General features: G+C 38.8%; 1 protein-coding gene across 1 annotated transcript; it reads left to right on the top strand.

Annotated features, from left to right (window-relative positions):
* Nucleotides 1-49,074: 49,074 nt before the first annotated feature.
* On the top strand, nt 49,075-118,267 carry ENPP1 (ectonucleotide pyrophosphatase/phosphodiesterase 1). The gene is made up of 25 exons (XM_019420574.2): nt 49,075-49,338; nt 79,958-80,030; nt 82,966-83,082; nt 83,900-84,025; nt 84,910-84,970; nt 87,481-87,578; nt 90,066-90,145; nt 91,049-91,168; nt 92,227-92,336; nt 93,142-93,207; nt 93,515-93,587; nt 96,371-96,479; nt 97,428-97,559; nt 99,078-99,109; nt 100,293-100,420; nt 101,586-101,655; nt 102,565-102,652; nt 104,092-104,261; nt 105,709-105,760; nt 107,311-107,465; nt 109,005-109,134; nt 110,456-110,536; nt 111,393-111,525; nt 114,100-114,262; nt 117,577-118,267. The coding sequence occupies exons 1-25, from the start codon at nt 49,099-49,101 to the stop codon at nt 117,745-117,747; spliced, it is 2,778 nt and encodes a 925-aa protein (XP_019276119.2). The 5' UTR covers nt 49,075-49,098; the 3' UTR covers nt 117,748-118,267.
* The last annotated feature ends 25,912 nt before the right edge of the window (nt 118,268-144,179 follow it).

Here is a 144,179-nt window from a genome sequence, read left to right as displayed (position 1 = left end):
CTCTTTTTTTTAAATGTTTTAAACGTTTACTTATTTTTGAAAGAGAGAGTGGGGGAGGGAGGGACAGAGAGAGAGGGAGACACAGAATTTGAAGTAGGCTACAAGTCTGATCTGTCAGCACAGAGCCCAACACAGAGCTCGAATTCACGAACCGTGAGATCATGACCTGAGCCAAAGTCAGACGCTTAAGCAACTGAGCTACCCAGGTACCCCTAAACACATGAAATTCTTAATGGGGAAATAGGGCCCATTGTGCAAATGGGTAGTTTGGACTATGCAATTAACAGGGGAATTTCAGCTTTAAAAAGAGATGAATAAATAAACACTTGCGCTGAATTTAAAATATTATCTTAAAAACTAAACATCACCTATGAATCTTGTTACAAAGCTGTACATGCTTTCTGTAAACAGAGAAGTCAGATAGGAAAAAGAAATAACACCCAAAATATGACCAAGCAGAGCAAATCACTGCTAATATCTGGATGCATATCCTTCTAAGTGCTGCTTGTATAAGGTCATATTCTGGGTATTGGTTATTCTGTCTCCTACATATAATAGTACTGTGCTAAATGCTCTACACAAAGTATTTTACTAAACCTCTTTTTATACCAAAAGATAAATGCTATCTCATTTGTGTGGATATATATGACTGTCTAAAGAAGTAGAAATTAACTGCTTTGAGAGTTCTACAAGGGCACTCTTTTTATTATTTATGGCTTTGGTGCCTTGAAAAGGTAAGATCCATTGTTGCTTTAGTCCAGACACTGGCCTAAATTGAAAAAGTCCACAAGGAGATTTCAGGAATATAAAGAAATCCAGACCAAAACCAAACTATCTAATCTACAGAAGAAAGAATTCAGGAATATCCAATGTACAGAGTTCTCTTTTTGTTGATTGAAATTTAATAGGAAGTGCCCTCATAGTCAGCTTATTTTCAAATATAGAAGTGGTAGGATTGCCAAGATAGAGCTGAGTTGTCCAAAATAAAATATTCAAGGTTGTTGTGTTCGAACAGAAACCTGATTTTGGTCATGTATTCGCCAAAACAATTAGCATTACCATGATCAATACAATTATTGATTGTAGTTATGGTTACAAACACGAGTGTAGAAGTCGACATGATGAAGTGAAAATATCTTATGCTACAAAAAGTGTATAACACTTTCCAGATTTACCAAGCTATGAATTATTTTATCATGTTTAATTTTTTTAACAGACACACTGTATATTTGGGAAATGTGAAGACTTTTTTCCAAATGAAATTGTTTAAGACAAAATCTATGAAATATGAGTCACCTGCCAGACTTCCAAGAAACCAATACTCCTGAGTTTCCTTAACACATGGTGATTCACTCTTCCAGGATGTTCTAGAAGGTGGGTGGCAAAGGAGAAATTAAGGGCAAACATAAAAATTAAATGCTAGAATATATCTTATTTTACACATGGTATTTCTCGCCTGAATGCATATTCCTGGTATTTTAACCCATTTTGGGGAACAACTTGATATTTTGGTTTTTCATTTCTACTCTATTACCTATGGTAATTCATTTCAAAATTGGAGCTATTAGAAACCATTGGGACCACTGGAGGGCTGAGTAATGAATTTTTTCATGTGTCTGGATGTTCATCTTAAGAAGCTATATTTACAAATACTTAACCTTACTTGAAGGATCACGTTATAAAATGTATCACAGCCTTTCCTGCCCCTTTAAACAGGCCATTCTGAACATAACCAAGTATTATCCTACAGGCTCTGTTTATTATACAGCAGTACACTCTGCTTTTTGGTCAGCCGTGTGTGTGTGCGTGTGTGTGTGTGTGTGTGTGTGTGTATGCGCGCGCGTGCACTTGCTTTTCACTGTGTTCTCCTCTGCATCCCATGCCCACCATATTCCGTTCCTTGCTTTCAGATGACTGTTTATCATTTCTTTCTCTGCAGTTAGGTGGCTGCTTAGACCGGCCTTGTCTTCCACTTTTCTCATTTGCATAATGGAGATTACATTATGGGCTGAATTGTGTTCTCCCCCAAATTTATGTGTTGAAGTTCTAACCCCAATACTTTAGAATGTAATTCTACTTGGAAGTAGAGTCTTTGAAAGTATAATCAAGTTAATATGAGGTCATTAGGGTAAGCCTTAATCCCATATGAGTAGGGTCCTTATAAGAAGAGAAAATTTGAACACAGACACTTACAGAGGGAAGATGATGTGAAGACACAGGGAGGAGATGGCCATTTATAAGTCAAGGAGTAAGTCAGAAACAGATCCCTCCCTCACAGCCCTCAGAAGTAGCCAACCCAGCCAAACTCCTTATTGAGGATTTCTAATTTTCAAAACTATGAGAAAATAAATTTCTGTTGATTAAGCCACCCAGTCTGTGGTACTTTGTTATGGCAGTCCCAGCAAACTAACACAGATTGATTTGAAAATCATGTAACCAAATTAATGAATACCATGAAAACTAACTATAAATAGGCTTTGAAATAGTCCAGGAATATATCTTCTAGGAGTAGCTTTTACGAGCTACATAACATGAATATTGGCTGCTCAAATCCTTGTCATTTTATATTGACTTCTTAGATGTTAGTATTCATTCATCCAATTATCTATGCAGTTGATGAATATGGGTTGGACTGTATTAAACCTTGTGAATATAGTTCCAGACATCATGCCAGACATGGCACAGAGAGGTGTTGGTACAGCCCTCAAGGAACTTACAGTCTCAGAGGGGGAGACAGTTGTGTAAAAAACTCATTACAGTAAGTACAACAGGTACATATGATGTTGGTGAGGTTCAAAGGAAGAAGTGATTTATTTTACCTGGAATCTCTATATAGAGATTCTTGAGCACTCAGAAGGGAAAAGAGGGCAATACACTTGGAACATCCTATGGACTGAACTGTGTGTGCCTCAAACTCAGATATTGTAACCCTCACCCCCAGTGTGATGGTATTTGGACATGGGATCTTTGGGAGATCTTTAGATTTAGATGAGGTCATGAAGGTAAGGCCTTTATGATGGGATTGGTGTCTTTATAAAAAGAGATACCAGAGAGCTTGCTCACTCTGTCTCTCCCTACTATGTGAGAATTCAGTGAGAAGGCAACCATGGAAAAGCCAGATTCCTTATCAGAAGTTGACCATGCTAACACCTTGGCTTTGGACTTCTAGCCTCCAGAACTGTAAGAATATAAATGCCTATTGTTTAAACCACCATATTGTGCTATGGCAGCCCAAACTGACAAAGATAGGCTGAAAGCATAAAGTGTAAGCAAGGACTCAGAAGGAACTCATGGGCTTAAATATTCAATCATTTGTTCATTCATTCATTACTTCACCTGTTCATTTGTTCTATAAATACTTATTGGATACCACCTATGTGTTAGGAACTGTATTAAGCCTGAGGAGTACAGTGGTGAACAAGTTAAGTCTTTGATCTCATAGGATTTATGTTCTGATGAAAAGATAGATAATAAACTGATGAGCAAATAAGCAAAATTCTGTCAGATTATGAAAGTGTTATCAAGAAAAGAAACAAGAATGAGACGAAGAGTAACCAGGAACTACTATAGATAGTATGCCCAAAGAAGGTTTCTCCGAAGAAGTAACAGTTCACTAAGTTTGGAGAAATGAGAATCAGTCAGCCATATAAAGATCTGAGGGTCAGTGATCCGGGTAGGTGGGTCTGCAAGTTCTAAGACAGAAAACAGCTCCAGGCATTCCAGGACTAAAGCTAGTGTGGTGGGAACACAGTGAATGAGGGGATAGATATGTGAGGAAAATTGGAGAGGTATAGAGTGGCCAGGTCATGGAAGGTTTTGTGTCCCAGGTGAAGATTTGCCCAAAGACAGTCTTGTGGGCAACGGGGAAATTGGACGACATGAAGCTGGAAACACCATGGTAAAATTTTTTGCTCCCTTTGGTGGCAATATTAAAGGTGTGTTTGTAGGGTTGCCAGATAAATTATAGGTTCCCATCAATATTTGAGGTATATTTCCACTAAAATAATATTGTTTTCCTGAAATTCAAATTTAACTGACAATTCGGTATCTTTATTTCCTAAATTTGGCAACCGTAGTTGGAAAGCACAAGAGCAAAGTGACTCTTGTGATTGCTCAAAGAGAGATGACAAAGACCTCAAAAAGTTAAAAAAAAAAAAAACGCGGGGGGTGGGAGGACTGAATAGAGGAGAAGGCAGGTGGACCTGAGTGGATGTGGTAGTTAATGACTCTGTGGGATACAGAAAGCCAAGGTCTGAATGAAAGGGAGGGAGGAGTATAGACTGACTTCAAATTTTCTGACTTGGGTGGATGACATTAGAAATATAAGACAAAGAGAAAATTGTGGGGAAGGAATGGGTTAAGTTTTAGAAGTGCTGAATTTAAAGTGCCAGTGGCCCATTCGGGTGGAAATAAACAGGAGATAATTGGATATACAGAGCACAAAGTGAGGAAGATTCTGGTCAGAGAATTCTGGGCTCCTGATTGGTGAGTCATCAGCATGCTGTGGTCAGTTATGTCTACGAAAATGATCACCCAGGAAGTACTCATTAGAGCGAGAAGGGTTAAGACAAACCCTGTGATAATTTTGATATTTAAAAGACAAGAGATGGGAAGAGGAGCAAAAAGGGAGAGAAGCAACAGAATGTGGTGACACCAACAAAAAGGAAAGTTTAGAAAAGAAAGTAGTAACGTTCCCATTTCAGGTGGTAAGAAGGACCTGCTAACCAGAAAACATCCTTGCTAAGTAACACTATGTTGGATAAAATATGGCAAACATACTTCAAATGTGTAGCTGAATTTGCAAAAAGTAAGAGATATCCCCAGGGCCCATACACAAAGGAATAACTTCACCCCCAGGCGGTAAGCAGCCTCAGGGGAATGTCCCAATATTGGTGCTGAGAGCTCAGTTTCCATGAAGGAGCAGGAGATGGGATCTTGTAATTAAAAAAAAAAATAGAAATAACCTACATATTCATAAAGAGGTAACAGTATAAACAAATGGTAACATGTACTTACAGAAGCCCACTACTAAAACGCAGTTACAATTAACTGACGACATGTATTGTTGCAGATAAGTTTCAAAAGCAATATTGGAGGAATGAAGAGTTTCAGAATGATACTTCAGTGTTCCATTTAAAGGAAATTTTAAGAGTACGAAAGATTAGTGTTAACTAATACATATATAAATAATAAAAGATGTAACCCCATATGATAAGTCATGTTGGTGGTTACCTTCGGTGAGGAAGAGAAAGAAAAGAGGTCAAGGAGAGGCATATGGGAGCTCCTATGGTATTTATAATGTTGTATTCCTTTAATAAAAGGAAAAATTAGGTAAAATGTTAAAATGTTAAGACTTGTCAAACCTAGGTGATTAGTATGGTCCTTGGGGTATGCTTGAAATAATATAATGTTTAATGACTAAAAGAAGAATTTGAGATCATATCTGTAAGCTACTGAAACCAGAGAGATTTCAGGATTGCAGAATGTAGGTGCGTGCATGTATGCGTTTGTGTGTGTGTGTTTATGTTGAAAGACACTGAGGATGTTTTTATAAGTTTCGTAGAAGGTTCCAGGGCGGTTTCATGCATATGAGTAAACATACGAATAAATGAATTAAAGATGGGCCTTAACTTTCTCTGTCAACTGCAGAGAGAAAAGAAGCCAGAGGGCTTGGGGTGTGAAATTTAAGAACCAATTCTGTGGTCACCTCACACCTGTCAACACAACAAGCAACAAGTGCTGGTGAGGATGTGAGGAAAAAGGAACCCTTTTGCACTGTTGGTGGGAATGCAAACTGGTGCAGCCACTGTGGAAGACAGATTGGAGGTTCTTCAAAACTTAAACATGGAACCACCCTATGATCCAGCAATCGCACTACTGGGTATTTACCAAAAATATATAAAGACATTAATTCAAAAGGATACATGCATCCCAATGTTTTAGTGCATTTACAATAGCCAAACTATAGAAGTAGCCCAAATGTCCATTGTCCATTGATAGGTGAACGGATAAAGAAGGTGTGTGTGTGTGTGTGTGTGTGTGTGTGTGTGTGTGTAATGGGATATTATTCAGCCATAAAGAAGAATGAAATCTTGCCATTTGCAACAATGTATGCTAAGCAAAATAAGTCAATCAGAGAAAGACAAATACCATATGATCTCACTGTGGAATTTAAGAAACAAAGCAAACAAACAAAGAGGAAAAATGAAAGAGACAAACCAAGATAGAAACTCTTAACTATAGAGAGCAAACTGATGGTTACCAGAGGAAAAGGTGGGTGAGGGCATGGGTGAAATGGGTGATGGGGCTTAAAGAGTACACTTACCATAATTTTTACCATAATGAAAAAAAAAAAAAAACCCACAATCAGTTCTGTGGGATATGCAAGAGAAAGCTGACCAAAAGTGAGCAAATACATACATATTATATATATATACATCAATGCATGCATGCATACATAAAATGAATAGGTGATCTTGAGTTCTGGGAGATGAATTCATCAGATGGTTGAATTCAATATGCATGAAATAGCATATGTATGAATCTAGATATTTATTTGTCTATCTAATTACCTATGCCTGTTAATATATCAGCATATTTCAGTACATTTTTGCTTGATTTCATGCCTGTTGTAAGGTTTTGGTATCTAGATATTTATTTGTCTATCTAATTACCTATGTCTGTTAATATATCAGCATATTTCAGTACATTTTTGCTTGATTTCATGCCTGTTGTAAGGTTTTGGTATCTAGATATTTATTTGTCTATCTAATTACCTATGTCTGTTAATATATCAGCATATTTCAGTACATTTTTGCTTGATTTCATGCCTGTTGTAAGGTTTTGGTATCTAGATATTTATTTGTCTATCTAATTACCTATGTCTGTTAATATATCAGCATACTTCAGTACATTTTTGCTTGATTTCATGCCTGTTGTAAGGTTTTGGAGGCCAGGAGATATGATGGAGTGGGGAAGTCATTGGAAGACATCTTCATGTCCTGCCTCTGTTACCACAAATAAATCACTTAGCCTTTCTAAGCTTCAGCACTTTCCCAAATAGTTGTTTGGGGGGATTTAATAAGATGAAATATGTCATAGGCCTCAGGGAAATTATGGCCTTAGGTAGTCCAATTATGATTTATTAAAGAAAAAAATGGAACCTTCCCTGGAAAAGAAAAAAATTAAATTAATAAATGACCGTTGAAACCAGGGCTGAATCAGGTACAGAGAACATGTTACACTCTAAAACCATTTTAGTTATTTTAGGTATTATGTGGCTTTTTGTGTCCAAATTTCCATTTTCATTGTTTTTACTTTTCCAATAACAGTTAAATGGTGCTTTCTGCTTGACTGGAAAATTGAATATTTGCTACCCTATATATGTGGGAGCAGTTGCGGATGCCTCGGTCTGATTGAAGATGCTCCCTGATGGGCATCATTTCTGTGTGGTTAGACACACACACTACAAATTCTACTCCTGAAACCAATATTACACTATATTTTAACTAACTAGAACTTAAATAGAAGCTTGAAACGTGTAGTAAATTAATTAATTAAAAGCAAAATAACTAAATAAATAGACAATTCTGCATCTCTGAAGCATCAGTTTTGACCACCTGCTGCAGACAGGCCTCTACACCAAATGTTGGCTCTTGCTCTGTTTTCTGAACAACACGGCACCGTGTGGCAATGCCTTCTCAGAAGGTCCCGGAGGACTCTTCATTGTTCTGGGATGTTCTGGGATGATAGTGGAACTCTGCTGCTGTCTCATTTTACAAGTTTGGGATGGGGGCCACAGAATGACAATCGTTTACATTCTCTTAGTGAAGGGTGAGAGCCCCCACGGAGAGGCCTCCTGGCAAAACAGAAATGTGACTCTTCTTCCCTCTTCTGGCATCATTTAGGGGCTCGCTGGTTTGCTATGCTAAGGACTTTGGGGCACTTTCAAACATTGTTAGTGAAATTGTTGTCGGATACCATGTGTCTGGAGGACAGTGTCTCGGAACTGTGTCCTAACACAGTTAGGACCTAACAACTGCGGTGGTTTCAGCTTGGGCAGTTTATTGTCAGATAATTGGCAAGTGCTCAAAAAATGTGTGAGCGATGTTGTGTTGTTGCTTAAAGTAAGGGTGATAAGTAAGGAGCTACCTAAATATTGAACTGATTAGTAAATGATGGTGGGCTCATATATAGTGATCTATCCAGCAACACAATAAGAAAAAAAGCAAATTACTAAACCATGTGTAGGATTTGATCCCCTTTTTTTTAAAGAAGTAATTTATGTTCATACTTAAATAGAAAAAGTTTGGAAGAATCTGCACAAAGGTATTCATGGTAATTATCTCTGCATAGTGGTATTTTGGGTGGTTTTAATTTACCTATTTTTTGTTTATATTTTCTAAATTTTCATCAATGATTGTGAACAGAATGCCTAAGAATGAAAAAGGAGAAAAAATATTTCAAAGAGGCATTTCATCAGTTTGGCTAGTTTTTGTCATCAAGTTACTTGGAAAAGTCTTTTCTATGAGTTCCAAGAGGGCTCTCGGCTGGGGGGGAAGGGTGGGGGGCAGCTTCCCACCACCCTAGAAGGTTCTGTGGCTGAGCCTAAGAAGTAAACTGACAGAGGTAGGTTAACAGAGGAAAAGCATACAAATTTTATTTAATATTTTTATTGTGTACATGTGAGTCTTCAAAAGGAAAATGGTGACCAGAAGAAGCCATTAGGCCCCAAAGTCTACATATCTTTTAAAATAATGAATGACAGGGGCAATTTTTATTATTTAAAAAAATATATAATAATTAATGATAAATTTTGGAGATGTGATAAGACAAAAGGGTTTGGGCTCAAGACAGTTAATTGTGTGTTAATTGTGGCAGTTAATTTAGTTTGCTTGTATACTCATTTCTGGTCATAAGAATGTTCTCTTCCTGGTGCAGGGATGGCATATTTCTCATGGCATATTTTATGACATGTTTTTTTTACATACAAAGCAGGGGGGGGGGGCTTCCTGCATCTGCTGTTTCTCAAGGGCCTTCAACTTAAAATAATCAATATGCCAAAGCAACATATCTTGGGTTGGCTTCCTCTGAACCCTTCAGGGCTGTGGCTGGTCTTAGACATGTTATGTTTTTCTTCTGATTCTACTGGTGAGGGCCACATGCCTGTGGGGAAAGTGAAGGCTGATGGCATAAACTTGAGTGCTGAGAAGTCATACAATGAATGTTGACTTCTTCCCACCTCTTCCCCTTCCTCCCTACATAATTCCCAACAGGAAAGAGAATCTTTATTGCACAAGGTCAAAAGTACTTTACTATCTGAGGTCTCAGGAGGGAAAAAGGAGAAAACAGTCCTTATCTTGACCTAGTAATCAATGGTGAGCTCTCTCAACCACAATGGCTCCCTTTTGCTAAGCTAATTATCTTGGTTGAAAGATTATCTTTGGGCTACTCCCAACAGACATGTCTCAGTGATGAAGAGAAGAGTTTGCAACTTTTGGCCAACAACTCCTAGGGACACTGCCAACAGTTCTGCTCAGGCTGTTTTCAGGCTTTTCTGGCAGATTTCCAAACCCCACAAATCTTGAAAAGTTAAAATAAAAAAGAACAATAAAGAATTAGAGTCTCTCCTCTGTGCTTACACGGCCAGCCTTGACCTCTTCTTCCAGGCTGAGGCTGTGGCCACGGCTGTGGCTGAACCAGCCAAAATAACTGATCTCACACCCAATGTTCACTGTTGTTTTTGCCAGGGACATCTTTTTGGTTCTAGTGGCCAGAGATTCTATATCCCACCAACTTGTTTTCTACCTGGGATTTTTCTTTTCATTAGAATGCTTCAGATTAAATTTAGGCATTTATAGACCCATCCTACGTGGAAGGAACTTGGCTGAGAAAAGCATTTCAGTGCAGCAGTGAAGAACCAGGGCTCCGAGCCCGCATCCCCACCTACCCTACCAGCCAATTGTTTAAGCAAATTTTTAAGCTTCAGTCTCTGCCTTTGTAAAATGGGAATAAAAATGGTACCCACTTCAAGACGTTACTGTGAAAATTAAATTCAGTTGTGTTCTTTGTCAACCTAAAATTGCCAGAAGGCAATAATTAACTTGGGATTAATTATCCCATTAATTAATAATCCCAAACATTCACTTGGGATCAAAGAATCACAATTCAGGGTAAAAGTGTCCCATATTGGGCAGCAAAGTCAGGGTAGTTTTTAAAGACAAAAAGGGAATACTTGTATACATTGTTTACAAGGAATTTGGATTGGTGCTGGTGACAGAAAACTAAACTTGGTTATACATAATTGGTTGCTACGGCTGTCACTAAGCAGAAATCCATTACTGTAGCAAGTTGCATGTTCAGAGCAGAGTTCCAACCAGAATATTTGCCATTTGGCTCAGTTCAAAAGTTCAGGGTTCCCACTGGAGAAGACATGCATGAGGCCCAGTTTCTAAATGGTCTCCTGACTCCATTTTAACATCCATTAACATAAGTGACTCTCTTTTATTTCACCTCTTATACCTGCACTGCTTGGCATATAATAAGTATTTTTAAAAAGTTAACCCGGGGCGCCTGGGTGGCTCAGTCGGTTAAGTGGCCGACTTCGGCTCAGGTCATGATCTCGCCGTCTGAGAGTTCGAGCCCCGTGTCAGGCTCTGTGTTGACAGCTCAGAGCCTGGAGCCTGTTTCAGATTCTGTGTCTCCCTCTCTCTGACCCTCCCCCGTTCATGCTCTGTCTCTCTCTGTCTCAAAAATAAATAAATGTTAAAAAAAAAATTTTTTTTTAAATAAAATAAAATTAAAAAAAATAAAAAAGTTAACCTGAGCACAGAACAGTTCAGGGGAGCTAAGGATTGACCTGATCTGAGAGGCAGTGGAAAGACATACTGGACGGAGTTTATAACGAGAATCCGCCATGTTGGGGAGGTGACCCTCACCCACGCGGAGTCATCTAGGCTGCTATTTCTTTCTGCTCCTAAACCCCAAAACATAGTATTTAAAAGAGCACTACCATTTTATGAAGGTGATGTTTTGGATGTCTGTTTTCCTGAATAGTTCTTAAATTTATGCTTATAGATGTATGCCCATTAACCATAGTACATCTGCGGTGCAGAAATCTCCTGGGAACATTTACCAGAGAAAAAGAATGCTTCTTCTTATGCTGTCTGTCCATTTCCTTGTTAAGGGCACACAGGAAAGCTCAGAATATTTAGGTTATTTGAGAATAGTAGGAAAAAGTGAACTATTAGATACTAAAAATAAAGAAAAGCCATTGAATCTACTTGAACTGATCCCTGCAGCTGGCAGTAGCTCATTGAAAGTCAGTTTCAAATGTGATAGCTTTCAAAGACCCTTTTCATATATTTTCTGACGTCTCCCTGAAAGGATCCCTTTCTTTGTGAGCAACGCTGGTGAAGATGGCCTCTATAAACCAAAATGGATTTGAAGGTAAGCATGGTTCTTGAAGGAATAGAAGCCAGATTCAGAAATGTTTGTTGAACTGGAGAAATCCAACTGACTTTGCTATCCAGGCATACCAATTTTGCTCATTTTCAAAGTGGACATGACATTCTTTTTTTTTTAATACTTTTTTTAAGTTTATTTACTTTGAGAGAGAGTGTGTGAGTGGAGGAAGGGAAGAGAGAGAAGGAGAGAGAGAAAGAGAGTGAGAAAGAGAGAGAGAGAGCAGAATCCCAAGCAGGCTCCACACTGTCAGCACAGAGCCCGATGCTGGGCTCTAACAGACAAACTGCGACATGACCTGAGTGGAACTCAAGAGTTGGACGCTTAACCCACTCAGCCACCCACATGCCCCTGGACACCGCATTCTAAAGGTCCAACAGCCCATTTAGGAAATCAGTGAGCAGCTGTGTCTGCACAGGCTCGTGCCATGTGTCAGCACACTTTTCTATGGGATTGGGCTGCTGTGGCATTTCATGTTGTGTTCCTTGTGTCCTTTCAGCTTGTACAGTCATTTATGATCCCTGGAGTGGTTTCTCCACTGCCATCTGCCCCTAAAGTCAAATACTTTTTTTCTTTTCTGAATCTTCACTGATGTTAACTGCTTGGAAGTTTTGTTTTGTTTTGTTTTGTTTTGTTTTGTTTTGAGAGAAAGAGGGTGGGGGGTGGAGAGAATGAGAGAGAGAGAGAGAGAGAGAGAGTCCTATGCAGGCCCCACACCCAGTGTGGAGCCCAATGCAAGCCTCGATCCCACAACCTTGGGAGCATGACCTGAGTCAAAATCAAGAGCTGGACACTTAACTGATTGAGCCACCCAGGTGACCCCAGCTGCTTGGAACTTTTGCAAACAATGGGAATCAATTAATACAAAAGCAACAATTCAGAGCCTGGGAAGATGGGACTGGCCATCCATAAAGGATGTCTTTCAGTGTTCCTCTTGTTCTTGGGGACAGACATTAGGTGCTTGTGTCCCTCAGGGATCAAACACATAAAGCTAAACATGAGGGTTAAATGAGATAATGCCCCAGAGGCCCAACTCCAAGGTGGTCCATACTCCTCAACTCCACCCACCTTGCATCACCCTTTCTAGAAGGGAGGCAGCTGTTATGTATTCTTTGAATCTTGTCTCTCAGGGCAAACACCTGTGTGTTTTGTTTTGTTTTGTTTTGTTTTGTTTTGTTTCCTTTTCAGTGTTCCTCATGCAATCAGGCCTGTGCACCTCCTCAACATATTTGTATTGTCCTTGACTTAACACTATTTCTTTTCATTTCAATTGTGATACGTGGTACTGAACTCAGTGCTCCAGGGCAGGCCACCTCCACAGAAGGGAGTGGCCTTTATACCCTCTCTGAACAGGATTCCTCTCTCCTATCAGACCAATTTCACTTCTTGGTTCACTCATTGTGCCTCTGATCCGTAACAAGGTGAAGATCCAGCTGTGCTCTGACTACAGCATGGCCTTCATTGACTGGTTACCGAAAACAAACAAATGAACAAACAAAAAATCCATGGTGTTATTTTCCATGAGGGTGGGAATTTCTTTCATTCAGAAGACATTTATTGATGTCACTGGTAGGCATTGGTTTATTTTTGAATAAATAGATGAATGAATCCGTACTTCATGAATTAATTGGTTCCTGTTACTCCCTTGGACTGGTTTTAACACGTGTTTTAAAGCCAAACTATGGCTTGTGCAATTTACTTTAGGGAATTGTAATGACAGCAGCCCTACTGTCATCTTCTGTCCCTCAGCAAGTATATTTCAGTTCCCTTCTCAGAAGGAACTGTCAATGGCTAAGAAATCTTAAGAGCCCACCGCTTTAACTTGTGGGGATGAACTGGTTCCGAGTAGTGTCCCTTTCTCTCACAATCTCACATATTCAGATATTTATGCTTCTGTATCCTCTCATTAATGTTTATTCTATTGTTCTTGGTCTGAAGTCTCTTCTTCGTGAAAGAAAACCAAAAAGCAAAATCGAACACATTTCTATTCCTGCTTTCTTTTGGTCATTGGTCAATATTATACTATTTGCTGTAAGAAATGAACCTGTCCCTTCTGGTCTTCTAACTTTGTATAGTATTAATGGGGCCATTGTTTATGACTTAAGAAACCTAGGCTTGGACAATTGTGTCTTTCAGCTACTGATACCTCCCAGTAACTGACCTGCTGAAGTTCTCACAGAGGAACTCAGAAGAGCTTGTGCTATTGATGAGCTTTTGGGTAGTGTCTAGGGTGCCAAAGTGAGCAAATACTTCTGAGCGCTCAAACTCTATTTATGGCTTATAAAAGCTTGTTTGAAAAAATATAGCATTTATATGTTTTGTTCACTATTTCCTATACAAATATTATGATGATATCAGTGATAACTACATGTATGTCACACTGGGTGCTTCATGTGTGATGCTCACAATGCTACTCTTCATTTTCTTGCCTTGTTTTTTGTTTGTTTTTGTTTTTGTTTTTTGTTTTTTGGTAGGAATAGCGACAATCTCTGTTCTGCATCCTGGGATTATAAGAGAACTCGAGATCTGGAGTTCCATAAACCCTAGTTTGAATTCCAGTTCTTCCATTTATTAGCCATATGACCGTAAGAAGTTGTAACCGCCTCTCTCTACAACCTCAGTTTCCTCATCTATGAAGTGGGTGCAGTGACAGCATCCTGCAGAGTTGTCATGAGGATCAAGTGAGATGACGTGTGTACCGTGAGCCTGGTTAGAGGATCCTGTGATATCATGAGAGGAGGCCACGTTGTGACTCCGTGCAAATCAGGTTATTGTCATTAAGTGACTTGGCCAAGATCACATAGGAGGGGATGAACACCAGATAGTGTCCAGAGGTGTCCAAATGTCCCCAGACACGCAGCACTCAGAAGCGAGCCAGCAGCTTCTCTGATGGCTTGGATGGAGGGTGGGGAAGAGAAGGGTGGAAGGTAGAAGGTGGGGCTGGAAATGAGGCCGCGTGTCCATGTCTTGCATGCTGACAACAATGATGTTATGGTTTACATTTTCACAGTTGGAGTTGCTGAAGCTTCAGAGTGTGTAGTAACTCACGCAAGCTCACCCAGCTAGAACATGCGGAGTTGTGGTAGAATTCAGGTTTGCATACTTAAAGCCTGCACTTCTTCCACTACATTACCCTGCTAACTAACTTCTATTCTTCTATTTGAAAAATATATATTAAATGCCAGACACCGTTCTAAATGTTTGGGATATGTGAATGAAAAAAGGCAAAGCTTCCTGCCCTTATGAATTTTTTTTTTTTCGAGAAAGAGAGAGAATGTCGGGCAGGGGGCGGGGGTTGGGGGAGGAGCAGAAGGAGAGGGAGAGAGAGAAATTTAAGCAGGCTCCAAGCCCAGCACAGAGCCCAACACATGGGGTTTGCTCTCACAACCTGAGAGATCATGACCTGAGCTGAAATCAAGAGTCAGATGCTTAACCAACTGAGCCACCCAGGTGCCCCAAAATTTTAGACTCCAGCAGGAAAGACAAAGAAACAATATAATTTTACATAAAATTTATATACTTGCTTACAGGGGACAGAGAAAAGGAGAACAGAATTAAAGGAGTCTGGAAAGCAGTGGGGCCCAGGACAGGTTGCCTTATTAGATGGATGTCATTTGAAAAAAGACTTGAAGGAAGTGACAGAGTGAGTGAACCATGCAGATCTCTGAGGAGAGACATTCCAGGCAGGAGGAATTGGGGGAGGAAAGGCTCTAGATAGGGAATGGTCCCTGGCTAGTCCAGGGACCAACAAGAGATCAGGAAAGTCGAGTATAGGGAGTGAAAGGCAAAGGAACAGAAGAGGAGGTCAGAGTGGAAATAGGCCCCTGTAGGGCTATGAATTTATTGGGTAGGTAGTGTGGACTGGAACATTTTGAGAGGTGAAGTGACTTAACCCTCAGCGGGGTCACTACATCACCCACATTGAGAATTAACTGTCAGTAGGGAAAATGTAGAAGACAGGCTGTTTAAGAGGTATTTGTAAAAATCCAGGCAAGATTCGATATCACTTGTGTTCTGATAATCCAGACCTCAGTGGGAGCAGAGGTGGGAGTGGGAAGTGGTCAGATTCTACATGTAGTTTGAAGGTAGAGCCACAGATTTGCTGAAGGAGTGGGTAAAAGAATTGAAAGAGAAAGAAAAGTCAAGATGACACCAAGGTTTTGTCCTAAGCAGCTGACAGAATAAACGTGGTGTCAACTCAAACAGAAAGTCTGGGGTGAAGATAAGGAGCTTACTTTTGTTGTATTGTGGTTTAGGTGCTGGTTAGATACCGAAATGCAGTTGGGAGTAACCAGGCGGAAACTTCCCAAACAATTTATATGCATGCTCATGTAGTTTATTGATAAAATGATTTGTCCTATAAATGGTTTGAATAATTGGTAAGTCCTAAACATCTTGCCTTCATCTTCATTTGCTTATAACTATATTTGTTGGTGTGATTCGTTGAGCACCGTCATTAGACTCTAAACTGCATGAGGACAGGGATCACCTTTGTTAGTGCTCATTTCTTCTTTATGTTTCCGTCGTCTACCAAATGTGCCTGTGAGGTGGTAGGTGCTCGAGGCAGGTATCAGCCACTCAATTCGTATTTATTAAATAAATTGATATTTGTTAAAAGAGTGGAATAAAAAATAAATAAATAAGAGTGGATTTTTTTTTTCAAGTTTAGAAGAGGGATACTGATTTGAAAATATTTAGAGATAAGAAAAAATTTTTCAAATTTTTTCCAGTGTTACAACCATGCTGTTTTGCCACAGGTATCCACCAACTTTAATTCAGAATTTAAAAAATGATTTGATCAGAAATTATAGTCTTCTTAAATATGACATTTCAAAAAGTCTGAGGCATCATGACATGTGACTATTAATGTAGCTCGTGAAAAAATAGATATTTATTAAATATATATAAATATGTAAATTTAAACTGTGTATACAGATGTATAAGTTGTGCTCTTCAAGTGAGATGGAATGTCTGAAATGACTATGTGCCCAAAGGAAAAGCATTAATAAGGTTTATAAACATTGCAAAAAAGTAAGTCAGAACTTTTCTAGAATGCCTCAAACTTGTAAAGAGAGACTCGCTTAATATAAATGCTATGGATGGCAGTGGAAGGAGAGCAAGGAAATGGTGGGGTGACAGTGGGTGGAATATCTTGATGCAAAAACCATCAGAAGTTTGGATTTTGAGACACTTGGGACTCTGTGCTCCTGAGTGACCCAACCTCAAGGAAAGTAAACCATCATGTGTCCTTGGATTGATTCATCCGTGTCCTCAGTGAAGAGCTTTTCTTGAGTCTTAGAGCCACTACCTCCTCTGTCTGATGTGGTTAAAAAAAGGAATGGCCAAGACCCTTCATGTACATCCTACTTCATTCATTTCTTGGAGATCTTCTGGATTTCTCATCCCGAGATAAGGAAGGGACACACACAGAGCAACAGTGCTGCATGAGCTCTGGAAGAACTGATGGTATCTAGTTAGTTGATTTCTATGATTTTCCCAAAACACATAATTCTGACTTCTTCAGTTGAAACTGGACACAGATATGGAAAAAGTGAAATAATTTGTCTATATCTATTTTTACAATGTTTTCAGACCAGTTGGCAAGCCTGTACAATCTGAACAAGCCAAGATTTCCTGTGGCTTTCTCAACCTAAAGCAGATCATTCATCAGAGTGTATATCACTCATTCATCAGAGAAATCCATCAAGGAATAAACTAGATTAAATATCACAGCCAGAGCCAGTGATATCAGTCTGCTTATTTCTTCTTACGGTTTGAATATATTTTACCAGTTCCTCATACCTCCCTCTGCAGAGTAAATGAAAATATGTGCCTTTGGCAGCCACACAAAGCAACGCTGTGCAAATTTTTTAAACTCTAAGCATCAAATTTTTAAATATATAAAATGGTTTACTAAGTGAGTACATCAGAAACTTTTTATGGGCTAATACATGTAGAGTTAACACATGCTTATGATAGCATCTGGTACAGATATCATCTGGTACAGAAGTGTTGTAAATAATCGCTTCGAATACAGACAATTTGTATGAAACATCATTGTGGTTATAAATAAAGTAGGGTGGGGTTAGAATCCAGAGTCAATTCACCTTAATTTGCTGTTGAATGCTTCCTACCCTTGGATTCAATCTTGGGCTTTCCTTAAAAGTCTTCTCCTCATTAAAAAATTACAATGGCATCCGGGTACTATGAAACATAATACTAAATAGTTTAAAATAGTTCAAAAGATAGCAAGTCTTAACTCACAACTTATTACTAGCTTGTTGAAAAACAGGCATTTTGAGGCACGTGGGTGACTCAGTCAAACACCCAACTCTTGGTTTCAGCTCAGGTTATGATCCCAGGGTCATGGGATTGAACCCCATGTCAGGCTCTGAGCTGACAGTTCAGAGCCTGCTCAGTATTCTCTCTCCCTGCCTCTGCCCTGTTCACACTCTCAAAACGAATAAATAAACATAAAAAGAAGAAGAAGAAGAAAGGCAGGCATTCATTCAGCAGAAGGAAGGACAATGAACTCACCTGGGCAGTAGAGGTGGACACACCTTGCAACAGGTGTAGGCCAATGTGTCCCCTTCAGAATTCATAACCGCCTCTCCCATCTTCTGCAGGTCATTATCTTATCACCACATTCTTACTGTCACAGCTCAGGAATGCCTACATTCCTGATTGTGAATCCTCCCAGATACTTTTTCTGCTCTTGACTTAATTGGAAGAAGTCAACAGCAAAAAAAAAAAAAAAAAAAAAAAGAAATCTTTGCAGATTTAGATCTCTGTAGAAACTGAGAGCAAATACAATTCCAAATGAAAACCTGTCAACATAACTGCCATCGAGGGAACAAGGAAATACGTGAGGATCTTGCCTTAAATTGGCAGAGGCTCGAAACAAAGGGCAGAACATCAAGACAGTAAATTCTCTGGCTGCACTTGGATAAAGGTATGAAGTCCCAGAAGATACTCTCTAGGGGGGCCTCCCATGGTGGTAGTTAGTTCAGTGCTTGTGGGACTTGGGGATGGTCAGGGTTATTTCTTACCTCCAAGGCCCAGCCTCCTCCCCTTTTTCACTTCATCTGCTCTCATCTTCCCTCTCCAACTCTGCTGCAGCAACACTGGACCCCTGGGCATTCCTCAGAAAGGCCAGGCAGGCACCAGCCTCAGAGCTGTGCACCTGCCAGGTCCCTATTCCTGCAACACTCCTTCCCCAGATGCCCTTCCTCACCTCCTTCAGGCCTTAGATGACACCTTCTCAGTAAGGCCTTCCCTGGCCACTATGCTTAAAATTGTAACCATCCCTCCCTAACACTCCTCTCCTCCTCCCACTTTTTTTTTCCATAGAACTTACCATTTGCTGATACACTATGTGTTTTATTTACTTATTTTCCTTGTTATTTGCATCCCCCCAGTAAAACATAAGTGTCAGAAAGGCAGGGATTTGTGTCTCTTTCTTCATTGCTACCTTACCAGTGCCAGCCATGTGTGGGGGATAAGCTTGGGAATCCCCCAGTCTTATTCCAATGGGTTGACAAGGCATACAGAAATACACAATCATAAAATGCTCACACCCAAGTTTGGGTAAACCAGATTGGCACCCCAAGAATGGGGGGGTTCAATGGTGCCAGAAATAGGAAGGTGCAAAGGCACCCCAAAATAGAGAAGGGTTGCTGAGCCCCCAAAATAGAGATGGAGAGGCAAAGGCCTGAAATAGAAACGGCACAAAGGTACCCAATACATAGGTATATGAAATAAACAAGATTAGATGTTCAGGGTGGAAGCACCCCAATTCAGTACTAAAGCAGAAAAGCTGCTTTCACAGGAGGATATGGCCATGTTAGGTAAATTGGTGAATTGGACTATGGATTGCTGCCCTGCAGGCAAAGCAGCCCAGAGTGAGATGGTTAACAAAAGAAAAGGTGCCTTATTAACCCTGAGGTTATCTCCCCTGTCTCATCCCCGAGGCTAGCTAAGATAAACAGAGGTGCTGCTTCATGTCCCCTGTAAACAACCTTCCTCCCTACTGCTTGGTGCCCAGATTTGGTTTTGTATTAACCCAAACCCCTAACCACAAATATCCCAAGACCCCCTTTTCCTCACATCCACAAGTTAATATTCACAGATTCATTATGTCTTTATGCACGTCCATCGCCCTGTTTGTAAGCCTTCTGATCCTAATAAAAACGGGCAAGGACCCTTATTTGGGGCTCTTGTCTTTTCCTGGACATTAGCCATCTCTCACTTTCAATACTGCATCCCTCTCTTTTGCTAGACAAGAGAGAAATTTAGACCCAGAGTCTACAATAGCCATGCAATAGGCTCTCAGTATCTTTCTGTCACACACAGAGGTGAATGTCCATAAAAAATGGGTGGAAGGGCCTTGATGGTGGTAGCAATGGTGGTAGTGAAGGTTAAAGCAGCTCAAGATAGCAAGGTGGACAGATTGAGGGCTGGAGAGGATTTGATAGGCCTGCTGAGGTTAAACTTATTAACTTATTTTCTTTCTTTCTTTCTTTCTTTCTTTCTTTCTTTCTTTCTTTCTTTCGAGATAGAGTGAGCCACCCATGCATGCATGAGCAGGGGAGGGGCAGAGGGAGAGGGAGAAAGAGAATCCATGCTGGGCATGGAGCCCAGTGTGGGCCCCGACCTCACAATCATGAGATCATTACCTGAGTCGAAATCAAGTATCAGACACTTAACCAACTGAGCTACCCAGGCACCCCAAACCTATTTATGACCTGCTAGCTCTATATTGGAAGTAGATTAGACCACTGGTGAGGACTTCCAGGCAACTATGTCATTGATACTGATTAAGAGTACAGTTTTCTGGAAACAGGACTCTGAAGAAAATAACATAGGAACCCAATGGTCAGCAGGGTGGAGCACATCATAGGTTGTTACGGAGTGGATGGGACAGACCTAGGATGGTGAGGAGAAGAAAGGACACTAGGAAGCAGCAGAAACCAGGGCAACTGGAATATCTTGGGAATACAGAACATGAATTCATACCAAGGCTATACGTGTTCTTAGAGCTTTTCCACACCTGTTTTCTGGAAACCCTTCTCCAGATGTGTCTAGCCACTTATTGTGGATTTTTAAATTCCCTCTTAGCCAAGGGATGTTCCATCTTGTTCCACTTGCCTCATTAGGTATGAAATCCTGATTTATCTTATTCACTAATTTTTCCTTCTTTCTTTTATCCAGATAACCTACACTACCTCAAGTGGGGGAATGCTGTCAGGAGTAAGGTTCAATAAAACAAGGTTAGAAAATGAATAAGCTGATTTCAGAGTGCACAGTGCCCTTTGTGTGCATTTTTATTGTCATAGTCATTTCAGATGCTCCGTGCCCTCATCCTCTCTCTCTTCTTTCCCTATCAGAACCAGCTCCCGGTTGTCATTAACTTTTCTCCACTGAGATATAAATGCTAGATAAAACATTCTATCATCCGTCTCAACAATACTTGCATTTTGGTAAATAAAGGGTTAATATAGGTAAATAAAGCATTAAGCTAATGAAAGCATTCCCAACATAGTTATTGTGTAATTTCAGCATCTTGTGGTTAATGAGGGAATACTGGAACCTGGAGGTTTTGGTTTCTGAAATGAAAGTCTATGTCTGTGAACGCATGTTTGAGATACACCCAGCCATGCCCACCACCTTCAGATTGGTGCTTCCTCTGCCTGGTCATCTTTGGGATCCTAGAGAGACTGATCTATGCACAATAAGTGCTTCATTTTTTTTTAATTTATTAAAATTTTTTTAACGTTTATTTATTTTTGACAGAGAGAGAGCATGAGCAGAGGAGGAGCAGAGAGAGAAGAAGACACCAAACCCAAAGTAGGCTCCAGACTCCGAGCTGTCAGCAAAGAGCCCGACACAGGGCTCGAACTCACGAACCCTAAGATCACGACCTGAGCCAAAGTTGGACGCTTAACTGATGGAGCCATGCAGATGCCCCAGTGCTTCATTTCTGATTTTAGATTGTAGAGACCACAAAAACTTTAGACTTTATTCCTCTGGAGTCATCACTGATCAAGAAGGCTAGTCAATTATCACTGGTTACTCTGTGTGGTAAGACTTCGATCTTTATTTCTCTACAAGAAATCATCGACACAGCAACATGTAAGTGTTAATGTTTCCTGATAATTCCAGCATATGTTATTTTAACTTTGCTCGTGGGTTTGAGAACTAGTAGTGCGTTCTCATTAGCAGAGCTCTATTCCAGGAGTTGGAAATTAAGAAGCAATAAATCATGAAAAATACTTTCTGGTTGTAGTAATAAGTCTGGCTGTTTCAGTGTATTTTTCTATGTTTACTTAGCAAAAGTCTTAAGTAAGCCCACACTGAATAAATATGGGTCAGGGTTCCCTTCCCTCTCTTCCATTCTACTTCTCTCCAAGGAAATTGGTGTGGAAGAAAATCGCTCTGTCTGAAATGGTGACCCTCCTTGGAACCGGACTCATCCAGATCTCCATCAGCTCACTCTCAAGGCATTTAACTCAAGCTTCATACAGAACCCTTGGGCATTACGTTTATAGTTTCTACAGGAAGGCTTATTGAGAAGGAGAAGAGTGAGGGCAAATATGGAACATTGGTGCCCAGGGAGCTGATGGAGGTTGGAATTCTCTTTCTTGCACCCTGGGAGAGTGGTGGTCTCACTGACACTCACTCTCAGTACAAGATCTTGGTTCTGGCATGAGAAGTCGGGAAAATTCCCACAAGAAGAAGAAAGGAGGAAAAGGTATGGACAGGATCCAAAGTTTCAAACTCCCTCTTGGAAAACCAAATTAATAATAAATGATTTGAAATTTTAGAATAAAAATTTTTATTTAGTGTTTTAAATATAAAATGGTATCATAATAGTATTTCCCCCCAAATACACAAGCCTCACTGAAAGTCTAATATACTCCACAGAAGATCTTTGGTCTGAAGTATGGGTATTTCACCAGGGGTCCTGGTCACCCTGGGGTTTGGGGCTTGGGAGTCGGGGTTGGGGTGGGGGCTAGAGAAACACTGGAATTTCTTAGTTCTCCTCCCTGTAGGGAGTTTACCTTTCTAAACACTCCTGGTATTTTGGTCATATTAGGAGCATGTGGCATACCACCCAAAGAATGGATTTGGCAGTCATTCTGGTGATTTGATTAAAAAAACCCAGCCAACTGGAATAATTCAATTTGATGAGCATATTTTCTTTCTTCCCTTCTAGTTTGCCTGCTGTTTATAAAGTCATGATTCCCTAATTTTTTTAATGATTCCCAAATTTAAAACTTGTGCACAGACTGGTCCTGATACTGGTGGAAAATTTAGAACCTAGGATTCGATGCAAGCCAAGTAATTATTTTTTATGAGCTTAATTTTTTTTTTTTGGAGCAATTAATCTACGACAAAGCAGACAAGAATACACAATGGGGAAAAGACAGTCTCTTTAATAACTGATGTTGGGAAAACTGGACAGCTACATTCAAAAGAATGAAACTAGATCATTTCCTTACACCATATCCAAATATTGACACAAAAGGGATAAAATACTTGAATGTAAGACCTGAAAACACAAAACTCCTAGAAGAAAATATAGACTATAAGCTTCTTGATATTGCTCTTAGCGGTATTTTTTCTACCTGAATCCACAGGCAAGGGCAACAAAAGCAAAAATAAACAAATGGGACTACAGCAAACTAAAAAGCTTTACACAGCAAAGGAAACTATCAACAAGATGAAAAGGCAACCTACTGAATTGGAGAAACTATTTGCAAATCATCTATCGATAATATCCAAAAAATATGAAGAACTCTTATAATTCAAGAGGAAAAAACAACAAATCTAATTCAGAAGATCTGAACAGACGTTTTTCCAAAGAAGGCATGCAAATGACCAACAGGCACATGAAAAGATGCTTAACATTACTAATCATTGGAAAAATGCAAATCAAAACTGTAACAAGATATCACCTCATACTTGTCAGAATGGCTATTATCAAAAAAGCAACAAACAAACAAACAAAAAAGAAATGATAAGTCTTGGTGAAGATGTAAAGAAAAGGAATTCTCATGTACTATTGGTGGGAATGCAAATTGGGCAGCCACTATGGAAAACAGTATGGAGTTTCCTCAAAAAATTAAAAATAGAATTACCATATAACCCAGCAATTCCACTTTTGGGTATTTATCTGAATAAAAACACTAACTTGAAAAGAGGCATACAGCCCTACCTTCATGGCAGTGTTATTTATAATAGTCAAGATATAGAAGCTACATGTGTCCATTAATAGATAAGTGGATAAAAAAATGGTACATACACACACACACACACACACACACAATGGAATATTACTCAACCATAAAAAGAATGAAACATTACCACTTTTGACAACATGGATGGACCTGGAGGATATTATGCTAAGTGAAATATGTAAGATGTAGAAAAAGACAAATATACGATTTCACTTAAATGTGGAATCTACAAAACAAAACAAATGAACAAACAAAATGAAACAAAACCCGACTCAGAGTTACAGAGAACAGACTGATGGTTGCCAGAGGAAAGGGCATTTGGGGGTGGGCAAAATGCATAAAGGGGGGATCAAGAGCACAAATTTTCAGTTACAAAATAAAATCATAGGAATGTAATGTCCAGCACAGGGAATATAGGCAATAATATTGTATTAACTCTGTATTGTGGCAGATGGTAACTAGACTTGTTATGGTGATCATTTTTGTAGTGTATATATATAAATATTGAATCGCTACGTTGAACACCTAAAACTAATATAATATTGTATGCCAATTATACTTCAATAAAAAAGAAAACAAAACAAAGGGCTGTTTCTTTTAGCAGTATGGTATCTTTCAAATACTTCTTTTTACTATTAGCCAAAGAGTAATTTAAAATCAGCAGAACTATTGTATGATATACAAATTACATTATATGCATCATATGATAATAATACATCTTTGGGGAAAAAAACCACATGGGATATTGACGATTGGGCAATAGGATCAAGGAACATCCAGAATCTTCCTTATGAAAGGGTATTTGAATATTGCATTTTACCTGGAGCTGATGACGTCTTGGAATAAGAGGCTCAAAGGGAGTGAAAATAGGCCAGGATCGTGTCAAAAAGTGATATTAAGTGGCAAAGAAGTCTTAAGTGGTTTTTTTTAGGAATGAAAGTCATTATAGTCAGGAGAGGGGAAAGGGAGGGCAGGTCTGTTTATCTTATCACAGATCTTATAAAAAAGCACTCTTTTATTTTTAAACTCCCATTTTACCTTGAAACAAAGGGTTAGTTTCTTGCATAGAGTTCTGTGTGTTTAGAAATTTACTTTGGATCCTCAGACAGGTCTGTAAATTTACACAATGATCACAGGATAGAAGGTCCTTTGGAGCAATTAAGAAAAACCAGTTTGCCTCCTTTGTGGTTTTTAACCTGAAAAGTTTTTTTCAAGGTAAAAACACCTTTTTGTGTTCCAGTAGTCGTGGTCTGAAATTAAAAATGAGCATTAATTTAAAACATAATGTTAACAAGTTATGTTTGCCAATGCTTCGTTTGAAACAAAAAAAATAAAATCCTAGGAAGTTGAGAGTAAACAAACCACTACTCCAAAGTGGCAGATTCACTCTTTAGGAATAAATGGTTGGCTTCAATTTGCACCTGCTCCACAGTGACTATAACAGGAACACCATCACCAATTCTAAGGGTCCCTTAAAATTTACAAAGTGCTTTCAACGTCCAGAATCTTAATTATCTTTCTTTTTTTTTTTTTTTTTTAATTTTTTTTTTTTTAATGTTTATTTTTGAGACAGAGAGAGACAGAGCATGAACAGGGGAGGGGCAGAGAGAGAGGGAGACACAGAATCTGAAACGGGCTCCAGCCTCTGAGCTGTCAGCACAGAGCCCGACGCGGGGCTCCAACTCACGAGCCGTGAGATCATGACCTGAGCCGAAGTCGGACGCTTAACCAACTGAGCCACCCAGGCGCCCCTTAATTATCTTTCAAACAGCCTTTCGAGATGAGCAGAACAGATAGTATTATATTATCCTTATTTTTATAATGTGGAAACCAGGGATGCCTGGGTGGCTCAGTTGGTTGAGTGTCCGACTTTAGCTCAGGTCATGATCTCGTGGTTCAGGAGTTCAAGCCCCGTCCCGGGCTCTGTGCTGACAGCTCAGAGCCTGGAGCCTGCTTCAGATTCTCTGTGTCTCTCCCTCTCTCTCTCTCTGCCCCTACCCCACTTGTGCTCAGTCTCTCTCTCTCTCTCTCTCTCTGTCTCAAAAATAAATAAAAGCATTAAAAAATAAGTAAAAAAAAAAAATGTTGAAACCAAAGCAGAAAGAAGTGAGGTAATTGGGCTAGGTCATTCAACTATGAAATAGAGAAACTAGGACTTCCACAAAGGTATTCTGATTACAAAACCTTTTCTCACCACAAAACGATACTTCTTTAACTACCTTAACAAATAGTTGCAGATCCTTCAAAATAGTATATTTGGGTGCAGTCCAGTCGGGATCCATGGATATCAGGCACAACCTAATCATGTGCTTCCCTTCCTGCTCTCACTGTCCCTTCTCTTCAAAGAGAATCTTGGCTCTTCAAAAAAGAATCCCCAAAGAAAATATCTGCAACTAATGGAAAAAGTTGTATGAGTAAATACATTTAGGAGGCAGATTTACCAAACATGTTGGAGGCCTAGAAAGAGTATTTTTATATAGATTTTTATGACTGCCCTGGGATTCCACACAACAGATGGGCAAGTAAGTACTAGGATGTTTTTAGTGCATCACAGAATTGATGTAATGAAAACAATGAAAAAAATACGTGAAATATGGATTTTTATTGAACTTATGCAAATAACTATATTGTGTAATGCCCCCGATTTCGAATCCGAGAGACCACCAAGGAGCCGATACTGATGCAAACGCACAAGGGTTTATTTACAAGTTCGAGCTTGGGCCCAAGTATACCCGACACAGCGGAGCAGGGACTTGGACCCCTAGATTAAGAGGCGTAGCAGTTTTATAGGGGCCAGGGGCCAATGAGATTGTAACACACACAGAAAGTTGCATAGTCATGTCAGTCCACACGCAGGTGGCCAATTGAGTTACAATTTACCCTATAGTAACTGTTTGAACTAGCCTATCACTCTGGTCAGAATTGGCGTGCAAGTTTGGCGGGCAAAAGATGGGGTTTACATTCTTCGGCGGTTAGGGGTTCCGTATTCCTATATGAGCCGGTTTCCAGTAAGGGTGTGCTCAGAGGCTTGACTAGGGTGGGGGAGTGTCTTAAGCAATAAGTAGGTCATGTGGGGGTTATACATGAGATGGTGGGTGTAGCACAAAATGGAGTTAGTCTTGCTCTGCTTGTCCAGGGGTAGGGGATTTTTGTTAAATTCCTTGGGTCCCACAATTGCCAGAAAAATATAAAAATATTCACTGACCGTGCCAAATTTGGAGGGATCAGGTAGGGGAAAAAAAGATGTTTTATCTTTGCCCTAAGTCACAGGAAGCTTAAGAAAAAAAGAAAAAGCTTTATTTATATCTAGCAAACCAAACATTACAAAATTAGCAATGTTTCGGGGCACCTGAGCAGCTCAGCTGGTTAAGTTCCGACTCTTGATTTGGCTCAGGTCATGATCTCGTGGTTTGTGAGATTGAGCCCCACGTCAAGTGCAGGTCACTGCTGCCTGCTTGGAACTTTCTCTCTCCCTCTGTCTGCCCCTCTCTCCTTCAAAAATAAATAAATAACCTTAAAAAAATAGCAACGTTTCAAATAAAAAGTCATAAAAATTATAGGCGTTATTCTCAATTCATTCAGTCCCGTGTAATTACCTCTTGTTGATCTTTTATTATGAAGCCAGCAGTGTCTCCACCAAGGGTTCTATAAATTCTTACTTAGTTGAGTGATATTTGAAAGTTATCAGAAATCTGTACTCCGAAGTACCCGTTAGATTCCTTTCATGAATTTCTCTGAAGATGAAACACGTTTTCAGGAAGCTTTTGTAAAAGGATCCAAATAAAACGGTAACCATCTATACATAACAAAAGACTTAAAATAGCCATAGTTAAACATCTGATGAGAGCTCATTATAATGCAAAAAAAATTGACAAGATCATTTATTTCTGTGACACATAACATTTTAAGATAATAATAAATAGAATTATGGTTGATATTAGGACATATCACAATTCTAGGAATGTTATATAATTCTTAGAATGCTCATATTATTAACATTCATTTATATCACACAACCTAAGAAAGTTTACCATGGCTTATTCGACAATGCTTCTATGTAATTTAATATATTAAATAAGCCTAATTTGTGTAATATTTCTTTTATAAAAAGAGAGAATAAATCTTTTGAGATATCCCAGGGACCCTGTTAAGATTCTCAACATTTGTTTGAGGTCAAAAGACTTTTTTTAGAATTTGATTTGGGGGAAGTTTGTCAAAAATACTGAAAAGGTTTTAAAACACTTGGTGAAATAGGATCATAGGTCACTGTGAAACAATACTTAGTTATCTATTTAACCAAAGTGATAATTATAGACCTTATAGGCAAACATAGATGGTTACATAGTTCTGAGCAAAACTTAGCTCCTTTAATATCAAGAGGGTTTAATTTAGTAATCAAAGACCTGATAACACAGGAAATTGTATTGGAAAAACATAGAATCCTTGTTTTCTAAGCAGATTTCTTTAAAAAAATAAAAAAACCTTTATTATCTCTTATGAGAAGCATAAATTCATGTGAGAAGCAGACCAATAGTCCAAGCAAACTTATTTGTTCTTTTAACAGATGAAAGAAAACTAAATTCCATTTTGATATAAGTACACTATTGATACTCAAGCTTGTTTTTTTTAATGTTTATTTATTTATTTTTGAAAGAGAGAGAGAAAGAAAGAAAGCTTGAGCACGGGGGGTGCAGAGAGAGAAAGAGTGAGAGAGAGAATCTTAAGCAGGCTCCTCACTGTCAGCACAGAGCCCCGATGCAGGGCTTGATCTCATGAACCACAAGATCATGACCTGAGCCAAAACCAAGAGTCGGACACTTAACCCACTGAGCCACTCAGGCATCCCTCAAGCTTATCTTTTCAATACTAATAACAAGTCAATTCAATCCCGTCCAGCTAAATCACATAAAAATTCTTTCCCCACCATAAACCCTCTACAACTTTCTATGTCCATTTTAGTTTGTCTCGTTATCTTTCCCATTCAGAAATAATCAGCTTTATTTTGGGACAAAATTACTTTTTTTCTCTCAACAAAAATGCATCTTTATTCCTCATTCATTTGCTTGCTAAAAACATATATCCTACTGCTTTTGCATACAGAGTTATCTCTCTTATTTCTAGTAGTTTTAATCACATATATTAGTTAGAATTCTTAACTGTTAGAAACTTTAATTTCTAGTGAAAATTAAAAAGTAAGCAATTATGAACTGTTATATCAGTATTCCTAGACTGGCAAAATTATTAATACACTTCATAATTTCTAGAAGTATATATCTCCTTATAGCACGATTTATTTAACATAACACAAGATATGTTTACTCATACACCCAAATCTCTTTAGTTTCTTTATTTAAAAAAAAGGTCAAAAGTAGGTAAACCTAGACTTGCTTAGCAATTAATGTTTTGGTATTTTATCTTATTTGGAAATGATCTAGATATTCAATAAGTTCCCATAATTTAATTTAACTTAACAAAATCCTAAGGGTGGAAGTTCTGCAAGTTACCAAATAGATTCGGAAAACTTTTTAAGTACACCTATCATAATGCAATCATTGCTAAAAGTCCACCTAAAAACTCTTCTGTTTGAAGAAGATGAGTAAGTACTCATCATCATCATCAACATCATTGTTGTTATTATTTAACTCATTTATTCTTATCATATTTAGACTACTCATGAGAATTTCTTGAGACATTAAAGCACTTAGTCATTACCTTAGGTTTTTTTCTTGCGGACAAATTTTGTGACAGAGATAACATGAGCTTATTTGAATTTTAGTAAACCTAGGTGGAATAAAAGTATCATATTTAATGCTGAGAACTCTAAAGACATATCTATATTCATTAAGCCAATAAACTTAAACTTGCTTTAATAACAACTGTTTTCCCAAGGCATGTAATTTTGAAGAGCAATAGAGTTAGTTTCTATTACCTTTTTTTGAGAATTGGAAATACTTAATTTATAAGCACTTAATTTTAACCCGATTAAATAGAGCTCTTTTATGAATTAATTTTGGTGATACTGTCCAGAGGTAGAAAAGTACTATATTTTAATGTACATATTATAGACATACATAGAGGAGAAACATAAATAGAGATCCTATGGCTTTAATTTTAAAATTTTAGTTATGAATCAGGTATAACAATATCAAACTCACTAGGTTATCAATAACATTCAGAATAAGTGTATCCATTCAGATAGCTAAAGCCTTTTACTATTTGCAAAGAAGATTTTTTTTTGTTTTAGTTTATTTTGAAAGAGAGAGAGAGGAGGGGTTGAGGGGACAGATAGAAAGGGAGAGAGAGGGGGGCAGACTGAGAGCGCAGCGCAGAGACTGACGCAAGTCTCCATCTCATGAAGTGTGAGATCTTGACCTGGGCCAAAATCAAGAGTTTAATGCTGAACTGACTGAGTCACCCAGGCACCCCTGTGGAGAAGACTTTAAAGATTTTTATTTGTCACTGGAAGTGATCTTCAGGAAGCTGTGATATGGAGTTTGGGCAAAGGAGCCTTTTTAGTATTTGTATTTTTTAAAAGCACTCTTTCTCTTTTCCCCCTTAGTATCAAGCCTCAGTGGGTTGTATTTCCATTTCAAAGACACGATAAGATTTACAGCCTCAAGGAACAGAGGAAGAATACAAGTGTTTTCCTCAGAGTTTTGGGGTATATTTGCCTATTACTGGAGGTAAGCCTGAAGTAACTACTATTTAAATTTTCATTCTTTTTCTCAGGTACAGAACAATTTTGTTTTCAGTATCTTGGTTTCTTTATAATATCTGCAAATTTCTGAAGGCAAATAGAAAAGGGTCTGAGTGAATTTTGAGCTGCTCTCAGAATTCTGCTTTTGCATTTCTCAAGTCATTATAAATTAAGAATCATTGATTTTAACTTCTTTTAAAATCTGAGCTTCCACAAGCTGTCTTAAAGAGTTGGGTAGCCTTTGCCCTTAGAATGCTTAGAGGTTGATTTGCCCACTCTACCACTTTATTTTGAATTTGCCTTTTTATATCTATTGGAAAATTCCCAGCTAAGATGGAAATCAAAAGATTTCTATGTTCTGCTGTCCAGGGAAGATGAATTTTTTTGGGAGGGCATTTTGGATACCACAAAGGACCTTGCATAGGAAGACCTGAAGCTGGCAAAGTCTGATTATAGAACCCAGCAAAAGGAGCCTGATTGCTCTTACCGGGTATTTGTGCTAAATTTATTTCTGGCCTTTTTAGCATTTACATGAGTAACTTGTAGACTTTGGGCCTAGAGATTGGGCTGGCGTGCTCTCTGTAAATCTTATAGGGAAAAGGAAGTTAAAACAAGCAGCTGAGTGTTTAAGGGATTTTCTGGGGAGGGTGGAGGGGCTTGAGGTGTTAAGAAAGTTTGGGGAGATGAGACCAGATTTTAAGAAGGGGAATTTATGTTGGATGTGGACTTTAATTTTGTTTAAAGTTTATTCTGTTCTTTCATCTTGTTCATGGAGTCCCTAAGGCTGGCCATCATATTTTTTGTATTGACTTTTTAATTTGGTCTTTCTATAGGTACCAATCAGACAATTGTTTAGGATGATGGCCGTCTAAAATGTAGAAGTGTTTTTCAATTCAAAGGATCCATTGTATGACCATTGATGAATAGGATCTTATGCTAATATAACTAGTGACTCAAACCAGCAGGTTTTTTGTTTTTGTTTTGTTTTAATGACTCAACCTGTTGGAAAAATGAATAAAGTACTGCACCAAAGATGGCTGACGGGACTAAAACAAGCTCTTGTCTCTCGCTTAGAGACCTCTCTTCCAGGTCCTTCTTGCCCTGTTTGCCATGCGCAGAAAACCCACCATGGATATGGAAGCTGACAACTGTAAATTACCCTTCCCACTTGCACTCGGGGCTCAGATCCTTAGAGAAATGGTCTCCTCTGAGCCCGCCGTTGTTAAATAAATTTCGGATCCACCAAGATTTCCAAGTGCTGCTTGGTTTTTCCGCCAGCATTCCAGCCTGGTTCCGTAACAAACCAAGGATGCAAGAGGCATCCCACAAGAGAGTGCAAGAGCTACAACCCTCATAGATCCAGACAGCTTAAAAGGATGGTGAAGTGAAAATGGTTTTTCTGGTCTCTCATAGGAACATGAGATGCCTCCAGTTGTAGGCCCACTAATCTGTGACATTGGGCAGGTGCTACTAAATTGAGACTTTTGTAGCATCATTGGACAACAAATCACACTCTCAGGACATAGAACAGGACAAAAGGTAAAGCCTCATTTAGCTTTCACACAGGGGACCCACAGCAAAGTTTGTTGTAAACTGACACTGGTTTGGTAAGAACTGTGAACTCACCAGTCTGTGAGGCTAGCTTGAACAGCAGGGCTTACAAGGTCTATGCCTGTGTTTTGCCCTGTGATTCTTGATCCTTATAAATGATATAATAGACAGAAACAAAGAGAAATAGTGGCCATGTTTGGGAGGAAAAGGATCAATACAAACTGAGGGTACTCATACAAAATCTTTACCAGAGACATTATATCCAAGGAACTAGTGGGGCACCTGGGTGGCTCAGTCAGTTAAGCATCTGACTTTGGCTCAGATCATGATCTCACAGTTCGTGAGTTCGAGCCTGGCATAGGGCTCTGTGCTGACAGCCCAGAGCCTGGAGCCTGCTTCGGATTCTGTGTCTCCTCTCTCTTTGCCCCTCCCCCACTCACGCTCTGTCTGTCTCTCTCAAAAATAAATAAACATTAAAAAAAATTATCCAAGGAACTAGTTCCACAAATATTTTCTCCTGATAATCCAAATTTCATAAAAGAGCAAAAGGATTTTCACCACTTACACTTCTGTTGAATTCTCTAGATAGAGATCTGGGAGGCTGACCGGTAAGAATTCTTACTTACTGCTGGTGCTTATCAGAGGCCCTGGGATCTTCCAGTTGTAGTACCAGAACACATGGTGTCCAGCCATTGAAGTATCCTGCCCACTGTGCCAAAACTGTTAGGGAAGGGACAGTTTCCCCAACCCCTCTTGGTTCTTTTGACTGGCCTAATACCTAAATTAACATAGCACAGATTAACAGAAGAAAAATAAATTTAATTTTGTATGTACCGAGCCTCATAAGAAAATGAGATCCAAAGAAATGACCAAAGGAGGGAGCTTTTATACCTTTTAAACAAAGAAACAATAAATCTGTGAAGAAGTGATAAGACAAGGAAACTTAGATTTGTGTGCTAACTGATGAGGAAACTAAGAAGTTTGTTTACAAAGCCTACTTGACTTTGAATTCCCTACCTTTAGCAATAAGGATGTCTCTATATCCTGGTGCAGGGAGGGTGCCTTTTGCATGAGACACTCATTTTCTGCTGTCGGAGAGAAAGAGTCAGAGTGTTCTTTTTGTACTGGCTCTTCTCAAGTAAGTTTAATTCTAGAGATACCATTGGCATTAAGCCTTGGCTCACAAAAAGCAACTTCATGTTTCAGCTGCTCACCAGATGCGTCTGTCCCCAACAGCTGTTTTCCAGACAATCTCAATCATGGCTTACTTCTAGTGAGCAGAAGAACGTGATTGAGTGAAACCTTAAAGTCCTTCTGCCTCTCCTGGGAATTACTTCACTTGTGTTTACAATTTTCAGCAATTGCTAGAGAGGGGGCCTAGGCCTCCAGGTCACGTGGCAGTCTCACCTCTGAGCTGGGAAGCCGATTTCTTCTTTATGCACAAAGGCCCAACGTTGTGACCCATGGAGTCCACGTCCTTCTATCTTGAAAGACACGTAATAATCTACTGAAATAAAATTTTGATACCTTTTACGATTTGTGATTTATAAAGCTCAAACATCTCTATTCTGAACAAAATGTAAAAAAAAAAAAAAAACAGAATAAATCTTTATGTTACAGTTTTTTTTTCTCAGTCAAGCATTCATTCCTATGAAGTGTCTTTGAAAGTTTGACTTCATATGATTGAGGAGAAAAAGCACAAGACATTCAATTTCCTGTGACAACCGCCTCTAGGTCACTTGTTGCAGTGCCTCAGGACTCAAATTAATTTAAAACAAAAAATATCTTTACTGATCTCCTTCCTTGACATCATTCTGCGACGTGCTTTCTTTTCAAATCTCTTTTTGATGTATAGCTTTTCTTATTTATGTGACTCCCCTTATTTTCAAAATGCATATTTGAATCTATTTTCAAATGTATATTTTATCTAATTTACTATTTCTCTACCTATTTTCAGAATGCATATACCCGAATCCCATTTCAAATGTGTATTATTGTCATCATCTTTTTGAAGTTTCTTTTTTTTTCCACTTGTAAATTCAAGTGCCCCCCTGCTATCTGGCTCCGAAAAATATTTCTGTCAATGTTGGGAGTATCTTGAATTGTTCTCAGGTATAAAAGGGAACCCATAAAATTGGCAGATAAGAAACTGATATGTGAATGGTCTCCAGTTTATGACCCATGATTCATTTATCTCATTTCTTCCTCTCTACAGATGTTACGCAATCAGCAAAGGTCAGTCTTCAAAATCATTGGGTCTTCCTCTCATTAAACCCTACTTATCTTTCAAAGTTTGGTCCAAGCATCACTTCCTCAGGGAATCCTTCTTTGACCACATCCTACCACTGGATAGGATTCCATCCTAATTCTATAGAATTATTTTCTCCACAGAATAAACATCCAGTTTTGTGCTGACAAAGAAGGAAGAGACAGGCCAACTGTATGGGGCTGGGAGAGAATTTGGCTCTCTACTTCTTAAACAGACTTTTAACCAATTATCCTGTTTTTAAGTCCAACTCCTATGCCCTCTAACAGAAGTAACAGGTGCAGCTCATTCTACATATAAATCTAGTTGCATCTTGGTTTTTTTGCTTCTGGTTTAGGGTTAAACTTTCTTTGGTCTCCTAAAGCAGTTACCAAGGGTCCATCTGTTTTTCCACCCAAAGTTATATATTCTTGGTCATCTCTTCTCCACTTCTCTTTGCCCTTGTGGATTTGTGCCTTTAAAAAAATCATTCTGTTATTTTAGTTTGGTTTGGGAGAAAGAGAAAGAAAATATATATGCTTTGATCCATCACCATTTCCCAGAAGTCTCTGTTCATATTACTTCATTGTTTAATTTTTAAAAATCAGCTTTATTGAGGCACTTTTTGTATACAGTGAAATTCTTTGCTTTTAGGTGTGTTGTTTCATGAGTTTTGACATGTGTGTACGTGGAGTCATGAACCACCACGATCATGATATAGAGCATTTCTATCACTCCCAAAAGCCTCCTTGTGCCCGTTTATAGTCAACACTGACATGCTTTCCAGCACTATAGTTTTGCTCTTCTAGAATTTCCCATAAAATTGTGTATAATATTATCCTTTTAATGTTCGGAGGACTCATAGTGTTTGTGTCACCTGTTTCAATACGGGGAATTTGTGACTTCTCTCTTTTTTTTTTCCTGGTAAGCCTAACTAGAGGTTTATAAATCTTATAAACTTTTCAAAGAAACATTTTCGGTGTCATTGATTTTCTTCCCCTTTTTCTGTTCTCAATTTCATTAATTTCTATTCTTCTCTTCACTATTTGCTTCCCTCAGCTTATCTAAATTTAATTTGTTCATTTCATTCTAAGTCATTGATTAGGAACTTCTTTGCTGATACCAGCTTAAACATCATAAAATTTCCAGTGTGTATTGATTTAGCTGCTTATAACAAATTTTGATTCATTATGTTTTCATTTTCATTAAATTAAAACTATTTCCATTTTCTCCTGTGATTTTTTTTTTTTTGACCCAAGGGTTATTTACAAGTATGCTATTTAAGGGGCACCTGGGTGGCTCTTGGTTAAGTGTCCGACTTTGGCATTGGTCATGATCTCGTGGTCCATGAGTTCCAGCCCCGCATCAGGCTCTGTGCTGACAGCTCAGAGCCTGGATCCTGCTTCAGATTCTGTGTCTCCCTCTCTCTCTGCCTCTCCCCTGCTCACAGTCTGTCTCTGTCTCTTTCCAAAATAGACATGAAAAAATTGTTTTAAAAAAGGAGTATGCTACTTAAGTGCCAAATATTTGGGAATGTTTTTATTTTTAGGTTAAATCTGTTGTGTTCAGAGAACATACTTTGTATGATTTCCATCCTCTTAAAAATACTGTGGCTTATCTTATGATCTATATTGGTTTTTTATTCCATAAGCACATGAAAAAAAAGGTGTATTTGGCTGTTGGGTGGAGTTTTTTATATATATGCCTGCTATGTCATTTTGGTTGATATTGCTATTTAATTCTTCTGTATCTTTACTGATTTTCTATTTGTTCTATCAATTACTGAGAGAAGTGTTGAAATCTTCAAGTAGTATTGTAGATTTATTTTTTCAAGTTTATAAGGTTTTGCATATATATTCTGATTAAGTGCATTCACATTTAGGATTGTTACATTTTCTTGATAAACTGGCCCCTTTATCATAAGAGAATGTCTGATATCCTTGGCAAGTTCTTTGTTTTTTGTTTGTTTTTAAACTTCTTTGTTGAATACTATTATAACATGCTCACATTTTTTAAATGTTTATTTATTTATTTTTGAGAGAGAGAGAGAGAAAGAGAGAGAGAGAGAGAGAGAGAGAGAGAGAGAGAGAGAGAGAGAACAAGCAGGGGAGGGGCAGAGAGAGGGAAACACAGAATCCAAAGCAGGCTCCAGGCTCTGAGGTGTCAGCACAGAGCCTGATGTGGGGCTCAAACTCAAAAACCATGAGATTATGACCTGAGCTGAAGTTGGACACTTAACCTACTGAGCCACTAAGTTGCCCCAACTAGCTTTCTTTTGATTAATGTTGCATGGTATATCTTTTTCCATCCTTTTCGTCTATCCTATCTGTCTTGACATTTAAGGTGAGTATCTTATGCATAGCATGAAATCGGGTTTTGCGTTTTTATTCAATATGGAAACTAATTAAGGTAGCTTTAATCCATTTAAAAAAGTTTTTTTAAATCCTTATTTACTTTTGAGAGAGAGAGAGAGAGAGAGAGAGAGAGAGAGCGCACAAGCAGGGGAGGAACAGAGAGAGAGGGAGACACAGAATCTGAAGCAGGCTTTATGTTCCGAGCTGTCAGCACAGAGCCTGATGCGGGGCTCAAACTCGTGAACTTTGAGATCATGATCTGAGCCAAAGTTGGATGCTTAACTGACTGAGCCACCCAGGTGCCCCAGTTTTAGTCCATTTATTATTATTATTTTTTCAGGGGTAGAATTTAGTGATTCATTACTTACATATAATACCCTGTGCTCACCCCTACAAGTGCCCTTCTTAGTACCTATCTCCCATTTAGCCCATTTCCCCATCCACTTCCCCTCCAGCAACCCTCAGTTTGTTCTCTGTATTTAGAGTATCTTATGGTTTGCCTCGCTGCCTGTTTTTTATCTTATTTTTCCTTCCCTTCCCATACATTCATCAGTTTTATTTTTCTGAATTCCACATATGAGTGACATTATATGGTATTTGGCTTTCTCTGACTGATTTATTTCACTTAACATAATACACTCTAGTTCCATCCACATTGTTGCAAATGGCAAGATTTCGTTCTTTTTGATGGCTGACTAATATTCCATTGTACCTATATACCACATCTTCTTTATCTGTTCATCAGTCGATAGACATTTGGGTTCTTTCCATAATTTGGCTATTGTTGATAGTGCTGCTATAAACATTAGGGTGCATGTGCCCCTTGGAAACAGGATTTTTGTAGCCTTTGTATAAATACCAAGTAGTACAATTACTGGTTTGTAGGGAGCTCTATTTTTATTTTTTTTGAGGAAAAAATGGCTCAAAAGTTTTTGCAAATGGCTACAACACTTTGCATTCCCACCAACAATACCAAAGTGTTCCCCTTTCTCCACATCCTTGCCAACATCTGTCGTTTCCTGAGTTGTTACTTTTAGCCATTCTGACAGGTGTGAGGTGGTGTGTCATTGTGGTTTTGATTTGGATTTCCCTGATGATGAGCAATGTTGAGCATCTTTTAGTGTGTCTGTCAGCCATCTGGATGTCTTGTTTTTTGTTTTTTGGGTTTTTTTTTAATTTTTTTTAACGTTTATTTATTTTTGAGACAGGGAGAGACAGCATGAACGGGGGAGGGTCAGAGAGAGAGGGAGACACAGAATCCAAAACAGGCTCCAGACTCCGAGCTGTCAGCCCAGAGCCTGACGTGGGGCTCGAACTCACTGACCGCGAGGTCATGACCTGAGCCGAAGTCGGATGCTTAACCGACTGAGCCACCCAGGCACCCCGGGACGTCTTGTTTTTAAGGCTATTGTCAATATAAGTAGATTTAAATCTACCATATTATTTATTTTTTATATTCCCATCTTTTGTTTTTTTCCTGTTTCCTCTTTTCCTATTTTTTGGATTAATTTGAATAATTAACTATGATTCTATTTTATCTCCATTATTGGCATATTAGCTCTTTGTTTTGTTTTATTTTACAAGTGGTTTACTTAAAGTTTGCATTATACATCTTTGAACATGTCATAACTTATCCTCCAATAATTTTGTAACACTTCACCCATAGGGTATGAACTTTATAGTGGTAAATTTCCATTTCATTCTCCCATGTTGCATGTTATTGTTGCCATGTCTTTGACTTCTATGTATGTTATTATTAATTTTGCTGCAGTGAATTCTACTTTAAAGATATTAAAAGAAAAATCCCTGTATTTATCTAAACATTTACAATTTCCCATACTCTTTATGCCTTTGTATAGATTTAAATTTTGGTCTGATCCCATTTTCCTTCTTCTGAAGAACTTCCTTTGATATTTTTTTATAGTACAATTCTGCTGGGGATATATTCTTTCAGCTTAGTTTGTCTGAATATGTTTTAATTTTACCTTTGTTTTTCAAAGATATTTTTCACTGGGTAAAGAAATCTAGTTTGACAAGTGTTTTTTCTCTCTTTCCTTTGAAGATGTCTCTCCATATCTTATTGCTGCAAAAGATTCCAACAAGTCTGTTGTGATTCTTATCTTCCCTCTAACCCCCTCTGCATATAATACAGCTTTAAAAGACTTTTTAAAAGTGTTTATTTATTTATTTTTCACAGACAGAGAGCGTGAGTGGGAGAGGGTCAGAGACAGAGTGGGAGGTAGAGAATCCCAAGCAGTGGGCACTGTCTGCAGAAAGCCTGACAAGGGTCTCAAACTCATGAGCCATGAGGTCAGAGTCACGGCTCACTTGAGCCAGAATCAAGTGTCAGATGCTTAACCAACTGAACAATCCAGGCGCTCCTAAAATTTTTTTTTAATGCTAGTTTTCAGCAATCTGACTACGATGTGCCTTGATACAGTTTTGTGTGTGTGTGTGTGTGTGTGTGTGTGTGTATGTGTGTGTGTGTGTGTTGTGTGTCTGTTCTGCTTGACATTTGTTCAAATTCTGAAATCTGTGAGTTGATAGATGCCTTAAAAATTGGAAAATTTTGATCCATTTATTCAATTACTTTGTTCCATTATTTCTTCAAATATTTTTTTTCCTAAACTTCTGCCCCCACCTCCACCCCCAAAATCTTTTTCTGAAGTTCTAATTACATTTGTGCTCCTCAAATGTCCTTCAGGTCCCTGATGGTTTGTTCATTACTTTTTAGTCATATTTTTTTCTTTGTGTACTTATTTTGGATAGACTGTATTGCTGTGTCTTCAACTTCACTGTTCTTTCTATATACTGTTTTTAATATGCTCTTAAATCTATCCAGTGTATTTTTCTTTTCAAATATTGCATTTTTCATCACAAGAAGTTACATTTTTTTTAACATCTTTCATTTTTTTTCTTCATCATGCTACTGTTTTGCCTGTAACTTCTTTAATATATGAAGAATATTTATAATATGTATATAAATGTAATATGTATATAAGTGTATGATATTTATAATATGCTTTGTTATTTCTCCTAAGTCGCTACTAAAAAAAAAAAAAAGAAGTGGGCTGTTTGCTACATTTTATTAAGCCCTTATCTGCAGCTCCATCATCCCTGTCGTTTCTGGGTCTCTTTCTATTGATTAGTTTTTCTCATAGTAAAAATCATATTTTTCAGCCTCCTTAAATGTCTGGAAAGTTTTGACTGGACAGTTGACATGGTGTGTTTTATGTTGTCCGTTGCTAAATTTTATTGTATTCCTTTAAATTGTGTTGGATTTTGCTTTAACACATAGTTAGTTGGTTACTTGGAATCAAGGCTACTTTTAAGCTTTTGTATGGTGGATCCAGACCAGCTTTGGCTGGGTCTATTTCAACTTCATTGTCAAGGTAATAATCTTCTGAGGAATCTATAGTGACCTGTGTTTTCTAAGGCTTTTCCACTCTGGCCAGTAAGAACACAAATGATCCCCAAAGTCTTTTTTTTCCCCCTAAATGCCATCTGGACATAATTCTGGCCAGATTTTAAATTTTTTTAATGTTTACTTATTTTTGAGACAGATAGAGACAGAGCATGAGAGGGGGAGGGGCAGAGAGAGAGGGAGACACAGAATCTGAAACAGGCTCCAGGCTCTGAGCTGTCAGCACAGAGCCCGACACGGGGCTCAAACCTAGGAACTGTGAGATCATGACCGGAGCCGAAGTTGGATCCTTAACCGACTGAGCCACCCAGGTGCCCCATGACCCCCCAAATCTTAAGGGCACCTCTACAGATGCTCAGAGTAACCCTCTCCCCACTTTCCCTTCTCTCTCTCTTTTAGTTATTTCCTATCTGATAATTTTTCCCATAGATCATGGCTGTTTTGACTTCTCTGAATATCAATATTTGACTCTTCGATTTAGTGACACCATAGGGTTTGTTTGGATTTGTCTTCCCTGTGGCCTCAAAGTTGCCTTTCGGTTATAAGCTGATCAAATATAAAGATCACTCTGTTTTACTTATATAAAGGATAGCAGTTCTTACCTGCCTGTACTCAGTATGAAAAAAGCGTTTTTAAATGTTTTGTCTAATTTTATTTCATTGGCAATTCAGCGTTTCTTTGAAAATTCTCCTATTATTAGTGAAGACATTGCTTTCAATGTTTTGGCCATATGCTTTTCTATTTCCATTAAGTGGCTATCTTAAAAAAAAATTGGGTGATTTATCATTTTTTCTTAAGTACAAAACTTTAAATTGTCATTAACTTTAAATAATTATAAATTTCATTGCCTATTAATAAAAATAATACTTTATCTCTCATATTCATTTATTCTTTCAAAAAACTATTTGTTTGAAAGGTCAAGAACTATGAGGTACTTTTTAAAAAATCATCTACATTTTCTTTATATGCATTTGTGAGTTCCTTTTTGTTTTTGTTTTGTTTGTGTATGTATATGTTTACATTTTATTTTTTGAAAGTTTATTTTGAAATAAAATGTGATATATCCCTTTTTTATTCTGTTTCTCCAATGTTTTCCTTTCAGGTGGCTTAAGGATAGAGAACTTCCCTCTGCCCCACTATTCTCCATATTATAAGAATTAAAAACTCTGTCTTACACTAGGCCAGACCTCAGCCTCTGCTGCCCTGGATAATGTCACCAGCACAGTGAGGAAGAGTACATTCTTATTCTTTGGGACCCACAGCTGCAACATTCTTACCTTCTCCCAAGACTTCAGACTATCCTATAATTACGGCATCTTTGTAACAAATGTTCTTTCCCATGGGTGAGAAGAAAGGCCTCGTGGTCCTTTGGGTGGGCCCTTTGGGTCCCATGCTCATTCGTGACCAGCTTTCATGACCATATGGATAGAAAAAATGGGATGCCCCAGATTGGTGAATTTTAAAAAAGTCAGACCTTTTATATATGCATATCAAATGTGGTTATATACTTGGAGGCATATAAATGGATAATAATTTTGAAAAGAATAATGTTTTCATTTTTCTGCCTTCATTTCTTTCTTTCTCCTTCTTTCCCTTCCCTATTTCTTTCTGTCTGTCTTTCTCTTGTGTGAGTGATCTGATTCCTGATCAACTAGAATTATCCACCTGCCTCAGAGCTGGGTGAGGAAGGTAAGGTAGGGATCCTTAGCTTCATTATTCCAAATATACAAAGATCAAAGATAAAGGAATTGTTATTACCATCTTTCATCTAAAAGATATAATTTGAATACTTAGCAAGGCCATAGTCTTCAAAGCCAGGTGTTGTCAAGAATGAAAAGGGTTTCTAAATTTCTCAAATTTCCACAAACATTTAAGAGTGAGGCCTGAAAGAGCTGAATATTAATTTTGCTTTAAATCATGGGAATACAGAACTTAGAATGTGATATATAAGTCCCTTTTAGGCCAGAATGAGAGAAAGTTGACTTTGATGCTATGGAGTGTGGACAGGAGAAGTGAGAGCATTAATGAAAGCCCTCAGTTAGACACTTTTATGATGACTTTACCTTTTATGAGCTGAAATCCTGGATTGGGGTAAGCATTAGCAGGTTATATAGAAAGCATAAAGTACAGATGCTTTTACTCCACTTCCTGAGGAGCCCCCTGGAGGAACCATTGACAGAATGCTCCCCTGACTAATATAGTTAGGCAGAATATGAGTAGCACTCTGAGCTCTCTTTGACTTTCCTGTACAAAGGGAACGATTCACAAGTTCCTGCATGCATTTTGGGGATATGGAAAGTGCTGAGCTGAGAGCCAATGGAGTTATGACATAAACCTTACAGTTAAAGATGAGGTGACCCTAACTCCGAGAGCATAACATGAAGAGCTTGGACCATGGTTGGATGGAGGAAGTGGCTGTAATGAGAAGTATCTGTAGCCCTACCATGGGTTGAGGTAGAGTTTAATCAAATGTAAAGAGTTTCTGAGCTCTGTCGGAGCCAAGAAAACAAGTCAGACATTTACCAACCGCATTTCAGAAGACACAAGTGAATGTGCCCAGAGGCTAGATCAGACCTGACACTGCCCACATAAGATCAGCAAGAGTCTAAAGACAAACCTCCAAAGAAGCAAGCCAATGCAAGCCTCTTCCACACTACTTAATAAGCGCTCTTTCTGTCCAACCCCTGCCAACAAACACCCTGGGGAGCAGAGGTATGGGAGCAAACAGAAAGAAGGGGCACAATTATCCCCCAAACACTGAGTTACTCCAAAGATACTGAAAGGGACTGAGAGAATATGCCCCAAGATCACCTCAATCCCCAGTTATCCTGTGAGATGAAGGCTTAGAAGGCAAGATCATTTAATACATGCTGTGCATCTGAATACTAACATATACGTTTGTGTCTTTTCTACACATATTTCCTAACATATCAAGAGGCTTCTAAAGAGCATGCATAATGCCCACAATCTTTTAGTAGCAATTTGTTACCTTGTATGGAACTGCCCATGGAGACCTCACAATGCTTAGAGAGTTCCAATAGTAAATAAAGCTTTGAAGAGGTTGTAGGGGATGTTTGTTGTTTGGCTATCTAGCATCCAATTGTCTTTCTTCTGGAACAACATTATATATTGGGGCATCAGTCCCTTCACACCTTAACTCAGCTCAACAAACATTCAACTTTTTTTAAATGTTTATTTATTCTTGAAAGGTGGGGGGATGAATTGGAGAGGGGCAGAGAGAGAGGGAGACACAGAATCTGAAGCAGGCTCCAGGCTCTGAGCTGTCAGCACAGAGCCTGACACGGGGTTTGAACCTAGGAACTGTGAGATCATGACTCACAGTCAGGTACTCAAGTCAGGTACTCAACCAACTGAGCCACCCAGGCGCCCCCACATTGGACTTTTTATATATTACCCCCATCACTGAGGTACCCCAAAGAAATATAAAGGGATTGAGATACTGTGATTTAGTCTCTATGGAGTGGACATGGGCACAGATAGGGAATTCCTAGGCTGGGGTTAAAATGAAAACTGAAGGAGAACTTCAATGCTTTGCAGGCTTACTTGGCATACTCAGGATAGAGTGCAAATTGAGAGCCTACGCATCAACGGATCTTTCAGGTACATTTTGTTGGCTTCCATGGCATCTTTAAAAATATTGACTCAGTTGCCAATATTTAAAATTTTAAATAAATATCAAAATTTCCGGCATTAATTAAAAAATCTGAAATGGATTTCCAGCTATGTTAGTGTAAAAGGATTTGCATATTCTCTCTATAAAATAGAAGTATAAAAATGGACAGATCTCTCAATAACAATAATTTCAGGGTTCTGTAAGTTGACCGATGGCAGACAAGTTGAGAAATATTTATTCTTGAAAAACTGCTAGGGCTTTGGATAAGAACAGTGAGAATTTGAGGCTTTCAGCCACCAGAGGGGTGGACTTAATTTGGTGGGGTAGTGGTGAGGTATGAAAATGGCAAAGGTAGAAAACAGCAGGACAAATCTGTAGCTATAAGTCCAGGGGAGTGTTAAAAAAGGTCAGAAAAAATAATCAGAATCCAAAGTTGCTACAACACATTACCTGACAGCTCAGTTTTCAACCCAAAATTACAATACATGCACAGAAACAAGAAAACGTGATTCATATTCAAGGGGGAAAAAAATCTGTGTGTGTGTGTGTGTGTGTGTGTGTGTGTGTACATGTACCCTGTTCTCTTAATTTCTCTAAAAACACATAAGGTTTAAAATAATAACACTGCATCATTGGCTTTATAACACACATAGACTAACATTAAGAGCAAAAGAAAAGGATGAGGAAAGGAAGATGTATTACAGGAAAAAAAAAAAAAAAACAACACTATATTTTCCCAGAATTAAGTCCGTATTAATCTGAAGCAGGTGGTAAGTTAAAGAGTCATGTTATACAGAGCAACTGCTAAGAAAAACTCCTTTTGTTTTTTAACGTTTATTTACTTTTGAGACAGAGAGAGACAGGGCATGAACAGGGGAGGGTCAGAGAGAGAGGGAGACACAGAATCTGAAGCAGGCTCCAGGCTCTGAGCTGTCAGCACAGAGCCCGACGCGGGGCTCGAACTCACGAGCCGTGAGATCATGACCTGAGCCGAAGTCGGACACTTACCCGACTGAGCCACCCAGGCGCCCCGAAAAACTCCTTTAAAAAAGCTGAAATATAACAGAGGAATTAGCCCAGTATAAAAAAAAAAAAAATTAACACAAATGTAAACAAGTGAAGGAAGAGCAGAGGGGGGAAAAAGACATGAGGCACCTAGAAAGCAAATAGCAAAGTGGCAGACGTGAATTCAGATTGTTGGCACCTTGAGGTTTTGCTGGACATGAGGTATGAGAGATGACGGAAGTGGCAGAGATTGCGGCCAACCGGAAAGTGAAGGAGTGGGCTGGACAGCAGCTCCCTCTAGACTGGGTACGTGTTTTCCATCTTTCCACAGTGTCTATTACTCTCAGTTACAGTATACACTTCACTCAATTTTCTGTCTGCTTGATGACAAACCATGGCTCCTCAACCCCCAGGAGGCAAGCATCCCTTCCGGACCCCACAGGCTCTCCTTTTATAGATGCGTTTTCAATGGCAGCTCTCAAACCTTTCCAGGAATTAAGTGTAACTCATGCATTATTTTTTAAACATTTTTAAATGTTTATTCATTTTTGAGAGAGAGAGAGAAAGAGAGAGAGAGTGAATGGGGGAGAGACGGAGAGAGAGGGAGACACAGAATCTGAAGCAGGCTCCAGGATCTGAGCTGTCAGCACAGAGCCTGACGCAGGGCTGGAACTCAAGGACCGAGAGAAACTCAAGGACCGAGAGACACTTAAGAAACTGAGCCACCCAGGTGCCCCTAAATCATGCATTATTTATGTGGAAATTAAATTGCTTTATTCTGTTAGGGATGTCAGTTGAGTGATTTAAATATGGAAAGGATACACTTACTTTTTTATTATTTTTTATTTTTTTATTTTTTGAGACAGCATGAGTGGGGGAAGGGCAAAGAGAGAGTGAGAGAGCGGGGGACAGAGGATCCGAAGCTGGCTCTATGCTGACAGCAGAGAGCCCCATGTAGGGCTCAAACTCATGAACCACGAGATCATGACCTGAACCAAAGTCAGATACTTAACCGACTGAGCCACCCAGGCAGCCCTAAACATGGAAAGAATACATTTAAACTTTTATGTAAGTTGGGGAAATATTAACATTTTGTTGGCATTTGGAAATAATGATGTAGTTTTATGGTATTATTTGTAATACCAGTTTATAAACGAGGAAGCCGACTCAGAGGTCCTGCAATCTATCTGGACAAGGTCACATAGTTATCCAAGCTTCTCCCAGAGAGTGTATTTTTGTGCTTACAAAAAAGAAAGAGAAAGGATGTCATACAAAATCTTAATATTAAGTTAACACTATGGAAAACATTTTTTTCCACGTCTTACAAAGATGAAAGAGCCATGTAGTTTTTTAGACCGGGCTAGATGTCTTTGGTGTTTTACTGGAGAATTGGAGAAAGCTGGAGAAGGTGTGGGGCAGCTGGTAAAAGAATTACTCTACAGCATATTTCCGTTTCTAAAAGCCAAGAAGAGCTGTTCCTCAATGTTGAGAAGTCACAGTTCAAACATAGATAAGTCAGTTTTATCTGGTGTTTTGGTCTTATCTGTGTCTCAAGTTTCAGGCAGCAAGGGAAAAACGTTTACGTATGTCTGTAGAGTAAAACTTAAGGAATCTCATAAAATCTTAAACTCTCATCTTTACTGTTATACTTGATTAGAGTCTTCAATCATTAAAGCAAAGTGGTTTAGGACCAAGGATGAAACATTCAATACTATTTTTTTTAAGTTTATATATTTATTTTGAGAGAGAGAGGGGGGGGGGGGGGGGAGAGAGAGAGAGAACGAACCAGCCGAGGAGGGGCAGGGGTGGGGGGCACAGGATCCAAAATGGGCCCAGAGAGCTCAATGCAGGGCTTGAACTCACAAACCGTGAGCTCATGACCTGAGACATTTAATCGACTGAGCCACCTAGGGGCCCCGAAACGTTCGTATTAACCTTGGCCTAACCAAGAAAGTTGTGTTGCAGATTTATGTTTCATGGTTCTGTTGTACTTAGGAGTGTAAAGCCATCTCTCAGACTATTTGGAATATAAACAAGACTGAGGCAAATCTTTGCTACAGGCATCGTGATGTCTGTAGCTAAATAATCTGAGTGGCATACTTGATCCATTCTTATTCCTTTGATTTCACAATTTCAATTAGACTTTTATAGTTACCCATAGATGTTCTGACTGGCACAGGAGAGGCCTGAGCAATGTCAGAGGCCACATCCTGGTGGCCTGTTTGCCGGGCCCACCCTGCAGATGTGTTACATTTTGTTTGGCCTTTCAAGTGTTTAAAGAAATTGTTTTTCTGAGTTTTGTAGACAAAGTTTTGCAATCTGGAGAACTCACACAAACGTCTAAATTTCCTGTTTCTCTTGAGAAATCTATCTGGCCACAATGGGCACACAATCCTGCTGAGTAAATGCCTCACCCCTATAACAGGGCACACGGTTCACCCACAGTGGGGCTGCCTCTCTTATTTAGGGCATTTGAGTTTGTGACTGCAGACTATGCTGACGGGTCCCATGGGCGAAGCCTTCAAAGTGATGCTACAGTGAAGACACTGATTCCATGTGTTTTGTTAGGTTCAAAGCCACTTTGGACGTCTATGTTCAGTTTCTTTTAGATTTGATACTCATTTGACCAGTCTCCGTGGCACAGATCTTTGTCCTTGAATCTGATTCTTGGAAGCAGTTAAAGGAAAATTTGGAGCCAAGTTTGGGGTAAAAAATATGTGTGAGTATGAAATAGTGAAAACCTGTTTCTCTTGGGTGGTTTGTAAAGCTGACTCAAAGGTAATTAAAAAAAAAAAGAGCTCAATAATGTTTTGAGGGATGGCTTTTACTTCTTCCAGATGTCAGTTACCTTCCCACTAAACTTTCAAAATATCCTATTTGTGACTCTATGATGCACATATGACTTGGGTTTTATATTATTTTGTTTATTTTCTTTACCTACTTTGACCAGACTGAGAGCTATTTGATAAATATGTACTTTTATTCATCTTCGATATGGTATATATAGTTGGAGGTGAAAAGATTGAGTTGAAAAATTCATTAATGAATGAATGAATGAATGGAGTCAATATAAACAGAAAGCACCCTAAATTGACCATCTTAATGTTTATTTATTTTTGAGAAAGGGAATTTGAGCAGAGGAGGGTCAGAGAGAGAGAGAGAGAGAGAGAGAGAGAGAGAGAGAGAGAGACAGAGGGGGAGAGAGAGAGAGAGAGAGAGAGAGAGAGACAGAATCTGAAGTAGGCTCCAGGCTCTGAGCTGTCAGCACAGAGCCCCAGGGACTCAACTCAGGAGATCAAGGCCTGAGCTGAAGTCTGACTCAACCCAGGGAGCCACCCAGGCGCCCCCTAAATTGACTACTTTAAAGGGAACAACACATACTTTATATCTATTAAATATCCATGAATTGCCTACATTCGTGTAACCAAAGTGGATTGAAAATGGATTGGTTTTTTACTGTATAACTTTCTTTGGACACTGAACTCAGTCCCTGGCATTGCAAGGCAGTTGAAAGTCACCGGTTTCACCTTGACAGAGAAGAATCACTTCGCTACACACGTGTGGTTTTTCCAACTGATGAGCCAGGAAATGTAAAAGTTGTAGAATCAAAGGCGAATCAAAACCCATCAAGAATTATAGCCCACCGTTCGTGTCCTAGTTCAAAAATAAGGTTTCAAAGTATTTCAGACTGTGTTAAAATGTTCAATATTGCTAACCAAGTATCAGGGTCAATTTCAGAATAAGGCAGCATGGGCATTTTGAAACCTTCAACACAGAAAGTCTAAAGGAACTAGTAAGTAAATATATTAAAGCCGGATCAGCGATAAAAACCCAGAAACAACACAACACCGTGAAAAACTAAGTATCCATTATATATGAGCACTTTTGTTAACTAGAATGTTAAGGTTGGCTATTCCTGTCTCAGAGTAGAGTCGTAGTGGGTAGCAGGGCTTTGAGGGAATCCTCGCTCGCTTCTACGCAGGAGAAAAAGGTGGCCCTGTCCCACCCTCGACCCTCCAGCCGATTTGCACGTCCATGTAGAAACACAGGTCGGCCCGACTCCACTCCCCCGGCGTTAAGAAGCGGCACCAGCCTGGGCTGCATCCTTCTCCTCCTCCCGCTCTATTTTGGGGCCCCATGATCTCATGCCCTCTGCAGACCACATTCGGCAATTCCAGTCCAGGGCGATTGCTGCAAGTGTTCGGAAGGTGCCCGGGGCGCGGCGAGGGGAAAGCTCTGGGGGAAGTTAAAGACGCGCCCACGTAAAGGACCCAAAATAACCGACACGCAGAGTGCCCGAAATCAGACAGGAAGCCAAATAATCCGGGGCGTTGAGTTGCTTTCCCCTCACTTCTAGCGCGGGGCGGCTGGCGCGGCGCCAAGGGTCTGGCGGCGAGGGGCGGGCGCGGCGGCGGGCGGGGCGGGGCCGGCGCGGAGCCTATTAAAGGCGCAGCGAGGCGGCGGGGCCGAAGCGCCGGGGGCCACGATGGAGCGCGGCGGCGGCTCGGGGGGCGGGAGCAGCGGCGGCGAGGGCGGCCACAGTTCCCGTGAGGGCCTGGCGGGGAACGGCCACGACCCGAGCCACGGCCGCGCGGCTCAGGCACCCGGGGAAGGGCAGGCGGCCGCGTCCTTACTGGCCCCCATGGACCTGGGGGAGGAGCCGCTGGAGAAGGCGGCGCACGCCCGCACGGCCAAGGACCCCAACACCTACAAGGTGCTCTCGCTGGTAGGTCCGCGGCCCGGCGCCCGGGAGGGCGGGGAGGGCGGCGCCCGGCTCCTCCGCTCCGTGCGCGGTCAGCACCCGGGGCCCGGAGAGAGGCAGCGTTTCTGCCGCTCCTCTTCGCCTGCACGCGCTCCGCACTGTTCTTCTCTACCCCGGGGGAGTAGGTCACGTTCACGTGTGCCACCGATGCTTCTAAGGGCCTGCTTAGGAAATCACAGTGTTCATAGTGTGATCTTTGGAGATACCACCTCGCCCCCCCCACCCCTCCCCATGAGAGTACGAAGTTTTTAGAAGGGAAAAATGACCAGCCCGCCAGCCCGAAAGTTGTCAGTCTTAGGAAGGACCAACTTTTTTTATTTTTTTTTGCGACTGCAGTATTGATGACTTTCTTTGCATTAACTAATTTCACTTGAAAAGATTTAACAGAACTCTTCAAGTTTTGTCAGGAACTTTAGGAAAAACCTTTTCTCTTGGCTCTACTGAGGAATTTCCTTGCAGCTGTTCAGAAATTCATCAATATTCATGTTATGCGAATGTGAAGAAACGTTTACCATTCTTTGTCTACTCTTTTAACCGTAGGTTACACGGTTTTTGTTGCTAACAAAAGTAGCCATTATTCCTCTGCTATTTGTTAGGACAGTTGCAAGATCCACAGTCACTTTTATAAAGTGTTGGGGGAGGGGGTGGGAATTCATTCTAGATGGATGGTAGGAAGTGCTGGATGGAGTCAGAGCCTGGGTTCCTGGTTTAGTTGGTAGTTGCTAAGGCCTTGTATAACTCTCCCAAACCTCAGTTTCTTATTTGGTGCAATGAGGACATCGTCTTCATTGCCCACTGCATAGAATTATTGTGGGGATCCAATGGGAACAACGTCTGTGGGGAAGTAAATTGAAACTTGCAAGGAGCCATAATTTTTATTGTATTATATGGAAGTAACATTATCACTTGCTATGATTGAACAATGCTGTGTAGAGAATATCTTTTTTAATGTATGAAATCTACTTTCCTTTCATAAGCATTTCCATTTTCACTATGTTTTAGGTTTCATGGAGAGGTTATAATGCTTTGAGGAACCAACATTCCTAAAAAGATGGTGTCATATGCTTAGTACTTAGAAGTTAAGCCTAAGATTGGAAGGGTTGCAAACCACATAATGTTTGTATCTCAACATATATTTTTGCATCATATATCACTGTTTGAGTCTAGAACACGTGTTATTGATGAGAACCTAGGTTTTATCTATTGAGTACCTTTTTTTCTTTCTGTTAATGTGAGACTTTTGTTTCTAGAACATGATCACTTAAATGATTTAGTATCACTATTTTCACGTGCTTAGCCCACTACAAGTTATCCAATAATTGTACATTGTGCGCAACTCTAATGTGAAATCATTTCTAAATGCCTGTAGTCTTGAAAGGTTGCTAAATTGCCAATTATTATATTCAGTTTTTAAATCTTTCCTACTCATTTACTTATAGATCCACAATAGGTATAAGCAAAGTCCTATTTTTGAAACACTCATTTCAGTCTATGACACGTGCAATCAGCTAAACAGCATTCCATTGTGCTCTGATGTTGCACCTCTAGGGATTTTAACAGTTGACGTCAAAGAGTTCTGGAACATGTCTTCTAGAAAGGAGCTGCATTATGGGGTTCCTTTTTTCCAGTTAAACATCAACACACTTTTCATAAACTTGGAGAAATGGACTAATTGCATCTGGTGTTGGGATTCCTAGAGGCCAATCACTGATATGGTCCTCAGCCTCATTGTTTTTATCTAGCAGGATAATCACAAGAGCTGCCTTCCAGAGAATAATCAGTGGCAACTCTCGCATTTTTCTGAACATACTTTGGCTAAGCTTAAATGATGCAGTAAAGAAGGAAAGATCCTGCTCTACCCTCCCTTCTCTTTAGGTATGGTGTTTGATCCCAGGGAAAGAATTGCAGTCTCTGGTGGCTTTTGGCCCTGGGCCCTGGAAAGGCACTGAGCCAGACTGTGGAAAACTAAGAGGGCAAATACAAGTATTATTCTCTATATGCTTCAGTAGATATGTTAAATACTGAATGCCTTTCCCTGGTTCCAAATTAAATTTTGAACTGAAATTTTGACTTCAACTGAAGTCGTACTTGAAGATTTGAAAAAAATTCTTGTTCCTGGTATTTTAAAGGGCAGAAAACTTTCTTTAAAAAAAAAAAAAAAGTTATTTATTGTGAGGGGGGAGGGGCAGAGAGAGATTGGGGAGAAGGGAGAGAGAATCCCAAGCAGGCTCTACACTGTCTGCACAGAGCCTGACACAGGGCTCAATCTCACAAACCATGAGGTCATGACCTGAGCAGAAATCAAGAGCCGATGCTTAACTGACTGAGTCACCGAGGCACCCCAAGGGCAGAAAACTTTCAGCCACAGTGCAGTACATTTTTCCATTCTCCAGTGAGTTCCTCTACAGCATTACTTTGTGTTTCTGGCCTTCTGCTGTGCTTATGAATACATACACCTGCGTATGTGTACAGGGCTGTATGTATGGGTGGTAGTTATGGGGGACAACTTTCACCTTTCGGTGAAAGAGTTCTTTGTAAGTGGCCGTGGTTGCCCTTGTTTATCAGAAGTTTGGGTATGAAAATTATTACTTTGGTTAGCTTTTCTCCCCTTTTTACAACGCATTGTCTTATCTCTAAAGTACAATGTGGAGAACAATCAAGATGGTTCTCTGCTCTTAATCAGATTTGGACTTGGCATTATTCTTTGCTTTGTAAAATTTAACATCCGGCCAGCCATGGTTTCGCATATTTCAACATGACCAGAGCATCTTAGAGGTCAGAGAAGGCTCCTGTTTGCCTCTTATGGTTTTTGTGTCACACGTTGTGATAAAATGCATCACAGATTTCTAGGAGCCAAGTAAGATGATTGTGTTTACTACTGGACCTAAGAAGGTGCCTTACACTCAATGTTGGCTTTTGGTTGAATGAGTGAATGCGCTGCATTTTTGCTTAGACCAAGTGACACTTTACCTTGGCAAAGGGCAAGATGGGAAGACAGAATATACATCCACAGACCCACATGACCAATTGAAGGTCAGGAGTCTCAGGAATCTAAATATAGATGCACTAGTAGGTACGGCTCTTGGGTATAAATTCAGGGATAAGATCAAAACTGGAATATCATTCCATTAGGGCGTTGGGAGATGGAAGAGGCAGTGAATGAACTATGAACCAGTTTCCAGCCAAGGCCAACCTTAGGACAGGCCAGACAAGGCCCCTGTGATCACTTGCATTCAGAATCAGGACCTCACTCCTGGGCATTCTCTCAGGTTCCAATGACCCAAGTGTGGCCATCTGGCATGCATAAGGTAGGTCATCCTGCAGGTACAAAGGAAAGTCTCCTCCACTTGTATCGAGGCCTCTTCTGTTTTGGTGACTTTGCTATCATACCCCAAATTCAGTCTTTGTGGCTTTTGTGGGGTATTGTTTTCTCCAGCATTGCTTTCTATTACTTCCTTCTGCTTTGAGTCATATTCTGGTCTCTCTCTGTCACCATTGATACCTCACCTATTTTCGCTCCATGGATACACAGCCATCCTTTCAACATTTTCTTTTTTCCCATCTATTCCACTTGTTCGGTTAACTCTGGACACTCAGTGTTGCTGTCCCCCACCCCCATTATTTCCTAATGGCTAGTGGCTGTGTTAAGAGACCTTGTACATTGTGTATAATACAGAACTGAGGACCATTGGCTCATAATATTTATAGAAATTCTTACCATCTTCTCATCTTCCTCCAGCTAGCTTTTTTCTCAGATACTAATATTAAAGGTAAATGAAAACAGTTTTATATTCGGTTTGAGTTTGATAAATTCCACTGCAAAGTATCTGTGTGACTTGTCACTCATAGCAAATGTATTTCATCTGTGTTTATGGGCTTTTTGGACAAGCTAGAGAACTTAATTATGATTCATAATTGGGGGGGTAGGGAGAGAGACATTTCATGTTTCAAACAACTTAGGAACAAATAAGCTTTTGGAATACAACTTGTAATTAGAGAACTACCTTGGTTAAAATAAACATGCCTTTATCTACCATGAAACCTTTTAGCAAACGAGTTCAAGGCAGAGCATAGATTACTCTTTTAAGCCTAACAAGAACTGATATTCAGAAAACTGGCTCAAAATAAAAATCCTTTGACATCAAATCAAATCTAAGTGATGTATTTACCACGGAAAGTAAATACATTAATATATTTGAAAGGGCTTTTCTAAAGTGACCAGAATGTCCAGCTAAATATTAACTAGAACACTCTGTTTCCTGAGTATTTTAGTTATCTGAGGTTTAATTATAAGAATTAAGATAACATCTATAATAATCTTTATTTTATCCTCGCTCACTTTTAGATGTTAGAATAAGATTTGGTGGAAATGTAGGTGGTAAAAGTTTATCATTCACAAAGCACTTTGCAGTTTTAGAAAACATTTTCCCAGATAATTGATCCTCAACGCGTCAGCAACTCTGAAACAGTAAAGTATGGTGACAATTAATCCTACTTGATAGATTAGGAAACTGAGGCTCACAGGCATGCAGTCAGGTTTCTCAAACAGCAGAGTGCTTAGGAAACAGCCCAAAACTGTTAAGGACAACAGATTGCTGGGCTCCAATCCCAGTGGTTATGGTTCAGAAAGCTTGAAATTGTTATGGACTAAATGTCTGTGTCCTTCCCACATTCATATGGTGAAGTCATAAGCCCCCAATATAATGATATTTGGAAGTGGGGTCTTTGGGAGTTGATTAGACTCAGATGAGGTTGTGAGGGTAGGCTGTCATGGTGGGATTAGTAGCTGTACAGGAAGGGGAAGAGAGAGGAGAGCTGAGCCGGCTCCCTCCCTTCCCTCCCTTCCTTCCCCCATGCCCATCTGACACTGAGGAAAGGTCCCGTGAAGACACAGTGAAAAAAAGAAGCCAGAAAGAGGAGAGTCTTCACCAGAAAGCAGTTTGGCTAGCATCCTGATCTTGGACTTGCCAGCCTCTAGACCTGTGAGAAATTTCTGTTAAATTACCCAGTCTATGACATTTTGTTACAGCAGTTTGAGTGGCACTAAGATAGGAATGGACCCAAATAATCTTGCATAATTATGACATGTACCTTAAGTTATTCAGGTGTAGTTGGTGTATTTATTCTGTTTCTAGAAAGAGTAGGTTAAATTTATAGGCGAAAGTCATCTGCCATCTGTAAGTAGGAAACTATGCAAGGACTTTTAACTACAGATTTTTATTCTGTATTAATGGCAAATGGCATCCCATTCATATGCCTTTTTATCAGTGTGATGTCAATAATCACATGTTATTCTGAACTTCCAATGTATACAAATTTTGAGGAAAACGATTTTCATCTTCTTAATTTGAGTTTGTTTGTTTGTTTGTTTGTTTCTTTCTTTCTTTCTTTCTTTCTTTCTTTTAGTTTATTTGTTTTGGGAGAGAGAGAGCATGAGAGGGGCAGAGAGAGAGAGATGGAGAGAGAGAGAGAGAGAGAGAGAGAGAGAGGGAAAATCCCAAGCAGGCTCTACACTGTCAGTGTAGAGGGAGATATGGGGCGGGAACTCAAGCCGTGAGCCAAAATCAAGAATCAGATGCTTAACCTACTGAGCCACCCAGGCACCCTTGAGTTTCCTTTTTAATACATTTTTAAATGTACCAGAATAGGAAAATAGAGTCATGATAGAAAGTCATTGTGAAGGGAGTACATTTTCACAAGCATGTCTCATTTGTGGATCGATCGTTTTTCTCCCCATATCATAGGATTTTACACAGATTTAAGGTGGCAAACATTCTATCACAGGCATGGCCTGAGATCCTCAAAGAGCATTCTAGCTTGGTTTTCAGGAAGTATTTCAGAGAAAAGTAGCTTGTTTCTAAAGCTGATTTCTTTCCCTTGAAACGCTTTTTGACATTAGTAAGCGTCTGGGGCCTACGGTCTGTCGTGGAGAGAGAAATGGAAAGCAGCTCAAGTAGTTTTTTATGATGCTGTTGTGCAGCAAAAGAAAATACAGCCGTCGTTATGACATTTTTCCAGATAGAGTCTCTGTTGCTCCAGAGTACCTTTATTTTGAATAGATATGTTTCTAAGCAAAAGACAACACAAGTAGAACAAAGTTTCAAGAGCCCACATCCACATAGTTTAGACCGCAGCCCTCAACCTGCAGTGGGTGGGTCCCTGGGTGGCCAGGGGGCCATGGATTGCAAACGATTTTAGCGACAGTAGTCAGATGTTGCCTGCCCTTTTCACTGTGCTGACCTTGACACTGAGGGCATGAAGGCAGTGGCAGGGACCACTGCTGTCGCCTTAGCAGGGATCAAGGCAATGGGTCGCACCAGCAGCTGCAGGTGGTCCTGCACTTGTGACTAAAACACAAAGAAGTCAGTTTCACTTAAAAGTAATGTACTGGGTGAGTCGGTAAAAATGTCCTTGATGAAGCAGATTTTATTAAAGCTCAGCCATAAACTACCTACCTTTTTAATAGGTGGGAAATTGGAAGTACGCACTGCTGCGTCTGAAGTGCTTTTGTTTTCCGGAGGGGAAACTCTGTGATTGAGTTGTGAGCTGGACTGGTTGCTTTTTTTTTTTTTTCCTGGAACACCAGTTTTCGTTTTTATTTGAAAGAATGGCCGACACGCACTGGTTATTCGGATTTAGTATTTGGCCCCCATTTTCTCAAAATGAATAATGTTAGCTTGTCACTTGAAGGAAAACAAATTAAGGTACCTGTTGCCTATGGTAAAAATCCAGTCTTTTCAGTAAAAATCAGAATTTTGGGGAACTTGTACCTGTTATTGTATGATTGGTAGCTTCCCAACTTTTAAAGACTTTTCTGAAGAAATTGATGAAGATAGTAAGAAGTTCGACTTTTTTTTTTCCCATAAGGTATGATGACTTGTGTCAACATTTGAAAGAACTACGTAACTCAGTGAACCAGTATTTTCCAAGGGACCAATGGATGATTTACAAAACTAGGAATGGGTGTAAGTTTCATTCAAAGGGCAAGAGAGATTAATGGATTTGAATGTAACAGTATTGAACGTTCGTTAATATTGTTTCAAGTTTGTGTCCTGAATACGTGGTCATTTTTCTTGTGGTTATTGATAAGCTTTAGTGTGACTGAATTTTTTATTTTTCCTTACTCAGGAGACATTCACATCCTTGCTACTCAAGGTGTGGTCTGCAGACCTCAGCCTCACCTCCTTGGCACCTGTACAAAATGCAGAATTTTGGGCCCCACCCCCCCAGACCTTCCAGACCAGAATCTCTGTTTTTGCAGATCCCCAGGGATTCGTCTACACGTTCATGTTTGAGGAGCAGCACTCCTTAAGGATCATGAACTGGTAGAGAAGGCACACCAGCCTGAATTTCTTTAGCTGGGGCTGCTAATTAGCCTTTGTTCTTCCACAGACCTCATACATGATGCTACGATTAAAAAAAAAAAAAATCCTGACTGTTCCTTAAAGACCTCAACTGTGTTGGCTTTGGCTTGAAATGGCGCTGCTGCTGGTTGCATTTGGCCCCTTTCTTTCCTTGGACCTCAGAGGCGCCTTGCTTAAAGGTGCCCATTCATTGCTCTCGTTGCGTGTACAGGACATGACATACACTGTCTCTTCCCTCCCATCACGTGTGCAGTTTCCATGTGGCAGGAGCTGACCTGCGCTCTCATTTGTTTCTTGTACTTTAACTGCCTTTTCCTCACTCTGTCCTGGCTTGTCCTTTAATTGCTCTTCATTGCTCTCAGCTGTGCCAGCTTCTGCCTTTGCTGTGACCTGATAATATTTGGATGTTCCTTCCAATTCAAACATCCATCTGAATACCCAGCGGGTTTCACTTTTACATCACACCATCAATAGAACTCTTCAGTTCAGACTTTCCACTGCCAGTACCTTCTCAACGATCAACAATATACTTGACACAAAACCAAAACAAAGAAATCTTGGACCAGGGCATTTTCAGGTGGCATTGAGTCAGGTGAAGTGTCCTTGGTGCAGAGTTTATTCCATAATATTTCATCATCCAAACACATAGGCTTCCTATAGAGAGCCATCCAGCATCACTTAGATTAGAATCTCCTGGAAACTAGGAAACAGGTGAATGGAGTCTATTCAGGTGGGAAGGGTGTGGGTTAGGAGCATTATGAATAGACCATGTTGTTCTTGTCTCTCTTTGAATTAAGAAATAAGTACAGAACAACTCTACATGTACACTAAAATACCTTACTGATCAGCTCAAAAGAAGTAAATGTGAGGAATGTTGCCATATAAAAGTATTTATACATTGGTCATCTCTTGGAAAGTGTTTTTTGGTAAAAAAAAAAAAAAATGTTTACTTATTTTGAGAGAGAGAGAGAGGTTGTGGGGGAGGGGTGGACAAAGAGGGTGACGGAGAATCCCAAGCAGGCTCCATGCTGTTAGCACAGAGCCAAATGCAGGGCTCAAACTCAAACCGTGAGATCATGACCTGAGCTGCAGGCAAGAGTCGGACGCCTAACTGACTGAGCCACTCAGGCATCCCAGGTCTGGAAGCTGTTAAAGGAAAAGGGGACATTGATTTTTCTGGGATGACTCAAGCAAGTTTTACGAGACAGGGGTCATGTAAAGAGCCTGAAACTTGGAGTTATAGGAAGTAGTTGCTGTGCGACCTTTGAACATTTGCTCTGCTTCTCTGACTTTCAGTTTCTTTGACCATGATACAAGGGGTTTGGAGTTGGTTGGCTTTCTTCTAGGTCTAAAATCTTTGTATAGAGAGCTTATAATTTTCCCCTCGTTATAAAAATACTTCATATTACAGGTGATGTAAAGTTCAGAAAATGTGAAAAAGTGTAAGAAAATAAAGATTGCATTCTTTTTATCTGCTGTTAATCTTTCTTTTTAACCTCAGGAGTTTTCCATGTGTGCATTTCACTTCCTTTTCTAACAAAAATGAGATCACCTTACAGATACTGCTCCATTTCTTTTCATTTGTATTCTACCACGAGATTTTGTCAGTGCTAGACAGTTTTTCAGCCTTTCAAGAATAGGATTTCAAGACTTTTATTTTACTAGTTCATGGGGTAAACTTTGGAGGCGTCTCTACTCATACCTTAGTCCCCAGTAATCAAAACAAATTTTTTTAGAACACATTTTTTGTTTTATTTGTTCATTCATTCATTCATTCATTCAGATTTTTTTTAGAACACAGTTTTTGTTTTATTCATTGCTCAGCTTTACCTCCACTGCTCAGGCTTCTTTCTTATGGTTCAGTTGTTAGTTTTCCTAAACATAATACATGAGGGGAAGTGTGTGCCCCTAAACTCAGCCTTCTTTTTGCCTGTTTCTCACTGCTTGAGTACCAGTGTTACCACTTGGGGACTGGGCATTTCAGCTTCATCCAGTCACAGCAGTCCTGGAGGTCTGTGATGTATATGTGTGGCCATGGGTCAGGCAGTATTTGTCAAGCACTTAAAGTAGACCTTTGTGCATGGTAAGAGCTCTGGAGGTGTTTGGCGAATTTATACATGCCTTTATGGAGTTGACTCTTTGTCAAACTCGATGTGAAGCACTTTTTCTCCTTTGACTGGCAAAGTTGTACGATGTAAGAGGGAGCACACATGATGGCTGGTAAGTCCGGTCTGGGACCCACCTGTTAGGGGGACTCTGTGTCCTTTCTGTAAGATGGGACATGTGTACGTTATATGCCTAATTTGGATTCAGATGTTCGAAGACTCAGCTTGTTTTCAACTTCTGTTCTTATGCTACTGGGCCAGTTGAGAGAGTCAGACGGGGTCTCAGGATGTGTGCCCCCCGGTGTCCCAGCTCTGCTGAAACATACCTTCTATTATCGTCGGCTCAGATTTGTACTGTTTTCCAAATACACTTTGTATTAATGATTTCTGTTTTCTACCCCAGGAATGATTTTTTTTTTTCTTTTACCTCCCTATTTCTTACCTGACGCCAGATACTCCCTGGGATCCAACTCAGCTTCCCCTGTCACGGGAAACATTCCTTAGCTGCTCTTTGTCTCAATATCCCCCGTCCCTGAAGGTCTCAGTTGCTACTTTATCACAGGTCATCGAGCTTAGTGGTTAAGGGCCAGACTGCTGGAATTGAAACCTGTCTTTCCAGTAAGTACTGTGTGCCCTTGGGCAAGTCCTTTAACTTCTCTGTGCCCCAGTTTCCTCATCTGTAAAATGGGGATAATAACAGTAGCTAGCTACCTCAGAGGTTTGTTTTAAGGGTTAAATGAATTAACATATGTACACTAATGAGTAAAGTACCTGAGACAGTATAGATGCTAGATTAGGGTTTATTGTTATTGCTGAGGTTGATAACTTACTAAACAAATATTTAGAGTTCCTACTGTGTGAGCAATCTTGTGTAAGAAGCTGGGGGCCAAATGGAGGCTAGGGGAAGGGAAAGACTTCCTCCCTGTTCTCATGGTCCACCCCCACAGGACCAGAGAGTTATCAAAGAATCCTACAAGACTGTCTCATGTTGACACAGTGATATGTGCTGTCTAGAAGCTAGGGGGGCCCTGAGGGAGAGTCCTGAGGGGGAGGGGACCTAGTCACAGAGGTCGAAGGTGTCCTGGGGGAAGTGACCAGTGACCCAAGAGGATTCTGCTGTACACAGGCCCTGGGAGAGCCAGGAGTAGTGTCCATTCCCGAACTGGAAGGAGACCAGGCTAGGTGGTGTGCACAGGTGTGTGATGGGTGATGAGGCTGGAAAGGGGGTCTGGGGCCAGGTCCAGGCTGGGCCTTGCAGACAGACTATTGGACAGATTTTGCTTTTTAAGAGCAATTGGACATCACTGAACTGTTTTCCTGTCTGTTTTTGTTTCTATTTTCATTCTTAATGACAAAATCTGATTTACGTTTTGGAAAGACCATTTTAGTTTCAAAATTAAAAAGGATGGCTGCTGAGGAAAGTTCGCTTTTACTCTCTTTTTACTTGGCCGTTTCATAACTGCTTTCTCTTTTCCTGCTAGATGTAAGTTCCGCATGTAGCTATTTAAGTTAAAATTTATATCAACTAAAGTCCTATGAAATAAAAAGGAACTCAGGTTTTCAGTCACGTCAGCCACTTTTCAAGTGCCCAGTGGTGAAGCTACCAAAGGGGGCAATTCAGGCAAATGCCACAGTAGCGTCTTAAAAACTTCTGTGCTAGGACTTGAGGGTTGTAATATTACAGGTTTTGTTGTTGGGTTTTTGTTTGTTTGTTTGTTTTGTTTTTACTTTTATAGTTCTTCCAGCAAGTAATAATGAAAATGTATATGGAACAGATGTTCTTTGTTCAAGAAACATTTGTTAGAACAAAATAAATTGCTCAAAAGGCTTAATTTTGTGATTGTTCATACAAATGTAATTTTAAGATTTTTTTTTTCCCAAATGAATGAGTGTAATGAAGTTGACTTAAGCCTAAATATACACATTAAAAGGTGACACATTTCTAAAATTATGTCCCCTCCTAAATTATAAGCCCTTGTATTCCCTTGTAATTTTTAAGTTCTGTCTTTAAGTCTCCACTGTAATTGTGACCGAGTAACTATTGTGTCTCTACTGAAAGTAAGTGGTCGTTTGTTATCTCCCTGTTATCCCGTTTTCTGTCCTTGGGGAGAATTACCAGGAATCCTCTGGATAGTTTTTTTTTGCTGTTTATTTCCCTCCGGGCCCATCTTTCAAGAATAAATGTAAGGTACTCTTCTGATCATTATGTTCCAAAATTTATTTTGGAAAAAACGCAGGAACAAATCACATAAACCTAACTGAGCACAATGTCCTGTCTCCACCTTTTGTGTTTTATCTCTGATCTACCATCTGTGAAGGCAAGATACCTGCCTAGGCAAGAAAAACAGTGTACCTTGGATAAAATCCATAGTTCCTTACCTTTTAGTCCATCTGTTTTGTCCACAGCCTGAGGGTATGTCTTATACCATAAAGGAGCTGCTTTTCCCTCTTTTTTCTGTCTCATGAGCTTAACAGACTTAAAATTTTTTTGTTCTAAAATCATTTACTAGTACTTTTATTTAATGACTCATATCTGTCTTGATCGTAGCTTCAAAAGAAACACCATTTTCAGGATTATTTTGGCAGACATTTTTTTTCTTGAAATCCAACTGAAGCAAGATCTAATTAAAAATATATATTTTTGTATCTAGGAGATTGAGAATGAAAAACACATGAATCTTCAAAATGGAAAGTTCTTTGCCAATATTCATTTTAGTTTAGATTATGCCTTTAGATCATGCCTTGGTGTGTGTGTGTGTGTGTGTGTGTGTGTGTGTGACAGAGAGAGAGAGAGAGAGAGAGAGAGAGAGATCACTTGCTCTATTCACCAGGGTCCAATCACAAAAAGGCCATACTTGGTAATTTAATTAGGAGAATTTAGTATAAGAAACAAGTTAGAAAGGTGTTGGGAGGACTGGACTGAAAGCCAGACTGGATAGTGTGGCAATGAGGCCGCCACATGAAGGGGAGCTGGAAGGAACTGCCACCCTCTGGAGGGCAGGAGGGGCAAAGGGAGAAGGTGGTGCAGCCAGAGCCCGGATGATTAACAGCTTGCTTTAGTCTGGTGCATTTGTCACAGCTAAAGAGCCAATATGGGTATAGCCTTTTTGACTAGAGTCCTTGCTCTATTTGTATCTCCTTAGTTTTTCCCTGATGTCCTTTTCTGTTTGCTGTTCCTGTATCCCATCCAGGAGCACCACATTACGTTTCGTTGTCCCATCTCTGTAGCTTCCTCGTGGCTGTGTTTCTCAGACTTCCTTGGTTTTGATGCCTCTGACAGTTTTGAGGAGTGCTAGTCATGTATTTTGTGGAATGTCCTGCAATTGCGGTTTGTCCGACGGTTTTCTCACGAGTAGAGTGGGAACGTTCACTTTGGGGAGACAGACCACTGAGCTAGTGTTTTTCAGCGTTCTTCGCTGTAGAGATAGTCTTTTTTTGTACTTTTCCATCCTGTACTCTTTGAAAGCCCAGCCCACACTTACAGAGTAGAGTATGTTCTACTTTGAAGGTGGTTCGTCCACATAAATTATGCCGAATTCTGTACTGGAGATTGGTCTGTTCTTATTTATACAGTCATTTATTTATATCAATTTGAACTCATTCATATTTATTTTATGCTTTATATCAAAAATATGTTATTTGTACTTTTGCTCAAATTGTTCCAGCTTTGGCCATTGGGAGTTGGGGCCTGTGTCCCTTTGACACGCCCCCATCACTCCGTCTGTGTGTGTGTGTTTGTGTAACACTTCCTTCACTTTCTGGTACTACAAGAGGATTCAGACTTTCAGGCTCATCTTGTCCTATTTTTTCCCCCTAAACATTTACTAATATTCTTAATACTATAAACTAGTGAGTATAACCCAGTCTACTTTTCCACTTGAAAATTAGAAGTGGACTTGCATAAATGTTTGCGCCTAAATTCTCTGCGCATCTAGCAAAGGGAGTAAAGTACTCATCACATCGCTCACATCCCCATATCACTGTGTGGAGTATTTTTCAGGCATTTCCCTTCGTCCAGTGAAGTGCTGAGGAACCAGGTCATTACTCTGAATGAAGCTGGCCATTTGTGTATTTAAGCAGAGTCAACTCTTCCATTGCTTCATTGATCATTTTACCTCGGGAATGATTTAGGCACAAAATCTGGGAGACGTGTGTCCTCTCCTATGGTCAGAGAGGCATACTGGTTGGTACTACCAACTTGATTGATAAATTCATCCCTGTTCAGCATCTGGTCATCAGTTGTGCAGATTCAAAACCCTCTTATGGTATTTGATGAATCAGGAATTTGGAAAAAGCTTGGCCGGGCAGGTGTGGCTCAGGGTCTGTCATGTGGTTGCAGTCAGATGGTGGCTGGAGTTGCAGCAGCATGGAGTGGGGCATCTGCTCCACTGGCCAGGTATCCTGCTCCCATGGAGGGACCTCTGCCTGTGGTCTGTATGTTTGCATGGGATAGTTTGGACATACGGCATGATAGCCTCAGAGTAGACTGCGTACATGGGGGCTGAAGGCTTTAAGAGGAAACACACTGGTGATGGATTTACCTAATTTCAAAATAATTGATCAGTGTTTTCTATTGTTTGGGTCTACCATAATGTATTGTATTTATTCAGTTGTTTATTAACAGAAATTTTAGGTTCTTCGCATATTTTTTTGCTGTTATAAATAATGCTGCAATAAAGAAATATCTCTGTATGCATATCCTTATACGCTTATGTGAAAACTTCTAGCAGATGAATTATTAAACTCGGAATGGCAGGAGTGGCGATTCTGTACATTTTGAATTTAGGTAGATTAATCTAAGTGACCTTTTGGAAAGGAACATACGTTTTTATGAAGATAGTGGGGAAAGTGCCTGTCTCTTTTTACATCCTTGCCAACTACATCCTTGTAGTTACTAATCTTTTTTAATGATTCTCAATTTCATTGGCTAAGAAAGGGACTCTGATTTATAGTTCTTTGATTTTTAATGAAGGTGAATGTCGTATTTTTATTAGCTGTTTCTCTTTTTTGCCTAGACTAGTTTATTACTTTTGGTATTTTAAAACCGTGGGTTATCTTTTCCTACTTGGTTTTTATGCACTCATTATCTATCATCGACATTAACCTTCTGTTGTGTGTTGAAAATGTGTTTTATCCTAGTTCCCCCACTCCAGTTTTTCTTGTGGTCGATGTTCTTTTTCTTTGGCATTACAGACATTTCTTATTTTTATGGATCAAATACGTTAACTTTTCCATTCTAGTTTTTGGAGTTTGTGCCATCCTTGTGATGGTGTTCACCACCCTAAAATGATAAACATTTTGCCCATGGTTTTCTTCTAGTGATTTCTCATTAAACCTTTAAATATTTACTCCATCAGTCATTTTATTTTGTTAGAAGGCAAGAGATAGAAATCCAGTTTACTAAACATGCTCCTGAAGATCTTTTCTCAATTGCTTTTCTTAAGAAACCACAGTAAGTCAGATTACATAAAGAAAAGCCACAAAAATGTAGTTTGCTAACTGAAGATAAACAACAGTTAAATAAGCCATCAGACCAAGAAGAGAGCGTTGATATTTAATAATTCTGTCATCACTGGTGAGCATGATCCTTGTGTGGGTGTAAACAGAAGCCCTCATGGCAGGAAGCTGCATCTGAGGAGTTGCCCTCCAGCCTTTTGAAGAGCAGCCCCTGCTTTGTTTTGAGGTGTTTTCTGTTCCTGAAAACCTTGTTCATTAGGTGCTTACCTCTCAAGATTCCGTGAGGGCGTACAGGTCATGGAGTGAAGGTTGCCGTCCGAGCTAAATCTCTATTGAAACCATCGCTTTTTACTACTGAAATAGGCACCAAATGCACCAAATGACTGTTTTACCCTTGACCTTTAACTTCAGAGAGAAATGGTCTGTGAGAGCAATTGGTGAGATCTTAGAGAAGTGATTTGCTGGATATTCTTCCCTTTGAAGTGCTTGGTACTTTTTGAAACAAAAATAAACGGACAAGTTTTTCTTTTTATTGTATCTCTGTGAGATGATGGCTTTTAGCCAAACCATGGTGATCATTTCACAATATATGTCAATCAAACCATCGTCCTATGTGTCTTAAACTTATACCGTGATGTATGTCAGTTATTTCTCAAACTGAAAAAAAAATTAAATGAACATAATAGGAAGGGACACTTGAGAATTCAGCTCTCTGGAGGCCTTGCAGCATCCCAGGAAAAATTTTAACTATGGAGGATATGCTCAGGTGAGTTTCTGATCCCCTTTCTGCTTTGCCTGCAGAAGTAAGGCTCCAGGGGTGGTGTTTCCAGTTCTTTTTATGATAACAGGCCTAATAGTTATTCCACTGGCCTGTGTTCAGCCAAGAATTTTTTTTTTTCTTTTTCAAGTTTTTATTTAAATTCCACTTAGTTAACATACAGTTTAATATTAGTTTCAGGTGTAGAATGTAGTGATTCATCACTTATATATAACACCCAGTGCTCATCACAGGTGCCCTCCCTAATCCCCATCACCCATTTAACCCATCCCTCCCCCCCCCCCACCTCGCTTCCGACAACCCATAGTTTGTTCTTTATAGTTAAGAGCCTGTTTTATGGATTGCCTTTCTTTTTCTTCTATGTTCATCTGTTGGGTTTCTTAAATTCCATATATGAGTAAAATCATTATGGTATTTGTCTTTCTCTGACTTATTTTCCTTAGCATAATACTCTCTAGCTCCATCCAAGTTGTTGCAAACCTTTTTATGGTCGAGTAATATTCTACTGTGTGTGTGTATATGTGTGTATGTATATGCTGCTGTAAACATTGGGACCATGTGTCCTTTCAAATCAGTGTTTTCGTATCCTTTTGGTAAATGCCTCATAGAGCAATTGCTGGATCATAGGGTAGTTCTATTTTTAACTTTTTGAGGAACCTCCATACTATGTTCCAGAGTCAGCCAAGAATCTCTTCTTTTTGTTGTTTTTTGTCTTAATGGTTGTTCATTCTTTGAGAGAGAGGCAGAGTCAGCATGGATGGTGGAGGGGCAGAGAAAGAGGGAGACACAAAATCTAAAACAGGCTCCAGGCTCCAAGCTGTCAGCACAGAGCCCAATGCGGAGCTTGAACCCATGAGCCATGAGATCATGATGTGAGCCAAAGTCGGTCGCTCAACTGACTGAGCCACCTAGGCACCCCAAGAATTTTAATACATTTACATATACGGAGTAATATTCCTTAAGAGGGGAGGGTATAGGAGATGGGGTCAGGAGTGATCCAAATAAAGGTAGGATCAATTGTCAGAGAGAAGTAGATTCTTAGGTATTTTAGGTTTATCAGGCACCATAGAAAATATTCCATCCCAATGTGGGACTATAGATGATGTGGCTTCCTTGGTATCACAAAACTTCAAATGTAATGCACATCCTTATTTGAAAATAAAGGCATGAGAGTTATTGCTCTTTTTGTGATTAGGGCCACAATTTTGCCATACTTATATCTTTAATTGAAAACAGTTATGATTTTAATGATTTCCTCATGGTTTATGGCAAAGTACTAACATTGTTTCTGTTTTCTTAAGCAAGCCTTTTAATTTGATATTTTATTTTAATCTGCCCTAAAAAGATTATTTTTCAATGATCATCACCAGCCCTATTGGCTATTAATATGAGCTTTCTTTGAGACTTTTCTAAAAATGCTTGCTTAATGAGGATAGATATGTCATTGAAAATCAGGGAATTGTTGAAATGACTATTTGCTTAAGTATTAAAGATGCCGAAAGCTCTTTTCTGGACTACTAATTCTAGTTAAGGGGAGAATCTCATTGTTTTATCAGCCCAAGAGACTAGTTCAACCAAATGTGAAATTTGTTTATTCAACATAATTGTTTTGAACTGCACATTCTTTTATCAGTAGCACCTAACAGATTTATGTTAGACTGGGGGCATTGTCTTCTCCATCTTTCATATACATACTATGAGACCTGAATGTTATAAGATATCTATTTGCTATTTTCTTTCTTTCTCACCTAGGAAAAGGTTAGATGCCCAGAGCCCCGGAGTGACAAATGGTAGCATTTAAGAGAGCCAGTATTTAAAATAGTAATAATTTAAGGATTTCTATTTTGTGTCCTACTACACAGCTCTACCTCCTTCTGACTTTATTTCTCTCTCTCTTTCTCTTTTTTAAAGATACTAGAAAAAGAACCTAAATCTTCCAAAGAAGAGTGTGTGGTTTTTCATTGTGAATATACTTCCCCTTACTCACAACAAGAATCTACTTTGATAAAGTCTGTTAAACTAAGCCTGCTCTTGATTTCCCCTGCTTACTAAATATGAGAAGTATTTGCCATTTAAAAAAATGTAACAGATTCATAGCACGATTTCTGACAAATTAGAAGCAAGTACTGTTTGAAATGGTGGCATACATTCAGCAATTCTGTTAATCAGTATTGTAAAAAAATGTGTTGATGATAGAGTTTTAGAAGGTCAAACAAAATTTCTGTGATATGTCTTCAAAGATTGTTTTTGTGGACTCCTGTCTTAATACCTCTCACTTTAAAATTGATATTTCCCCCTTTATGTTTGTGGAAAGTGCTGTACTGGTATCCATGGAGCAGATTTATTTATTTATTAATTTATTTATATTTATGTTTAAATTTATGTTTATATTTATATTATTTATATTTATTTATTTAAATCCACAGTACTAGGAATGTCTCTGAGGGACAGTGCTGTGGCTTATGATCTTAGCTTGCTTGTAATAGAGTGTTCCTAGAAGTGCTTTAGCAGCTGGGTTTGAGCAGGGAGTAGTAACAAGTTGTGCCTCATATGCGTGGATCTTTGTAGATCCAAAGGAACCACAATAGTGTCCCCTCTGTTGGGTTGTCATTAGTCTTCCGATTGGTCCTTCTAGTTACTCTTCGAAGCAGTGGTTTGATAGCAAATGGTTTTGTCCACCAAAACCGTAGGGATTTTTTGGGTTTTGGTGTGTGTGTGTGTGTGTGTGTGTGTGTGTGTGTGTGTGGTTCAATAAATTGCTAGTTATTCCTGAAAGCTTCATAAAATGACTGTTCTATTTCTCTTTTGTTCTAGCACCTGCTCCTCATTCTGTCCTTGTAGTCGTGCACCTATACTAGCTATAAGATGATAAATATTACTATAATGATTTCTGCGACTCTTAATTGAGACCTATTAATGAGATAATAAAAATATCACTATTTCCATAAGTGCCAAAATTGACCTAATTGTGAGGATAAAGGGCATTCTACTTAAGACAGTTATCATATTAGATGTCCCCTGATACAGTAAAGGCAAGCATTAATATTTCTTAAACTGAATTTGATGAGCTTGACAATTGGTAAGAGAGACAGAAATATAAAAGGTATATTTCTGGAACATATCATAAATCAGAAATAAAGTTTTGAAGTCATTCTTTAAAGAAGCTGTGCATGCTTATATATCTTATATGCTATGAATTATGTTCTAAATATATTACATTTGTATTATGTTATATGAAGTTAGAACAATCTGTGAAGGACCTAGCTACTGTGTAATTTATGGTATATTTCCCATAAATAAAGATATATGCAAGTTGATCTCACTTTATCTACCTCAAGTTGTGAAGGTGGTCTCAAACTTGAAGTTTCTCTAATGTTTTTGGCAGGAGCAAATATAAATCCTATCTGGAGGAAAACACTTTCATCCTAGGCTTTAAAAACTCCTGAAAATCTTTAACATCAATAAACAGAACACAGTTAAAAACAACCAGGCACACGGAGGAAAATGGCACCGTGAGCAAAAGCCAGCAGGAATACCACACAGCAGAAGCAGACAAGCAGTGACTTCAGATGGTAGTGTTATCAGACACAGGTTATAAAAGCCTTGACTATTTTTGAAGAAAATATGGAAGAAATAATATTGAATTGGAAGAAGGGTGATTTCTTGTCATCTTTCTTTTTGTGATATATATCAGATAATGTCTTCTGGACTGTCTTCCAGCTTACTAATTCTGTTTTTCACTGTGTCCCTTTTGATGTGAAGCCTCATCACTGAATTAATTTATTTTTTTATTTCTAGACATTTTATAAACATTTTATTTTTTAGTGTTTATTCATTTTTGAGAGACAGAGAATGAGTGAAAGAAAGAGTGTGAGTGGGGCTGGGGCAGAGAGAGAGAGAGACACAGAATCCAAAGCAGACTCTAAGCTCTGAGCTGTCAGCACAGAGCCTGATGCAGGGCTTAAACCCATGAACCATGAGATCATGACCTGAGCTAATGTCAGATGCTCAGCCGATGAGCCACCCAGGTGCCCCTATTTCTAGAAATTTTATTTGTTTTTTTAAAGACTTTCTAGGTCACTTTTTGTAGTTTAATATTTTCCTGTTAATATTATCCATTTTTTCCTTTTATTTTGAATACTATCTGAAGAGGTGGCAATTTTCTAGAACGGATGAAAGACACCAATCCTCAGATTTAAGTAGCACATTGAATCTTAAGCAGAATAAATTATATATATATATATATATATATATATATATATATATATATATAGTCAACAAATGACAGAATAACATTGCAGAATGCAAAAGTAAAAGTAAGCATTTTTTTTAAAAGTAAGCATATTTAAAGGTATTAAAAAAAGACCTATTTCCTTCAAAAGTACAATAGACTGACAGCTGAATTCTCAATAGCAATGATTAAAAGCATAAGATAGTGTAATGACATCTTCCCTGTGCTGAAAGAAAATAATTGCCAAATTGCAATTATATATCCAGAAAAGAAATGCCTTTCAAGAATGAAAACAAAATAAAGACATGTATAAACTAACAAATACTGAAAGAATCTGCCATCAGGAAAATTCCAAAAGATATAATTTAGGTAGAAGAAAATGGGTTCTAGACGACTCCAGATGAAAGGTGCAAAGGAAAATGCATTAAAATGCATAAAGTCATAAATATTTGGATAAATCTAAATGAACTTATAAAACAACAATGACTTAAGGGGTTTAAAAATTAGAATAAAAGTAATATTAAAAGAGAAAAAAGTCTATAAAGCTATAACCTAAGTGTCTATATCTTTAACTTATTAAAAGAAAAACAGAGTAAAATTAAACCTAGGATACAAAAGGAAAGAAAAAAATAAAGACAAGACCAAAAATCAGTAAAACAAAAAATAAACATATCAAAGAGAAGATTGACAAAACAAAAAGTAGAGTCTTTAAAATAGAGTATTATTTCTGGTGAGCCTAATTAAGCCAAGAAAGAAAGAAGGCACATTATATCAGGGAGGAACGAAGGATCACAAATACAAAATGTACAAACACTGGAAAAATAACAAAGGGCTACTATAAATCACTTTATACTAATGTATTTGAAAATGTAGGTGAAGTGAAAAATTCCAAGAAGAAATACAACTTACCAAAACCGACTCAAGAAAAAATTAGAGCATCTAGATAATTCTATAAACCCATGAAGGGATTGAACCAGAAATTAATAAGCTTACTACACAGATCTTTCTAGGCCCACAGAGCTTTACCAGTGAGTTCTACTAAACCTCTAAAGAAAAACTAACTCCAATCTTATACATCTTTATTGTTTTGTTTTGTTTTGTTTTGTTTTTTAAATGAAGTTGGCATAGCTTTTCCTTTAAGGTCTTTTTGTCATTGGTGTTCTGGAATTTGAAAATCATGTAAGTATGAGCCTTCTTTGATATATCATTTTGGATATTTGGCATTAGGACTTTTGGATTTGAGGATTTGCACAAATCTTGAATCCCACTGAGAATACTAATTATATGTTTGTTTTTAATATTTTTCTCTCTTCCTCTCCCTTTTTTTTCCTTTGTGTTGATATTACACTTTTTGTTTATCTTATATTGTAGGCTTACCTCAGATGAGTGGTGAATCATGGCTGTTGACTGATATTTAAGAATGAGGGAGGGGTGCCTGGGTGACTCAGTTGGTTAAGCATCGGACTTCGGCTCAGGTCATGATTTCACAGTCTGTGAGTTCAAGCCCGGTGTCGGGCTCTGTGCTGTCAGTTCAGAGCCTGGAGCCTGCTTCGAATTCTGTGTCTCCCTGTCTCTCTGCCCCTACCCCACTCACTCTCTGTCTCTCAAAATATGAATAAACATTAAAAAAATTTAAAAAAGAAAGAATGAGGGATATTTAAGAATGAGGTTGAATGCAATGCCTTGGTGATTCAGTCGGTTAAGCATCTGACTCTTGATTTTAGCTCACGTCATGATCTCCCGGTTCATGGGTTCGAGCCCCACATCAGGCCCTGCGCTGGTGGTGCTGAGCCTGCTTGGGATCTTGGGATTCCTTCCCTTTCTCTCTCTGCCCCTCCTCTGCTAGCTCTCACTGTCTCTAAAAAAAAAAAAAAAAAAAAAAAAAAGAGGTTGAATGGAATCAGAATTTGTTGATTGGAGTTTGCTTAGAGTATGTAGGCAGGGAGGAGTTGCCTTTTATGCTGAAAGATCCCTAAAATGTCAAAATGGGAAAACTTTACTCTGGGTCACTAATACCCATCTACTAGCCCCCTTAGTTCTTCTGCATATGGGTTCACTGTGGAAACTTTGGAAAATAAAGGTAAGTACCAAGAAGGAAAAAAAAATCACATATGAGCCCATCAGGCAGATGTAAGACTATTTATAAAAAATATACATGTATAGCAGAAAATTAGGACTATACTGCCATTTTATTTTATAATTTATAGTTTATAGTCAATAATGTGTCTTTCCCCATGCTATTAAATTTCTTCTATGTCATCATTATTGGCTGTATAGTATTCAATTACATAAGTATTTCATATTTAGACATTTTCAATTGCTGGAGATTGCGTATGTGTCTATTTTTTTTCTTGTAAGTAATGCTACATGTAAATATTTGTAATAAATATTTATAGATAATTTTTTATCTTAAAGAAACTGCAAGAAGTGTAATTTTTGAGTCAAACAATATGAATATTTTAAGGTGTTTCAGAATTTTTCTATAGCTTCTTATTCCCACAGCATTTGAATCACCCCAAGCATACTTTGTCACATGTGCAAACGTGGATCTGAAGTATTCTTTAATATGCAGATTGGTGTTTATATGGGTCCCTTTTTCATTAGCATGGTTTGGAGAGCTGTTGTATGGATATACCTAAAATTACTGCTACCACCATCCCCGACAAAATACTACTTTGCCTTTTTTCTGTTTCGGTTGCATCCTTTGGATAGGGTCCTTTTTAACCACTGCATGGTCTTCAACAACTGTTGAAAACAGATTACTGCAGAATTAGTAACAACAACAAAAAAGAAAGGAGAAGGAGAAGAAGAAGAAGAAGAAGAAAGTGTTAATATAGTAATTTATGGCATTTCTTTTAACAGCATATAAAAAAGAATACCCTGTAGTTGGCTTAACCATTGGTTATATTGTGGCTGTGTAAGAATCTATAGGGGGCTCTTAGTGAGTTGTTCCTAGTAGGAACGGTCATTTATTGAGCACCTCTGTGCCCCCCGTCACCAATCCGGACACTTTCTGTACATTATGCTCAAAGCTTGTGCCAACTTTGTAAGGTAGGTATTATCAGCATTAGAAATGTTTCTAATGTTTAAAACATTAGAAATGTTTTAAAAATGAGGTTTAGTTAGGATATGAAGCATTCCCTTATCACACATTTCGTGGTTGTCTAGAAGTCACTGGAATGTAAGCTCTATGTAAGCACTGAAATCATTTTGTTCACTGGTGTATTCCCAGCATTAGTTCAGTCCTGACATGTAGGCTCGGAAGAAATGTTTGTTGAATGCTGACAAAAATGAATTGAGAGAGGTGGGATTTGAACCCTAGCCATTCTGAACCTGAAACTCTACCAGGAAGAAGCCAGCTTCTTCAGAGGTTTAATATTTTACTCAGAGATTGAGTTTGGTTTGCCCCAAAGTGATAGACTTGTTCAGTGCTTGGTGTCTTCTTTCCTCATTTTCACTTGATCATTTATATAAATTACATAAAATATCACTGCCATTTGGGAAAACCTTCAATTAAGTCAAACATAACTAAAATGATAGAGAGGGTATAAGAGGCCAAGCAAAAGTGAGAACTCTTTCCTTAAAAAGTTCTTTAATCCACTCAAGCAGTTGTTCTAACGTGTACTTTGAGAAGAAATTAATACTACTTTGTAATACTGAAAAGTTCTTCAAGAGTACAGCATTTCCTTTGAACCTCCCTTTGAATCTCCTGTGGAAGTTTCTGAGTATCTAATCCTCATCTTCTGGGGAAAAAAAAAGAAATCCCTGCAGACTCAGCACTGTGTCGATCTGAGTTTTTACAGAGTTGTTTTCAGAAGGCATGCAGCTTTGGCCAGAGGCCAGAGGAGTGATAGGCAGTGTGGTCAGCTAATTCATCTTCATCGGATAGGCGTTTATATGACACCTGTCACATTTGAATACCAAATCCGGCAATATACCATTTCCTAAAAAAATGTTTTCGTGTCTACGTATTGTAGACATCCTTTATATAAAGCAGATACAAAGGTACTTAAACTGGCTGACTTTGTGAAGTCATATGAAGAAAAGGGGGAGGATTATGGTTTCCCCCAAATTATGTTTAATGAAGTCACAACTTGCTGATTTTCAGCTCAACAGTTATTTGTCGAATGTCTGCTATGTGCTAGGCACCATGCTAGACATGGAAAATAGAGAAATAAGTAAATCACCCCCCCCCCCGGAACTCACAGTCTGGTCAGCGACATGGATCTCATAGAACATGGTGAGAGCCGTAGTGGTTGGGATGAGGAAAGACGGAGGAGGACAGAGCGTCTCCTGAGAAAGGAGAGGCAGGTAAGACCAAGCGCTGAAATCATTTCACTCTTGGACTCATACCAGAGCTTTCCATAATGTTGCCAAAGACTCTTTTTAGAATTTGTAAATCCAGGGACACCTGGGTGGCTCAGTCGGTTAAGTGTCCGACTCTTGGTTTCTACTCAGGTCATGATCTCACAGTTGGTAAGTTTGAGCCTTGCCTTGAGCTCCGCGCTGATAGCGCAGATTGGGGTTCTCTCTCTCCCCTCCTCTGTTTGCCCCTCCCCCCGCTTGCTCTCACTGTCTCTCTCTCAAAAGAGATAAACTTAAAAAAAAAAAAAGAATTTGTAAATCCAGTCATGTCAGTTTCATATTTTAATGCCCCAGCAGCTCCCTGCTGCCTGTTCCCAAGGCACAGCCCTCTTTCAGGCACTCCCGTGTCCCCCTATTGCCCCACTGCCTACAGCCTGACTGCCTAAATTCGGATCTTGCCCCTGCCACTGGTCAGCAATCTGCAGCTCCATTTTCTTAAACCGGGTTAATCTCAGTAATCTGTGTCATAATGTGAAGATTAAACGATTTGATGCAAAACTCTGAGCAAAGTGCCTAGCACGTAGTACTGTAGAAGCCATGCTTATTGTCGTTACCACTCTCCTTCTTTCTCCCAGACCGCGGTGGTTTTCTGTACCTCCCTGCCTTTGCACAAAGTGCCATTGCACGGATTGTCGCTACCCCCGTGATTTAATTCTTAGGCTGCTTCTCACCATTTCCTGTCTTTGTCATTAACAAATTCTAAAGTCATCACCCTGATTGGGTGGTAAACTCTGAGATTAGGGATTTCACCACAAATTCTTTTTTTGTTTTATTTTTGGACCCCTCCCTCCTCCTCAGAATCTAAGTACAGTGCATATTGCAGACACTCAAACATTTGTATATTGACTGAAGGGGAAATCCCTTTGTCTCCAGATCTGTCTTTGTGAAGTTCTTTTAATCACCATTCTTTCCTTTTTTTCTCTCCACTGTGCTATTAGCATGTTAACATTTTTAAAAAATGTTTTATTTATTTCTGAGAGAGACAGACAGCGTGAGTGGGGGAGGAGTAGAGAGAGAGGGAGACCTAGAATCTGAAGCAGGCTCCAGACTCTGAGCTGTCAGAATAGAGCCTGACACAGGGCTTGAACTCATGAACCATGAGGTCATAACCTGAGCCAAAGTCAGACTCTTAATCTACTGAGCCACCCAGGCGCTCCAGCATGTTAAAAGTTTTTTACATATATCTGCTGCAGCTCCATTGTAATCATTTATTTTCATGCCCTCCGCACCCCCCCCCCCCCCCAGCTTCATTTTCTGTCAGGGTGTGAGTTGCTTTCATTTGTCTCTCTGGCCTTTAGCAAAGGGTCTGTGTACAGTAGGCACTCATATTTAAATGAATGCTCAATAAAGAATAATACATGTTGTATTAATACGTTTTAGGGAATCTGTGAGAAAAAAAAAATTGAGTGATTTCTTTATATCTATTTCTTTTGGTTCATTAAATGTCCAAGAAAGGCCAAACGATTTAGGTACTCTAAACAAGCAGGAAACTCCCAAATCAATAGTCTTCTAAAGTAGAGGCAAAATATTCTGCCAATTTACTTGTATGTCTGGTGGCTCTATGTGGTCTAAGGTAAAATGTCTCATCTTTAGTTTCTAAGAGAGTATCAAAATATGAAAACTACCTAAATTGTTATAGAGGTAAAAAATGAATAGTGGATGTTGACATTGCTGTTTTAATCTACTTTGAGAAGAAATTAAAATTGAATTAGATTTCACAGCTCTGAAATTTCCTACTAAAAACTATCCTGAGTGGGAGTTGGGTAACACAGTAGTAGGTGATGTAAGTTTCATCTTTTATAGGTGTGATTATAGATGGGAATTGATTGTTCCTCTTGTCATACTTCTGTTTCATTTCCATGCTCTGCATTATCTTATAAAAGTTAAATCTAGGGGTGCCTGGGTGGCTTGGTCGGTTAAGCATCCGACTTCGGCTCAGGTCATGATCTCATGGTCCGTGAGTTCGAGCCCCGCGTCGGGCTCTGTGCTGACAGCTCAGAGCCTGGAGCCTGTTTCAGATTCTGTGTCTCCCTCTCTCTCTTCTCCTCCCCTGTTCCTGCTCTGTCTCTCTCTGTCTCAAAAATAAAATAAACGTTAAAAAAATTTTTTAAAAGAAATAAAAGTTAAATCTAAGTAACATTTTTTTAGCAATGAAGAGGTAATAATAAAAAAAAAATCATCATGCCCCTGTTGCAGTTTAATGAGAGGAGAGACCTATATATACTGGGTGTGTTTTAAACGCATGCTTACGATTTAAAAGACATTTTTTCCCAATGTTTATTTATTTATTTTGAGAGAGAGACACAGAGCATGAGCGGGGGAAGGGCAGAGAGAGAGGGAGACACAGAATCCGAAGCAGGCTCCAGGCCCTGAGCTGTCAGCACAGAGCCCAGTGCGGGGCTTGAACTCTCAAACCGTGAGATCATGACCTGAGCCAAAGTCGGATGCTTGACCCACTGAGCCACCCAGGGTACCCCCGCGTGCTTATGATTTAAATGCTTGCTTACCACCAAATCTTCCCATAGTTTTCATCAAGGTGAGACTTAATTGTAACAGAACTGTTGGCAAGTTCTTTTTTATATTTGGGAAGGACAGTACAGTTGTGGGTAATACAGCTCCATGACTGAATTTCTTACAGCAGTGAGGGAGTATGTCTTTTAAGGCAATACATTTCTGAATGTAAAAAAGTTCTCTCACTGTGATTTGTATTTGTTGGTATAAACTTAACTCTGATTACTAGTGCAAGTACTTGGACTTTTGGGCCATCTTGCTTCCAAGGAGTATTTTCTGCCGATTTCAGGTTTCTCCCTTTGGTTTCACCTCCATTCCAAACTGTCCCACTTCAGAGCACTCAGACTCTGAAATTGCTTTCAGGCTCGTAACTTCCATCCCTCCTCCTTCCTTGCTCCCTCCCTTGTTCCCACTTCCACATGCACCGGATCCCCTGTCTTCGCCCAGTTCTCGAACCTCCATGTGCACATGGTCTCAACCCTGTTCAGCCTTTGCAGCCACCTTTTGACTTTTATCAGCTTTTCTGCTCTGTTTCCCCTGCTTCCCATCCCCCATGCCATGTTATCTTTTTGTCCCATCTCCCTATTCCCAGCCCTGGAATTCCAGGTCACTTGGGTCCATTATAATCCACGTATTGGGGTTCAGCTGGGCTCCCAGAGCTTGAAGGTCTTTATGCTTTTGTTGACTCTGTCTCCCTTGTTACCACATATTTGCAGCCATCCTCACTTAGGATGTCCTGCACCCCCTCCTTACTACAGAGCCCCAGGTAGACTTCTTCACTCTCTGGAGATATTCTTACTTGCCCAAGGAGATTGAGGGAGTGCCTCCTCAGCTTCTGGCTTCTTCTGGCTCTATCTCAGTTTTGTTGTTGTTATCGTCGTCTTTACCTTCCTCTCTGACTTCTGACATGCCTATTTCTGAGGCTGACCTCCTGAGATTGTGTTGATGAAACTGACTTTTTAAGCCAGTTTCTTAACGTGATGAACGTGGGTTATAGTTCTTGTTTTTTTGTTTGTTTTCGTGTCTGTTCATTGTGGATACAAGCGGTTTTGAAATGAGCATCTTTGGACAGCTGTATTGCCCACTTGTACGAGTACAGGCAGCCCAGGTTTGCAGGACTCTGGCATGCTCAGTTTCGGTCACCACAGTTTAATTAAATAACACCAGTCCCCAAACAACATGGTTCAAATTTCAGTTCCAAGATTTATTAACTGGGGGGCATTGCGTAGAGTGCAGCCTTTGCTGCTAGCTTTTTCAGTCCACAGATCACTGCGTACATAACACATGTATGTGGTGGTCAGTGACCAACGTGGGTCCTTTTAAAGCCTGTCAGTGATTGGTTACTGTCTGCTTCTGTTGCTCAGCAGCTCACAGACAGCAGGGCAAGTGGTGGGTTGCTTCTGTGTCTCCTGGTGGTGAATGTACGTGACAGTTTATAAAATGGATAATTGAAAGAGAGAATTGGCCGATAAAGATGCAAACTAAAGTGATAATGCCAGAAGTGAATTCAGTTCAAAAGTAAATGGGGTTATGGAAGGAAAAGCAAACTGCGGGAATGTTCACACTGCCTCTGTTCAGCGGCCTCCAGCTCTGCTGCCAGAGGAACTCGGGGATGGCGAGGTTATCCCCCTGGTGAGGAGTGTGGTTGTGATGAAAAGGATGCAGATGTCCCAGAGGAAATGACACTGGCACAAGAATTCATATTAATCGAACTCCTGCAGATTCGTGACGATATTAAAAGTGCAAAGGTTACAACGTGGGGAACTGATCTAAGCTTGCAAAGGAATGTGGCAGTTTGTTAAGGCACAGAAAAGTTTCTCACTATGGATTGCAAGTTATGTGACGAGAAGAAGAGAAAGCACTGTTCAGACTATTCTTGATAAGTTTATTACTAAGAGAACTTTAACCCTCCATGTTTTAAATTACAGTGTAGGAAATACAGATGAGATGTACAATTTTTTCATTTCCTTGTATGTTTATAATTGACCATAAGAGTTCTTAATGTTTTTGATAGAAACGTAAAAATTACCTCTCATGGAGCTCCTGGGTGGTTCAGTTGGTTAAGCCTCTGACTCTTGATATCGGCTCAGATCATGATCTCACGATTCCTGAGTTTGAGCCCCATGTCCAGCTCTGTGCTGACAGTGCAGGGCCTGCTTGGGATTCTCTCTCTCTCTCTCTCTCTCTCTCTCTGCCCCCGCCCCCACTTGCACTCTTGCTCTCTCTCAAAATAAATAAGCATTAATTTTTTTTTAAATTACCTTTCATATGTTTGTGTTAGTTTACACCTCAAAAGGTTTAGGAGAATCCCTTAGTGTTCTGGTACTTTGTTCCATTTTTCATTATTTACATATTTGTTCGAGCTTTTCCTCTGATGACTCTCTATTTGAATGGACGTGTGTACGCTTAGGTTTTTTTATTTCCTTAAAAAAAGGTTTCACCTAGACCCAGTTGTGTTTGAGACCCGCTGCACTCTTGCTTTCCCTTCCCTTACCCCATTTTCTTCTGCAATAAGTTAGACCTCCTGATTCAATTTACTTACGGTTTACTTTCTCTTTAGTTTTTACAGTCACTTGACATTAGGCACCTTGAGGACAAAGGTCATGTCTGTTTTGTTACTGAGTATTCAGTACCTAAACCTGGGGACTGGTATATATGGTCAGTACTTGATATGTTTTATTTGAGGGAGTGAGTTCCTAAAAGCCCGCACCCAACATCCACCCTGCCCCATTCACCCATTTCTCTTGTGGAGCCTTCTCTGATCTCTCTCTCCCCAACCACCCCAAACTTTCTCCTTCTTTAAACAACTATGTAACTGCAGGTGCCTCCTAGAGCCTGCCAAATATGAGCCATTTATGCTGTTATTTTTACCCTTGCCCACACAAATAGCAGCTCCCTGAGGTATGTCTTTCCTGTGCATAACATAGTCATTACACATAGTTGGTACTGAATGCGTATTTTGTTGGATTTTACTGCAAAGTGAGATTCCAGAGAGCTGTCAAGGAAACTCCATCCCACTAAAAAAATTAAGGGTTGTTCTAGAATCTACGTATTCCCCCCCCCTTTTTTTCTAATTCTCAAACAAAAATTCTGTCTGGTGTATGTACTTATTTTAAAATCAAAGGCCACAAGAGTGGGGAATTGAGAAAGTGGCAAAATGTTAGAGCTGGAAAGATTTTTAGAGATCCATATAGTCTCACCCTTTAATTTTATAGGTGAATAATTTGATGTCTGGAACACTTAAGTGATCTTCCCCAAATCACACAACCAGTTTGTGGTAACATTTGGGGCCACAGTGCAGTTGCCTAACCCCGTCCAGTGCCCGTTCCCATAGGCTGCCATGGGGCATACGAGAATATTGTTCAGGTTTGTGTAGTTAACCTGTTCAAAGAGGCAGCTAATATTCTCATATTGCGTTTTATGGATTAGCAAGTAGGAAATTGAATCTGTAAATTGATTTTCCCCACTCCATCCCTTAATTATTTCAAGTTCTCTGACTAGATTCATTTGCATTAACTGGGAAATTCTGGAAACATTCGTCCTGGATGGCACAGATTTGTTTGCTGACATGTAAGCAAACTTTTTCTTGAAGTATAACATACATGCAGAAAAGTGCACAAAGCGTAGGCATGGGGTTTGAATTTTCACGAAGCATGCATATCCACGTGACCTGTACCCACAGCAGGAGACAGAGCGGCCCCAGCACGCTGAGAAACATTTGAAGAAATAGAAGGGTTTTGAAACTATATAATTTTCTTTTTTCTCCCTGCAGGTATTGTCAGTCTGTGTATTAACAACAATCCTTGGTTGTATATTTGGGCTGAAACCAAGCTGTGCCAAAGAAGGTAATTGCTGCAGTATTTAGGGTGTGTGTGTGCACACATGGGTGTGTGTTGCTACTTAGTCCTCTTCAGAATGTGACTGAGAAAAGTGTCCTGTCCTAATCTGTGGGTACTCCATAGTTATTGCAGATGTGATAATGGTTTGAGTCTTCTTAAAACTCTTTTATTATTTTAGCCATGTAATGTTTTATTTAGTTGTAAAACTTCATCCTATAACAATGAAGAGGGGCTATCACCAAAAAATCAACCAAAGAACAAACCCCCAAAACAACAAAAAATAAATTAAGAGCAGTGAAACATACAAGCCAATATGGCCTAAATGTTTTGGTGCTGCGCCCTGGAGCCCTTCTCCCTGGACTCTCTCCAGGAACTCTGAGGACACTCTTTTTTTTTTTTTTTTCCCAAGGAGTTAGTTGCTGAAGCAGCCTGGAAAGATTACTTGGTAACCAGTTAGCATCGCTGGGCAATCAGAAATTTATCGTTATGTGCCCTAACGGCTTTTAAAATTACGAGCATTTGTGGTTTCAAAGCTATAGTGAAATGACAATTTTAAGCTTCTACATATTTTTTTTCTTTATATTGAGTGCAGAAATCTATCCAGCATTGATGAGATTACTGTAACTAACAAAACTCTGAATCATAGTACATTGCAGTAGTCATTATTTTGGCTCTGAGGTAGGTTTCTCCCCCATGTGAAATCACTGATGGTCTTCTTAGGGAATTCAGTTTTAAAATTTTTTTTAATGTTTTTATTTCTTTTTGAGCCAGAGAGAGACAAAGCATGAGCAGGGGAGGAGCAGAGAGAGGGGGAGACACAGAATCTGAAGTGGGCTCCAGGCTCTGAGCTGTCAGCACAGAGCCTGGTGCGAGGCTCGAACTCACGGAGTGTGAGATCATGACCTGAGCTGAAGTTGAAATGCTCAACCAACTGAGCCACCCAGGCGCCCTGGGAATTCAGTTTTGAAAATTGAAAAATTATTTTCCTGTTCAACTCTTCTGTGATTATAATATTGGTCATTTAAACAAGTGTACTGATTTTTAAGTTTTCACTTATTGCTTAAATGAATTAAATGTAGTAATTTCATGTGTTTGGGCAGCCATCTATCCACAGCAAAACTGTCTTAAGTTTAACAAGATGAAATAGCTACAGACTTTAATGTTCATCTAGGCATAGGCATGAAGTAGTTTAGTTTGAGTTTAAACTTTGAGTTTAGTTTAACACATAAAAATAAAACTGAAGGTTTAAAAAAAGTAATTTTAATCTAAACCTAACATAGTATGCGCAGTATTTTACAAACTACTAGGTGCTTAATAATGAGCCTCAAGTAGTAGCTATTATTCTAACAGCTCTCCCTGGCCCTGCCCAGGTCAGGAACGTTAGTATTCCTGACCTTAGAAATCACTGTTGTCATTTCATATCTTTAAAATTGCCAATTTTCCCAGTGTCATGAGGGTTAAATTCTACGGCAGTGTCTTCTTGGGTTAGGAGATCCCTAAAGTCAGGAGCTAGGATTATTCTTTTTTTTTTCTGTTGGACTTTCATTATTTTACAAGTGGGTTTTTTTTTTTCCTTACCATCCTGATGTTTTAGTAATCTGATGAGAACCTAGCTTTTTCCAGGTATATAGTAAACACAACATAAAATTATTGTATTTAATTAAAAGTTTTCCTTCCATATCTGCCATTTATCCATTTAACAAAAACTTACTGATATCAGCTATAGTCAAGCATCTTGCTGGGCGCTAGGGATGCGGTGTGCTGGGTACAATGCAGGTGTGGACTTTGCTCTCAAGAAGTTGGTAGTCCAGGGATGCCTGAATGGCTCAGTTGGTTAAGCGTCTGACTCTTGATTTCAGTTTAGGTCATGATCTCACAGTTTGTGGGTTTGAGCCCCACATCTGGCTCTGTGCTGACAGTGCTGAGCCTGCTTGGGATTCTCTCTCTCTCTCTCTCTCTCTCTCTCTCTCTCTGTCTCTCTGCCCTAACCCTACTTGCACTCTCTCTCTCTCTAAATGAATGAATGAATGAATGAATGAATGAATGAATGGAAGTTGGTAGTTCAGTGTGAGACTGGGATATTAACCAAATACTCTAGTTCAAATGGAATTAGTGACTGAGGGGAAGGACAATGTTTTACAAAAGCTTAAACAAAGGAAATTGGACCTTGACTGGGGAGTGTAGGAACCCAATTGGATCTGAAGGTGAAATGCGTACTTTAGGTGATGGTGGGAGGGACAGTCCTGCAGAATGTCCTGCATAAGCACATTACTTCTTTGATACACCAAGAGTGAGAGTACGGTGGGTCAGATATTCTTTCTCCTCCTGAAATATTCAGATAATCACTTTTAAAGTCTTTTCTCACAGTTTGAAATTTTAGAGAATGTTATATAAGCATAAAACTTTCAGAACAAGTCCTTATTCAGAGGGGTGCCTGGGTGGCTCAGTCTGTTAAGCGTCTGACTCGATTTCTGCTCAGGTCATGATCTCATGATTCCTGAGTTCGAGCCCTGCATTAAACTCTGTGCTGACAATGTGGAGCCTGCTTGGGATTCTCTCTCTCCCTCTCTCTGCCCCTCCTCTGCTCACTCTCTCGCTCTCTCTGTCTCTCAAAATAAATAAATAAACTTAAAAAAAAAATAAAAAGAACAAGTCCTTATTCTGACTTTTCTTTACCATGCCATAAGTATTGAAGTCTTATCAGACCCGGTAAGGTTCGTAATAAATTTTAAAACTTCTTTTTTCCCCCCCTATGACAAGAGATAGAGTTTTCTTTTTGTGCCACTTTCTATGTGTATTTTGTGAAAAGATTCTTGGATAACTTCATTACCCCATCTGTATTTTCTAAAGTAGGATTTGAATCTAGCTTATGTATACTAGTTGATGTTTGCTTCTTGATTCTGTGATTAGAAACTTCTAACTCATTATTCAATATTTTCAGTTAAAAGTTGCAAAGGTCGCTGTTTTGAGAGAACATTTGGAAACTGCCGCTGTGATGTTGCTTGTGTTGACCTTGGAAACTGCTGTCTGGATTACCAGGAGACGTGTATAGAACCAGGTAAATAAAAATACGCAGGGGAAAAGATGATGTCATGGGCACTAGTCAAAGATCAAAAAAAAAAAAAGTTCTGCATTTTTTAGAAATGTGATTTATTGAACTCACTTGAGGCTTTTTTAAAAAATTGGCCTTTGTATTTCCTTAGAGAAGAAATTTCACGTATTTTGCCTTTGTTAAACACTTTATGGATAGCAAAACTGTGCTTGTTTTTAATGTATGCCAAAAGCCTGCGTAATTGAACTTGCACTTACACTGCAAAAAGTCTTCTTGAAACATATGAGTATTTTCAGTGTGGGCTCACTAAAGCAAGAGTTCTTAGACATCCACTTCTTTTTACTGAAGTGTAGCTGACACAGAATGTCACATTTGTTCCAGGTGTACTTAGAAACCTGCCTAACACTTTGAAATAAAACCGTCAGAATGTGTATATTTTCTGTTACATTCGGATTTGTCTACATAGGACATATTTCCTATTTAAATGGGAGTAAGCCAGTTTCAGATTAAATGTTGAGAACCCTGAAAATGGCTGGTGGAGAAAGCCAAGATCTGTATATGAATTGTATAATAACCATGTTTGCCCATGTTTTCAAATGATGAAATTCTGTTTTCTTTAGTGAAACAATAACAGCTGTTGCTTGTATGCTTTCTGTTTGTTAGTTCAGGTCGACCACTGTGGTGGCAGATTCTGTGAGTAACTGAGTTATGAAATAGTTCATTGTCCCTCCTGGATCGTGCTCCAGAAGAGAACAGTTCTGTGTCTACTTCGGATGTGTTAAATTGGGACCATAACACGTCTTTTGTTGTTATTTGTTTCTAGAACATATATGGACTTGCAGCAAGTTCAGGTGTGGTGAGAAAAGATTGCCCAGAAGCCTTTGCTCCTGTTCGGATGACTGCAGGGACAAGGGTGACTGCTGTGTCAACTATAGCTCTGTGTGCCGAGGTCAGGTTCCCATGCACCATTGGGCTCTGCAGCAGCCTGACATCCTTCTAGGTGTTAGCTGGGTTTTGCACAGGTGTCATTTTTTACATTAGGAGTCATATTTGTTGACCAACTGTCTTAGCTGAAAAAATACTTAAAAAACATCTTATTAGAGTAAAATTCAAATAAAGAAAGTATGTAATGAATCTTGTACTCATCAGTCTTTTAAGAATCACTTTTATCTACACATGGCAAATCTTGTTCTGTCTATAGTAGTTCACTCTCCTGCTGCCACCCCTTCATTGTTATTTTGATATTAGCTACATTTTTAATGCTGCTTTGTGGAAAGATCATTTTTTGTAGTCCTGGCTGTCTTTACGTTCCAGGTTCCCTCGTAATGTAAATGAGGGCAATGTATGCCATGTGTTGAAAGAGTAGATGTGAAATTACTGCCCGAGGTTATATGGGGTATTATGTAAACCGATGCTGTTGTGAGGTTTCATCCAGTTACAGGGTTCTTTGAAACTGATAAGAGGAACTAAGACATCAAGGATTTAATACTAGAAGATGTTAGTGGATAAAGGAGGGTTGTAAATGTTGGCTGAAAATATGAACAACTTGAAAATGGAAAAGATGCCTTTAAGTTCTCACAAATACAGTCACATGTTTGAGTCTTGCATTTAGTTTTCCATTCACTGTTTTTCTTCCTGATATCAACTGGCTGTTATTTTGAGACATAATAACTTACTGAATTTATTGTATTTCCCTAGAACCATGACCCATATTACGTATATATGTGTTAACATGGTTTGTTTTTGGAATCTGTCTTAAGATGTCTCACAGCATCACAGTTATTGTCACTATTCAGTATGTTCACTTTGTTTTATTTCTTGAAAATATTTTAGGAGAGAAGAGTTGGGTAGAAGAAACATGTGAGAACATTAATGAGCCAAAGTGTCCAGCAGGGTAAGATGATATTCTGAGATACTGTTTTGTTAAGGTACTATTTTTTTTCTCTTTCTAAATTGAAAAGATAGAAGTAATAATTAGTCATTGGTTCATTAAATGTTATTTTTAGTCAGGCCCTGTGGTGGGCACTTGTGGCATACGGTTGATTATGGAATGATCCCCACTCTGGAAGCTAATGGAAAAAAGAGAGGTCACGACTATTTAGTCTTTAGTATTCATGAGGGTCGCTGGAAGTGTGTTGTCTTTCTCCTTAGGAAGAAAGGCCCTTTACTTAGTTTTGAGAATGAAACCTGTAGCCAGTTACTTTACAGCTTCCTTTTTATTTTTTGTATTTTGGTTCGCTTATAAATTCGGGAGATAAGCAACGTGTCTGTGAGCGAATGTTGTGTAAGTTTTATAATTCATCTTTGTTCTTTTTGTCCTTAAAGTATTTTGCCCAGTACCTTATGGATACTAGGCCATCAAAAAATCTTGTGTGGAATTCAAAGGGGGAGATTTTGTGAAGATGTAACGTAAATTTTCTTTGCTCCACTTGAGATCTACTATTTCATATAATTTGGCTTATTCATCTTCAGAAACATATTTTTACCTTTTTAAAGTAATGAGTTTTTTTCCAAACTGTTAAACATTTTAAAGCTGTACTTTAGCTTATTTTGTTTGTGTATATAATTTAGTTTTGCTTTATAAGATGGGCGTTTTTTTTTTTTTCTTTTGGATGAAAGAGTACTTTTTTTTTTTTTTGTTTAAAGCAACAGTAATAGCAGCAGCAAAAACTAAACCCAAACCAAAATATTCCAACAGAAGAGACTTTTTTCAAAGGGTACGCTCCTGTGCCTTGAGCTGTCTTTTAAGTTCAAGATATCTTGGAAAATTTAGACTTAGTGAATTTTGAATCTTTCTTTTCCTTCTACGTATTGATCATTACTTTTCAGTTGTAATGTTGATCCTTGTAGTGGATCTGTAACTCTTCCTTTCTTTACAATAAGATCATAAGTTAGAACATGTGTTATTCTACTGGAAGTTAAACCAGTGTATTTACCTGATGGCACAATAAACTGTTTATGTTTTATGTTGATTGAATACAAATAATTTTCTACAGTGATGGATCACTGAGACCCTAGGCATTGGTTCTGGAATCTTCCAACTGAGCTATGATGCAAATACTAGTTAGTGGAAATCACATACCGATATATATATTCTTTTCTTCTTCCTTTTGTGTTTGCATGTGAGAGTAAGCTGAGGAGGAGGTAGAATTGAAAAAGGCAAGAAGAGTTTAGCATTTGCTCTCAAATTTTAAATTACTGAGTAAGCTTTAAGTGGAAAGTTTTTTTACAGTTATCCTGCAGTGTTCAACTCCCTACAGTCTCCCAATTATCATTAGAAGTTCAAAATTTCTGAACCATGCCCATTTTGGTTTGGCCATGTAACAGTTTTCCATAGTTATTCACTTTGACTGAGCACATCATTGTACGTGTTTGTTGTTTTTTTTTTTTTTCCTCCTTTGGATTTGTGCACCACATACATCGTGTGTGTGTGTGTGTGTGTGTGTGTGTGTGTGTGTGTGTGCGCGCGCGCACATGCATGCACACGCACGTGCCCTCCTTGTTCATTTCTAGCTTTGGATCATTTGTTGTTTATTTATTTAAATGTAGTAAATATATCTCAAACTTCTCAACTAAATAGTAACATCTTTCAAATACAGTAAACTTAAAAACCAAATGTTATGGGGGCGCCTGGGTGGCTCAGTCGGTTGAGCGTCCGACTTCGGCTCAGGTCGTGATCTCGCTGTCTGTGAGTTTGAGCCCCGCATCGGGCTCTGTGCCGACAGCTCAGAGCCTGAAGCCTGTTTCAGATTCTGTGTCTCCCTCTCTCTCTGACCCTCCCCTGTTCATGCTCTGTCTCTCTCTGTCTCAAAAAAAAAAGGAATAAACGTTAGAAAAAAATTTTAAAAAACACAAATATTATGTATAATTTTTGTGATATGGGGTACCATCTATTAGATTCATGTAGACAATATCAAAAAGTGGTTGTTCAGGAAAAATCTTAATGGAAATAAAAACATAATTTAGAAAATGCTGTTACTAACATTTATTCTCCTGGAGATTGGGAAAATATTATTACATTTTAGTAGCATTTGGTCCAGCTTTTGGAATAGCAGGAACCATGAATGATGTTCTCCATATGGTGGCTCAAAATGGTGTAAATGCTTGAAAATACTAGTAGATGATATATATATACATATGTATATATATATATGTGTGTGCGTGTGTGTGTGTGTGTATGACATATATATATAGTGAAATATAAAAGCATATATATGAATATAAATGTAATATCTCCTTTATAAGAATGCTTGTTGAACTTGTTAATTTACTTTAGATTACATACTGACCTCAGTGAAAAATTTTCATTTTTCATTTTTCCGTGTGCCAGGGAAAAATCTTCATTGGATGTGTATCCTCCTTCTGCTTCTTTAAACATTGTTTTTCTTCTTTCTCATTACCCAGGTTTGAAGCGCCTCCTACCCTCTTATTTTCTTTGGATGGCTTCAGGGCAGAATATTTACACACTTGGGGTGGCCTTCTTCCTGTTATTAGCAGACTAAGTAAGTAACTTCGGAGTTCACTGTTGAGGTGTCACAGTTTCAGTGAGATAGACTAGAGAGGCAGTCTTTTTTTTGGAAAAATACTGGCAAAATGTGTTTTAGCAAACCTCTCTATGGCAAAGTAGTTGAACCTGATGATAAGGAACTAGTCTTCAATATTGTAATTACTTTGAAGCTGCCTTTTAAATACTTCTAAGATAGTACAGTTATACACACACACACACACACACACACACACACACACACACAAGCACATACAACATGTGTATATATACGGTTATATATAAATATATACACACGCATATAAATCTGTATGTATTTTTAGAATTTTGGATTCCTTTTGTGGAAAAATCATTTAATAATTATTACATCTTAAAATAGAATTTCAAAAACTGAAGGTATTTCTGATATGCTTCTAGTAGTGTAGACATTGAGTATTTGCTAGTTATCCTATAGTACCATGTAGCATCCTTCCAATTTCTTTGCTTCACTCAAGGCCTTAATTGGATGATTATTCTGTAATCAGAATTGATTACAATTGATGCAATAGTAGAATAGTTTGCAATTATTGATGCAATAGTAGAATAGTCTTTTCTTAATATTAATGCCAGGGTTTTAAACCACATTAACCCCCAGTTATATGGGTATTACTTGTATCATCGTTACTGAAAAAGGAAAAAAAATAGTTTATGGGTATAAAAATTAGAGAACTTTGCTCATTATCAGTGATCAATAATTAAGTAGTTCCAGTGGAACGCTAAACTGAAATGGAAGTAAATACAACTATGTTGGAGTTCTGAATTGTAAAATATTATTTATTAGGCTTGAGTGTATGAGATTAGTTTAAACATTAAAATCACTCTCAGTAAATACATGTGCACATTTATTATACTTCTTTTATGACAAACCAAAATAATTTGGGAGTATCTTTTTAAAATTTCAGTTTTTCTAAATGTTTATTTATTTTGAGAGAGAGAGAGAGAGAGAGAGAGGGAGAGAAAGGAGAGTGTGAGCAGGGGAGGGGCAGAGAGAGAGGGAGATACAGAATCTGAAGCAGGCTCCAGGCTCTGAGCTGTCAGCACAGAGCCTGATGCGGGGCTCGAACTCATGGACTGCGAGATCATGACCTGAGCCAAACTGGGATGCTTAACTGACTGAGCCACCCAGGTGCCCAAAATTTCAGTTTTTAATTTCTACCTAGAAGAAAATCGTTTTTGTAAATAATTGTTTGACATGGAAAAAAAAAGTCGTCAGCAAAAAGCATGCAAGAGCAGGGAAGGCTTTATTCTGACCTGTTAGGCCCATGATGGGCTTTGAAGCTTGAATCCGGTCCGGCCCTTTGTTGCCATTAAAAGGAAAGTTTGTTTCAATGGCACCAAACATTGCATCCTGAGTTCAGAATTAAATAGCTGTAGCTACCTGTATGTGACGTTTAAAAGAAATCAGTACACCATTTGCCTAAGCCCCAGCTTTGGATAATTGAGGAACATACTCTGTAATTCTGGACTGTTTGGAAGGCATTGAGATAGACACATGCCAACCTGAGGGACATTTTTTGGCAATGACTTATTGAGATGCTAGAATCATTAGGTGTATGTATTTTTTTTTTTTTTTTAATAGTAGAGGCGGGAGAAAAGGAGCGTGACACCAGGGCTAAATCTGGAACAGTCTGACTTCTGTGCCTTTCTCTAACTTGAAGCCAGAAGATGCCTTTTTGTCTTTAGAGCAGTGTTGAGTATGTCCAGAGTGAGCTGATTCTGGATTTTCAGACTGAGACACTGCCACCCCAGCTACTGCTTCACCATTGTTTTAATTTTGCAGATTTTGCTACTCGTGCAGTTTGTTTTTTCTCTCCTTTATTTTTTAATCAGTGATTCATCACTTACATATGATGCCCAGTGCTCATGCCAACAAGTGCCCTCCCTTCATATCCATCACCCATTTAGCCCATCCTTTCACCCAACACCCCTCCAACAACCCTCAGTTTGTTCTCTGCATTTAAGAGTTTCTTATGGTTTGCCTCCCTCTCTGTTTTTATTTTATTTTTCCTTCTCTTCCCCTGTGGGCATCTGTTGAGTTTCTCAAATTCCACGTATGAGTGAAATCATAGGAGGCAGTTTGCTTTTTTTAAATTATCTCTTGTAATTTAGGTATGTGACCACCAAATAATATCAGACAAAGATCTAGTAGGCATCATTAGTACAAATGGTCTACCCAGAACTTAATGTTTTTGATAAGTATGGGATAATTATTTCATAGACTTAATTATTTCCTTTAATATTTATCTGAGGAAAACTAACTTGAACACTGAATTTGAATCTGCAGTGTTGCTTTATAATTAACCCTAAATTTTCATATGGTTATAAATCCCTCCTGGGTTAGTTTTTTTTAATACTATTTAGACTTACTTCGTACCAAAGCTAGATGAATTAAACAGATTATTGATTGCATTTAACAACAATCTTTGATTTTTTTTTTCCCTTATAGAAAACTGTGGAACATATACCAGAAACATGAGACCAGTATATCCAACAAAAACTTTTCCCAATCACTACAGCATTGTCACCGTAAGCTCCTCATTTCAACTTTTATATGTTCACAGAAGTGAGATGTAAATGTTACATTTTTTGAGGGAATAATTAGACATCAGATTAGAAAAGAATAACTTTTTTCCAAAATGTAGTTAAGCAAGGAAACCTAGGTTTTGGTCTTTGCCTCTGCCACCAACTAGGTGTAGTTTGGGGAGGATCCCTTTCATTCTGGTCTCAATTTTTCCATCTTGAAAAGAGGTGACTGAAGACTCTAAGAACTGAGTTCTTGGTTTCCTTTCAGCTTTAAGATTCTCCAATTTTTGTGTCTTGTTTCTTCTTATGGCTTTGTAGCTTGCTTTGTTGGTACAAATCTGTCCTACACTCATGGATTCTCAACCTGTTCCAGTCATCTTGATGTATGAGTTTAAGCAAGCCACTTTGCCTGACTCTAGATAGGATTACAGCCCTGTTTTTGTTTCAAAGTTTGCCAATTTAATTGGAGTCCAAGAGAAAAGTCAAATTCATTAGGTGTTAGGGTTCAGGCCAGAAAATGAATTCTTTAGCTTGTATTAATGCAAGCTCTTCTCAGACTGAACCAAAACATAGTTTGTTCTACAGAAATTCCTTACTCAGCAATGCAATGGGAAAATAGGGCACTTTTTTAGAAATTGAGGAAGCTGCCTATTAATATAGGCCCTTATCCATAGCATTCCTACTTACTTTCTCCTGTTAAATAAAGTACAAATACTATATAAAACCTTGAGTGGTTGGTTGTATTTTAAAAATCCCAAAGTTTTGTTCTTCCCTCCTTAACTCTGCCAAGTTCCCTGTAGCTTCAGTTACATGTTTCTCTTTGATGATTTTGTTTTGTGATTTTATTTAACATTAAAACAAAAAATACCTCACAACTTGCATAAAACCTGTTTTTATATTTTTTAGGGACTTTATCCAGAATCCCATGGCATAATTGACAATAAAATGTATGATCCCAAGATGAATGCTTACTTTGCACTTAAAAGTAAAGAGAAATTTAATCCTGAGTGGTACAAAGGAGAACCAGTGAGTTGTTTGTTTGTTTTGGCTACTAAGATTTTTTTTTTTTAATTCTCTTCTATTTCAATCAGAGTAAACTACCAGATTCTCTGGAGCTTTTAATAACCTACTTCATTTATTGTGTCGTGGCCATCCTTTTGTAAATGGAGACAGATGCTGATCATCCTGAACACAGCTTGTATCATTGCGTAATGAGAGTAGTTTATTTCATAACTGGGTTTGGGTAATTCTGAACCATTTTTCTTTTCTGCTTCATTCCACCTTCTATACACTAGGAGTGTATAGAAGTCGTCGGGACAATCTTTTGATCCACACAAAACTAATGGTTTCTGAAGGAGGTAAACTTTGACTTCATTTGCATTGGCTAACACCGGAAGATTCTTTCTGGCCATGATTTAGATGTGTTTCTTTGTATTTTTCAGAAATTTCCACAAAAATCCCATGGGGTCTTTTTAGATAGTCTTGATATTCCTCTTAGAAGGAAAAAGAGCATGATGTGTAATTTACAGGGTATATATTCAAATTTTAGTGCTGACACTTAAAGTTATGTGACTTTGGGCAAATTATTCTTTCTCTGCCTCCATTTTCTCATGTTTATACTGTAGATAATACTGTTAACTACCTTACGGGGTTATTGTGAGGATTATCTAAATTAATAATTGGGATGCTTAGGGGGATACTATTTAGAACTGAAATTGGCAATAAGTGCTTAATAAATGTTAGTTACATAACAAAAATGTCAGCACATTAAGCACATGTATATTTGGGGTTTTTTTCTTCTTTTTTCTTCTTTCCATTAAGTAGGGGTGTGGCTCTGAAAGTTGCAGAGATTTCTGAAAACGGACTGTCTATATTTTTTAGGTTAATTTAAGTTCTAATTATTTCATTTTGCTGCTGTTCAGAGTCATATTAAGTGATTATTTTATAGTCTCGCTGCTGGAGCTCATTAACCTCAAACATAGTCTAGCACTTGAGAGAAACACACTGATGTTACATGAGTGTATACTTTGCTAAGAAGTGAACAGTTGTGTAATTTTCTGACTTGCCTTCATTCTCTTCCCCAGATTTGGATCACTGCTAAATATCAAGGCCTGAAAAGCGGTACATTTTTCTGGCCAGGATCAGACGTGGAAATTAATGGAATTTTCCCAGACATCTATAAAATGTATAATAGGTAGGTATAGATGCACTTTTTCAGAATTGCTCATTTATTTATTTTTTAATCTCAGCTTCTCCTTTTTATCAAGTCCTAAGTGATAGCATTTGCATAGAACGTTAGCTGAAAAATGAGAATGGTCAGAATAAGAACTCCATCTCAGATAGCTTTTAGGTGGAGGGTAGGTGAGTTTTGAAGGGATGGATGGACAGTGAAACTAGACAAAGTTTTTTCTGAAGGTTTTCTAGAAAGTGCTGGTTACATGTTACAGTTTGCATTCAGATCTTTGGGCAGGAATAAAAAATGAAGTCATAGTGACTGACTCCAACTTTTTAAGAGTCACGAGCAAGTGAGTTCTCCATCAGGTACCTTTTGTGAAATGTATGGTGGTCACATGGGTTATTCATGTGGTAGCAATTGCTATTCTCAGATACAGGCATAATATCATCAAGTAGATGTCAGAAGCACATTTTTAAACCTAGGTGCAGCTTTCATTGGGATGCTTATGGGGACACCATTTAGAACTGTAATTGGCAATAAATGCTTAATAAATATTAGTTACATAACAAAAATGTCAGCAAATTAAACACTTGCCTTCATTCTCTTCCCCAGATCGAAGCTTCCCCAATGTGAACCTTAACTTTTGGTCCTTTATTGGGAAAACAAGTTGGAGTTTTCAAATAAAACTTATACATTGTTTCAAACACAATTAATGCATGCAATTGCTTTAGTCTTTCAGTGTGCTTTTCAATAAGAAACACACTGATATTTTAAACTCAAACAATGTCACAGACTATTTCATTTTGTTTATCCTTAATTTTAGTTCAGTACCATTTGAAGAAAGGATTTTAGCTGTTCTTAAGTGGTTGCAGCTTCCTAAAGATGAAAGGTATGTAGATGACTAATTTGTATGGTAACTACTCCTTTGTTTTATAGATATCACAGAATATTTAAAAATAAGCAGCAAGAAAACTTTGCAGTTGGCTCTGGCATTTTATATCCAAATAAACTCTTTAGGGAGCTCTTATGGCTACCATTTTGAAGAACTCCAAATCTGCAAATTATTTCTCAGAAAGATTAGAAATGTTACCCCAGTGTTGTAGACTTTTTAATCACTATCAATTGTGAAGTTATACTTTCCATTCTGTTTTACAATGTGTTTATAAAATATTACATTTTGATGCTGTTTGATTTAGACCACACTTTTACACTCTGTATTTAGAAGAACCAGATTCTTCAGGTCATTCGTATGGACCAGTCAGCAGTGAGGTAAGTACCTTTTTATCAGTGATCACTTCATGAAACCTGGTGTCATGTAACTAAACCTGCTTTGAAGCAGGTTTCTAGACCATTCTAGCAAGATTCCATGATTCTGGGAAGAGTAGTAAGCACAATTTTATTAAACCAAAGGATGCACTCTAGTAAAAATAACAGTAGTCTGGTCTATATTTTCCACAGTGCTCAGTTGAACTGATGATAAATTAAATCCCATATTCTCATTTCCAAAGCTTTTATCCACTACATTTATCCCTACATTGGCTTAAAAACTAAGGGTCTTTAGAAGTTTTGTAAATGGGTAGGACTCCAATTTTCTTTTTTCTTTCTTTTTCAATCTTGACTTATTTTATTCTGTGTTTGAGAAACAAGAGTGTGGATAGCAAAGGTTCAGATAGCCAGGGTTCTGGCCTGTCCATAGACTGGTTTCTTTTTTTTCTTTTTTTTTTTTAGTTCTTGTTTTGATGTTTGTTTATTTTATTTTATTTTATTTTTGAGAGAGAGAGGCAGAGTATGAACAGGGGAGGGGGGCAGAGAGAGGGAGACCCTGAATCCGAAGCAGGCTCCACGCTCCGAGCCGTCAGCACAGAGCCCAATGTGGGGCTTGAACTCACGAACTGTGAGATCATGACCTGAGCCGAAGTCGGACGCTTAACTGACTGAGCCACCCAGGCACCCCTAAGTTTTGTTTTTTTCTTCTTAATTCAAGTTACTTAACATACAGTATAGTCTTGGCTTCAGGAGTAGAACCCAGTGATTCCTCTCTTACATATGACATCCAGTGCTCAATTTTCTATGTAAATATAGGAGAATTAGTCAAATAACACAAGAAGCCTACTATGATCTCTCCGCCTTAGGAGATCTAGCTCTGACCTCTGAGATCATGCTTACAACAGAGCTTGGGCATTAAAGAATAGGAGATTTTGTCAACACTATAGAAAATTTCAAATAACCATGGTTTTATTGAACAGTTACCAGGAAGTTAGAGATGGGGAAATGGTTCATGTACTAAGGCTGTCAACATGAGATCTTACTTGACCTGACGCCCTTTTAGGAACTTAGCCAACCCCTGGCTAGGTTTGTAATTGGTATAGTGCTTTGAAAGATCAAATACTGCTTTCGGTTTTTGTGCGGCCACAGAATTTTTATATCTTGGAGCAGAGGAAGCATTGGAACAGAAAACGATTTGAGCTTCTTTCCTTGTACTTCTAAGCTGACTTCCCTTATGCTGTATATTTTATCTGTGACCCAAGATCTGAAAAGAAACAGGGAGTAAGGATCTAGGCATATTGGTGGTCATGATGAAAGGAAGAAGAGGTATAGCCAGGGTCCCTAATCTCAGAATCCTTGTTATCTTTTCCGCCATATGACTGTAAGAGATAAAAGACTAGGGATAGCTAGAATTTCACCCTAGTCTTCATAGTTTGTGAGCCTCAAAGTCTCTTTAGCACAGAGTCCAGACCAGAGCCTATCCTAACATGTCTATTAGCTCCTAACATCTCCAGCAGCTCTAATGTAGTTACTAATTGTGTGTGCCCTTGCTTTGCTCTTTAGAGGTGAGGTAAGGAAGACACATGGTCAATAAGGTGACTGGGTCATAATTGGTGACAGGGAAAAGTTTTGTGTCAGTGTTTTCTTCGTTTGACAATTGACCAGATGCTAGTGTAATTTTTATTCTTTCACTAAATTCACTGACACAACTCATGTCTAGGTCAGTCTGGCTACAAGGAAGTCTGAGGATCATTTTGTAATTGTTTGGTTATCAGCTCATATAAATTATGAAATCGGTGCTGCCTTTTCTAATTTCACTGAAGATTTTCCAAAGGACTATTTTTGTGATTCATCTTCATTCAAGATTGAGCCCCTTGCTTTTTGTATCATAGTCACCAGCTTGTAAACTCTGTTAAATTCTAATATTACTGGCACATCAAAACCCACTTGATTTTAATACTTAAAAACTCCAACTTGCATTACTTGGGTGGCTTTGAATGAAAGACCACATTGAAGGAGGTTGTTTCATTATTACAGTGATAAATTGACTATAGAGATAAGACTGATTTGATACATTACAGAAAGCACATGTAGAGCTGCAAAGAATTTTCCTGGTTTTGCAAGGAGAACCGAAAAGAGAAATGTCAAAAGCAAGTTACTAAAACTATTTGCTAGTCTGTCCTCGTGATAGATGTGTGCAAAATACATGCAGTTTGCAAGGAAATAATGGGTTGTATTCCTAGGAGTTGTAATTTAAAACATTTTTGTCAATGTTTATTTATTTTTGAGAGAGAGACACACACACACAGAGTGTGAGTGGGGATGGGCAGAGAGAGGGAGACACAGAATCGGAAGCAGGCTCCAAGCTCTGAGCTGTCACCCGATATGGGGCTCGAACCTACGAACCGTGAGATCATGACCTGAGCCAAAGTTGGAGGCTTAACTGACTGAGCCACCCAGGCACACCCTAGGAGTTCTAGTTTTAAAAATCAAACATAATGAACTATAAAGCATTTCATGAACAATTTTAACATTTTTGGCAATTTAGACGATCAGGTCGGCTAGTGACATTTCCAGTACTTAGGATTGAGCATGTACCGGATTTGGGCCCTTCTTTTTATTAATGGGCATTGTCTTACCTGGCTTGTCTTAGCCTAATGCAAATCATATGTAGTTCATCATAGTAGTTGCATCCACTGAACTTTTCCTTTATGAACAGAGATAGCTTTACATAGAAATAGCCGTTAATATGGAATCCATCACATGAAATTGCTTCCCTTTCTTAGGTCATCAGAGCTTTGCAGAGGGTTGACAACATGGTTGGCATGCTGATGGACGGTCTAAAGGAGCTGAACTTGCATCAGTGCCTGAACCTCGTCCTTGTTTCAGATCATGGTAACCTGAATTTTCATCATTTACCCTTCAGGTTAAATGGTGCCCCAAAAAAGGGTTCCTTGACTGGTTATTGTTTCATTATTTCTTCTGATTGTTATAGTTAATTCTTTGTTGTTTTTTTTTTTAATGTAGTTTGTTGTGGAAAATGTTTAGGAAAAAATTATATAAAATATAAAGTACAAGTAAAGCACAGAATTCACAGCTATCAATGATAATGCACCCATTTCCTGATTTGAGGAAGGTTTGTACCAGGAATTTTGAAAAGTTAAAAAAAGTTTTTTAATGTTTAATTTTGGTAAATGTAGTGTAATAATTTTAGATTTAATGAATACATTATTATGTACATCTTCTATTTAGCATAAAAATCTGATTTTAGAAGCAGTATGTATTAATTTTAGTACTATGTTAATTTCACTTTTTACTTATTTTGACCTTTAGAACATGTTTGTGTAACAGCCTTGAGAGTGCAGAAGCAATGAATGTACAAGAAAATAGAAAACACGCCCTTTGCGTTTTTTTTTTCTTGTTGTTATTGTTTGTGTCAGAAATAATTGCTAAAAGCTATTTCTAGAAATAGCTGTAAGAAGTTTTGTTCCAAAGAAAATGCAGTTCTGGAATGACACTGAGAATTTTATAATACCAGTTACTATTCTAGGTGATCTTATGAAAACAACTAAGCTTTGCTATTTGGTCTGAAGCTGTGATATTCCTCCTCACCTACCTAAATTAGAAGAAACAATAAAGTAATTGTGGATGAAGGGGAAAATATTTTTTTTAAGTGAGATGGTGGATACAGCTGAAGTTCTGTGTCTTACCTACTAGATGTTTAACTCACATGAGCACTGAGCACATATTTATTGAATTACATTCTGGAAGTGAAGGAAATTCTCTTCTATGTGTGAAATTCCTTATTGAAGTTGTAACATGTTTGGGAATTTTTTCTCCTAGGCATGGAACAGGGCAGTTGCAAGAAATATGTGTATCTGAATAAATATTTGGGAGATGTTAAAAATATTAAAATTGTATATGGACCTGCCGCTCGCTTGAGACCCTCTGATGTCCCGGATAAGTACTTTTCATGTAAGTATATATGGATGCTAACTTTGAATGTGATTACATTCTGAATACATTCCTCTAAATTATTGTATCTCCACACTAAAGTGCATCAAGTTAATTTCCTTTGCATGATTAAATCTCCAATGCAGGTCTTCTGCACCCAAAGGGATTTTATTCAAGACATAGATCTAACCACTTATTTTTGTTTTTTGTTGCTAAGCATATTATGTGTGTGTGCTCAGTACATTTTTATGTCGTAGTGTGTGTTTTACTTGTATTGGGTTCGAGATTACTTGTACTAAAAATAAAAACAAAAACAAAAAACAAAACTTAAAAGTTCATCTGCATTTATTCAAGTTTCATTAATGACATTTCATTAAAATAACTTAGAGCTGTTATAAAATAATATTCTGTCACAAGGAGGAATGCAGGAAATTCTGTAATTCTTATAATTCCATAAATAGCTGGTTTCTGTCCTCAGAAATGACTTTCTTTTACCATTCTAAAACACAGTGAGAATGTGTTTTGTAAACAGAGAAGAAGAAATTTCAATTCTGTATTGACCACATGTGCAACCCAAATTGCCAAGGAAATTTTTTAAATGTTAATTCTTTTGCAAGTCAAGTGCATTTCCTAACTGTTTGCACCTCTGTTGTAGCCTGCTTAAAAGTCGTATACAATTGTTATAAAACCTGTTATAAAACCATATAGGTGGAGGCAGTGCCCAGAGATGTTTAGGATGGGATGACTAAGCTTTAGCTTTCTCTCATTAGGCCTCTGTTTCTCAAATTAAGGCAAAAATATCTATATTTATTTATCAATATACATACATGAAATATAAATACAAAACATTTATTGTATCTGAAATTTTTTTTCAAACTTTTCTAAAGTATGGCTAGAAGAATCTTTGGAAATCTAGACATATATTGATTTGTAGCACAGAAGACACTAAGTAAACCTGTGTGGTCTTGCTATGCAAATTCAGTTACAAAACTATCTACTTGCTCTCTCTTCTACGTTTTCCAGTGTCCTTTTTATTTGGAAATTCTGGAGTTACCAAATATCAAAGTATATAAAATAAAAAGTAACGGTTTCCTTAAATCTCCCTAATTCACACCTCATTTCCTCTCTCTAGAGATTAAACACTATTAGGCTTGGAATGTCTTCCCAGATATCTGCTATGCGTATATAAAACACTATTTTTTTTTTAATTTTTACACTATGAAATCATACTAGATCTAGATGCATGGTCATATAGATGGATGGCCAGATGAATGGACACACATATGGATGAACAGATGGATGGATAGATAGATATTCTTTAACTTGTCTCTTCATTTAACAGTACGACATGATTTCACAGGCACGGAGTGGTTCCTAAAGATCTGTCTCATTCCTACCAACCACTAATATATAATGGTTTAAATAAGCTGTTTGGAACCTGCTTTGAGTTTGAGTCTGACATTCAACATTTTTGTTTTATTTTTATTTCTAATTGTAGCATAACATCCATGATTAATTCTTATCTTTGTCCCCCTTCAGTTGATTATGAAGACCTTGCCAGAAATCTTTCCGTGAGTGTATTTATTTTTCCATTATTTACCTATTGTTAGTTTTAATATATATTTAGAAAAAAAGTTCAGTATCTGTTCTTGGGATTTTTTAGCATTAGAATTTTTGAGTATGTGGGCCAACATTTAAACGCCCTATAGTTTTTATTTTTCAACGTTTTTTTTTTTTTTTTTTATTTTTGGGACAGAGAGAGACAGAGCATGAACGGGGGAGGGGCAGAGAGAGAGGGAGACACAGAATCGGAAACAGGCTCCAGGCTCCGAGCCATCAGCCCAGAGCCTGACGCGGGGCTCGAACTCACAGACCGCGAGATCGTGACCTGGCTGAAGTCGGACGCTTAACCGACTGCGCCACCCAGGCGCCCCTAAACGCCCTATAGTTTTTAAAGATTTTTAAGGACACACCCCAATAAACCAGCATTGAAAGTTTTTAAGAATTCATTTATTGTCATCAATTAATTTTTATAACAGTAAAGAAATAATTGGAAAAAATAGAAGGGAAAAAGTCTATAGCTATCTCAGCATAGGTACTGTTGGCATTGTTATATATTTCCTGCCAATCCTTTTATGCCCATTTAAAAAATAAATTCTTGACTTGGTGATGAATTATCTATAGTACATTTTTTTTACTTGATATGTTTTATTTATTTATTTATTAAAGTTTATTTATTTGTTTTGAGAGAGAGAGAGAGCACACAAGCAGTGGAGGGACAGAGAGAGGGAGAGAGAGAATCCCAAGCAGTCTCTGCACAGTGTGAATGGGGCTCCAGCTCACAAAACTGTGAGATCATGACCTGAGCCGAAACCAAGAGTCAGACACTTAACTGACTGAGCCACCCAGGGGCCCCGAAGTGTTTTAAATATTGAAGAAAATGATTACCATTGCAGTTATAAGAATGTTTGGAAATGGTATCATCGATAGTAACCCAAATATTAATGAATGGCATAGTCTAAGAATTTTAGTTTTTTTTTTTATGTAGCAATTATGATTTCCTGTAAAAAATACGAATATTGAATTGTTGGGAATAGAGGGACTCCGTTATTTTTGCATCTGTGACTTACTGAGCAGACTGGTAAAATTTTTAACAGAAAAAAAATCTTACAGAATTAGAATACAGTCTCAAGAGAAGTTTACACCTAAGAAAATATCGAAATAACAGTTTTTCTTTACCTTCTGTAATATCAGTGCCGGGAGCCAAACCAGCACTTCAAACCTTACCTCAAGCATTTCTTACCGAAGCGTTTGCACTTTGCCAAAAACGACAGGATTGAGCCCTTGACATTCTATTTGGATCCTCAGTGGCAACTTGCATTGTAAGTTCTGATGGTTTCCAGGTAAACCTCACCTGATATGTTAGTCATTCAGCGTAACTGTTGGGCCCTTTTCAACAATGTTGTTGTGTGAAAACTGTGCACAGATGATTCTCTTCACTCTGTCCTGGGGCTTCTCAACCCGGGATTGACCTTTTGGGGTCAGACCATTCTTTGTTGTGGAGGGCTGTCCTGTGCTCCTGTGCATTGTGGGATGTTTGAAAGCATCCCTGGCTTCTACCCACTAGATGAAAAAGCACCCTTTCCATAGTTGAGCCAACCAAAAATGTCTGCAGACATTGCTATAGGTTCCCTGGGGAGGGCCATTCACCCCCAGCTGGGAGCCACTCCTCTGCCCACATCCATATTGATTATTTATGTTCCATGTTGGTGTTACCACTTGCCGCTCTTATCTCTTCTGCACATTACAGTTATCCTAATAATACCTTCAGATCCAGCGAATAATTGGTAAAACCTCTTTATGATAATGAGCAATTGCTTTCTTCATTTTACAAAGTTGTTTTTTCAGCTCAGTTTATTGATGTGTTGGAGAATTATTTGGATGGTTAATATTGTTAATATCTCAAAACCTGATAATTAACTCTTTGGATGGTTGCCAGGAAGCCAGGGACAATAAATACCCCTGTCAAGCAAAACCTAAGCAATGAACCAGGATTCACTTTAAGAGTTTCACTGTCTCTACTTTGTCTCTACTTTTACTAGAGGGCTGTGCTTTTCGTGTTTGGAAGAAAAACATTGAAAGAAGGGATGGTTCTTGCCTTCATGGGAGAACCAATATTTTACGAACATCTATATTCCAAAGATTGCTTTAGGCTAAGCCATTTAATTTGTACAGACAACCCAATACAACAAGATTGAAACGAAGATAAGAGAACTACATGGCCATAGTCAGGGTTCAAAACTAGTTTTGTGTCAGTGCTAGTGGCTTTTTTCCTCTATGCCATCCTGCATTTATGGTTGATTTGTCTGCAAAATAAAAGATAAGGGTGGCCTCTTACTGCTTTGCAAAGCCAGGTGGTTTTGTTTACCATTTTTTGGTTTGTTTAACAAAATAGTTACTTATTCTTGATTAACAGAAATAATGTGACTTTAAATTTTGCACTATGAATAGACTTCACATCATTAATTCATACTATGTCAAAATTAGGAATCCTGCAGAAAGGAAGCATTGTGGAATTGGATTCCATGGTTCTGACAATATATTTTCAAATATGCAAGTAAGTAAATCTGATATACTTAAAAAAATAGTAGTTTGAAGAAAAACTGATATACAAAGTTTTGATTGATTGATTGATTTATTTAAATATCAAATTTATTGTCACATTGGTTTCCATGCAACACCCAGTGCTCGGTCGAAGAGGACGACCTTCCCCGATAGAGGAGGACCGTTCTTTGGTCAAGGGTATACGAGTAGCTGCGCTCCCCTCCTAGAACCTCCAAACAAGCTCTCAAAGTTTAGATTTAGAAACACGGATTGTGCTTACATGTCTTGGATGAGAATTAATGAAGCATATGATTGCATATAGGCATTTTATTTTGAGCATGGTATTAATAGAATTTGTTAAAATATTCATGTTTCAGGCATGTATGATGTATTATATGACTTATACCTCATACTAAATTTCTAATAATCATTTTGCATATGTTTGTGTTCCGTTAAGAATATTGCTTTCACAGTAAATGAAAGCTGGTGATTTAAGAGGAGAAAAGATATCATACTTGTTCTAAATGAAGGTAATGCCTTACATTCATCTAGCAATTTAAAAGTTCAAAATATACGCACAACAGTTATTTAATTTGATCCCTACAGCACTGTGTAGGGTGGGCAGAGTGACATTTATATCCCATTTCACAGATGAGAAACAATTTCATCATCTGTTCTCTTCTGACTGTCAAGTCAGGAATCACAGTAAAGCTGAGAGAAGTATCCTACATGTCCTTAGATTACATGTGCAACAGGGGTTAACACCATATCCTATGAAGCCTGTGGGCACGGTATTTTTCTGATATCTTAACATAACCAGTTTATATATGTACAATATGGATAATATAAAATAGTTTTTTTCACCAGCTACATACATAGCTGATATGAACTGATAAACTGTTAACTTTTCTGGCCAATCTAGGCTCTCTTTATCGGCTATGGACCTGGCTTCAAGCACAGCATCGAAGTTGACTCTTTTGAAAGTATTGAAGTCTATAATTTAATGTGTGGTAAGTGTGAACAGGCTTCTTTCATTTCTTCTGAAAACAGAGCTGGAATAGGATTATGAAAAGTAAGTCACATGGTGGGCATCTCTGTAGAGATGAAGATGATGTGAGACAGATCACATTTTTACCTTTCACCTTCCTGACCCAGAGTCATTGAAAGAAATATGTGGATCATTACCATCTGATTACTGGTGTCTCTTCCACGGGTTTGCACATAGGTAAACTGCAACACCCAGAGCTGTGAGGTCTGTACATCCCGAATTCCTAGCAGTTAAGGACACGGCTTTCGGCTTAATGATACGACGATTGACTCAGGCGTCAGGTGGAAGCCCGGGAAAGAGTTTGGAGTCTGTGAAGGGAACACAAAAGAGGCAGAACCTCTGGTAGCAATAATAGTTGAAAAGATGACAATATCACAGTTGTAGAAATGGAGGAGGACCCATTAGATATATTACTGACTTACTCTGTACTTTCTTAATTAATACCTTTATGGTTGGATATTATGTTTTAAGTATTACTTCCTTTTTCTGATAATGATACTAGACATTTGCAAAACCTTAAATATGTCCTGAGTATGATTCTTTCAGTGGGGGCCTATACACTCAAATGAATTAATATATCCTAAAGCACTTAAAACAGTGCCAGGCATATCCTAAGTGCTTTACTGTTTAAGTGTTTGCTATTGTTATTATCAAGAGCATGAGTTTTATTTTATTTTATTTTTTTTAATTTTTTTTTAACGTTTATTTATTTTTGGGACAGAGAGAGAGACAGAGCATGAACGGGGGAGGGGCAGAGAGAGAGGGAGACACAGAATTGGAAGCAGGCTCCAGGCTCTGAGCCATCAGCCCAGAGCCCGACGTGGGGCTCGAACTCACGGACCGCGAGATCGTGACCTGAGCTGAAGTCGGATGCTCAACTGACTGAGCCACCCAGGCGCCCCAAGAGCAGGAGTTTTAGACTCAGACAAAGCTGGTTTTGAAGCGTAGGTCTTACTACATTAGTAGCTTTGAGGCCTTGAGCAAAGCACTGTGATTATTCATCTACCAAATGTTGACAATAACTTATTAAATTGTTTTGAGGATTAATTAAGAAAAATGTATTGGCACAGTGATTGACATTAGTATGCAATGGTGGTAACTATAGTTATTATACACTTTAAACTTCAGAAGTTTCGTTAGAGACGCACAGCAGAATATCAGTAATTCCATTAAGAATAGCATAGTCATGTGCTTGCTTCAGCAGCATATATGCTAAAAAAAAAACAATAGCATAGTCATAAATGCTCTCAAATTCAAGAGAGTTTTATAGTTTTATTTTAGGTAGAGAGTAAAGAAGCCTTACATACATTTAGTTCTAAAAAGATAAAAATAGTGTAAGTCTACCATTTATTTGATTTTAAAACCTCGAGGTAACCATTTACCATTCTTGGCATTATGCAGATTTACTGAATTTGTCACCTGCTCCTAATAATGGAACTCACGGAAGTCTTAACCACCTTCTAAAGAATCCTGTTTACACCCCAACGCATCCCAAAGAAGCCCACCCCCTGGCACAGTGCCCCTTCACAAGAACGCCCAGACATAACCTTGACTGTTCATGTGATCCCTCCGTAAGTATGGACAAAAAGTGTAGCCCAGTTTGTGTGATTCTGCAGCACCCTCTGCATAGCATGTGCTATAGAAACACTTCATGATCAAATTAAAATGTGTAAGTGAGCATAAATATATATTTATGTTTAATTCCAAATAAGCACGCACGTGCAGCCCTTTTATTATTTTTCCTCTTCCTGGTTTTTGCATTTTCACATATTTTTAAATTTTTATTTATTTATTTTTGAGAGAGAGAGAGAAAGTGTAGGCGGGGGAGGGGCAGAGAGGAAGGGAGACCGAGAATCCGAAGCAGGCTCCACACTGTCAATGCACAGCCTGTCATAGGGCTCAAACCCACGAACCATTGAGATGTGACCTGAGCTGAAGTCGGATGCTTAACTTTGCCCAGGCAGCCCTCACTTCTGTTTTTATCCCTTGGTGCTGTGACTTGACTTGGGTGCAGGTTGGAAGAAGTCCAGCTAAGTTCTGGAGCATCCTGAATCATGGAATCTGTGCTACTGTCCTAGCAGTGAGGTCTTGATTATAAACCAGTCACAGTATTCTTTTCCTAAACTATATCTCAGTTTATTTTAAAGTGTTTTTTTAATGTTTATTTATTTTGAGAGAGAGAGAGTGAAGTGGGGAAGGGAGGGAGAGAGTCCCAAGCAGGCTCTGCACTGACAATGCAGGGCTCAATCTAGGAACCTGTGAGATTATGACTTGAACCAAAATCAAGAGTCCAATGTTTAACTGACTGAGCCACCCAGGCACCCCTCAGTTGATCTTAAATTTAGAGGCAAAATAACATTTTTTGGCAAGAAATGGATATATGGCACTTTACTTTTTAAGTTTATTTTTTTTGAGAGAGACAGAAACAGTGCAAATGGGGGAGGGGCAGAGAGAGAGAAAGAATCCCAAGCAAGCTCCAAGTTGTCAATGCAGAGCCTGATGCGGGGCTCGGTCTCATGAACCATGAGATCATGACCTGAGCCAAAACCAAGAGTCAGACGCTTAATGGACTGAGCCACCCAGGCGCCCCGGCACTGTTTTCTTTTTACTCCTATCTTAACATATAGTTTTAAGAAGATAAACATTTGTGATGACAAGTGAACAAAATTGATAGTGTCCATGAAGATAGAGATTTGGGGAACAGTTGATTTTATGCCTTCCGTTTTGTTTTAGGCTCGTAGAAAGACTGTCAGAGTAGGGATAAAAATTATAAAACAGCAATTCTTATTTTTCATTGATAGTGTTGTGCTTATGTAACAATTTTGTCTTCTTGCAGCTGTCATCCGAATTTTTATCTTCTTCCTCAAAAAAATAACTTTCACTTGTACAAGATGGTTTTATCATTGTCCCACGATGGAACAATGAGGTTGCAGAAATTGTTACAAAATTAAAACACATATCAAAACAAACAAAAAAAACATGTCTCTCATCGCTTAAAATAGTATTATTAACTTTTAGGTTTTGCCAGTTGTGGATTTTGAGATACAGTTGAATTTGACTGTGGCAGAAGGTAAGGAAGGCATCCTTACTCTTGAGCTTGGATTGTGGAAACAGGCTTTTTCTCAACAGTGTCAACCACAGAGAACTGGTCTGGGGACATTAGCTGAGAATAGCCAGTAACATAAAGGTAGTAGGGGAGGACCACCTGATGAAACATGGCAATGTCCTTGCTCAACAGTCTAGACTGCTAGTCATAAGGAAGGAAGGGATAGTTACAGCACATCATGCATTTAGTGGAAGCTGAATAACTCTTTATGAACAGAGTTGAGGTGGTTTGAGATTTTGGAGATTTTTATAAGTTTATAAGAGACCCTCAGATTTCCATTGAAAATACTGTTAAATTTCTATCTCACCTGGTTCTTAGTTAATTACAGGAGAGTATAAGTTGATTGATTTATCTAAAATTATTTCTTCATAGATTTTTTTTTTTTTTTGAGAGAGAGAATGTAAGCTGGGAGAGGCAGAGAAAGAGAATGAGAATCTTAATTAGGCTCCATGCTGGGCATAGACTTTGGGGCTCCATGCAGGGTTAGATCCCATGACCCTAAGATCGTGACCTGAGCCAAAATCAAGAGTCAGACGCCTAACTGACTAAGCCATCCCGGTGCCCCTCTTCATAACTTTTGAGTGAAAATTAAGCATATATAATACACAGACAACTGAGAACATTTGTCAGCTGGGACTTGGATGCTCAGTGTCACTTTGATATGATCTCTGATACACTTTGATGTAGTCTCTGATCATTAAGTTACTTGGCTCAGTTTTTTCCTTCTGGAATAAAAAGGTGAATTCTACATTATTCCCAAATTGAATTTGCCTATATAAAATCTCTACATGTTTAGAGAAATCTTTGATGGCCCATGGTGACAAAGCATAGTGAAAGATGACACTTTTGGAATTGAGTAGATCTGTGTTTGAATATGAGCTTAGGAACTGTATGTCCATTGGAAAAGTATTTACTCCCTGTAAACTGCTGTATTCTCATCTGTACAATGGACATAAAACCTTAATTCATAGGACTGTTTAAGAATTCAATTAGACGATGTCTACAAAGGACTCTACAAAGCACTTGACGCTTGGAAAAAGCGCAGTAAACGGTATATACACTATCACTGTTTCATTCAGCTTTATCTCATAATTTCAGTTCTGAATTTTTGTTTTCCAAGCACATACATCATCCTCAAATTTTTCTTTCTGGAGATTTGCTCTAAAGAATAAGTCATTAAAGTAATGTTAAAGAATTTTAGTAATATTATTTAAGACCTATTTGCTGAAATTTCTAGCAATTTCATAGTGTCCCCTTGTGAGATCTTGATATTACACTGATCTCTCAGAATCTTCATAGGCAAAAACTGTGGTGAATCCCTTTTATTTTCTAAATCATTTATGGTTCTGCTCTTTGTAATTAGTTTGTGTGTTTTTTTTTTTTTTTGTAGTAAAAAATAATTTTTCAATAGGGTCTTAAGGAAAGAATTAGATGAATGTTATCATTATATATTATCATATAGTTCACAGTAAGTTTGTTTGAACGGTGGTTTCATTTTTCTCCTATGACCCAAGAGAAGGTTATTAAGCGTGGCACTGTACCCTATGGAAGACCCAGAGTTCTCCAGAGGGACAGCACAGTTTGCCTTCTTTACCAGCACCGGTTTGTGAGTGCTTACAGCCATGACATCCTGATGCCCCTTTGGACATCCTACACTGTCGACAGAAATGCAAGTATTGGTCGCCCCTCTAGCTACGTGTGATTATTTCATTATCATTAAGCAGAACATTAAAAGCATGGTTAATTTGGGCCAAACTAATCTTGGCTTCATAATCAGTTCCTATATTAGGAGATCACTGAATTGGGAGTTGCAGGAATTAAGTTCTGATTCTAGCTCTGTGACTTTGAGACTCCGAGCAAATTTCTTCTTCTGGGAAATGAGGAATGTGCATGAAAGTATCTCCCTTGCCTTGTGTTTGTTTTCATATTTTATGATTCTAACTTATGTAATCAGTTTTGCAGTCAGTCACAAGTATTCGTCTCTAAATGCATAGATGTATGAGTATAAGGACTTTCCTTGGTTGTACTCACCTTAGGGGGTCCTCACTGATGGGGAAGGCCATTAAAACTCAGTAATTTTTCAGTGTGTAACACCTATGGGAAGATCCTCAAATCAAACTACAGAGAGGCTAGGGATCCCGTCCACCTCCCAGACCACAGGAAGCCCTTGAAAGGAGTTGTGGGTAGGCGTGGTATGGAATATCCCAGAATAAGACCACCATTCCCCCTCATCCCTGTCCCCTGGCTGCTGTAGTAGAAAGAGAAGCAGAAGATAGGCCTTGAAAGAGAGAAGTGGAGAGGGAATGAGATTTAGATTTTGATCAAATTAAAGTTTTAAACTAGTCTGACCAAATTTTCAAAGACTGAATGCCTGGCAAGCTACAGGAAGCCCTTAAGGGATGGAAAGGGGATTTGAGAGAGCTTAGTTGAGTCTAGCAGTTGGATTTAAAAAATAAAACTATTGTTAATACTCACTGAGAAAGCTAAATAAAAAAGGTAGGGATGTGTGCATGTATATATGTAATGTCTATGTTAAAAAAATATGTATATATTACGCACCCCCACATATTCTCATATTTACATAAAGTTTCAGCCATAAATTTGTTCTAATTTTGACGACTATCTTCAAACACTACAAACATGTTTTGTACTTGACTTTGTAATATGTAGGAGTCTAGCCAGTATTGTGTAGGTCCCCATCAGATTTATTGTTTAATGCCTTAATTATGGTGTTCTTTGCTTTGGTTTGAATGTTCTGTTTTGTAATACAATCAAAGCAGCATAAATTCAGTCATCAGTGCTCCCGAGGTTTTCATGCTGCACTGTTAATTCAGTGGCTCCCCAAGCACCAGCTTTCAAGTCTATGCAGTTGTCTTTGGAAGATAGGCTCAGGTCCCCCCAAAATCGGCATTTCGCTCCCTGAAAGTTTGAAACTTGTAAACAAAATGAACCCAGCATAATAGGCCAATATTTGCACATGTGACAAATGACTAATATCCTTAATAGTATAAAGAGTTGTTGCCTTTCAGTTAGAAAAAAGATGAATACACTGTTAGAAAAATGGGAAAATGGAGTAGAACCTAAAGGGACAAGTAGGGTGATGTTCACAGACCTTGTAGGGTGTGGTTCACCCTCAACTCTTCAGAAAGCAGTCTTCTTTTCTTTTATATGCCTGATACCTCATGGCTCTTTACATTTTGTTTTTCAGGACAGTTTCTCTACAGAAGACTTTTCCAACTGTCTCCACCAGGATCTTCGAATTTCCCTCAATCCTGTCCATAAGTGTTCGTTTTATAAAAATAATGCTGAACTGAGTTACGGGTTCCTCTACCCACCACGTAAGTTTCTTCCTCCCTGACCTGCCCTTTCCCTGGTCTTCTTTCTCTCTTCCTTCTCCTTTTCTTTCTTTTGGGGCAATGAACACCATCTTTTTATTGTTGATCATCACGAATGAGAAGTATAACTCTTAGGGGAAATTTTCTAAAGCATCTAAAACTTGAATTTTACAAAACCTTTAGCTTTTGTTTGGAGGGTAGTTGATTTAGTGCAGACACTGTAGATAGGACATTCTTCATTTTTTCTACCTTTCTTTTACACAGAATTTGAGAAAACTTGAGTCAGAAGGATACAGCAGGGGTCTTAGGAGGGAGATATCATTTTGTTTGTTAAAAAGAAAAATAATTTGTCAAAGAATTAGGAATAGGCAGAGCCCAAGTGTGCTTGCCCTTTACGGGGACAGAGCCACTAGGGAAGATTTTTCTCTCTCTTTTTTCTTTTTTTTTTTGAGGTTAAGTGTTCTCTTTTTAATGTGGCAAATTTGTATGTTAATGAGAAGACATTTTGAGGCTGGCCTTAAAAGGCAAAAATCAGAAGTCTCCAGGTGCTTAAATACTTTCAGTATCCAGTCCAGCCCCCAGAATAAGTGTCTGAAGTCAGAACTTGGTTATTGCTTTATGAAAATAGAGCAGATCCAAGCTGAAAATCCATACAAAGAAGCCTTGTACAGCATTTCGAGGCAGACGTCCTGTGATGTTTTTTTAGGGCAGTAGGTGTTGTTCTGAAGCCAGATATCCTCTTTTTTCCTTTCACTGTAAAAGAGTTGAAGGAAAGAAGATTGTCCACACAATACATCATAGTTGAAATAAGGCAAATAAGGTAAAAATTGAACACGTTTATTTTGGGGCTCTTATTAAGCTTTTGTTTCTTTGCTAAATTCATCTTGAGGAAGAAAATACTTAGATATTTTCCTTTTTTTTTTTTTTTTAACGTTTATTTATTTTTGAGACAGAGAGAGACAGAGCATGAATGGGGGAGGGGCAGAGACAGAGGGAGACACAGAATCAGAAGCAGGCTCCAGGCTCTGAGCCATCAGCCCAGAGCCCGACGCGGGGCTCGAACTCATGGACCGCGAGATCGTGACCTGAGCCGAAGTCGGCCGCCCAACCGACTGAGCCACCCAGGCGCCCCAATATTTTCCTTTTTTTAAAGGGACTTGACCAAGCACATTGCCCTTTCCCTTGACCCAGTACCTGGGAAAGTTTTATGGGTTTAAGGTGATAGCTAATTTTTAAAAATGCTACTCCCATGAAAAAGTATAATGTCTAATGCTACTCATGAAGAATGAAATAGTTGTCTTTTTTATTTTTATTTTTTTTGTAGAACTAAATAAAGGTTCAAGTCAACTATATTCTGAAGCATTGCTTAATACTAACATAGTGCCAATGTACCAGAGTTTTCAAGGTAAAAAATTTTAACCCTATATTTCATAATCTCAATGAATTTCTGTGTATTATAGGTATAATTTATATTAATAAGGTTGACCCTCTAAATTAAATGACTATCTGATACATTCTTATCGGTTTAACTTGGACAACACCAATACACAAAAATTCTACAACTATTAGACTCATGATATATTCCAATACCATTTATTCTACTCTGTATTTAAATCTCTATAAATGACATTTTTTGGTGGAAAAAGTATGTAGTCTTCTTGGAAAGTTATCCAGTTAATATAATCTACAACATCTACATAAACTTTCGGTATGTTTCCTTATTTAACTTTTGGAAGTTCTTGATAATTGCTTTTGATCTTAAAATGTATGGATTTTACATCGTTATTAATTATCGCAGCATTTGGCTCTTACAAGGATAAATATAAATTTATACCTCAAGTGACATATAGGATTTCACAATATAGAGCATACAGGAGATTTTTACTCTAATTTACATGGAGAGTACTTGTGACTATTTCAAAAGGAATGTTCAGATATTAACAATAAATCTGAATAACCTGCCTTGTTTACTGATGTTCATGGTTTTTTATGCTTTGTGGTGGTCTGTGATCACAAATTCATGGTGATGCACATGATCAGTCATGTCCAAAATAGTCTTGAATTCAACATTTGTTTATTAGTTCTGCCAAAGGCCAAAGTTGAGCAATGGATTTTTGGCCTCACATTAACACTGAAGCCAAATTCGACTTTGTCTCTCATTATTACAGATGCTGATTTCAAATGAGGTTGTTGAGTTTTTGTAACACAACAGCATGGCACCTTATTCTTTTGAAACTGCACTGACTTCCTTCTTGTTTCAGTTATATGGCACTACTTTCATGGCACCCTACTGCACAGGTATGCAGAAGAAAGAAATGGTGTCAATGTTGTCAGTGGCCCTGTGTTTGACTCTGATTATGATGGATGCTATGATTCCTCAGAGACCCTGAAGCAGTAAGACATATTTCATTTCCTCTTAAAAACAGCTGTCAAGTGGGATTACCATCCAGTTGAGTCACCAGAGCCTTTTCTGTCTGATAGTATTCATATTGATGCACGTGACCTTTCCGATTACACTGAGAGCCCCTTGAAATACCTGATTAATTTTGATGTTTTGCTCAGTGTTCAGTAAAATGTTTTTTGGAGGAAAGAAGGAGTGTTTCTCTCCCACGCAGCTTAGATAAGTAATTCTTGAGCTCAGATTAAGCACTGAACTCACTGTATGTTAAGAAGGTAACATCCATGTTTAAAATCTCTATGTGTGGCTAATTGTTAAAATACTGTCTTAATTAACATACTGCTGGCTAGAAGATGAACACGTGCTGTGGCTAGAGGCATCCTGAAAGAACCAACAGGGTTATAAATCTATAGTGTCCAAGCTTAGGCCTTGAGTGAATGTCACAGCTTTTACCCAACTTTGGTTAGAGGGAGATGGAGTGACCATCTTGAAAAAAAAAACCAACAGTGGTTTTTCATAAAGGAGAGGAGAACATTTTATTTTTTTTTATTTTTATTTTTTTTTTAATTTTTTTTTTTAACATTTATTTATTTTTGAGAAAGAGAGAGACAGAGCATGAACGGGGGAGGGGCAGAGAGAGAGGGAGACACAGAATCCGAAACAGGGTCCAGGCTCTGAGCCGTCAGCACAGAGCCCAACGCGGGGCTCGAACTCACATACCGCGAGATCGTGACCTGAGCGAAGTCGGACGCTTAACCGACTGAGCCACCCAGGCGCCCCTATTTTTATTTTTTTTAATTCACATCCAAATTAGTTAGCATATAGTGCAACAATGATTTCAGGAGTAGATTCCTTAGCGCCCCTTACCCATTTAGCCCATCCCCCCTCCCACAATCCCTCCAGGAACCCTCTGTTTATTCTGCATATTTAAGAGTCTCTTCTGTTTTGTCCCCCTCCCTGTTTTGATGTTATTTTTGTTTCCCTTCCCTTATGTTCATCTGTTTTGTCTTTTAAAGTCCTCATATGAGTGAAGTCATATGATTTTTGTCTTTCTCTGACTAATGTCACTTAGCATAATACCCTCCAGTTCCATCCATGTAGTTGCAAATGGCGAGATTTCATTCTTTTTGATTGCCGACTAATACTCCATTGTATGTCTGTATATACCACATCTTCTTTATCCATTCATCCATCGATGGACATTTGGGCTCTTTCCATACTTTGGCTATTGTTGATAGTGCTGCTATAAACATAGGGTTGCATGTGTCCCTTCGAAATAGCACACCTGGATCCCTCCATTTGATCTTTCTTAAAAAAATAACATGAGTTTTGGAAGCAATTTTGCTATTAAGGCTCCAGGATAAAGAAATTGAAACATCTGCTGAGATTCACCTCTTCCCTGAGCACCGTTCTTCCAGGCAGGCTCGGAAATTACTCTTCACACACATATATCTGTAGCACATTAGTTTGTAAAATGCCAGGGTTTTTTTTTTTTTTGTTTGTTTGTTTGTTTTTTTTTTTTTTTTTTTTAAATTTTTTTTTTCAACGTTTTTTATTTATTTTTGGGACAGAGAGAGACAGAGCATGAACGGGGGAGGGGCAGAGAGAGAGGGAGACACAGAATCGGAAACAGGCTCCAGGCTCCGAGCCATCAGCCCAGAGCCTGACGCGGGGCTCGAACTCACAGACCGCGAGATCGTGACCTGGCTGAAGTCGGACTCTTAACCGACTGCGCCACCCAGGCGCCCCTGTTTGTTTGTTTTAAACTATATCCCTTGAGGAATAAGGGTCCTAACATAACTGCCTCAGAGGTCACAGCAGTAGAATGGGTAAAGAAGAGAACTTTATACATTTTGCATTCTACCAGAGCTCTCTGTTTTAATCCATCTTCTATATTATGGCTCCACAGAAGATTAAAATTGAAAACATTGCTCCCACTACCTTAAATTTTGAAAGATGCTGAAAAACAAACAAACCTAGCTTTGAGCCCCAAGGAAATAGAATTACGATGAGGTAAAGGTGTTACTTGGGACCTCTTCGAGAATATACTACAATTTAAAAGAAATTATTGGGATGGGAAAGGAAATGCCTTTAAAACAAAGAAGAGTCACAGTTTACATCAAAATGTAAAAACATATGACTTCTCTGGAGGGGATGGAACAGAAAAAAATCCCAGACTAGTTTCCTCTCTGTCTACTATCTGCACAGTTGCATAGGGTTGAAAATACTTATCAATAATGCTTTAGAATTTTGGCTGTAGGTATTCGAGAATGATACATATTTTTTTTTCTTTAGCATCTCCATTCCAATTCCAACAAAAAAAAAATCCGAAGTTCAATAAATTCTTATAGAAAACAAAAAGTATTTAGTGTATGTTTATCTGAGTGTCTTCTAATTCATTGTTTCAGTCTGGCAGATATGTTGAGGTATCACAATGACTAACTTCATACTAACATTTAATTATTTGCATTGTATTTTTAGATGCATTGCATTAAAATTATACTTTCCTGAAGTATTCATTAAGAAGATAGTTATTTCTTTCTTAAAGTGAATATTGCCTTATCTTACAGAAACAGCAGACGCATCCGTAATCGAGAAATTCTGATCCCGACTCACTTCTTCATTGTGCTAACAAGTTGTAAAAACACATTCCAGACTCCCTCACAGTGTGGAGATTTAGACACCTTAGCTTTCATTTTGCCTCACAGGAGTGACAACAGTGAGAGCTGTGTGGTAAGTAGCCTTTGTTAGCTTACCTGACACGTTGAAAATACGGATATAAGTATATTGGTGTGTTGTATCTAACATTACTCTGGGCAAAAACGGAACTTGAATATGCATGTACTTTGAAAGGATGCACTTCACATGAACTTTGCAGGACGGTTTTAAATCTGATACTCTGAGATGACCTATCTCTGGAGAAGACCACCCTTGCCTGTTAAAAACACAAACCAGGGGTGCCTCTGTGGCTCAGTCAGTTGAGCGTCTGACTTTGGCTCAGGTCATGATCTCATGGTTTGTGAGATCGAACCCCACGTTGGGCTCTCTGTTAGCTCAGAGCCTGCTCGGGAACCTCTGCCCCCTCTGTCTTTGCCCTCCCCCTCCCTGCCCCACCCCATGCTCACGTGTGCATGTGCTGTGTGTCTCTCTCAAAAAAAAAAAATTTTTTAAAACACAATAAAATAGATCAAAATGTAAAAACATACAAATGCCTTCATATGGCATAGCCACTAAATTCTAGGTTTATTTGAGCTATGAATTTATTCTTGTTCCCAAACTGGATTTATAATTCCCAGAGTGTTAACATTGTTATAAATTAGTCTTAAAGTTATAGTTCTGTCGTATTTCAGATTAATTTTCTGTATACGACTTTATTATAAAATTCAGGTTTGTCTTTAATTATCTTTTCTTATTCTATGGTCATTCAGCATTTAGAAATAATTGTTTTATGTTACCTTATTTGCTCAGAATTTAAAATACCTAAACTCGTCTTTGAACATCAAGACTCCATTAAAATTTTAGGAATTTTAAAGTTTTTCCTTATGGTGAGCCAAATTTTTTTTGTTTTTTTTTTTTTTTTCAGAGTACTTCCCAGATTTCCCAGTAGATTTTTTTTTTCACTTTTTTTTTTTTTGTCCATTGAACTTACACCCTCTAAGTTTAGATCTAAGTTGGCAACAAGATGTGGCTTTCTTACCAGCCTCATTTGAATGGGTGGTGGATATCTGGAGTCCTGTGGTCAAAAGGATGAGTCTGAGCTCAGCAGGAGAGAGTGCTATGATTGCTTATTCATTCCTCCCTTTATTTATTCATGTATCCCTTCTTGGATCCAGCCGTTCTTTTCTTTAATAACTACGTGTTGCCAGGGACTCTTAGTACAGAGAACACAGCAGTGAACAAAACAGATTGTGGTTTCTGCTGTGGGCTCAGGAGTAGAAAATAGGGATGTATTGCCCTCCTTGATCTAGGAGTCTATGTGTCATTCGTTAAGAATTAAGAAGATATTTCACTCTTTAATTGTTTCTCTGATAAACTTTGAGATTGATCAGTTCTCATAGAAGATATTTCTCATTAAGTTATTTTTCCTTATTCTTCAGAATTAAGTACAGAAGAGCAGGATTTTACCTTTTTTACCTATGCCCAACAGGCATCTAAGTCTGCTAACTGTTCAATGTTCAACACTGTATGAGTATTCCCTTGTTCATTGATTTCTTTTTTCCCAAGAGATTAAATGATCACTAAAGGTATCAGTTAGTGTTCTGCAGAAAATAAGAGGACCATGTACAGTGACTTGAGCAAGTCCTCATGTAATGGGCCATCCAGAGGTAGACAGTCTTGGGTCAGCAGCACCATTAGGGACCCAGACCTTTCCTGTGTTCCTTTGCTGCTATTATTAGCATGTAGCGTATGTGGGCTGAAGATGGTTTCTACTTCTCTAGATATCATGTCTGAATTCTGGGCCCTTTCCCCCCAAAAGAAGGCAGCAACAGACTTACGCTTACATTTCATGACCAAAATAATGTCAGGTGTCATGAGTTAGGCACCGAGTTCCTTTCCTATCTCTATCATTCCAAAAGCTCTTGTACAAACATTTTATCAAATTCTATAATAGCAGTGTGCCTTGAAGACACTAACTATTGGACTTGAACCAGAGAGAGGATTATTTGAAGGTATATCACCCATACTTACTGATTCCTTCTGTTTCATCTCTGAAGTAGTGACTAAGGATCAACAGGATATTGGCCTGAGAAAACAGATGTCTTACATGCACTTTGCATCTTTTCCTGTGTATGTTGGGACAGATGAAAAATATCTCCTGGCCAAGTAATGCACTGAGTCAGGGCTATTCCTTTGAGGGCCAGAGTGAAGATTGCTGCAGAGAAAAACTGAGTGGGGCAGCAATTAGTACTGGGTATAGTGATGATTGGAGGCTAATGGGAAAATGGAAACTATTGATCCATTCCCTTTTTATGTGAAAAGTCTATATTTGTCCTTACCAACTAATAATGTCCCAAGGGTACAGGGATCTTTATTGAAGGATGTCTTTAAAGTACAATCATAGGGGCTCAGTCAGCTAAGTGTCTGACTCTTGATTTCCGTTCAGGTCATGATGTCATGGTTAACGAGTTCGAGCCCCACATCAGGCTCTGTGCTGACAGCACGGAGCTTGCTTGGGATCCTCCGTCTTCCCTGCTCCCTGCCTCTCCCTCACTCTCTGTCCCTCTCTCAAAAAATAAATAACGTTAAAAAAAATCAAGTACAATTATAGACCACCAATCAGCGGATACTTTCTTCACCTGACCCTCTCCAGGAGCCAGATGCAGAAAAATGGTACTTATGCATGAATGTATGATTTCTATCTCTGTTACCTGCCTCAGCTACCACTTCTGCTTCCATGTGCCAGAGCACATGCCTTTACTTCTTGTCTGATCTCATGTTAGCTGAGACTTCGCTACCAAACCAGCTGAAATTGTGTTTCACCACTTCCCCCAACGCTGTCTTCATTGCAACTGTGTAGATAACGGATTCTGATAAGAGCTGGTGTTTTTATAGTTTGCACACATCATTACATTTGATCCTCAAAAACAACCTTATAAGGAGGGTGCAGGTAAGAGAATCAGGATTCAGATGTTAACCAACTTGCCTCAGTTTACGTGGTATGAAAATGATGGAACCAGGACTTGAACCCAACTTTCTTTCTACTAATTCCCACATTCTTTCGGCCATGCCACATTGCTTCTGTTTTCCAGCATTTTTTTTAACCTCACACTGATCCAGTCTCTTGCACCAATGCAATATATGAGCATCTATTCCAGGTGTACTTTCCTTTCCCCAGATTTGAGACATCTAATTAAACAAACGTGCATAGTATATGTTAGATAGTGAGCTACTCAAGAGCAGGGATTGTACCTAACAAATCTTGTGGCCTCTGCCACCTGGGAGCCAAAGTGCCATAGCTGATTGAAATGGGAAGACAAAGTGCTTGTACAGAAAGTGAACGGACTGTTCTCCAGTGACTGTTTGTTTTACATTTCCCACCTTCATAGCATGGGAAGCAGGACTCCTCGTGGGTTGAAGAGTTACTGAAGTTACACAGAGCTCGGATCGCAGATGTCGAACACATCACTGGACTCAGCTTCTATCAAGAGAGAAAAGAGCCAATCTCAGACATTTTAAAGTTGAAAACACAGTTGCCAACTTTTAACGAAGAAGACTGATATTTTTTATTCCAAAAAACACATCATAAATGTTTTTGAAAGAACCTTCTATTTTATACAGCCCTCTGTTCACGCTGTCGCGTTGTTTGGAAACTGTCGACCAGAGTTAGAGCTGAGAATCCTCTGTGATACGACCGTCTCAGGGAACCCTGTGGCCTCGGCCTGGCAGTAGGAAAATGTTCTTCTTGAGTCTCGCACATGTTTGAATGTGTCAGAATCGTTCCGATTTGGGAAATAAAGACAGACCATACCTAAAACTGCTCTTCTATATTCTCTTAAGGGCAGAAGTAGCTGTGAACGTTGTCTGGACACCAGACATTTGAATCTTCCTTTCGTTAATAAACTTCTGTGGAACTGGCAAACAGGGCGCTAATGGATAGGATTGGAATAATCCGTGTTACAGCATTAGTATTTTCGTAAGAATTTAAAAGTGATTCTGGATTCTTTTTAACTTGGAGTTTTATTCATCTGAGTTTTAACCAAAAAATTCAGTGGAAGTAAAAATATCTCTGAGGCCCTCTTTCTGTCTTTTCTGTATACCCTTTCCAAAGCCAAACTATGCAGTCCTGTGGGTTTTTAATTGTGATTTAGCAATTTCAGATTTAATGTCTTTAGCAAGTTAAACTTTGAGGCAACATCTGTGAATTATCTACCTGCTATAAAATATTACCCTACATTTGCATTAAAAAAAAGAAAGATATTCCCATCCTGCTCACTGGTAATTAACATAGGTTGAAAATAGCTCTAAAGTAGTTGTTTTAGACTGTTACAAATGTCTTGATGAAACTTCGGAGAACTTGTCAATACATGCAAGGTGACATTTTTCATCAAGGTGGTAGGAACATTTTCCTCTGTGCATAAAAATGACCCCACCAGTAGCAGAATCATGCTGAATTGTTCATTTTGTTGAAGAGAATGTGTAGCCATTGCTTTATATCTTCTTGGTGGTCATGATAAATGAACTTGATCCACTATATAGACTATACCTGTTAGTCCCGTCCTGTGGACCTCCAAAAGCTACTTTCATTTTTGGCTACGTGGGTTTGATTTAGGTGTTATATTAGTACACCACAATTTTTATTTGTCGTTCATATGCTGATCATTCTTCAACAGACTGTGGACCACAAAATCCTTTAGATAATACAATTTATATCTAAAAATTATTTAATACTTTGGAAGATGTCATTGGTTTTTGTATTAGTCCCATTGGCCTGGAGGGTTTGTACATTGTATTGTTTTGTTTATTTTTTTTTTTCTTCCAGTGTGTCTTCTCTCTGTTGTTCCGTTTGGGGCATTTCTATTGTTCTAAGTTCACTGATTATTTTCTCTCTCTAATCCATTTTGTTGTTGAGCCCGTCCATTGATTTTTGTATTTCAGTTACTGTTTTTGTTTTTGTTTCTAAAATTTCCGTTTGGTTCTTCTTCATATCTTTTATTTCTTTGCTGAGAATTTTTATTTTTATTTTGGCTGAGACTTTGTATTTTCTCACTTATTCCATGCATATTCATAATATTCACTGAAGCATTTCTGTGATGGCTGCTGTAAAATTCTTTCAAATAATGCCAACATCTACATCATCTCAGAGGTTGGCATCTTTTGTCTTTTTTTCATTGAAAAAGATTTTCCTGGTTCTTGGCATGATGGATGATTCTTGATGAAAACCTGAATATTTTAGGTATCAGGTGGCTAGGGATCTTAGTTAAACCTTCTGTTTTAGCTGACTTTCTCTGGCATCAGCCTAGCGAGGGCACGGGGGCCTAGTGCGGGAATGAAGGACACTGTCTAGTTATTTCCAGTGGTGGCTATGAGTCCAGGTTTTCCATTCAGCTGCCATTGACACTAGGGGCAAGATGGGACCCTTGTCACTGCTGGGCAGGGTGGGAGTGCAGCTCCCCGCTGGGTCACCATGGATGCCTCCCTGGCTGGGATGTGTAGGGTGTCTTGTCACTGCTCCCACGTCGTGTCCACTGACACTATTGGCAGGAAAGCTGGGAAGACTTTATTATGACCAGGTGGGGGTGAGATGACCAGTTCCCTGCTCAGCCTTCTCAGAAATCACCCTGTCAGGGGAGTGAGAGCACTTCATTATAGCCTGCCAAGAGTGGAAGTCTAGGCTCCCCGCATGGCCTTTGCTGGTGTGGGTGGGGCCGTGGCATTTTCTGGGGGGTTTGCTGGAGTGGTGCAATTACTGTTCTCTCTCTTGCTAGGCTGCTTGTCTTCTAGTCCTTTGGCTAGAGAGCAGGACTTTCTTAGGACTTCTTTTTGGCTGCTCTGTTGGCATTTATAGGTTGGGAACTCTTCAGTTCCAAGTCTGGGACATTTGAGCAAAAGAGCAAACTCAGGAGAACTTATCACAGTTTTGTTCCTTGGGTTCCAAGATCCCTAGCCTGCCTGCCTTGTCTCCACCTTTCAGAATCTTCCTATTCTTGTTTTATGTATATCTAAGCTTTTTATCTGCACTTAGCAGAAGGATATATACTTCTTTGTAGAAGTGTCTCATTGATTTTTATATATTCTTCAAAATACATGCAGACACATGATTGCCTCTATGTAAAGCATTCTAGCAGATCTTAATTAAATGGGTAGGTGTCTCTTGCCTTTGCCAGTCACCAGGAATATGAAGAATGACAAGTTATAATCCTTACAGTTTGGGGGAGGGAGAGAAGGCAGCAGAAGTGTATGTGATTCCTAAGGGGGGGCAGTAGATTTTTTAATGGAGCCACGGGCAGGGTGCTAGGGAGGACAAAGAACACACTGGGTGGGACTTGACAGGTCTCAGCAGTAACTTCCTAGATGTGGTGGCATTGGGCTAGAACTTGAAGATGAATTGGAGCTCTTCAGGTGAACAGGCAAGGAAAGGACATTCTAACATCCCTTGGATAGATGTGTTTTTGGCATTTTCCCATTTACCACTACTTTTGGTATTTTCTACAGGTGTTGCTATGACCAACTTATGATTTGCAACTTTTATTTTTCTTACAGTTATTATAATCTCCTGTTCTTAAAAGTCAGACTGTAAGTGAATGCTATGCTGACTCTTTAAAGGGCATCCACATCTGTTCCTATTAGTTTTTTTTTTTTTTCAGTTGCTCTTATGCAGTATTCTTATTCTTATCTTGAAAGAGGTCTCTCCTCTTACTATTTCATCAGTTGAAAACACATGACTGGCCTACTTCCCCAGTTTGAATGGTAAATTCACATGACTATATTTGAAAATGTCTGTACCCTACTGTGTACAATAAAGGCTATTCTTGGCTTTTCATATGCAAAGCAAAACCTTTACTTACTTATCCCTAACTTTATTGCCCTGCCTCTGATCAGTACTTCCTTAATGAGGTAAATAACTTCCATATAAGATTTCATAGCTAAGTCAGCTCATTCATGGCAGAGCAAACAACCAGGTGGAACTTAAAAATATTTCCAAGTTTCAGAGAGAAGAGGGCAAACCTTAGGGGGAAGAAGGCAAATGTTCAGGTCCCAGGAGGGCAGGTCAATGTTAGGCTAGTTGGTCTAGTCCTGGTTTTAGACCAGATTGGAGCTAAGACCACCTACTTCCCCAGGAGAGGCTGTTACCCCCTGAACCTTTACTTTTTTCTGTCGTTAGCTACAGTAGCTGTACTGCCTTGACCTGTGGGTACGTGCTTATCTATAATAGGAACAGGCATTTGAACTTTGAAACTAAATGTGGTGATTACACTTCATGCTGAAACCTATCACAGGAATTTGGTGTGTGGGTGCTTTCGTAAGCATTAAGTAAAATTTTAACATGGCTACAGTCCAAGGATGTTTTCCTTGTTTTTTGGCAGTCTCAATATTATCAGGGAGAGGGAAGAATCTACAGAATATAAGTCTCTAAACTAAGAAATGTGGATTTACCAATAAAAGTTGTATATACAGAAGCTTGGCTGCTTATGTCTGTGTGTGTGTGTGTGTGTGTGTGTGTGTGTGTGTGTGTGTGTGTGTGTGTTTGGAGGATGGGGGGAGGGAATGGGTGGTGGTGTTTTCTCAGGGATGATACTGAGTACAGGGGTTGTAGACAATTAACCACAGCTGTATTACTGGAAGAGAAAAAAGTTCCAAAGTTCATTTCAAATTCACAGAGTAAACATCAGCTTCTGACCTATATTCTTGTTTTTGTATTTTAATTATTTGCAATCATACTTCCAGGTAAAAACAAGACAGGCATGTATAAATTTCTTTCCAGTATATAGAATTGTCTGAAACCAGAGGGAAAGCATCCAAATTATAACTTCAATAGATTTTTTTCGACGTGAAATTTTTGTACTTATCCTTTCCATTCTACATAAATAACAATTGAAGGAAAAATAAAGATTTTACTATAAATTATAGCCATGGAAGAAACTAGAGATACATAAAATGTGTTTTAGTCTGCTAGAAATGAAAGAAACTCTGGAAAAGGATTTATTTTCATAAGAAGTCAAAAGGAAGCAACAGAAAAGATGCACCTTTCATTCCACCCCAGTGTCATTGTTTTAATGTTTATTTTTGAGAGAGAGTGTGTGAGTGAGGGGCAGAGAGGGAAGGGGAGAGAGAGAGAGAGAGAGAGAGAGCGAGAGAGCGAGAATCCCAAGCAGGCTCCATGCTGTCAGCGCTGAGCCTGACGTGGGGCTCAAATCCATGAACCCGTGAGATCATGACCCAAGCTGAAATCAAGAGTCAGACATTTAACAGATTCAGCCACCCAGGTGCCCCCACAATGTTATCATTATAAATTTAACTTCATGCTTGCCCATAAATCCTCAACTCAGGGGGCAGGATTTTAATAAAAATAACACATTCACTTTTAAAACTCTTGTAGGATTTCTGGGTGCCTGGGTGGCTCAGTCAGTTAAACATCTGACTTTGGCTCGGGTCATGGTCTTGTGGTTCATGGGTTCAGGCTTCATGTCGGGGTCTGTGCTCAGAACTCAGAGCCTGGACCCTGCATTGGATTCTGTGTCTCCGTCTCTGCCCCTCCCATGCTTGCATTCTCTCTCTCTCTCTCTCAAAAATAAACATTAAAAAAAAAAAACAAAAAATAAAGGTAATAAGTCTTTAAAAAAAAACTCTTGTAGGATTTCATTATGTATCAAATTCAGATCTCATAATTAGGATACACTTCAGCCTTCACAGAATTGAGATACAAAGAAATATAATAAATATCCAGGAAATGAGGTTTTTCTATCTCTTGATAATTTTGCCCTAGGACATCCAGGTACTTTTTACTATCAAAATGTTTTATGCCGATGCCTAGATAACATTGTGCTGAATATAATACAAAGACGGTGAAACAAAGATCTCAGGACTGAAAGTTCGTAAGTTAATAGAGACTGGAAATGATTTTAAATAAATGAGACCAAAATTTCCTCAGTTCAATGAATAGATCTCATTGCTCGAATTTTTATCATTTAAAAAAATCTCAGATAAAAGCTATAATTTTGAATCTTCCATCATAACCCATTCTAGACCTTGACACAATTTCACTGTTTTGAAGAGTCGCTCACTTTTATGAAAGTCCGAACAGAAAGAGTGGTTAATCTGTGAGGCCTTTGTGCACTTGCGTGTTTTTCAGATCCCACCCCTGTTTAACTCAATAGAACACTTTAACACATTCCACTAGATTAGATTCAATTAGATCAAGACTGACAACAGATTTCAAAGCTGTGTTTACTCTGTGTCAAGGAAATAGGCATTAGGGCTAAATCCAGGGAACAAGACAGATGGGATACCTCCCCCTTGGTGCTTACTTAGCAACAGTCCATCTTGATTTCAAGATCTCGCCCAAGGCCTGTATCCTTTTGACACCAGTCTTCTCTGTACCCCTAAGCATGGTCATGTGATCTGTGGTCAGACCCTCCCAGACCTTGTAGGTGACAGAGCATCAGCCCTCAGGCGAGTCATTGTTGGTAATTGCAACCAGCTGTGTGCATGATGCATTTTATTGCCCTATAATCTGTATACAAATGTTGTTAGATGGCCTTGCAACATCCTAAGAAGTTGTACTCAGCCCCTGATGCTAGATCCAAATGCATGGCTTGCTAATGGTGGGTGGTCTGCGACCATAAAAGGGAATAGTTTCAGGGTGGGGTGGTTAGTGGTATGTGAAGACTGTTAGCTTCCATGTGGGGCTTCCAGGAACCTGGGAGTATCTTATCCTAAAGGGAACACATTCCACAAACCTCATAAGAAAATTAAAAAGTCCCAAGAAGCTGTATTAGCTGAGCATTTCCTAGCCTGTGATCTTCTGTTAAACTTGCTAAGGCTGTACCCTTTGAGTTTTTTCCCCGAAACTGTAACTTCAATGAGATTTATGTCAAGAGTGCAGTGTTCCACAAGGAATACAACTCAATCCTGTGGGATTTTTCCCCGGTGGTTGTAACTCCCATTTAACATTAAGCAGATGTTTTTTTAAAATGATAGATTTCTTCTCATGTATTGTCTCCAAAATCATCTGTCACGGAGAACAGAAAAACTCTTTATAGCTGCTGTTTCTAGTACGGTGCCTGGCACATAGTAGTTGGTCAATTAAAAAAAAAAAAGTCCAGATGAATGAAACTCAATAAGATGATCCTACTAAAACATCCATTTAAGATAGCTCAGGAATCACAGGTTACAGAAATGTAGCTAGAGGACAATCACATTGACATTAATTATTCTTTGCCTCCCCACCTTTTTTAAGTGCTAGATGGTATTTTCAATGGGGTATTTTTAAAAAGCAGGGCATCTATAGGTATCTTCCTAGTATACAAGGCAGAATTTTAAAAATATTATAAATATAACACAAATATAAAAAATAAAAATACAATAAATATACAATAAAAAATTCCTTTCAAGGGCCATTCACAGTTTTCATTCACCACATCCTGCGTCAAGCATCATGCCTGGTGAACTTTTCAGAGTTTTGACATCTCCGATGAAAAACCTCTCTACAAAGCATATGGTGTATCTCCAGCGACAAACTGCCGTCATAAACATTCACTGACAAAGGTAGAGAAGCACAGGAGCATCTGTTCATTCTCACTTCCATCAACTTCAGGTAACACTTCTGCTGTGAGGAAAAGCATATCAGCCTGGAAGAAAATATGTAGGCGGTAGCAACCATGCTGGAGCTTCTAGAACAAATATTTCAGGCAACTTCACTTTACTAAAAAGGAGAGACATACCCCTTCTTACTGTCTTTGAAATTCGGGGCGACAGAATTTAGCACTGGCTGAGATAGTAATGAACTAAGTATTAGTGATGTGAAATCATCTCTCTCCCTCATGGAAGGTTGACAGTAAACAAATTAAATATTTATATACCCTATGAATCAGTCACATTATTATGATAACAAAGACATCTGTGAAACTAGATCAAATATGATGACAATTATAAGGATAGCTACCCTTGGGGCGCCTGGGCGGCTGTGGGTTGAGCGACCGACTTCAGCTTAGGTCATGATCTCACGGTTCATGGGTTCGAGACCCGCGTTGGGCTCTGTGCTAATGGCTCAGAGCCTGGAGCCTGTTTCGGAATCCGTGTCTTCCTCACTTTTTGCCCCTCCCCCACTCACACTCTGTCTCTCTCAAAAATAAATAAACATTAAAAAATTAGGGGCGCCTGGGTGGCTCAGTCGGTTAAGCGTCCGACTTCAGCTCAGGTCACGATCTCGCGGTCTGTGAGTTCGAGCCCCGCGTCGGGCTCTGGGCTGATGGCTCAGAGCCTGGAGCCTGCTTCTGATTCTGCTTCCCTCTCTCTCTGCCCCTCCCCCGTTCATGCTCTGTCTCTCTCTGTCTCAAAAATAAATAAACGTTAAAAAAATTAAAAAAAAAATAAAAATAAATAGATACTCTTCACTGGGTACATATTTAGTTCCAGACATTGTGCTAAATGATTCACATATATTTTCTCAATTATTTTCTCAACAATTCTGTAATGTGAAACTACTAACCTTTACCCTGGCTAGTAGGTTATCCCTGGCAGGGATCTGAGCCCAGGTCTTCCTAAAACTCATGTATTTAAACAGCATGTCACATTGCCTCCTTGAAAAGCACATTGAAAATGTTCAAATTCATCAAATTCTACTCCATCAGCAGTTGAATCCCAAGCCAGTTCTTGAATTAAATTCATTAATGGAGTATTAATAGCTCGAAATACCATCATTTAAAAAAAGCGCTTATAAACAAAATAAAGGGGTACTTGGGTGGCTCAGTTGGTTAAGCGTCCAACTCTTGATTTCAGCTTAGGTAATGCTGTCATGGTTTGTGGGATAGAGCCCTGCATTGGGCTCTGTGCTGACAGTGTGGACCCTGCTTGGGATTCTCTCTCTCTCTCTCTCTCTCTCTCTCTCTCTCTCTCTCTCTCTCTTCCCTTTCTCTCTCTGCCCCTCCCCTGCTCTTTCTCGCAAAATAAACAAAAACATTAAAAAAAAACAAAATAAAAAATGTTAACTCTCCACTGAAAAACTGGCAAAAGTCTGGAATAAAACATTCATAGGAAAGAACTGTAAAAAAACAAATTAACCAGCATGTTTTAGCTCATAAATTAAATGCAAATGACATTTTTGTGTTTACCACGTGGGAAACGTTTTAAAAGGCGCAGACCCCCAGTGTTGCAAAGTTAATCGGCAGTGCCGGGGTTTGGGGTGGTCCTCCCTTTCTTGTTCCCCTGTAAGTCATTACTTTTATAATCTGGAAAAAAAAGACACTAGTAAAATTTGTTTAGACAAAAAAATGCTCTTCAATCATAAAGTATTGAAGTGTCTTCACCCTTATCTATTTATGTGGTGATGCACATCCAAACAGCAGAAAAGGTCCCAGTACCTAAGGATATCGCTTAGGTGTTGATTAAGGGGTGAGTGATACTCCCTCATTTCATTGCTCGTCACCATGGTGATGTTAACACAGTTCAAAAGGCCCACTGGGACTTGAATTCCACCATACTATACAAAACCTTTGTCTTTGGTCATCTTCCTTTCCCTTCCAAGCTTCTGGTGTTCACACCTGCCCACCTTCCTTCCAGTCCCTTACGGAGAAAGTGTGGTTCTTTTGTTTTTTCAGACCTGAGTTCTCATTTCCTCCCAGGCTCTGTTTTCTTCGTTATTGACCTTTCTTTCTCATGCACACTTCTGTGATTCCCATCTCTCTGCTGCTGCCGTCTCTCTGCTTTGAGTAGGTACTTGTCCTTCCGTTTTCCAATGGCGTCCACCCTGTTTTGTCTGTCCCTCGAGCTCTCACCGTGAGACCGGACAAATACGTGCCTGGTTTACATCTCCTCACTTTATTTCCTTGTTAACTTCTCCCGTTTTTTGAAACTCTGGTGAGTTGGTTAATGACCGCTCCCCTCGCCCCCCTTCCCATAACCTCTCTTTTTTTAAAAAAGAACAATGATTTCCTAATTGACAGATTTCATTTTTATTTTGGAAATGACAAAATGTGCTGCAAACTATAAGGAGGGAAATAACCATCATCCCACGCAGCCTCTCACTGTTAACATCCCAGCTCCTTTATTAGCTTCTTGATTATTGCATTAATCTTTCTTGAATATATTTTCAATCACTGCTACTGTCTCAAACATCCCTCTATGCCCCTGATTCGAGTTTTCAGCATGTTTGTTCTCTTCTTTGCTATTTGTAAGTTATCATTTTTGTATTATTATTTCTTTGGACCTGCCATCCCCTCTTTTGAAATCTCCTTTTATGGTTTTATCCTATCTTCTTCGAGATTGTTTTTATTTATTGGATTCATGCGTCTATTTTCTTTTTCTTGTTTGACCTATGTTGTCTTCTAGGTGAAATTGATGGAATGACTTTTCCTTCCTTCCCTCTCACTCTGCCTCCTTCCTTCCTCTCTTCCTCTTCCCCATGCACCTTCCTCCTTTTCTAGCCCATAGTATATTTGCTGAGTTTAATGCCATTTCTTTTCATCTTACTCCTGTTTGACATTCCGTTTTACTCTGAGATGGAGTAGGTAACCATCTTCCAATTGTATCTGAGAGTCGTTTGTTTTTTCCTTTAAATTACAGTTTCAGGGAAGAATATTTTGCTTCCTGTCCACTGTTTTTAAAGCCCAAGGGTAGAGTAGTGGTGGGAGAAAAGACAGTTTGAGATTGTCTTAGACTTTCTATGATATTTGGGCTCCTTCCCTCTTCCGAGATTGTTCCTTGTACAAATGTTCACGTCATCTGGAGTGTAAATTCCAGTATTGGACACTCATGGACTTTGGTTCATTTCCTCAATTTAGTTCATGCCCAGGAGATTTCACAACTCTGTCAACCCTTTTTTCTCTTTCCCTATTTTACTTGTAGTTTCCATTACATTTGCCGGTTCACCACTATAGTAGATTGCTCTTTTTGTCCTGCATGCTTCTCTGCAGTATGACTTTGTTCCTCCAATGCACAAAAGCCTTGTGACTTGCTCTGACCATTAGAATGTGGCCAAAGTGACTTTTTTTCACTTATGAGGTTGTCCTTAAGGGTCCTTACACCCTATGCTTTGGGCTCTGAAAATTCTCCTACCACTAGGTAAGGAAGCCAGGGCTAACCCGCTGAGTGATGAGAGACTGTGTAGAAGAGAGGCTCAGCCTACAGCCGGCACCAAGGCCCTGTAAGAGAGGGTAAGGCCATTTGTGCCCTCCAGGACTAATGGAGCTGCCTGAAGGCTGCAGTGAAAGGTGTGAGTGGCCCTAAGGAGACCACCAGAAGAACCACTCAGCTGAGCACAGCCAGAACCATGAGAAATATTGAATCATTCTTTTAAGCTACTATGTCTTGGAATGTTTTTAGGCAACAATACATAATTGCAACCTGAGTAATACTAAGTGCTACTTGAAAGATGTGGCATCGGCTTTGGCATCAGGCAGTGGGCAGAGGCTGGAAAATGGTAGAGTGACATACTGTTGAAGGCAGAGGAAAAGAGGACTACCTTTACGATATGCCATATAATGTTTGGATCCTTCAAAAACCTATCTCCAGTTGTTTATGAAGGCAACAAGGCTGAGTTAAAAGTTGAGATCCAAGTCATTCGTGTGTGTGCATGTACTGATTCATATTTAAAAGGCCAGGTTGATGCATACGATGTTTGTGGTGGAACTATTCACAATAGCCAAGAGGCGGAAGCAACTTAAATGTACATTGACAGCTGGATGGATAAGCAAAATATGGTATATGCATACAGGTAAATATTATTCAGCCTTAAAAAGGAAGGAAAATCTATCACGGGCAACAATACAGATGAACCTTGAGGACATGGGGCCGAGTGAAATAAGCCAGACAAAAAGCCAATCTTGTACACTTCCACTAATATGTGGTATCTAAAGGAGTCAAACGCGTAGAAGAAGAAAGAATGGTAGTTACCAGAGGATGGAGAGGGGAAGGATATGAGAGCAGTCTAGGTAGAGAGCTTCAACTTGGCAAGATGGAACATTGCAAAATGAATATATTTACCACTATAGAACTGTGCACCTAAAAATGGCTAAGATGGCAAGTGTTATGCTATATGTTTTTTATTTTTACCAGAATTTAAAGAAAAATTGAGAAGGGAGAGGACATGGTGACAGATTAGATGGTTAAGTCTTGATTACACATGGGGAATGTGCAGGTTTATGAATATGCTTCACAGCAATTATAAATATAACGGTAGTAAAAATAACAAAAACAGTCATCACTTTAGAAACATCTTTAGCTCTATAAATGTAGGCATTGGGTAAAATCAAACATACTATAGCCACAAATACAGGTTTCCTCCACTCTCCGAAAGTAGAGCAGTCCTGTGAACCTTTTTCTAAGTAGAAATGGCATAAAGTAAAGAAGCAATGACCATTAACTTCTGGGGGAATTTTTTTGAGCATTCCCAGACTGATACCTTAGGACACATCTTGCTAACAGAGGCACAAACTAAACTGAGAGAAAGCACAGATGCTCACAGACACAGTTCAAAGCTACGGCATCTTGGTGCTGAAATGCTGAGTGTAGTTCTGGGGCCAGGGGCTTGACGGGGTCCCTCTCGAGACTGGTGCATGCTGCCTGGGTCAAGGCTGCAAGCACGGCAAAGCAAGTGCTGAACGCTATTTTTGCTCTTCGACATTTTTGTAAAAACAAAAACCCTCTTCGCATTTCTTTTGGTTCTCGAAAACAGGTACTGATGTAGGTTGGTTGGTTTGTTGTAAAAGCAACGAGGCGTAACGTGCACATCGGAAAAACAGGGTAACTGTTGAGTAGTTTGGATGCCAACTCTAAACTGAGGAGTAGTTCTCCCCCTGCTGGTCATCTTGGAATTGTTCGGTTTTAGGAAAAACCGGGACTGCTGGAGTGAGAACATGTCCCATAAGATTCTGCTGTCATTAAAATGTGGACAAAAAAAACCAAAACCAAAACCAAAACCAAAACCAAAACACACACACACACACACACACACACACACACACACACACATAAATAAAAAAATAAATAAAATGTGGACAACAGATGAACATAGGGGAAGGGAAGGAAAAATAAGATTAAAACAGAGAGAGAGGCAGGTCATAAGAAACTCTTAAATACAGAGAACAAACTGAGGGTTGCTGGAGGGGAGGTGGGTGGAGGGATGGGCTAAATGGGTGATGGATATTAAGGAGGGCACTTGGGATGAGCACTGGGTGTCATACGTAAGAGATGAATCACTGGGTTCTACTCCTGAAGCCAAGACTACACTGTATGTTAACTAACCTGAATATAAATACATAAATTGAAAAAATATGTAGACATTTTCATTCACCAAAATATTTCCTGTAAACTCTCATAGCCATTATCTGCAAGTATTCACTCATTCATTCTTCCATTTATTAAAATTAACATCCAGTTTATTTGGATATAGCTCATTGACTGACCCATGTATAATCTTAACAGCGTCAGGAACTGTACTGAACACTGAGGTTTCAAAAGGTGATATTGGTGTGGACCTGGGTGTGACATTTAATGGAATAATGTACACATGTGAATCATTAAATCAAATGCAGTATAGAGTTATGAGTTGATAGTCACTCATGTACTAGAGTATAATAATTGGGGCATAAATAAGGCAGTAAAGCAATTCAGCAGAACTATAATTAGTTAATTGGATTCTTGCCCTTGGAATTCATTAATAAGAGGTAATCTGGTCATATACAGGTACACAGATATATTAATTGTCAATAAGCATTTTTTTTCTAGTTGGATTTTTTAAAGTAGCTTTTTATTTTGAAATAACTATAATTGACCCTTGAACAATGTGGGGATTAGGGGTACCAACTCCAGTGTTGTAAAAAATCCTAATATAACTTTTGACTCCCCCAAAACTTACCTACAAAAAGGCTACTATTGCCCAGAAGCCTTACCAATAGCATGAACAGTTAATACATATCTTATATATTACACACATTATATACACTGTATTCTTACAATAAAGTAAGCAAGAGAAGAGAGGATGTTACTAATAAAATCGTAAGGAAGAGAAAATACACTTACAGTATAGTATAGTTTTATACTGCAAAACTTTACTTTTATAGCATAGTTAAAAAAAATTTTTTTAACATTTATTTACTGTTGAGGGACAGAGACAGACAGAGCATGGGCAAGAGGGGGCAGAGAGAGAGGGAGACACAGAATCCAAAACAGGCTCCTGGCTCTGAGCTGTCAGCACAGAGCCCGGCGCAGGACTCGAACCCACGAACTGTGAAATCATGACCTGAGCCAAAGTTGGACGCTCAACCGACTGAGCCACCCAGGCACCCCAAGGCAGGCTAGCGTAGTTTTATCCATACTATAAGGTTATGTCATCTGTTTACGAGATAAATCGTCAGTACGTCAGTAAAACATACATACCATTTTATATGATACAAAACACGGTAGATGCTACACATATTACTAACACTAGAAATAAAAAATGAAAATTCATATTTATTTATAGGTATAATGATTCATGCATTGATAAGAATCAGCAATATGCTTACTTTATAGCAGTCTAGTACAATCAACATGATTGCTTCAAGTAGCTTAGCTTATACATGAATGGTCCTTATAAAATTTTATAGCATACAATATTACAGTCATGTTTATAATACAGCATTAGAAACATTGTTACAGTCTTTATAAAAATCACTTATGTGTGATGATAGAATGACACCCTGTTCCTCCAGTTATGAGAGAAGCATACAATATGGTACTATAATTCTCTAGAAGCAAAGCTATAAACAGTAACAAAACTAACATCTTATTAATTTTATGTTAAAAGTTACCTTACACCTGTGTAAGGATAGGCTGTCCACTTCCATATAAGTCTTGCAGACAGTATTCTACACAATGAATACTTAGGCGATAAGACTGATGACACAAAAATGTCTCATACAGTTCTTGCCATAGATATTTGCACATGAAGACATTCACACACACACGACAGATAAGTTGATGAACTCTATAGCGTGATGATTATGTACTATTGTTAAGTGGAAATGGATCATCGTAAAGGAGGAAGGGGGGGTGGTCTTGCTTTCTCAGGGGTGGCAGAGGCAGAAGAGAAGGAGGAGGTGGGAGGGGAGCAGGAGAGACAAACAGTTGGTGTAACTTTACACAACTATATCGTAATTTCTGTTGGACATTTTTGTACACTCCTTGGGATTTTTTATGTAGGCAATCATACCATCTGCAAATGAAGACAGTTTATTTCTCCCTTTCCAACCTATCATCATTTCATTTCCTTTTCTGCTTGTTTTATTTCACTGACTGGAACTTACAGTATCATGTTAAATAGCAGTGGTGAGTGGAATTTTTACCTGGTTCCCAATTCTACCAGGGAAACATTGTCTTTCACCCTGAACAGTGATGTTAGCTGTAGTTTTGTGTGTGTGTGTGTGTGTGTGTGTGTGTGTGTGTGTGTGTGTGGCAAATGTTGGTAGTTTCTCTTGATAGACATGTAAAAGTTTAATTTATCCATTATTCTAAAGTGCAAGAAATGCCATTTTATTTAATTTTTCTCAAATTAAATCTGAACATCAGTTGCTACATTTATGATGAGTATTCATTGTTTTGTATAAAAACAGGAAGTTTTAAAATAAAAAGTTAGAAAAAAAGAATAAATAATACAAAAAACTTGCGCTCCTAGTAAAATTTTATAGTAATCATATGGATATATTCATAAAAAATTTTAAATTTCACCTTGCAGTAATTATGTGAAAAGCAGTGATCGCATTCATAGTTAACTAACCAATTAATTTGAAATACCTTTTGTGTCATCTTTTGGGTGCTTGATTTTCTTTTCATGATGAAGTTCTTATCCTTATGCATTATAGAAAATAAAGTAAGTCAGCAACTTACTGGCGTTAGTTGGCCTTGCAATTATGTTTATGTAGAATTGATAAGGTTTTTTTTGACATAATGACTTTGACAAAAAAAGACTCATCTTATTGATAGAATAAAGTGGATAATATGAACTTTTAAAAATACTATTAGATCTCAGAGATATATCACCACAGGTATCTTCAGTTTAGGAAATACTAGGGGCATATGGACTAAATATACAGACGACATAGGAACTCCCTGGGAACCATGGCCTGTTTGAGTATTCATCGAGAGCACTGAACACGAAGAGGAACTATTTACAGGAGCATCATATGTGAGAAGCTCCTTTCCTTGTATCTTGAAAGGTCCCTGAAGTCTGGGCAAATCAGCAGAAATCTTCACCAGGCATGTAGAAGCTCTGAGAACAGCCAGCAATGGCTGAAGATGCCACTGGTTATGTTTCTCTGAACTGCATGGACCATCTTTCTTCAACTGGCTTTTACTTTAACAATAACAATGACACCAGGGCCATACAAATAGCCCAGAAGTTGTAGCTTATGCAGATATTTGAGATAATTTGACCTTGAGTGCTGCACCTCTTCACCCAGCAGGTGGCAGTAAGTGATTACGGAAAACACGGTAAAAGGCATCAGTGTAAAGGACCTAGGAACCAGGGCTATTTGGAAAGGTCATTCCAAGAGCATATGGGACATGATGCTAATATGAAGTTAATGTTGAATTTGAATATAACCTGCCATACTGTTTCATTTGGACCCTCTAAACTGGTGAAGTGATACTTGCTGCTTAAGCATAAAGCAGATTAACAACAGAGCTGCTTTCTTTGAATAGGGGCACGAAACCCAGAGCTTAACTTCTCAGTGCCACGTTCCCCAAATATAGCAGACCTCTGAGACTTTGAAGACCTTGCTTTGACTCAGCTTCTCACAGGAACAAGAGACTTGTAATTCTTACTGGTCACCTTCATCTAGGTGTCTGCCAGTCATTTCAAATTCAACTTGTTCCAGCTAGGTTGTAGTTTACTGGATCCAGCCTCTAGGGGCTCAAGAGAGCCAACTGATAATTTGTCAGAGATTTTTGCAAGCTGGTGGACTTTGAGATTGGCTATCATGGAAGCATTTACAGTAGAAAGTTTCTATTGTTGCAAACCAGGACCTTCCACCTCTTCCAGCTGGTTGTTAAATATTCACCAGTATTCCACTGATGCAAGCACAGTTACTTTGTCCCTTAGCAATATCTCTTCTTCTGCTCACATGTCCTATCAATTTCCAAACCTCTGATTATCTCACTCTGCAAAGCCCAGTTCAAATTCACCTAATATTTGTGACCAACCAATGTTTTCCAAGAATATTCAATGGAGAAAAGACAGTCTCTTCAATAAATAGTGCTGGGAAAATTGGATATTCACATATAAAAAAAAAATGAAATGACCCCTATTTTATACCACTCACAAAAATAAATTTAAAAGGAATCAAAAACTTACATGTAAAAACTTACATTAAATTCCAAGAAGAAAATACAGGAAAAAAGCTTCTTGACAGGTCTTGGCAATAATTTTTTGGATAAAACACCTAGAGCACAAAGCAACAAAAGCAAAAATAAACAAGTGAACTATGTCAAACTAAAAAGCTTCTGCACAGCAAAAGAAATGATCAGTAAAATAAAATGACAACCTACATAATAGGAAAAACTATTTGCAAACCATATATCTGATAAGGGATTAATAGCCGAAATATATAAGGAACTCACAAAACTTAACAGCAATAATAATAATAATCCAATTTTAAAATGGGCAAAGGATCTGAGTAGACATTTTTCCCAAAGAAGACATTCGACAGATACATGAAAAGGTGCCCAACATCACTAAGCATCAGGAAATGCAAATCAAAGCCACAGAAAACACAAAACCTTACACTGTTAGAATGGCTATCATCAAAAAGACAAGATAACAAGCGTTGGAAAGTGTAGAGAAGAAGGAAGTGTAAGACAGTACAGCCATCATGGAAAACAGTATGGAGTTTCCTCAAAGAATTAAAAATAGACTATCCTATGATCCTTTGGGTATATATTCAAAGGAAATGAAATCACTGTCTCAAAGAGATATCTGCATCCCCATGTTTACTGCAGTATGATTTACAATAGTCAAGACATGGAAACAACCTAAGTGTTCATTGATGGGTAAATGGATAAAGAAAAAAATACACACACACACACACACACACACAGTAAAACCTTGGCTTTTGAGCATAATTCATTCTGGAAACATGCTTGTAATCCAAAGTACTTGTATATCGAAGCAAATTTCAAGAACTATTGGCTCAGTTGTGATCATGTGACATTCAGCATCACGTACTACTTGTATCACAAGACATCATTGGTTTATCAAGTCAAAATTTATTAGAAATGTTTGCTCATCTTGCAAAACACTCTCAGAACAAGTTACTTGTAATCCAGGGTTTTACTGTATATGCAATGGAATAGTATTCAACCATAAAAAAAGAAACAAAACTTGCCATTTGCAACAACATGGATGGACAGTATTATGCTGAGTGAGATAAATCATACAGAGAAAGCCAAGTACCGTATCATCTCACTTGTATGTGAAATCTAAAAACAAAAAGCAACAACAAAAAAACCCTTAACTTCTAGAAACAGAACAGATTGGTGGGGGTAGGGAAAATGAGTGAAGATGGTCAAAATGTAAAAGCGAAAGCCAAATTCACCTCCTCTTGCAGTGACACGGAACCTCTGGCTTCCTGAGGCACTTTGTTCATTACGGGTTAAAATAGCCTCGTATAATGTGTGTTTCTCAAGAGTCTAGTGACTAGACAGTAGACTGTGAGTTCCTAGAGGGGACTTTGAGGACTGTGCCTGGGACACTGGTGGTAACCTCAGTGGCTATGGTAGAACTTGGCACATAGCAGATACGAAGATGGCTGTGGTTTTGGTCATCACCACAAAATAACTTTGTACTTCTTTTACATTCACCTCTGACCCCAACCAACTTACTAACATTATTTTTTATTGCTCATCTTTATTCGTCCTGTTTAATTTGTTACATTTTACTCACACCGAGGCCCTTGGAGTGCCCGTAGCCAACCTCCCATCTTCTCCATCTTTGAGTCTGCTTTTCCGTGTCTCCGTGGAGTGCCCTTCCCCATTTCCTTCAGGCTGTTGCTCAAATGCCACTTTTTTCCATGGAGCTTTTCCCTCCTTACCCTTTCGATTCTACCACTCTAAGTTATCTGATCTCTCAACAGCAAGAGTCTTGAAATCGGTCCACTAACTCCTAAAATTCTGTTAAAATGGGAAACTGAACTAATCCGCTGTGGTTGGCTAGACCGCAAAGAGGAATGCTGGAGGTCATGAGGAATATTCTGAGACTTGCCAAAGTCACTCCCTTGTCCAGACCAAACAGTGCGAATGATGGATAGAGATTTCGGATGTGGGGCACGATGAACGGGAGGAGGGCCGAGTTCTGTCTATTTAAAGTGGCTGCCTGTTTGGCAACCTTCCCTGGAGGCGCAAGGGCTGTTTGTGCTCTCATCCATATCAAAGGTGCCCTTAACACCCCACCGTCCAGGTCTGTTAGCCTTCCTCATAAAACCATGTTTGGAGAGATATCTCTGGGGAGGGAATTTGGGTTTGAAACAGGAAGAAAGCAAGCCTGAAACTTAATTAGGAAACAAGAGATAGATCAAGGGGGAAAAATCAACAATTCTGAAGTGGAAAATATCTTGAGGAGTAAAAATAGTGGCTTTTACGTGGCATCTGAGGCAGTTCTGCTGCTAACCCTTTCATTAGCTGACTTCCTGTGCCCCACTGGGACGTGTTCTCTGAGGGCTGATTGCTGCTTTTGATGCTTCTAACCAGCTGGTGTCACCCCTCAGGTCCTGGATTCTACGATTCCAGAAAGATAGGTCTTTGAGCAAAGAGTTAAAGAAGCTTTGCTTCGGGAAAGCTGATCTATCAATCACTTACCAAAACTTTGTTGAACACCTGCTATGTGCCAAGAATAGTGACAGGTGCTGGGGGAGGGGAAGGATGCAAAAATAACTTTTTTTTTGGATGCTCTGGATAGAGTGAATGGCTCTCATTTGGGAAGACGATGTAAAGAATGAAGGGATTGCTTATGTTAAAAATGATTCGGTCTTCTGACTTGTAACTCTGCCCACTCCTCTTCTTCAATTCAGTTTTGCACCCTTTTTATTAAAGTTGATGTGCTAAGTACTTTAATAGGCCCAAGGGATACACACTTGAATGAAATATTGTCCATTTTTCTCCAGGAAGCTCATTGCCTAGTGCTGGAGACAGATTCATAAACTTCTAACCTTAGTCCCTAAAATATGATAATAAACAGGTGTACAAAATGTAGTGGGAACGCACAGGAGGGAGTAAGTTGAGGAAGGACTTAATATTTCACTGCTACTCCTTTCTCTTTGAGTCATAGACGTTTTCATCACTGTTTGACGGGTTCTAGCATCCCCCATCAGAGAGATAAAATAAACAAAAACTTCCAATTGTAAGAGAACACTATGCATGACAATTAGGCTTTTCCACTGAGCCTGGACTTGGCCTCAGAATCCTCTCAACACAGAGCTCAGGGGAGCAACGCGCTGCCGTTACCATTTGCAGAGTAGAGACCTATTTCTCGCCGCCGCTCTGTCCCAAAATGATGTCCTGCTCCTCTTTTCTGTGAATTCTTAGGGGTCTAAAATTCCTACTTTTGTGCCCTAACATTCCCTCATGAGAGATTACTTGCATACATGTTTTATAGTTTTGAATTGTGAATTCATCTGTATCTATGGAAATTCTCCACAGCCTGGTTTGGGAATATGCATCTCCAAGAAGGTTTCCACTTTGCTTTAGTTGGGCACGCTGGAAATATTAGCATTTTAGAACTAACTTTATATTAATGTCCTAACTTGGGGGTTCCCAGACCACATAAATAGTGTTATTTCAAACCTCAAACTGCTTGTGGGAAGGCCCACAGCTACAAATGCCAGGAGAGATTATTTCCTATTCGGCAGACCAATTTTTTCCTCCTGTGCTAGTTTTTTGTTTGTTTCTTTGTTGTTTGTTGTTTGTTTTTTTTTTGCTTTCCCCCAAGTCACCCTTCTAAGCGTGCTGGCTTTGGGGGGGTGGGAAGAGCATAAGGTAGTGGTCTTATTTTCATCTCTACCTCCTGGGATCTGTGCTCATGTAGTCGCTAAGACCCCAGACTTCTGGAAACCCTCTCCCCTTCCAAGGTAGCCTCTGTGTTATTTTGCACTCATAGCTTTAGTTTTTAAATTCTGATTATTTGAAGTCCTTATAGGATTCCCTTTTTTCTGGAGAGTTCAACAACGCGTTTTAAAGAATGTTGCTTATATTTTATCCAGCATTTCTAGCTTTGCAGTGGGAGAATGTTCATGTTATCCTCCACTGTCCAAAGCCAGAGATCTTTCCAGCAAATCCTTAATGCCAAGTATCATTCAAGCACTCCTGAGCATCCTTCGGCACACATGACAACAGGGGGTACCTGTGACTGCTGCTCCTTACCTGACTGATTATCGGCATCTCTCCAGGTCTAGATACGGAACACGGAGTCCTGCTGATTCTCCCCATAGCAGAAACAAACAATATACTTCAGGCATGAGCCAAGTCACCAATGTTTAGTGACAAATGTAGTCACTTTTCTTTATTTTTCTGTGTAATCACTTAAAATCCAAACGCCTTTATTGAAAGAGTCTAGTGTCTCTCTTTTGAGGCCTCACTCTCTCCAACAAATCACTCAAGAACTCCCAGGGATTATTTAGTACAAAGGGAGGCAGTCCTCTTCCAAGCGCCGGACAGAGCAAACTGTTCTGTCCCTCAGCACAGCTATTGTCAGTCATGGTCACATGGTGTCACTGTTGAACATGGGTCCTGCTGGGCCCAGAGCCAGTTCTTGACTGCTACAATTTCTTCCGTGCTGGTACCCTCATTTGGACAGAGAGGTTACAGCTCTTTTAGTTCACTCCCAGATTTTCAGCAACTGTTTTCTAAAGCTGTGACAGAATAGGGCCTTTGAGCCTCAGCCAAGCACTGTGCCAAACCGGCTCCTTCTCACCCAGATTCGCCCTCCCTTCTGCTTTGCAGTAGTGTTTAGACTGCATTTATTTTTCCAAGGATATTAAGCTGTCCATTCTTTTCATTTTCAATACTAGTATAAATAGTAAGTGTCACTGATGTGGGGCCTTACCATTTCAGAATTCACTGACACTCAAAACCCACTCTCTGCAGGCAGCCCAGAAGTCCAGAGAGGGCAAGTGACTTTCCTAAGAGAATTCTACAAATAAATAGAAAAACTGGAACTCCCCTTGTCCTCGTACTGCGTCTTTCAGGCTAACTCTTGCCACCCAGGTGAAAACCAAATATCTCCTGTAAATCTACACACATCCTTGCCTATGAGGCTGCTATGAGGCTGCTCTACAGTGTCTGGATTCTAGTAGATTCTCAACGTGTGGTCCCTAGACCAGGAGTATTTAGCATCACCAGGGAACATGTTAGAGATGCCATTCTCAGATCCCACCCCAGACCTCCTGAGTCAAAACCTCTGAAGGTGGGGACCAGCAATCTTTGTTTTAACAAGGCCTGCAGGGATTCTGATGATCACCAAAGTAGGAGAAACCTTTATTAGAACACTTCACTGGCTGGGGCACCTGGGTGGCTCCATGGGTTAAACATTCAGCTTCAGCTCAGGTCATGATCTCACTGTTGGTGAGTTTGAGCCTCCCATCAGGTTCTCTGAGCCTGCTTCAGATTCTCTATTCCCTTTACCTCTCTGCCCCTACCCTGATCAGCACTCTCAAAAGTAAATAAGCATAAAAAAAAAAAAAAAAAAAAAGAACTCTTTAAGAGTTTTATCTGTTAGGTATTCTAAATACAACACTTGCCTAGAGGCAAAAGGTTTTGCAAGCTTACAAAGGGTTTATAATTTGAAAAACAAATTTGAAAATATAATTTGAAATTTATAAAATTTCAAATATAATTTGAAAAACAAAAACAAGTTTTGGGGCGCCTGGGGGGCTCAGTAGGTTAAGCATCAGACTTTGGCTCAGATCATGATCTCAAGGTCTGTGAGTTCCAGCCCCACCCTGGGCTCTGTGCTGACAGCTCAGAACCTGGAGCCTGCTTCACATTGTGTCTCCCTCTCTCTCTACCCTTTCCCCACTCATGTTCTGTCTCTCTCTCTCTCTCTCTCAAAAATAAATAAACATTAAAAAAAAAAGAGGAAAAACAAGTTTTATTTCCAGTCAGAAAAAGAAAATACCAAGTTGTAAATCAGACATAATAAATAGTTCATTAATTGTCTATAACACAAAACAGTATATCCACTAGTCAATTAATTTCAGTTCTTAAGATTATCAATATAATATGTTTAATTAGGAATGTGTATGCATTTGACTATGTTTGATATGTATAACAGAGCCTCCAAAATACACATATACTTCCATCTTGTTTTGTCATTTAATTCTTGAATATAGAGACTGAATTCCTCATATGGCATCTCTGCAGATTAAGGTTTAATAAATGGGAATGATAATTGTCAATTTCCAGACATGTATTTAGATGACAACAAGTATCAGTACAATTAACGAAAAGAGCAAATGACTACATTTCAGTGGACTTCCACTAAAATATCTTTTAAAATTAAGTTATTATAAGTAAGTAAAATGAGAAAAAAAACTCAAACTGTATATAGTCCTAATATTCTATACCGGCAGAGTGTTGTGCTTTCTTTCAATTTTCTTCCTTTTTTAATGTTTTTATTTATTTTTCAGAGAAAGAGAGAGAGAGCATGAATGGGGGAAGGTCAGAGAGAGAGGGAGACAAGGATCTGAAGTGGGCTCAGCACTGACAGCAGAGAGCCTGATGTGGGGCTCAAACCCACAAACCCTGAGATCCTGACATGAGCTGAAGTCGGATGCTTAACTGCAGGTGCCGTGATTTTAATTTTCTTCTTATCTCTACCCTTTTCCCTGTGTATTCTCTAACCAGATTAGATGTTTAAGTAACATGAGGTGGAGAAAGAAGAATATTTACCGATTGCTTATTATATATCAGCTACTATATGCCTAGCACATAATAAATACATCCACTGAATGCAATACTCATTTGACATTCATCTTGAAGTACAAGTCATTTATTGCTTCTTTTTACGAATGTGGAAACTGAGATTTAAGAAGCTTAAATTATATTCTAAGGTCATACAACCAGTAATGTGCATCCAGGATTTAAATGCCAGCCTTTGAGACACTAGAAACTCATGATTTTCCCACACTACCATGTACCTTACTGAGAGGTAGAATTAATAGTGACTATTGCTTCTGAACAATTTTTACTGTGCAAGGAATATTGATGCCAATAACTATTGCTTTGGCACATGGAAATTTGTGAAGTAATTAAGCCTTTCTATGTCAGGATCTGTAGATTATTGCTTATGGATGAGAAGTCCAGCTTTGCTATTTGAATTGAATTTCAGAAGTTGACATTTAAGGGGAAAACTGCTTATAAGAAAATCTATTTTGAGACTTTATTACTCCCTGTTCTCTTATAAGACTTTAACCTAGCAAATCTCATCAATCTGTTTTGTATTGGTTGCTTAGAGGCAGTCTATGACTATTGCATGATTTGTCGATTATACAGAGTCACCTCCTAAAAATAGTATTATTGCTTGATCATAAGCCTGTGTGAGAGAATAGCCCAGAGCTACTGCAGACCGACAATATTCTGTTATTTTTACCTCAGCTAGGGCAAATGTAAAGGTTTAGCTCATAAATGCTCCCTTCAGACATCTGATTCCTGGAAACACAGCTCATTGAATGGTCCAGGGCTCTGCTACCTGTTATCTCTCCACCCTCAATATTTTAGGAAAAAGTCTAACTAAGGAATGGAGATTCAGCTCATAAAATCTTCTCAGCAATAAATTCATGCCAATAAACAAGTATCTCATTCATTTTAGTCCAGATGAAGGTACAGATGATATCTATTCATAGGACAAAATGTTCTTGACATGTGAAGAAGTGAAGAGGTTATTAAATGGTTCATATAGTATTTTACCATTAAAATTAAAATCTTAATCTAGAGGATGTATATGAATATGTAATAGAGGAGCATTGTTCAATAGAAATATGAGTCACGTATGTAATTTTTAACTCTCTAGAAGTTAAATTTAAAAAGTAAAAAGAGGGGCACCTGCGTGGCTCAGTCAGTTAAGCATCCAACTTCAGCTCAGGTCATGATCTCACAGTCCATGAGTTTGAGCCCCAGGTCAGGCTCTGTGCTGACCGCTCAGAGCCTGGACCTGCTTGGGATTCTGTGACTCCCTCTCTCTCTGCCCCTCCGCCTCTCACGCTCTGTCTCTCAAAAATAAATAAACATTAAAAAACATTTTTAAAAGGTAAAAAGAAACAATAAAAATTAATTGTAACAATATATTAATTTATTCTAAGATGTTTTAATTTTACATATATAATTATATATTTTATATAAAATATAGGAATGTTTAGCATATTTACATTTAAACATATTAGGTTAATATGAAAGTAATATACTTTAACAATAAATCTTTACTTTTTAATTAATTTTAATAATTAATGATATATTTTATTTAACCCAATATGCTATTATTTTAACATGATATTAATATTAAATGATTACTATATTTTACATTTCTTTCATACTTAGTCTGTGAAATCTAGTGCGTATTTGCACGTGTAGCCCATCTCAGTTGGACACTAAATTTGGGGGAGAAATATTTGATGTGTTTAGATTACATAAATGTATAGCTATAAAATAGATTCGTTACCCAAGTTGTTCTCATCACGTGAAATTTTCCAACAACGGTACTGAGTAGCAATTTTAAGTTAATCAAAATTAAATAAGTTTAAAAATTAGTTCCTCAGTCACCCTAGACACATTTCAGGTGCTCAACAGCTACCATTCTGGACGTCGCAGTAGTAATTTCCATCAAGTCTCAAACTGCATGATCACTTCAGACCTCACAGGGTGGCTTTGCTTGCTCTGAAACCCTGGATGGCCCAGGCTCTGCCCTCTGCTGGCTTGTCCTGCTTCCAACGCCATTTCTCTGTTGTTGGGCTGAGTTCCCTTTGTCAAATCCATAGCGCACAATCACGCAGATGGTGCACTGGGTAATTTTAAGGGACATCACTCGCACCATAGTGCGCGGCGAGTGGCCTTCAGTGATAACGTTGGGTCAGATGCCTCCTCGCCTGAAGCTTGGCATGATGGGGTAAAGCATCCAGAGAACCCTCAATTCCAGGTTCTCCCTTTGTAATGCCTGAAGTTCCTAAACCTCCCACAAAAGACCACCAGAGTCGTAAGTCAAAGCCAAGCGGCAAGGGTCGTTTATTGCAGGTTCGAACCTGGACCTCTGCGCACTCGTTGCCGGTGACGCTAAGAGGCCACGATCAGGGTTGGTATAACGTTTTTATAGAGAGAGACAAATAGCACAGGGGAGGTTTCAAATTATGAGGGGCCTGATTAGTTGATTTTAAAGTAAGGACATTTGTTGTTCTCTGATTGGGCGTCCTTTGTCTGTCCTTTGGCGGGAAGGCTTTGTCCGTTACTTGTGGCGGGAGGAAAAAAGGGGGAAGGGGGTAGGTGAGGAATGTGCTAAGCAAGCAGGTTTACAGAAGCGAGAAATGCTGGTTAGTTTATGTACAATCACTCATTCCATTACATATTAGACTACATTTAGGAAGTTTTACAGCCCATTCTACTACACAGCGGGTTACAATCAGGAAAGGTCTCACAATGCTCATAGCAAACAGCAAGCAAAACAGACTTCTCAGCAATTGTATTTCTTATCAAAGATATATAATAAGCAGAAAAGAGAACCTAGCTTTAAACTAAGGCAGGGCTGTCATTTGGATTCAAAGCTGTTCCTTTCACCTTCATCAGCCTCCTTCATGCTCTGTTCGGTCTCCTTAACTTCCCTCCGATCTGGCCAGGATTGGGGCAGACACCCGTGTTGTCTCTGATGATACTTCTCTCCGGAAGAGCTCTTTACCATGGACAGACACCTCCATAATGGCTCCATGGTCAGAGAGAGTTTGAGAAAATATCTTGTCCTCATCCTTCCTGATGAAGAAGGGATGAG

The sequence above is a fragment of the Panthera pardus genome, unplaced genomic scaffold (genome assembly GCF_024362965.1).
Source record: "Panthera pardus isolate Hobbes unplaced genomic scaffold, ASM2436296v1 HiC_scaffold_17, whole genome shotgun sequence".
NCBI lineage: Eukaryota > Metazoa > Chordata > Mammalia > Carnivora > Felidae > Panthera > Panthera pardus.
The sequence above is the reverse complement of the archived record's forward strand: the minus strand, read 5'-3'. Positions and strand labels throughout refer to the sequence as shown.

Coding starts and splice junctions, on each gene's coding strand:
- ENPP1 (XM_019420574.2), top strand. CDS start 49,099: ATGGAGCGCGGCGGCGGCTCGGGGGGCGGGAGCAGCGGCGGCGAGGGC. Junction 90,146..91,048: donor ATCACTACAGCATTGTCACC/GTAAGCTCCTCA, acceptor TATATTTTTTAG/GGACTTTATCCAGAATCCCA. Junction 102,653..104,091: donor AGTCTATAATTTAATGTGTG/GTAAGTGTGAAC, acceptor GGCATTATGCAG/ATTTACTGAATTTGTCACCT.